Source organism: Microcebus murinus, chromosome 20 (assembly GCF_040939455.1).
Source record: "Microcebus murinus isolate Inina chromosome 20, M.murinus_Inina_mat1.0, whole genome shotgun sequence".
In the NCBI taxonomy this organism is placed as follows: Eukaryota; Metazoa; Chordata; class Mammalia; order Primates; family Cheirogaleidae; genus Microcebus; species Microcebus murinus.
The window spans coordinates 36,246,878-36,371,877 of record NC_134123.1 but is presented as its reverse complement, the minus strand read 5'-3'; the positions used below and the strand labels follow the sequence as shown (position 1 = coordinate 36,371,877).

General features: G+C 63.2%; 5 protein-coding genes across 5 annotated transcripts in view; 2 read left to right on the top strand and 3 right to left on the bottom strand.

The window, feature by feature from the left end:
* SLC6A6 (solute carrier family 6 member 6) overlaps nt 1–19,584 on the bottom strand; it is a 61,549-nt gene extending 41,965 nt beyond the window's left edge. Inside the window, exons 1-3 of the mRNA XM_075995915.1 lie at nt 19,446–19,584; nt 4,451–4,690; nt 3,304–3,438 (exon numbers count right to left, since the gene is read on the bottom strand). Of these exons, the coding sequence (XP_075852030.1) occupies nt 3,304–3,438; nt 4,451–4,679 (364 nt within the window). The 5' untranslated portion in view covers nt 4,680–4,690; nt 19,446–19,584. The remainder of the gene's footprint in view (nt 1–3,303; nt 3,439–4,450; nt 4,691–19,445) is intronic.
* A 29,746-nt stretch (nt 19,585–49,330) lies between these two features.
* Nucleotides 49,331–54,997, bottom strand: LSM3 (LSM3 homolog, U6 small nuclear RNA and mRNA degradation associated). Its single transcript, XM_012746731.3, has 4 exons — nt 54,907–54,997; nt 52,706–52,816; nt 51,071–51,166; nt 49,331–49,730 (listed from the first exon to the last, which is right to left on the bottom strand). Exons 1-4 carry the CDS (start codon nt 54,925–54,927, stop codon nt 49,650–49,652), a joined length of 309 nt encoding a protein of 102 aa, XP_012602185.1. The 5' UTR covers nt 54,928–54,997; the 3' UTR covers nt 49,331–49,649.
* Nucleotides 54,998–55,154: 157 nt separating this feature from the next.
* Nucleotides 55,155–84,906, top strand: XPC (XPC complex subunit, DNA damage recognition and repair factor). The gene is made up of 16 exons (XM_075995914.1): nt 55,155–55,343; nt 57,830–58,046; nt 59,113–59,240; nt 61,337–61,442; nt 72,373–72,457; nt 72,712–72,869; nt 73,982–74,102; nt 75,968–76,054; nt 76,913–77,512; nt 80,243–80,403; nt 81,285–81,366; nt 82,686–82,820; nt 82,925–83,094; nt 83,343–83,436; nt 84,127–84,216; nt 84,553–84,906. Exons 1-16 carry the CDS (start codon nt 55,223–55,225, stop codon nt 84,757–84,759), a joined length of 2,562 nt encoding a protein of 853 aa, XP_075852029.1. The 5' UTR covers nt 55,155–55,222; the 3' UTR covers nt 84,760–84,906.
* A 4,312-nt stretch (nt 84,907–89,218) lies between these two features.
* Nucleotides 89,219–107,616, bottom strand: TMEM43 (transmembrane protein 43). The gene is made up of 12 exons (XM_075995913.1): nt 107,473–107,616; nt 101,638–101,784; nt 99,344–99,478; nt 96,553–96,647; nt 95,156–95,205; nt 94,489–94,558; nt 93,309–93,379; nt 92,594–92,715; nt 92,311–92,385; nt 91,741–91,842; nt 90,942–91,059; nt 89,219–89,463 (listed from the first exon to the last, which is right to left on the bottom strand). The coding sequence occupies exons 1-12, from the start codon at nt 107,482–107,484 to the stop codon at nt 89,261–89,263; spliced, it is 1,200 nt and encodes a 399-aa protein (XP_075852028.1). The 5' UTR covers nt 107,485–107,616; the 3' UTR covers nt 89,219–89,260.
* Nucleotides 107,617–108,482: 866 nt separating this feature from the next.
* Nucleotides 108,483–115,764, top strand: CHCHD4 (coiled-coil-helix-coiled-coil-helix domain containing 4). The gene is made up of 3 exons (XM_075995912.1): nt 108,483–108,678; nt 114,577–114,675; nt 115,061–115,764. The coding sequence occupies exons 1-3, from the start codon at nt 108,657–108,659 to the stop codon at nt 115,375–115,377; spliced, it is 438 nt and encodes a 145-aa protein (XP_075852027.1). The 5' UTR covers nt 108,483–108,656; the 3' UTR covers nt 115,378–115,764.
* Nucleotides 115,765–125,000: the final 9,236 nt, after the last annotated feature.

Genomic DNA, 125,000 nt, shown 5'->3' with positions numbered 1-125,000 from the left:
GGTTAGAAGGTTGGGTAGAAGGATGGATGGATGGGTGGGTGGGTGGCTAGATGGATAGATGGATGAGTGGATGGGTGGACGGATGGACAGATGGGTGGATGGATGGGTAGATGGATGGTTAGAAGGTTGGGTAGATGGATGGACAGATGGATGGATGAGTGGATGGGTAGGTGGATGGATGGATGGATGGTTGGTTAGAAGGTTGGGTAGATGGATGAATGGATAGATGAATGAGTGGATGGGTAGGTGGATGGATGGATGGATGGATGGATGGATGGGTGGTTAGAAGGTTGGGTAGATGGATGGATGGATAGATGAATGAGTGAATGGGTAGGTGGATGGATGGATGGATGGATGGATGAGTGGATGGGTAGGTGGATGGATGGATGGAAGGTTGGGTAGATGGATGGATGGATGGGTGGATGGATGGGTGGATGGATGGGTGGGTGGGTGGATGGATGGATGGATGGATGGATGGGTGGATGGGTGGGTGGATGGGTGGATGGATGGGTGGACGGGCAGATGGACGGACAGTCTAATTACTGAGTCGTTTGAGGGGAGGCAGGTGCAATGGACGGGCAGCTGCACAGGGACGACTGGACGACCAGCCCTGCGCGTTCCCGTCACCGCCGGTCAGGCCTGACACCGACTGTTCCGCCCACTGAGTCCCAAGCAGACGGCCGAGGAAGCCACCACGGATTTGGAGCTCGCTCTGTGCACGTAGCGCGTTCACACCCCTGCTCTGCTTTGTCTCCATAGCAACGCGCCTGTGTTACCTTGTCTCCATAGCAACCTGCCTGTGATGCTTTGTCTCCGTAGCAACGCGCCTGTGTTGCTCTGTCTCCACAGCAACGCGCCTGTGTTACTTTGTCTCCATAGCAACCTGCCTGCGCTACTGTCTCCACAGCAACGCGCCTGTGTTACCTTGTCTCCACAGCCACACGCCTGTGATGCTTTGTCTCCATAGCAACAAAGTAACCTGTCTTACTTTGTCTCCATGGCAACACGCCTGCATTACTTTGTTTCCATAGCAACACGCCTGCGTTGCTCTGTCTCCATAGCAATGCGCCTGGGTTACTCTGTCTCCAATAGCAACAAAGTATCCTGCAGTTACTTTGTTTCCATGGCAACGCGCCTGAGTTACTTTGTCTCCATAGGAATGTGCCTGGGTTACTTTGTCTCCATGGCAACACGCCTGCGTTACTTTGTTTCCATGGCAACGCGCCTGCGTTACTTTGTCTCCGTTAGCAACAAAGTAGCCTGCAGTTACTTTGTTTCCATGGCAACGCGTCTGGGTTACTTTGTCTTCGTTAGCAACAAAGTAGCCTGCAGTTACTTTGTTTCCATGGCAACACGCCTGCGTTACTTTGTCTCCACAGCAACAAAGCAACCTGCCATACTTTGTCTCCATGGCAACACGTCTGCGTTACTTTGTTTCCACGGCAACGCGCCTGGGCTACTTTGTCTCCGTTAGCAACAAAGTAGCCTGCAGCTACTTTGTTTCCATGGCAACACGCCTGCGTTACTTTGTCTCCACAGCAACAATGTAACCTGCCTCACTTTGTCTCCATGGCAACACGCCTGCATTACATTGTTTCCATAGCAACGCGCCTGTGTTACCCTGTCTCCGTTAGCAACAAAGTAACCTGCGTTACTTTGTTTCCATGACAACGCGCCTGTGTTACTCTGTCTCCGATAGCAACAAAGTAACCTGTGTTACTTTGTTTCCACAGCAACGCGCCTGCGTTAGCCTGTCTCCGTCGGCAACAAAGCGACCTGCGGTACTCTGTCTCCATGGCAACGTGCCTGCGGTACTCTGTTTCCATGGCAACCTACCAAGCTTTATTTCCAGCTGATGGGATGGCGCCATCGAGGCACAGAACGAAGACGTTTTTTTGTTCAGAGTCGCAGAAACCGGTCAAGACCAGAACCAGCGGCCTCGAGCCCAGACTGGCGGCCTCCCGCCCCGGCCTCCCTCCCGGGTAGAGGCTGGGACTCCAGGCATGCGCCTCCACGCCCGGCTCGATTTTTCTGTATATATTTTTACTTCCCCAATTAATTTCTTTCTATTTTTAGTAGAGACCGGGTCTCGCTCTGGCTCAGTCCGGCCTCCAACTCCCGACCTCCAGCGATCCTCCTGCCTCGGCCTCCCTCCCGAGTAGCTGGGACTACAGTTTTTTCTCTCTATATATATCAGTTGTCCAGCTCATTTCTTTCTATATTTATAGTAGAGACGGGGTCTCGCTCTTGCTCAGAGGCCGGCCTCCAACTCCCGACCTCCAGCGATCCTCCCTCCTCGGCCTCCCAGAGCGCCGGGACGACAGGCGTGGGCCTGCTGCCTTGCACGAGCCACGCGGTGTGTTGCCGTGTGCAACACACAACCCGAAAACAGGACGGGGGAAGCGTCTCCTGCTCATTTCTCCCCAGGAAAGACACCCCAGGGCCTCATTTTTCAGGGGACCCTGTCATTTATTTTATTTTTTTTTTTACTAAATAAAAAAATATTGCTATTTAATCATATTAAAACATATTTTAAGATATTATTATTTAATTAATATCATTAAAAAAATAAAAATTTTTTATTTTTCTATTTTGAGCACGGCACCACGGACCCCAACATAAACGAGGCCCGGCCTCCTCCTCCTGCAACCTCCTCCTCCTCCTCGCTCTCCGGAACCCCAGCGTCTCCTGACTCTGTTTCCCCTTCTAGAACCCACCTCTCCCTTCCCATCACCACCACCACCACCACCCAGGCCGGTCTGTCCCGGTCCCCCCCGGCAACCACTCCACTCCACTCCCCCCCTGCCAACCGGCCCGCCGTCGTCATGGAGACGCCCCCCCCATCCCCGCGCGTCACCACGGCAACCGTTGCTAAGGGCCCGGTCTCCCTGGCCGGGCTCTGACGGGCTGAGATAATGCTCTCTCGGAGACGTCCCCGCAAAAAAAAAAAAAAAAAAAAAAAAAAAATGGGCCATTTTGGGGGGTGGGTGGGGACTCTTAATTTTTCGGGGGGACACGGGGACCCCCTACGCCCTGCCCGCGAAGCTTGAGTTTTTTTTGGGGGGCTCCCGGCCGACAACGAGTCACATATGTATATATATATATACATATATACACACACAGAGCCACCCGGTGCTGTGTGACCCCAGGCAGGTGGACCGACCTCTCTGGGCCTCTGCTAAAAAAATTTTAAAAAAAATTAAAAAAAAAATAATAATCTCGCGCAGGGGGGTGATGGACGGACGGACGGACAGGTGGGTGGACAGGTGACCTCCCCCCCCTCCCCCACGGCCTGGAACTCACCGGAAAACAAGGGGCAGATCTTCTCCCAGCAGGTGATGCCCCCTTCCGAGGTGTACTGGCCGATGACGATCTCCAGGAAGAAGACGGGCAGGCCACTCCCGAAGAGGAAGATGAAGTACGGGATGAGGAAGGCCCCTGCCAGGGGTGCAGAGAAAGGTGGAAGTGGGGGGGTAAACCGAGGCACGGGAATTCCTACCCGGAACCCACCCACGGTTTGGGTTTAAACCCGGGGTCGTCCCCTTCCCGGAAACCCCCCTGGGGTCGGTCGGGACTCCGGGAGACTGACTTGGGGTCTAGGGGGGATGGGCTGTGTTCGGGGAACCTTCTAGAACGTTCGTCAGGGACCCCCCAAAACTCCCCCCCCCCCGGGAAAAGGGGCCTGGGAGAGGTTGAGAGATGAGGCTCGGGCCTGCCATGCCAGGTCTCCGGGAGGAGGCCGGGGAGGGAGGATCGCTATGGAGGCCGGGAGTTGGAGGCCGGCCCGGGCAAGAGCGAGACCCCGTCTCTACTATAAATAGGAAGAAGTTAATTGGCCAAGTAATATATATAGAGAAAGTCCCAGCTACTTGGGAGGGAGGCCGGGGAGGGAGGATCGCTATGGAGGCCGGGAGGTGGAGGCCGGCCCGAGCAAGAGCGAGACCCCGTCTCTACTAAAAAAAAAAAAAAAATAGAAAGAAATTAGCTAAAGAACTAAAAATATAAATATAGAAAAAAACGAGCCGGGCGTGGTGGCGCGTGCCTGTCGTCCCAGCTACTCGGGAGGGAGGCCGAGGCGGGAGGCTCACTCTCGAGGCCAGGAGTTCGAAACCAGCCCGAGCAAGAGCGAGACCCCGTCTCTACCAAAAAAAAAAAAAACAAAAACCAGACACACGAGGGAAGACGAAGGCCACAGCCTCCGTTGCCGAGAAACCGCTTGACCCCGCTACGTGACTATCTAGACATCCGAAGGAGGGGAGGCCGGGAGGGGAGGCCGGCCTCTTCTTCTTCCTCCGCGTCCCAGCGGAGGATGAGACAGAGAGAGAGAGAGAGGGAGGGAGGGAGGGAGGCCACAACAACGTCGTCCCCCCCCAAGATTCCCGGGCCTCGGCGAGGCCGGGGACGGAGAAGGAAAGCAGGGGAGAGTAGAGGCCGGGCCTCCCGGACCGACCTCCGCCGTTCTTGTAGCAGAGGTAGGGGAAGCGCCAGACGTTGCCCAAACCCACGAAGCCGCCGGCCACGGACAGCAGGAAGTCGATCTTGCTGGACCACTTCTCCCGCTGCGGGGGCTTGCCCTCGGCCTCGTCCTCCGGCCTCGTCCCCGGGCTCTTCCCCGGCGAGGGCTTCAGGATGTCCTTGTGGAAGTCCTTGAGGCACTGCAGCTTCTCCTTGGTCGCCATGGCCCCGCTCTCTGCGGGGGGGAAAAACAAACAAAAAAATAAAATAAAAAAAAAAAACGAGGTGAGCCGGAGGCAGGGAGGCCCAACGTGGAGGCTCCTCCCCGGAAAAGAAGCCGGCGGGGAGTCGCGGGTGGCCTCTCGGTTTTTGTTCTTGTTTTTTTTTTTTTTTTTTTTTGAGATGGGGGTCGCCGGAGGGGCGTCAGCCTCGCTCACGGCGGCCTCCGAGGGCCTGGGCTTCGGCGAGCCTCCGGACTAGGCCTCCCTAGAGGCTGGGAGGACAGGCATGAGCCACCGCGCCCGGCTACATTTTTTAATATATTTTTAGTTGTGTAATTAATTTCTTTCTATTTTTTTTAGTAGAGACGGGGTCTCGCTCTTGCTCAGGCTGGCCTCCAACTCCTGGCCTCCACAGCGATCCTCCTGCCTCGGCCTCCCAGAGTGCTGGGATGACAGGCGTGAGCCTCCACGCCTGGCTCATTTTTTCTATATATTTTTGGTTGACCAATTAATTTCTTTCTGTTTTTAGTAAAGACGGGGTCTCGCTCTTGCTCAGGCCGGCCTCGACCTCCTGACCTCCAGCGATCCTCCCTCCCCGGCCTCCCTCCCGAGTAGCTGGGACAACAGGCGTGCGCCACCACTCCCGGCTCGTTTTTTCTATATATATTTAGTTGTGTAATTAATTTCTTTCTATTTTTTTTTTTTATAGAGACGGGGGTCTCGCTCTTGCTCAGGCCGGCCTCCAACTCCTGACCTCGAGCGATCCTCCCGCCTCGGCCTCCCAGAGTGCCGGGATGACAGGCGTGAGCCTCCGTGTTTTCCATATATATTTTTACTTTATCCAGCTCATTTCTTCCTAATTTTTTTTTTAGTAGAGACGGGGTCTCGCTCTCGCCCAGCCCCGGCCACTTCCCACCTGGGCCTCAACCGCTCGGTCTCGGGGCCTCGCCAGTGGAGGCCACCGCTTGGGGGCCTCCTGGCCGTGGACGGGGACGTGCCGGCCGCCCGCCCAGCCCTTCCTCCCGGCCTCCTTCCTCCTCCTCCTCCCAAGGGGACCCCGATTGTTTCTGTCTCTGGTGGGCCCGACTTCCTGGAGCCTCCACTGGGAGCCTCCGCCGGGCCGGGCAGCTCACAAAGCCCTTTTCCTGCCGGCCGCCCAGACGGGCGGCTGCAAAAATAGCGGCCGATTGTCACCGGCGGCCGGAAAAGTCTCAGGATGTGGCCGGCGGCCGACAGAGAGTGACCTCGGGGCTGGCAGTCGGCCTCCAATCGAAAAGAGGAGGAGGCCGGCGTCTGCTCACGCCGTCGGTCTCCTCCCGTGACCCGACCCGATCCGATCCGGGGTCCGGCGACCTCCTGGGACACCCTGGCATCCCCCAGGGCCGCCGGTAAGAGGCCCGGCACTCGGGGAGGCCGGGGCGGGAGGCTAGGCTCGCTAGAGGCCGGGAGGCGGAGGCCGGACTGATGAGCAAGAGGGAGACCCCGTCCGGCCTCTACTGAAAAAATGGAAAGAAACGAGCCGGGCGTGGAGGCGCATGCCTGTGGTCCCAGCTACTCGGGGAGGGAGGCCGAGGCAGGAGGATCGCTCGAGGTTGGGAGGTCGAGGCCGGACTGAGCAAGAGCGAGACCCCGTCTCTACTAAAAATAGAAAGAAATTAATTGGCCAACTAATAGAGAAAAAAAATGAGCCGGGCGTGGAGGCGCACGCCTGTTGTCCCAGCTACTCGGGGAGGGAGGCCGAGGCTGGAGGATCGCTTGAGGCCGGGAGGTCGAGGCCAGCCTGATACGCAAGAGCCAGACCCTGTCTCTACTATAAATAGAAATTAATTGGACAACTAAAAATATTTAGAAAAATATAGAGAAAAAAATTAGCCGGGCATGGAGGCGCACGCCTGTAGTCCCAGCTACTCGGGAGGGAGGCCAAGGCGGGAGGATCGCTCGAGGCCGGGAGTCGGAGGCCGGCCTGATGAGCAAGAGCGAGACCCCGTCTCTACTACAAAAAAATAAAAAAAAGAATAGAAATAAATTAGGCGGACGACTCAAAATATATATACGGAGAATATTAGCCGGGCGCGGTGGGATTGAGGGAGAGGGAGGCCGGGGCGGGAGGCTCATCGCTGGAGGCCAGGAGTCGGAGGCTGCTGTGAGCGAGGCCGAGGCCACGGCGCTCACTCCAGCCCGGGACTCCTTCTCCAAAATGGACGGGGCGGGGGTGGGGGTGGGGGTTGGGGGGTCCCCACATCTTCAAAGCCTTCAAAGAGGGGGCGCCGTTGCCGTGGCAACCTCCAGGCCTGTCCCCCACCCCGCCCCCACCCCTCCAGGGCTGGGGGGGAGGGAGGAGAGGGGAGTGGGGAGGCCTCAAAAGCTGACCCTTGACCTCGGCTCCCCTCCCCCACCCCCCTTTTGCAGGAAGTGGGGGAGGGGCGGGGCGGGGTCACCCCAAATTCCCAGATGCCCCCTCCCCCACTCCCAGAGCAGCTTCAGGAGAAAAGAGAGAAACGTCCGGTTGCAATTTCCCCCAAACTTCCCCTTTTTCTTCCAAGACACAAATTGTTAAAAAAAAAGGAAAAAAAAAAATGAAAGAAAAAAAAAAAGTAAATGAAGAAAAAAAAAAATAAGCATTAAAAAAAAAAACCCAAAAAACTAAAAGAGCTGCAAACCTTGCAAGACACAAATTGCAAAAAAAAGAAAAGCTGAAACGAAAAAAAAAAAGAGAGAAAGAAAATAAAAGAAATAGAAAAAGAAAAAAATAATAAGCATTAAAAAAAAAAACTAAAAGAGCTGCAAACCTTCCAAGACAAAAGAGTAAAAAAAAAAAAAAAAAAAAAAAACTAAAAAATGAAAGGGGGAAAAAGAAAAGAAAGAAATAGAAAAAAAAAAATTAAAAAAAAAAAACTAAAAGAGCTGCAAACTTCCAAGACTCAAACGGTAATAAAAAAAAAAGGGGGAAAGGGGGAAAAAACAAAAGAAAGAAATAGAAAAAGAAACAAAAAATAAGAATTAAAAAAAAAACAACTAAAAGAGCTGCAACCTTGCAAGACACAGAATTAAAAAAAAAAAGGAAAGGAAAAAAACACAGAAAAAAGAAAATAAAACAAAGAAAGAAATACAGAAAGAAAGAATTTTATTTTATTTTATTTACTTTTTTTGAGGCAGAGTCTGGCTCTGCCGCCCGGGCTGGAGTGAGCGCCGTGGTGTCAGCCTCGCTCACGGCGGCCTCCGACTCCTGGCCTCCAGCGAGCCTCCTGCCTCGGCCTCCCTCCCGAGTAGCTGGGACTACAGGCATGCGCCACCACGCCCGGCTCGTTTTTTTTTCTATATATTTTTAGTTGCCTAATTAATTTCTTTCTATTTATAGTAGAGTCGGGGTCTCGCTCTTGCTCAGGCTGGCCTCCAACTCCTGACCTCGAGCGATCCTCCCTCCTCGGCCTCCCAGAGTGCCGGGCCGACGGGCCTGAGCCTCCGCGCCCAGCCGGGCTCGGGACTTAACCAGCTCACTCGCTCCGTCCCTCGGGCACGAAATTACCTGAGATTCAGGCCGCGGCTATAAATAGCCAAGAAATCGTCCTTTTTTTTTTTTTTTCTTATTTTATTTTTTTTAATTGACCCATCTATTTCCTCGGTTTCCCCAGGGGGGCCCCGCGAGTTCTCTCTCCGCCTCCGAACACCCCAAAAATCCCTCCGGCGGTCCTAAGGGGCCGGGCAAGCAGAGGCCCTGGGAGGGAGGCCGAGGAGGGAGGATCGCTCGAGGTCAGGAGGTCGAGGCCAGCCTGAGCAAGAGCGAGACCCCGTTTCTACTAAAAAAAAAAATAGAAATTAATCGGACGACTAAAAATATATAGAAAAAAACGAGCCGGGCGTGGAGGCGCACGCCTGTAGTCTCAGCCTCTACTCGGGAGGGAGGCCGAGGCGGGAGGCTCGCTCAATCCCAGGAGGCGGAGGCCGCCGTGAGCGAGGCCGACGCCCCGGCGCTCACTCCGGCCCGAGCGAGCAGAGCGTGCCTCGGTCTCCAAAAAAAACACCACAGGAACAAGGAACTGAACCCAAAGTCACCTCCCCGCCCCCCGCCCGGGAGGGGAGGCCGGGCCTCCGTTCCGTCATCGGTGACACGGGCCTTGCGTGACATCGCGTGTGAAGGAATGGGGAAGTGGCCCTGCTTTTTCTGCCCTGCGCCTCTGCTTGGGGAACCCTCGAGATCGACCTCCGGTTCCGGCCTCCTCTGGGCCTCAGAAAAAAGGGAGGCTGGCTGGGGGGGGGGGCGGGAACAGGAGGTGGAGGCCGGCCGGGGAGGTTCTTCCCGTGTCAGACCCGGCAGCTTCCCCCCACCCCGGCCCCCGGAAAAAAAAAGGCCGGGCGTGAGTCAGCAAACTCTATTAGTTAGAGGCCAGCCTTCCTCTTGGGCCTCCCAGACTCTCTTCCTCCTGCCAGAGCTGTTGGAGGCCGAGAGTGACGAGGCCGGTCCCAGACTTCTTCCTCCCCGGCCTCAGGACGAAGGAACTAGGGGGGGGGGACCCCGCCGGGCGCGGAGGCTCACGCCCGTCGCCCCGGCACTCGGGGAGGGAGGCCGAGGCTGGAGGCTCGCTCGAGGTCAGGAGTTGGAGGCCAGCCTGACAGCAATTAAAAATAGAAAGGAAACAGCAACGACGACAAGAAAAAAACAAAAATAAGAAAGAAAAATGGCAGCCACCCCAGGCTCCCATCGCTGGCGGGCTCAGATGGGGAAACCGAGGCACGCCACGATTAGGGTCTCTTTTTTTTTTTTTTTTTGAGGCCGAGTCTCGCTCTGTCGCCCGGGCTGTAGCGAGCTCCGTGGCGGCGTCAGCCTCGCTCACAGCAGCCTCCGACTCCTGGCCTCCAGCGATGAGCCTCCCGCCTCGGCCTCCTCCCCCGAGTAGAGGCTGGGACTCCAGGCGTGCGCCTCCACGCCCGGCTCGTTTTTTTTTCTATATATTTTTAGTCGTCCGGCTCATTTCTTTCTATTTATAGTAGAGACGGGGTCTCGCTCTTGCCCATCAGCCCGGCCTCGACCTCCCAACCTCCAGCGATCCTCCCTCCCCGGCCTCCCTCCCGAGTAGCTGGGACTAACAGGCATGCGCCTCCACGCCCGGCTAGCTTTTTTCTATATATTTTTACTTTTCCACTAATTTCTTTCTATTTTTATTTTTTTAGTAGAGACGAGGGTCTCGCTCTTGCTCCTCAGTCCGGCCTCGACCTCCCGACCTCCAGCGATCCTCCCTCCCCGGCCTCCCTCCCGAGTAGCTGGGACTAACAGGCATGCGCCTCCACGCCCGGCTCGTTTTTTTCTATATATTTTTACTTTTCCACTAATTTCTTTCTTATTTTTTTTTTAGTAGAGACGAGGGTCTCGCTCTTGCTCACCAGCCCGGCCTCGACCTCCCGACCTCCAGCGATCCTCCCTCCCCGGCCTCCCTCCCAGACTGCCGGCAAGACAGGCCTGAGCCTTCTGCGCCCCGGCCCTATATCTTATTATTTTTTTTTCATACTTATTATTTTTTTTTCCCTATTATGATGACGATTAATCCCCCACCTTGGAAGCCCCGGAGCTTTTGGGCGCGAACGGGATTCTGATCCTGTTTTGCTCCTTTTTTTTTTGTTTTTTTTTTTGTTTTTTTTTTTTTTTTCCTTCCCTCTTTCAATAAAAGCTCCTCTTGTTCTTTGAAAACTTGGCCCGAGAAACCGGCGCCCGCGGGCAGATCTCACCTCTGCCCCGAGAACGGCTGCCAGCCTCTAAAAACCACCATGCCCCGAGGCCGCAAGGTTCGGCTCGGCTTCCCAGAATAGGCAAAAAAAAAACAAAAAAAGAAAAAGAAAAAAAAAAAAAACAGGAAACGGTTTCTCTTCTTCTCCGATTTCAACGGGTTCGGCTACCCGGGATTAGCAGAGAAGGGCTGGGCTGGCCTGGGGAGGCTCTGGGAGGCCGAGGAGGGAGGATTGATCGGCTCGAGGCCGGGAGGTGGAGGCCGGTTTTGAGCAAGAGCGAGACCCCCGTCTCTACTAAAAATAGAAAGAAATTAATTGGACAACTAAAAATATATAGAAAAAAATGAGCCGGGCGTGGAGGCGCACGCCTGTCGTCCCAGCTACTCGGGGAGGGAGGCCGAGGAGGGAGGATCGCTCGAGGCCGGGAGTTGGAGGCCGGTTTTGAGCAAGAGCGAGACCCCGTCTCTACTAAAAATAGAAAGAAATTAATTGGGCAATTAATAATATAGAGAAAAAAACGAGCCGGGCGTGGAGGCTCACGCCTGGAGTCCCAGCTACTCGGGGGAGGGAGGCCAAGGAGGGAGGATCGCTCGAGGCCGGGAGTTGGAGGCCAGCCTGAGCAAGAGCGAGACCCCGTCTCTACTAAAAAAAAAAATAGAAATTAATTGGACAACTAAAAATATATAGAAAAAAACGAGCCGGGCGTGGAGGCCCGTGCCTGTGGTCCCAGCTACTCGGGAGGGAGGCCGAGGCGGGAGGCTCATGGCTGGAGGCCGGGAGTCGGAGGCCGCCGTGAGCGAGGCTGACGCCACGGCGCTCGCTCCGGCCCGGGCGACAGAGCCGGACTCTCGTCTCAAAAAAATATATAAAAAGTAAAAAATAAACATAAGAAGTCCACGCGGGGCTAAGCCAACGGGCGGCACCCATGACCCTTCTTGGGGACACCCCAATTTTTTTTTTAGTGGGGGGACCCCCACGCTGGGGACCCGATAGGGACACCCCCGGGGGAGACCGCAACAGACACGGAAAGACCCCGGAGCCCAGAGATGCGAGGAAACCGAGTCCTGACAACATGTCTCTGCGCCTAGATCCAGCCACGCCTGAAGCCCACGCCCCTGGGCTTGGCAACGAAATCAGTTCTTTTATCTTTTTCTTTTCTTTTTTGTTTTTGGTTTTTTTTTCCTCCCTGACTCAGAGTCTCGCTCTGTCGCCCGGGCGGGCGTCAGCCTCCTCCGACTCTAGGCCTCAAGCGAGCCTCCCTCCCCGGCCTCCCTCTTGAGTAGCTGGGACGACACGCCCGGCCCTTTATTTTTTATTTTTTTCTTATCTGTTTTTAGTTGTCCCATTAATTTCTTTCTATTTATAGCAGAGACGGGGGTCTCGCTCTTGCTCAGTGGCCGGCCTCCGCCTCCCGACCTCGGCCGGCCGCCGATCCTCCCGCCTCGGCCTCCTCCCAAGAGAGCCGGGATGACAGGCGTGAGCCTCCGCGCCCGGCCTCTTAAAAAAAAAAACACAAATGACAAGCCCTGCAGCCTCCCCCGCCGGCGGCCCGGGTGGGAACCCCGATTTCTGGAGGAGCCGGGGCCTCGGCCTCCCCCTCCCGGCCCGCACGGGCAGCCCGCCAGCCTCCGCGATCCCGGCCTCGCCTGTCCGGACGGACGCTGGGCCTCCGGCCACCTGGCTGTGCAGCTTGGGCTCCGTCCAGGTGACTTGGCCGCTTCGAAATGAGCCTCCCGGGGTTTCTGGAGCGAGGACGGATCTCCGGCTCCTCGGAGTGAGAGGCTTCCCCGGCCGCCCGCAGCCTCCCCAAGGCCGCCGGCCCCAGCCTCCAGCCCCTGCCTCCGCCAGCTCCCAGCCGCGAAATCCCAGGCAGAGTCCCCCGTCCCTGGTAGGAGTCTTAGGCTTTGCATGCTTGCAAAAAACCGGGCAGTGGTGGGTTTGCACGCTTGCAAAAAAAACAGGGAGTGATGGGTTTGCACGCTTGCAAAAAAACCAGGGAGTGATGGGTTTTGCACGTTTGCAAAAAAACCGGGGAGTGGTGGGTTTGCACGCTTGCAAAAAAAACAGGGAGTGATGGGTTTGCACGCTTGCAAAAAAACCGGGGAGTGGTGGGTTTTGCACGCTTGCAAAAAAACCGGGGAGTGGTGGGTTTGCACGCTTGCAAAAAACCGGGGAGTGGTGGGTTTGCACGCTTGCAACAAAACGGGGAGTGGTGGGTTTGCACGCTTGCAAAAAACCGGGGAGTGGTGGGTTTGCACGCTTGCAAAAAACCGGGGCGTGATGGGTTTGCACGCTTGCAAAAAACCGGGGAGTGATGGGTTTGCACGCTTGCAAAAAAAATGGGGAGTGGTGGGTTTGCACGCTTGCAAAAAACCGGGCAGTGGTGGGTTTGCACGCTTGCAAAAAACCAGGGAGTGGTGGGTTTGCACGCTTGCAAAAAACCGGGGAGTGGTGGGTTTGCGCGCTTGCAAAAAAACCGGGGAGTGATGGGTTTTGCACGCTTGCAGAAAACCGGGGAGTGATGGGTTTGCACGCTTGCAAAAAACCGGGGAGTGATGGGTTTGCACGCTTGCAAAAACACCGGGGAATGGTGGGTTTGCACGCTTGCAAAAAAACCGGGGAGTGATGGGTTTGCACGCTTGCAAAAAACCGGGGAGTGGTGGGTTTGCACGCTTGCAAAAAAAAATGGGGAGTGATGGGTTTGCACGCTTGCAAAAAAACCGGGGAGTGGTGGGTTTGCACGCTTGCAACAAAACGGGGAGTGGTGGGTTTGCACGCTTGCAAAAAACCGGGGAGTGATGGGTTTGCACGCTTGCAAAAAAACAGGGAGTGATGGGTTTGCACGCTTGCAAAAAATGGGGAGTGATGGGTTTTGCACGCTTGCAAAAAACCAGAGAGTGGTGGGTTTGCACGCTTGCAAAAAACCGGGGAGTGGTGGGTTTGCACGCTTGCAAAAAACCGGGGAGCGGTGGGTTTGCACGCTTCCAAAAAAACGGGGAGTGATGGGTTTGCACGCTTGCAAAAAAACCGGGGAGTAATGGGTTTGCACGCTTGCAAAAAACCGGGGAGTGGTGGGTTTGCACGCTTGCAAAAAACCGGGGAGTGGTGGGTTTGCACGCTTGCAAAAAACCGGGGAGTGGTGGGTTTGCACGCTTGCAAAAAACCGGGGAGTGGTGGGTTTGCACGCTTGCAAAAAAACGGGGAGTGGTGGGTTTGCACGCTTGCAAAAAAGTGGGGAGTGGTGGGTTTGCACGCTTGCAAAAAACCGGGGAGTGATGGGTTTGCACGCTTGCAAAAAAACCGGGGAGTGATGGGTTTGCACGCTTGCAAAAAAACCGGGGAGTGGTGGGTTTGCACGCTTGCAAAAAACCGGGGAGTGGTGGGTTTGCACGCTTGCAAAAAACCGGGGAGTGGTGGGTTTGCACGCTTGCAAAAAAACGGGGAGTGGTGGGTTTGCACGCTTGCAAAAAAGTGGGGAGTGGTGGGTTTGCACGCTTGCAAAAAAAACAGGGAGTGATGGGTTTGCACGCTTGCAAAAAACCGGGGAGTGGTGGGTTTGCATGCTTGCAAAAAACACGGGGAGTGATGGGTTTGCACGCTTGCAAAAAAACCGGGGAGTGGTGGGTTTGCACGCTTGCAAAAAAACCGGGAAGTGGTGGGTTTGCACGCTTGCAAAAAAACCGGGGAGTGATGGGTTTGCACGCTTGCAAAAAAACCGGGGAGTGGTGGGTTTTGCACGCTTGCAAAAAACCGGGCAGTGGTGGGTTTGCACGCTTGCAAAAAAATGGGGAGTGATGGGTTTTGCACGCTTGCAAAAAACCGGGGAGTGATGGGTTTGCACGCTTGCAAAAAAATGGGGAGTGGTGGGTTTTGCACGCTTGCAAAAAACTGGGGAGTGATGGGTTTGCACGCTTGCAAAAAAACCGGGGAGTGGTGGGTTTGCACGCTTGCAAAAAAATCGGGGAGTGATGGGTTTGCACGCTTGCAAAAAAAACGGGGAGTGGTGGGTTTGCACGCTTGCAAAAAAATCGGGGAGTGATGGGTTTGCACGCTTGCAAAAAACCGGGGAGTGGTGGGTTTGCACGCTTGCAAAAAACCGGGGAGTGGTGGGTTTGCACGCTTGCAAAAAACCGGGGAGTGGTGGGTTTGCACGCTTGCAAAAAACCGGGGAGTGGTGGGTTTTGCACGCTTGCAAAATTGCAACGACTGCATCTTCCCTGGGGATCACGGACAAGGTGCCCGCAAATCCCAGGGCCTGGGCCAGAGTCTCACGCCTGTCGCCGCCCCGGCCACTCGGGAGGCCGAGGAGGGAGGATCGCCGCTCGAGGCCGGGAGTTCGAGACCAGCCTGAGCAAGAGCGAGACCCCGTCTCTACCAAAAATAGAAAGAAATTAATCGTCCAACTAAAAAAATATAGAGAAAAAAACGAGCCGGGCGTGGAGGCGCATGCCTGGAGTCCCAGCTACTACTCGGGAGAGGGAGGCCGAGACGGGAGGCCCGCTGGAGGCCGGGAGTCGGAGGCCGCTGTGAGCGAGGCTGACGCCACGGCGCTCCGGCAATGACCACGACGTGGCCGCTTTGTCTTCCCTCTTCGACCGTACCTGCCCCCCTCAGCCCTCAGTTTCCCCACCCGGATAAAGCCGGGCGGGCGGAAAAGGGGACCCCACATTCCCCCCCGACACCCCGCTCCTCCTCCTCCTCCTCCTCGGAGCCTCGGCGGCGGCGGCCTCCACCGGCCTCCAATGTGTCCATTAACCTCCTCCCTCCTCGAGCTCGAGGGCCTCTTTTCCCGGCCTCCTGCCCGGCGCTCGATTTTTTGCGTTGCCGAATTTGTCGGCCTCTACGGAGGGTAGAGGCCCTGGGTCCTCCAAAAAAAAAAAAAAAAAATACAAAAGAGAGAGAGAGAAGAGGCCGGGTGGAGGCCGGGATTCGGAGGAAGCAGGATGGAGAGAAAGCACCGTGCACAGCCGGGACCGGAAACCGGTGACCTCGCCCTCCAGCGATCCTCCTGCCTCGGCCTCCCTCCCGGGTAGCTGGGACTCCAGGCACGTGCCTCCACGCCCGGCTCGTTTTTTTGGGTTTTTTTTATATATATTTTTAGTTGTCCAGCTCATTTCTTTCTATTTTTTTAGTAGAGACGGGGTCTCGCTCTTGGGCTCAGGCTGGTTTTGAGCTCCTGGCCTCGAGAGCGAGCCTCCCGCCTCGGCCTCCACACCCGGCTCGTTTTTTTCCATATATTTTTACTTGGCCGATTAATTTCTTTCTATTTTATTTTATTTATTTTTTTTTTTTGTAGTAGAGACGGGGTCTCGCTCTTGCTCAGGCTGGTTTTGAGCTCCTGGCCTCGAGAGCGATCCTCCCGCCTCGGCCTCCACACCCGGCTGATTTTTTCCATATATTTTTACTTGGCCGATTAATTTCTTTCTATTGCTTAATAGAAAGCTTAATTAATTTCTTTCTATTTCTAATTTTTTTTAGTAGACACGGGGGTCTCGCTCTTGGGCTCAGGCTGTTTTTGAGCTCCCGGCCTCAAGAGCGAGCCTCCCACCTCGGCCTCCCTCTCCCGAGTAGCTGGGACTCCAGGCGTGCGCCTCCACGCCCGGCTCGTTTTTTTTTTTTTTCTCTATATATTTTTACTTGGCCGATTAATTTCTTTCTAATTTTTTTTCAGTAGAGACGGGGCCTCGCTCTTGCTCAGGCCGGCCTCCGACTCCCGGCCTCCAGCGAGCCTCCCGCCTGGGCTAGAAAAAAAGAGAAATACAGCCCCCCCGAGCTCAGACTGCCTCCCGGCAGATGGGATGCGGGGAGGGGACGAGATTTTGGGGCAGGAAAGAGGTCACAGGACTCCCCGCTCACGCCTGTCACCCCTGCACTCTGGGAGGAGGCCGAGGCGGGAGGCTCGCTCGAGGCCGGGAGTTCGAAACCAGCCTGGGCAAGAGCGAGACCCCGTCTCTACTAAAAAAATAGAAAGAAATTAATTGGTCAACTAAAAATATAGAGAATAAACGAGCCGGGCGTGGAGGCTCACGCCTGTAGCCCCAGCTACTCGGGGAGGGGAGGCCGAGGCGGGAGGATCGCTGGAGGCCAGCCTCAAGGCACCAATGGGTTTCGTGCCTCACCCTTTCCCCCACAAAGGATCTTGTGCCCCGTTAGGTCTCCCCAGGGCCTTGCACAATCCCGGGGAGTGACCGGCCGGCCTCCGATCAAGGCAAAGTTCAGGCCGGGGCGGGGCGGCTCTCGCCTGTGCCCTGGTCCCCAGCGCTCCGGGAGGCCCAGGCGGGAGGATCGCTCGAGGCCGGGAGGTCGAGGCCGGCCTGAGAAGCAAGAGCGAGACCCCGTCTCTGCTATAAAAATAGAAATAAATTAATTGGCCAACTAAAAAAATATATATATATATAAAAAAAAATGAGCCGGGCGTGGAGGCTCATGCCTGGAGTCCCAGCTACTCAGGAGAGGGAGGCCGAGGAGGGAGGCTCGCTCGAGGCCAGGAGTTCGAGACCAGCCTGAGCAAGAGCGAGCCCCCGTCTCTGCTATAAATAGAAATAAATTAATTGGCCAACTAATATATATAGAGAAAAAATGAGCCGGGCGTGGAGGCGCACGCCTGTCGTCCCAGCTCCTAGGGAGAGGGAGGCCGAGGCAGGAGGCTCGCCTGCCGTGAGCGAGGCCGCCGCCCCCGGGGGTCTACGCAGATCAAAAACCAAAAAAACCCACAAAACGAAACGACACACAACCAGCCCCGGTTCTCCGGGTTCTCTGAGCGGTCTTCTCGGCCTCCCCCCCTCCGCACACCGGGCCTCCCTTCTCAGCCTCCAGTCGGCCTCCTCCTCCGAGGAGCCGGGGGAAAAGACGAGAAGGGACGGATGTTTGGAGGCCGGGGCCGTTGTTGTTGTTCCCAGAAGCACGAGGGCGGCCCGGCCCGGCGGCCTCTGGCTGGACCTTCACCCCGGCCGGCCGGCCGTCCTCCGCGCCTGCCCCGGCCTCTCCCCTCCTCGTGACAGGGCTGGGCGGCCCCGCCCGGCCCCGCGGCTTAGGCCGGCTTATTTGCTCAGCCTCATCCTTTGCCAATCCCCTTCTGAAGGACACGGCCCCGGGCGGGGCGGCCGGGGCAAGGAGGTTGGAGGTCGAGGCCTGAGAAAGGAGGCCAGCCCGGCCTCCACTGCCCACTGGGACTCCCCTTCAAGGTGACCTCCCAGAGAGGGCACCCCGACTCCTCCTCGGCTCCTCGGGGCGTCCGACGAGCCCCTACGCCCCCCCTCCGTCTCCCTGCGAGACCCCCTCCCACCCATTTCCCAGGGAGGCCCAGTAGAGGCCGGGCAGGGAGGCCGGCAGCAGCAAGACTGAGGCCCTGCGCCCCTCAAACTTCCTTCTGCCCATCCCCCGTGTCCCCGAAACACACACACACACACCCCGTTTCTTTTTCTCTCCTGCCCGACACCCCTTGTTTTCCACCCCGGCCTCCCCAACCCCAACCCCGGAGACTGGAGGCCGGGTAGCGAGGCCGGCCGTTGCTAAGCGGCCCCCTTGCTTTTTTCTCTCTCTCTCTCTCTCCGGCTCGTAAAAATAAACTCCTTCCTGGCTTCCCCTCGCCTTTTGGCGGCCAGGAGACAATTAGAGAGAGAGAGAAAATAAAATAAAAATTTTTTTTTTTTTTTGGTCTCACATGACACCCCGGTGACATCGATCCGGGGAGGAGGAGGAGGCGGGGAGGCCCGGGGGCGGCCTCCGAACCTCGACCCCTCCAGACACAGAGACAGACACCCCGTCCTGTGACCCACTCACCCGCCTGTCACTCACTCACGTTGCCCGGGCGACCTCAGACAGGACAGCAAGGGGACAACAACAGGGTGGGGACGCAGGAAATTTGGGGGACGTCCCCGTGGTCCCCCCAAAAGGCCTTTTTTTAAAAAAAATACCAGAGGCCAGACCCGGAGGCAGAGAGGCCCGGGGCTTTCTGTTCTCGGGGAGCAAAGTGGAGGCCGGGGTCTGGCAGGCAGGGACACGACAGGGACAGACACACGCACGGGGCCGGCCGCGACCAAAATAGCCCGGGTTGGTGGCCCCGGTGGCCGGTTTTTTCTCTAAAAAAAAAAAAAACCACCCCGGCTCAGAACCGGCCGGGGTGACCCCGAAATATGTCCCCGGCCAGCCTGGGCCTCCAGTGGAGGCTAGATCTCTCTGTCTCAATCTTGGGGACGAGGCTTCCCCCTCCCCTAAAAAAAAAAAAAAAAAATATATATATATATATAGGAGGCCGTCAGGTCCCCCGGCTGTCTCTGGGTGTCCCCAAGTCCTAGGGGGGTGCCGGGCGGCCGGGGGGGGGTCGGTCGGTGGCTTGTCACCTCTCTGCCTTCCGAAAGCGGAACCAACCCCAACCCCCACACACACGAGACACAGTCTTTTTGGGGAAAGAAAAAAAAGAAAAAAAAAAAAAAAAAGAGAAACCGGGGTGTCACCCTCTCGTGCGGCCACCAGCCCAGGTAGGGCCCACCGAGAGCCTTGTCCCTTTTTTTTTTTTATTTATTTTTTTTGGGGGGGTGGGGAAGGTGACCCCACCAGGCCTGGGGGTGTCCCCGGGCCGGTTGCTGGGGTTGCACACCGCTCCAAGCCCAGCGCGTGCATGCAATGCATGCAATTTTGGGTTTTTTTTTTTTTTTTTTTTGCAGCTTTTTGCACCACCTGCCCGCACACCTGTCCCCAAGCCGGGCCCCCAGCCTCCAGGTGTGGGTCAGGCAGCAGCAGGAGGAGGAGGAGGAGGAGGAGGAGGAAGGGGGCACCCCCATCTCCTTCCTGGACCCAGATGAGGGTGCCCCCCCCAACCCCATCCTCCTCCAACCCCCGCGTTTTTGCAATATGACCCCCCAGTGCTAAGCCAGGGCGCACGCGCGCGCGCGCGCGCGGGTAAACTGAGGCACGCGCCCCAGCCGGGGCGCGCGCGCGCGGAGACAATGCCAGACCCCCCCGTCTCTTCGTTGTCGCGGCCTGGAGTGGAAACAGACAAAGGGGGACCCCCCAGCACCCCCAAAGCCCGCCCCGGGGGGGGGGTACCTGGTGCGTTGGAGGCCGCGTGCGTGCGCGCCTGCGCGTGGTGGTCCCCGCCGCTGCTGCCGCCCGGCCCGGCCCGGCCCGTTGTCTGCGCCGCCGCCGCCGCGGGCCCCGCGTCCCCATCCCGCGGGGTGGAAAAGTACCGGGGGCGGGGCGCGGGCGGGGCGCGGGCGGGGCCTCGCGGGGGCGGGGCGGGCGCGGGGCCACGCCCCCCTCGGGCTCCCCGCCTTCCCCCGCCCTTCCCCCCTGCGCAAGGCGCTCCCCTCCCCGGCCGCCCCGCCCGCGCGCGCGCGCGCACTCGGACTCGCATGCGTGCGTGCAACTGCAGGCGCGGCGTGCTTGGGCGCGCGCACTCGGTCACTCGTGCAATTGCTGGCACGCGCGCACTCAGACACTCATGCGTGCAACTGCAGGCGCGGCGTGCTTGGGCGCACTCGGTCACTCATGCAATTGCTGGCACGCGCGCACTCGGACTCACATGCGTGCAACTGCAGGCGCGGCGTGCTTGGGCGCACTCAGTCACTCGTGCAATTGCTGGCACGCGCGCACTCGGACTCACATGCGTGCAACTGCAGGCGCGGCGTGCTTGGGCGCACTCAGTCACTCATGCAATTGCTGGCACGCACGCACTCGGACACTCATGCAATTGCTGGCACGCGCGCACTCGGACACTCATGCAATTGCTGGCACGCACGCACTCGGACTCACATGCGTGCAACTGCAGGCACGGCGTGGCACGCACGCACTCAGAGACACATGCGTGCAATTGCAGGCAACTCAGACACGTGCAATTGCAGGCACGGCGTGGCACGCGCTCAGTCACTCATGCAATTGCAGGCACGCGCGCACTCGGACTCACATGCAACTGCATGCAATTGCAGGCACGGCGTGGCACGCACGCACTCAGTCACTCATGCGTGCAATTGCAGGCACGGCGTGGCACGCACGCACTCAGACACTCATGCGTGCAATTGCAGGCGCGGCGTGCTTGGGCGCGCGCACTCAGACATTCATGCGTGCAATTGCAGGCACGGCGCGCACGCACTCGGACACTCATGCGTGCAATTGCAGGCACGGCGTGGCACGCACGCACTCAGAGACACATGCGTGCAATTGCAGGCAACTCAGACACGTGCAATTGCAGGCACGGCGTGGCACGCACTCAGTCACTCATGCAATTGCAAGCGCGGCGCGCGCGCACTCAGACTCACATGCAATTGCAGGCACGGCGCGCGCACGCACTCAGTCACTCATGCAATTGCAGGCACGCCATGGCACGCACGCACTCAGTCACTCATGCGTGCAATTGCAGGCACGGCGCGCATGCACGCACTCAGAGACACATGCATGCAATTGCAGGCACGGCGTGCGCGCGCACGCACTCAGACTCACATGCAATTGCAGGCGCGGCGTGCGCACGCACTCGGACACTCATGCAATTGCAGGCACGGTGTGGCACGCGCGCACTCAGACTCACATGCAACTGCAGGCACGGCGTGCTTGGGCGCGCGCACTCAGACACTCATGCAATTGCAGGCACGGCTTGTGCGCACACTCGGACTCACATGCATGCGTGCAATTGCAGGCACGGCGTGGCACGCGCGCACTCGGACTCACATGCAATTGCAGGCATGACGTGGCACGCGCGCACTCAGACTCACATGCAATTGCAGGCGCGGCGTGGCACGCACTCACTCAGACTCACATGCGTGCAATTGCAGGCACGGCGCGCGCGCACTCAGACACTCATGCAATTGCAGGCACGGCGCACGCGCGCACTCAGACTCACATGCAATTGCAGGCACGGCGCGCGCGCGCACTCGGACTCACATGCAACTGCAGGCACGGCGTGCTTGGGCGCGCGCACTCAGACACTCATGCAATTGCAGGCGCGGCGTGGCACGCGCGCACTCAGTCACTCATGCGTGCAATTGCAGGCACGGCGTGGCACGCACGCACTCAGACACTCATGCAATTGCAGGCGCGGCGTGGCACGCGCGCACTCGGACTCACATGCGTGCAATTGCAGGCACGGCGTGGCACGCGCGCACTCGGTCACTCATGCGTGCAATTGCAGGCGCGGCGTGCTTGGGCGCGCGCACTCGGTCACTCGTGCAATTGCAGGCACGGCGTGGCACGCACTCGGACTCACATGCAATTGCAGGCACGGCGTGCTTGGGCGCGCGCACTCAGACATTCATGCGTGCAATTGCAGGCACGGCGCGCGCGCACTCAGACTCACATGCGTGCAATTGCAGGCACGGCGTGGCACGCGCGCACTCAGACTCACATGCGTGCAATTGCAGGCCTGGCGCGGGCGCGCACTCGGACACGTGCAATTGAACGCACGCATGCGCGCGCACCCCCAAGGCTCCCGGTTCTGCTGCAAACCATCCTCGCGCCCGGGCCTCAGTCGCGCCAGGGGTCCCCCCTTCCCCCGGGACTCGCAGTGCCCGTCTGCGAAATGGGCACACAGTCACCAGGCAGCAAACCCCCACCCATGCACGCATGCGCGCGCACCCCCAAGGCTCCCGGTTCAGCTGCAGACCAGCCTCGCGCCCGGGCCTCAGTGGCGCCCGGGTCTCCGCTCTGGGACTCGCCGTGCCCGTCTGCGAAATGGGCACAGCAGACAGCAAGCCACCAATGCGCGCATGCGCGCGCCCCCAAGGCTCCCGGCTCTCGTGCCAGGCTCTGTCTTTCTTTCTGGGGACCCCCCCCCCCGGCGACGCCCCACACGCCCCTCCTCCTTGGAAATGCAAAAAAAGAGGCCGCAGGATTCGTTTTTATTTGTTTATTTGCCTTTTTTATTTTTATTATTTTTTTTAATTTATGTTTTTCAGGATCTACAAGATTTTTTTTCCTGGCTATTTGCCTCTGTTTTTATTTTTGGGGACAAGAGTCTCGCTCTGCAGCCCCGGGGCTGGAGTGAGTGCCGTGGCGTCAGCCTCGCTCACAGCAGCCTCCAACTCCTGGCCTCCAGCGAGCCTCCTGCCTCGGCCTCCCTGCCGGGTAGCTGGGACCACAGGCGTGCGCCACCACGCCCGGCTCGTTTTTTCTATATATATATTACTTGGCCAATTAATTTCTTTCTATTTTTTTAGTAGAGACGGGGTCTCGCTCTTGCTCAGGCTGGCCTCCAACTCCTGACCTCCATCGAGCGATCCTCCCGCCTCGGCCTCCCAGAGCGCTGGGGTGACAGGTGGGAGCCTCCCCGGCCACCCCCGTCCCCCTGGGGGGCAATGACACCCCGGGGCTATTTCCGGAGCCCCAGGGGGGACACTGGGGAGGAGGGAGAGAGGAGGGAGGGGGAGGGGAGGGGAGGAAGGAGAGAGAAGGGGGAGGGGAGGAGGGAGAGAGGAGGGGGAGGGGAGGAAGGAGAGAGGAGGGGGAGGGGAGGAAGGAGAGAGGAGGGAGGGGGAGGGGAGGGGGAGGGGAGGGGGAGGGGAGGAGGGAGAGAGGGAGGGGGAGGGGAAGAGGGAGAGAGGAGGGGGAGGGGAGGAGGGAGAGAGGAGGGGGGAGGGGAGGAAGGAGGGAGGGGGAGGGGAGGGGGAGGGGAGGGAGGGAGGGGGAGGAGGGAGAGGAGGAGGAGGGGAGGAAGGAGAGAGAAGGGGGGGAGGGAGGAGGGAGAGAGGAGGGGGGAGTGGAGAGGGAGAGGGAGGGGGAGGGGAGGAGGGAGAGGAGGGGGAGGGGAGGAGGGAGAGGAGGGGGGAGGGGAGGAGGGAGAGGAGGGGGAGGGAGAGGGAGAGGAGGGGGGAGGGGAGGAGGGAGAGGAGGGGGGGAGGAGGGAGAGAGGAGGGGGAGGGAGGAGGGAGAGAGGAGGGGGGAGGGGAGGAGGGAGAGAGGAGGGGGAGGGGAGGAGGGAGAGAGGAGGGGGAGGGGAGGGAGGGAGAGAGGAGGGGGGAGGGGAGGAGGGAGAGGAGGGGAGGGGAGGAGGGAGAGAGGAGGGGGGAGGGGAGGAGGGAGAGAGGAGGGGGAGGGGAGGAGGGGAGGGAGGGGGAGGGGGAGGAGGGAGAGAGGGAGGGGAGGGGAGGAGGGAGAGAGGAGGGGGGAGGGGAGGAGGGAGAGAGGAGGGGAGGGGAGGGAGGAGGGAGAGAGGAGGGGGAGGGGAGGAGGGAGAGGAGGGGAGGGGGAGGAGGGAGAGGAGGGGGAGGGGAGGGGGAGAGGAGGGGAGGGGAGGAGGGGGAGGGGCTCCCATGGCTGCGGAGGCCAGGGCCAGGGGAGGCCGGGTGGAGGCTGTCCGGCAGGAGGCCGGGCCGGGCCTGTCCTCACCCCGGGGAGGGGCAGCGCCGGCCGGGCCGAGCTGTGGACCTTGGCCTCCGCGGAGGCCGCCTCTGCTTTCCCGCCTGGGCAGCTCCGGGCGGCCAGAGGGGCAAAGGGCGACGGGTCCCGGACTTCGGCCTCAGCCTCCACCCGTCCTCCAGGCTGCGGCCCAGAGAGCCGGGCCCGTCGTCCCAGCACCCTGGGAGGAGGCCGAGGCGGGAGGCCCGCTCGAGGCCGGGAGTTAGAGGCCGGCCCGAGCAAGAGCGAGACCCCGTCTCTACTAAAAACAGAAAGAAATGAGCTGGGACAACTAAAAATACATAGGGAAAAAAAAAACGAGCCGGGCGTGGAGGCGCACGCCTGGAGTCCCAGCCTCTACTCCGGAGGGAGGCCGAGGCTGGAGGCTGGCCTGCTGGAGGCCAGGAGTCGGAGGCTGCTGTGAGCGAGGCCGACGCCACGGCGCTCACTCCGGCCCAGGCGACGGAGCGAGCCTCAAAAAAAAAAAAAAAAAATCCTTCAAAATCCAGCCTCTCTTCCTTGCCTCCAAATCCCAGCCTCCTCCGTCCACCCCCGGCGGGCGCTGTGTGACCCTCAGGGGCTGCACCGGCCTCTCTGGGCCTCGCCCCTCCCCACGCTTGGAGTCCCTGGCCTCCCTCCCCGGGCAGAGGCTGGGCCTCCCCGGCAGCCCCCGAGATGCGGATGTGGTTCGTGGGGGTTGAGGCTCACTTCCTCCTCCTCCTCTCTCTGTCTCTGCCAAGCGGCCGGGAACGGAGTCTGTGTAGAGGCCGGACTCCCCGAGGCCGGGGAAGACTCCAAAAAAAAAACCGACCAGGCCCCCCGCGGGTAAGACAAGCCACATTGCAGGCGCGGAGGCCCACGACTGTCCGGGAGGCCGAGGAGGGAGGATCGCTCGAGGTCGGGAGTCGGAGGCCAGCCTGAGCAAGAGCGAGACCCCGTCTCTACTAAAAAATAGAAATTAATTGGAGAACTAAAAAATATATATAGAAAAAAAAAAAAAAAACTGAGCCGGGCGTGGTGGCGCACGCCTGTCGTCCCAGCCTCTACTCGGGAGGGAGGCCCAGGCGGGAGGATCAGGGTCGGAGGCTGCGGGAGCGAGGCCGACGCCGATCTGAGACAAAGTTACTCAATTTGAGAGGACTCTGTTGCCGTTTTGTTTTCTTTCTTTGTTTTCTGGGCCAGAGCCTCAAAAGCGAGCGCCGCCGTGGCCTCAGCCTCGCTCACAGCGGCCTCCGACTCCCGGCCTCCAGCGAGCCTCCCGCCTCGGCCTCCCTCCCGAGTAGAGGCTGGGACTCCACGCCTGGCTCGTTTTTTTTTCCTATATATTTTTAGTCGGCCAGTTAATTTCTTTCTATTTTTAGTAGAGACGGGGTCTCGCTCTTGCTCAGGCTGGCCTCCGACTCCTGGCCTCCAGCGATCCTCCTGCCTCGGCCTCCCTCCCGGCTCGTTTTTTTTCCCCTCTCTCTCTACATTTTCACTAGTCCGGCTCATTTTCTTTCTATTTATAGCAGACACGGGGGTCTCGCTCCTCCTGCCCAGCCTCCGGCCGTCCGGCCTCCCTCCTCGGCCTCCCCGTTTCTACGAACCCTGGACCTCGCCCTCAGAAATGCCCATTTCGAGTGAGTAAGAAGCTTTTTTATTTTTTTTTTTCTATTACATTATTTTTTTTATTTTTTTTCTGTCTCCCAGGAGCCCAGGAGACAGAGGGGGGGAGGCCCACATTCTTGGCCGGCCTCCAGCCCGGCCTCCGCCTCCCGATATTTGGTTGTTCTTCCCTTCCGCCCCCCCGGCACAGCAATCCCAACTATGCCCCGCGCCCAGACAATAAACAAAGCCCGGAGACGCGGCCGCCGCCGCCCCGGCTTTTGTTCCCCGCTCCTGGCCCGAGGAGGCCGGCCTCCTTGGCCTCGCTCCCCGGGAGGCCCGGGCCCTGGGTGGACGGACGGAGGGGACAGAGGGTCGCGACCCCGGGTGACCCCCACCCCCGAAGAAACTCCCCGCCCTTCCCGGCCCTGCCCTTCGACCCCCAGAGACGCAGGTTCGACTCCGGCCTCCCCCGGTCACCGGGAGGCTCTGGCCTTCAGCGGGAGCCTCCGTTTCCCCATCTGCGAAACCGGGCTGGGGGGTCATTTCGGCCTCTGTTATTTATTTATTTTTTTTGGAGGCCGAGTCTCGCTCTGTCGCACCGGGCCGGAGTGAGCGCCGTGGCCTCGGCCTCGCTCACAGCAGCCTCCGCGACTCCTGGCCTCCAGCGATGAGCCTCCCGCCTCGGCCTCCCTCCCGAGTAGAGGCTGGGACTCCAGGCCTGCGCCTCCACGCCTGGCTCGTTTTTTTCTATTTTTCTTAGCAGAGACGGGGGTCTCGCTCTTGCTCGGGCCGGCCTCCGACTCCCGGCCTCGCTCACCATCTTCCCTCCTGGGCCTCCTCCCAGAGTGCTGGGATGACAGCCGTGAGCCTCCGCGCCGGACGCCGGGATTTTTCCTTGATTTCCTTATTGTCTCGATGACCAGGGGGAAAAGAAATGGGGAGAGGCCGGGCTGGGGAGGAGGGAGGCAGGGAGGCAGGGAGGAGGCCGGCCGGCCTATACCCTCCAGCTTGCTTGCTTTCTGCTTCACGACAACCCGGGGGGGGGGGCGACTAAATTCAACGGTCCGCCCCCAATTCCCCTCCGACCCCCCAGGGGGGGTCAGAATCGGAAAATTCCACCCCCCCAGCCCCCTGCGAGGCCCTGACCTCCAACCTCGACCCCCCGCCGGCCTCCTCCTCACCCCTTCCCTCCCGGTTTCCACGGGAACCTCCCCGGGGGGGAAAAAGCCAGGGCGCCAGTGCTGCTCTCCCCATAGAACCCTCCGTGGCTCCCCATTGCCCGTCACCCGGTCTTCCCGCCCGGCCTCCGAAAGGGCTCAGGGGGCCCCGTGACCCCAGGCCGGATTCCCGGGGGGGGGGGCGGGTCACGACCCCGCGCGATGGACGGCAATAGGGAGCCACGGAGGACGCTATTGGGAGAGAGAGAGAGAGAGGACAGGGCGACTTGGCTTATTCCTCGGAGGTTTCCGTGGAGGCCGGGAAGGGAGAGGGGAGAGGCCGGGGTTAAGGCTAGGGGGACTCCCTGCTCGGATCGGTGGCGGGGGTCGGACAGGCCGGCCTGGGGGGACCCCCTGTACCCGTCTGTCCGAGGGCACCTGGGAGCCCCCCGGGGACCCCAGCTCTCGCCCCAAAATGCGGGTAGAGGCCCACGCCCGTCGTCCCGGCACTCTGGGAGGAGGCCGGGGAGGGAGGACCGTTAGCGAGGTCGGGAGGCCGAGGCCGGCCTGAGCCCAAGAGCGAGACCCCGTCTCTACTAGAAAAAAAAAAATAGAAATTAGCCCAAAACACAACGAAAAATAGAAAAAAAACGAGCCGGGCGTGGAGGCGCGTGCCTGGAGTCCCAGCACTCGGGAGGGAGGCCGAGGCGGGAGGCTCGCTGGAGGCCGGGAGTCGGAGGCCGCTGTGAGCGAGGCTGAGGCCCCGGCGTTCACTCCAGCGAGACTCGGCCTCCAAAAAAAAAAAAAAAAACGAAAACTCTGGGACCCCCCCCCCCCCCCCGCCCGGGTCACAGGGACGATGACCCCGCGGGCCTCAGTGGACCGCAGCCTCCCGTTGACCCCGGCCTCGACCTCGGCCGCCCTTTGCCCTGGAGCGGCCGGGCGCGGAGTCCAGGGTGTGGCCGGGAGAGGCGGGGAGGCCGGAGGTGGCAACGGGGCGGGGAGGCAGGTGGGCGAGGCTCCCGGCCTCCGCCCGGACTTGCCTCTGCCCGCCCGCCTGAGCGCAGAGCCCGGCCTCCGCCCTGGGGCCCGGCCTTGGCAGGCGAGGCCGAGCGGGGGGCGTGACCGGCCCCGGGTCGCCCCAGACGTGACTCAGTCTCCCTGTCTGTCCTCTCACTGACTCGGCCTCCCTGAGGCCGGCCTCCCCCTCTGCTGCCGGGAGCCCTGCAAACGAGAGAAAAAATACCTTTTTTCTTGGAGGCCGAGTCTCGCTGGAGTGAGCGCCGTGGCGTCAGCCTCGCCCACGGCGGCCTCCGACTCCCGGCCTCCACCGAGCCTCCCTCCTCGGCCTCCCTCCCGAGTAGCTGGGACTCCAGGCGTGCGCCTCCACGCCCGGCTCGTTTTTTTCTATAATTTTTACTCGTCCAGCCCGTTTCTTTCTATATTTTTTAGTAGAGACGGGGTCTCGCTCTTGCTCAGCCTGGCCTCGACCTCCCGACCTCCAGCGAGCCTCCCTCCCCGGCCTCCCAGAGTGCCGGCCGCATTTCGGGCGTGAATGAGCCTCCCCTCCCGCCCGGCCTCGACCCCAGGGCGGGCGGGGATCGTTATGTAAGTTCCGGAAACATTTTTTTGTTTTTTGTTTTTTTTTCTCCCCCCTGTAATCGAGACCGGCCGGCCTCCTCCCTCCCGGCCAGATTTAATCTAATTACCGTCTCTCCGGCCTCAGCCCGGCGGCCTCACCCTGTCTCTCTGGATTTCATTAAGTCTCTTGTCAACAGCGGGCACCGCGGCCCGGGCGGAGGCCGGCGCCAGCCTCGACCCCAAGGGACGGAGTCTGTTTACCCTCCTCTGCCCACAGATTCCTCCCTTTTCCTTTTATTTTTTTTTCTTTATTTTTACTTTTTTGCCATCGATTCTCCCTGGGAAGATTCCTCCTTTCATATCCCCAGAGCCTGGAGGCTCCCGGGCGGGTGGGAGGCCGGGCAGGGAGGCCGGGCAGGGTGGAGGCCGGGCAGGGTGGAGGCCGGCCGGCCCGGATTGGTCCCAGAGTCCAGAATGACGGAGGGGGAGCTCCCCGTTTCCGGAAGCTTCCACCCCCGTTTGCTTCTGCGTTTTTTTAGGGAGCGGCAGGCCTCTCACGATCCCCCTGCTACTCCGGGAGGCCGAGGCCGGAGGATCGCTCGATCGAGGTCGGGAGTCGGAGGCCGGCCTGAGCTCAAGAGCGAGACCCCGTCTCTACTGAAAAAAAATAGAAACTAATTGGACAACTAAAAACATATAGAAAAAAACGAGCCGGGCGTGGAGGCTCATGCCTGTAGTCCCAGCCTCTAGTCGGGAGAGGGAGGCCGAGGCGGGAGGCTCGGTGGAGGCCGGGAGTCGGAGGCCGCCGTGAGCGAGGCTGACGCCCCGGCGCTCACTCCGGCCCGGGCGGCAGAGCGAGGCTCGGCCTCCGAAAAGACAAATAAACGCGCCAAGGCGGTTCTGGCATCGAGGTCCCTCCGCCCCGGGCAAGAGTTGAGGCTCCAAAGAAGGAGGCCGGGCCGGCCCGGGCGTGTCTCTGCCCGGGCGTTTCTAGGCCCGTCCGCGAAGACGCGGCCGCCGCCCGGCTCTCCGGGAGGCCCGAGCCTGCGCCTCGGTTTTACTTTATTTTATTTATTTTTATTTTACTTTTTATTTACTTTTATTTTATTTTATTTTTTATTTTTTTATTTACTTTTTATTTTTATTTTTTTTCCAGGCAGAGTCTGGCTCTGCCGTCCCCGGGGCCGGAGTGAGCGCCGCGGCGTCAGCCTCGCTCACGGCGGCCTCCAACTCCTGGGCTAGAATGAGCCTCCCTCCTCGGCCTCCCTCCCGAGTAGAGGCTGGGACAACAGGCGTGCGCCTCCACGCCCGGCTCGTTTTTTTTTTTTTCTATATATTTTTAGTTGGACAACTCATTTCTTTCTATTTTTTATTTTTTTTTGGTAGAGACGGGCCTCACTCTTGCTCAGGCTGGTTTGAATTCCTGGCCTCGACTGAGCGAGCCTCCTGCCTCGGCCTCCCTCCCGAGTAGCTGGGACTACAGGCACGCGCCTCCACGCCCGGCTCGTTTTTTTTCTATATATTTTTAGTTGTCCAGCTCATTTCTTTCTGTTTTTTAAAATAGAGACAGGATCCTGATCCTGCTCTTGCTAAGGCCGGCCTCGAACTCTTGACCTCGAGCGATCCTCCCTCCTCAGCCTCCCTCCCGAGTAGCTGGGACTACAGGTGTGCGCCACCACGCCCGGCTCGTTTTTTTCTTCTCTATATTTTTAGTTGTCCAATTAATTTCTTTCTATCTTTAGTAGAGACGGGGTCTCGCTCTTGCTCAGGCTGGCCTCCAACTCCCGACCTCCAGCGATCCTCCCTCCTCGGCCTCCCTCCCGAGTAGCTGGGACGACAGGCGTGAGCCTCCCACGCCCGGCCCCAAAGGATCATTTTCAAATGGTTCAAGTCAAGATCACCGTGAGATCGTTTTATTTTTTTTTCCCCTAAAATTACGGGGGAGCAAAATGTCACGCAGAAGAGAAACAAAGGACATGAGGCCGCACAAAAATCCATTCTTTACCCTCATTATTATTTATATGTCAGTCACATGATATATTTATATTTTTATGTTTGTTTTTTTTTTAATTTTTTGTCGTTTAAAAGATTGATTTAAAAACTTTTTTATGGCCGGGCACAGAGGCTCACGCCTGTAGTCCCAGCTACTCGGGAGGGAGGCCGAGGCAGGAGGCTCGCTGGAGGCCGGGAGGTCGAGGCCAGCTTGAGCAAGAGCGAGACCCCGTCTCTAGTAAAAAAATAGGAAAGAAATGAGCTGGACGACTAAAAATATATAGAAAAAAAACGAGCCGGGCGTGGTGGCGCATGCCTGTAGTCCCAGCTAATCGGGAGGGAGGCCGAGGCGGGAGGCTCGCTCGAGGCCAGGAGTTCAAAACCAGGCAGAGTAAGAGCGAGACCCCGTCTCTACTATAAATGGGAAAGAAATTAATTGGCCAACTAAAAATATATAGAATAAAGAAAAAACGAGCCGGGCGTGGAGGCGCATGCCTGTCGTCCCAGCTAATCGGGAGGGAGGCCGAGGCGGGAGGCTCGCTGGAGGCCAGGAGTTCGAAACCAGCCTGAGCAAGAGCGAGACCCCGTCTCTACTATTAAAAAAATAGGAAGAAATTAATTGGCCAAGTAAAAATATATAGAAAAAAAACAAAAACGAGCAGCGAGCGGCCGGGGCCGAGGCCGGCTGTGGCTGGCAGGAAGCTTCCGGGGGAGGCCGGCCTCGGGGACAGGACGCGGAGGCCGGGCCGGGGCGCGGGGCGGGAGGACGGTTTTCTCTGGGCGATGACGACGTCCCCAAATGAGTCATCGGTCACGGCGGCGCGGCTCTCATGACCAGGCAAAAAAAAAACAAAAAAAAAAAACGAAAAAAAAAACCACACAAAAAACCCTAAATTGCACATTTTAAACGGGCGGGTTTCATGACGTGTGAGTGGCTATTTTTCTCAGGACCCATTTCCTTTTTTTTTTTTTAATTTTTTTTAGAGACAGAGTCTCGCTGTGTCAGAGCCCGAGCCTCGCTCACGGCAGCCTCCGACTCCTGGCCTCCAGCGATGAGCCTCCCGCCTCGGCCTCCCTCCCGAGTAGAGGCTGGGACGACAGGCGTGCACCTCCACGCCCGGCTCGTTTTTTCTATATTTTTTTAGTTGTCCTATTAGTTTGTATTTTTTTTTTTTTTTTTTTAGTAGAGACGGGGTCTCACTCTTGCTCAGGCTGGCCTCCAACTCCCGGCCTCCAGCGATCCTCCCGCCTCGGCCTCCCAGAGCGCCGGGACGACGGGCCTGGGCCTCCGCGTGTGCATGTTGCCATGTAGCATGTATGCATGTTGCCATGTAGCATGTATGCATGTTGCCGTGTAGCATTTATGCATGTTGCCGTGTAGCATTTATGCATGTTGCCATGTAGCATTTATGCATGTTGCCGTGTAGCATTTATGCATGTTGCCATGTAGCATTTATGCATGTTCCCGTGTAGCATTTATGCATGTTGCCATGTAGCATTTATGCATGTTGCCGTGTAGCATTTATGCATGTTGCCATGTAGCATTTATGCATGTTGCCATGTAGCATTTATGCATGTTGCCATGTAGCATTTATGCATGTTGCCATGTAGCATGTATGCATGTTGCCGTGTAGCATTTATGCATGTTGCCATGTAGCATTTATGCATGTTGCCGTGTAGCATTTATGCATGTTGCCATGTAGCATTTATGCATGTTGCCGTGTAGCATTTATGCATGTTGCCATGTAGCATTTATGCATGTTGCCGTGTAGCATTTATGCGTGTTGCCGTGTGGCATTTATGCGTGTCGCCGTGTGGCATTTATGCCTGTTGCCGTGTGGCATTTATGCGTGTTGCCGTGTGGCATTTATGCGTGTCGCCGTGTGGCATTTATGCGTGTTGCCGTGTGGCATTTATGCGTGTTGCCGTGTGGCATTTATGCGTGTCGCCGTGTGGCATTTATGCCTGTTGCCGTGTAGCATTTATGCGTGTTACCGTGTGGCATTTATGCGTGTTGCCGTGTGGCATTTATGCGTGTTGCCGTGTGGCATTTATGCGTGTTGCCGTGTGGCATTTATGCGTGTCGCCGTGTGGCATTTATGCGTGTTGCCGTGTAGCATTTATGCGTGTTACCGTGTAGCATTTAAAAAAAAGAGCAACTGAGGCCGAGCGTTAGCCCGGCTGCCTGATCCCGGCCGGTCCGTTTTGCTCTCTGATTTCCTGGGTTGAGGCTGGGAGGGGAGGCCAGCCGGGGAGGCTGCTGCAGACTGGGCTCAGACAGTCGAGGCTCCAAGCCCAGGGGCGCCCAGCACGCGCCTCGGTTTCCAGGAGGAGCCTCAGAGAGCTGCAAAGAAACAGCCCACCCCAGCCTCACACACACACACGCGCGCGCACGAACACATGGGGAAACTGAGGCCCACGAAGACCCGTGCCTTCGCTGGCCTCTCTGCCCGGACCCCGATGAGACCTTCTTTCAGAAAATCAATCCAGATGCAACAAGATGCCGGTAGAGGCCGGGCGCGGAGGCCCACGCCTGTCGTCCCGGCACTCCGGGAGGCCGAGGAGGGAGGCTCGCTCGAGGCCGGGAGGTGGAGGCCAGCCTGAGCAAGAGCGAAATAGAAATTAATTGGCCAAGTAAAAAAATATATAGAAAAAAACGAGCCGGGCGTGGAGGCGCACGCCTGTCGTCCCAGCTACTCGGGAGGGAGGCCGAGGCGGGAGGCTCATCGCTGGAGGCCAGGAGTCGGAGGCCGCTGTGAGCGAGGCCGAGGCCACGGCGCTCACTCCGGCCCGGGCTCTCACAGAGCGAGACTCGGCCTCAAAAAAAAACCCCAAAACTGCCTTAAGGCCTGGCCCGTGACTCGGTGGAACCCGAGCCCGTGGGAGCGGCCGGGCAGCTCCGGGCTGTTTGTCTGGCCGGGCGAGGCCGGGGCGGGGCGAGGCCGCGGAGGCTGCCAACAAAGGCGCCCGGCGGGCCCGAACAATGGCCTCCCCGCCTCCCTTTGTGAGGCCGCATTCCTGCCCGGGCCGCCCCGCCCCGCCCGGAGACAAGCTCGCGTGTTGTTTTTAATTTTCCAGACAGAGTCTCGCTCCGCCGCCCGGGCCGTGGAGTCAGCCTCGCTCACAGCGGCCTCCGACTCCCGGCCTCCAGCAATGAGCCTCCCGCCTCGGCCTCCCTCCCGAGTAGAGGCTGGGACCACAGGCGTGAGCCTCCACGCCCGGCTCGTTTTTTTTTCTATATATTTTTAGTTGCCCAATTAATTTCTATTTTTAGTAGAGACGGGGCCTCGCTCTGGCTCAGGCCGGTTTCGAAGTCCTGGCCTCTATAGCGACCCTCCCTCCTGGGCCTCCTCCCAGAGTGCTGGGAAGACAGGCGTGAGCCTCCGCGCCCGGGCCTGGGAGGTGACTTTGAAACCCCCTCGGAGGCCGGGCGTGGAGGATCACGCCTGTCTTCCCAGCACTCTGGGAGGAGGCCCAGGAGGGAGGGTCGCTATAGAGGCCAGGACCTCGAAACCGGCCTGAGCCAGAGCGAGACCCCGTGTCTACTAAAAATAGAAAGAAATCGGGCAACTAAAAATATATAGAAAAAAAAACGAGCCGGGCGTGGAGGCTCACGCCTGTGGTCCCAGCCTCTACTCGGGAGAGGGAGGCCGAGGCGGGAGGCTCGCTGCTCCAGGCCAGGAGTTCGAGACCGGCCTGAGCAAGAGCGAGACGCCCCTGTCTCTACTAAAAAATTGGCCTCCGGCGATCCTCCCTCCTCGGCCTCCCTCCCGAGTAGAGGCTGGGACCACAGGCCTGAGCCTCCACACCCGGCTCATTATTTATTTTTTTTTCTAAATATATTTTTTAGTCGTCCGGGTCGTCTCTATTTATTTTTTTAGTAGAGACAAAAGGGGGGGGTCTCGCTCTCCCCCAGGCCGGCCTCGCACTCCTGACCTCCATCAAAGAGCGATCCTCCCTCCTCGGCCTCCCTCCCGGAGCGCCCGGCCTGCTGATTTATTTTGGGGTAATAAATGGGAACTTCCTCTTTTTTTTTTTTTCTTTTGTTTTGTTTTTTTTTTCTTTTGTTGTTGTTTGCTTTTTTGTCTCTTGAGCCGGAACCGCAGGGGCCTCTGAATCCCTTCAGCCTCTAAATTTAGCGGCCTCGGATTAAACCCGGATAAAGGGGCCTTGGGTAACTGGCCCGGCCCGCGATAATCGGCTTTAATCGGCCCGAGCCCCGGGAGGCCGCAGGTTACGCAAGGAGTGACATTGGCCCCGCGAGTCGCCGGCCTCCAAACACGTCCCCTCCCCCCTCCTCCTCCTGCCTTTCCTCAGTTTCCCTCCTCGCCCCGGCACTCCTCCTGTTTTCTTTTGAGTCAGAGTCCCGCTCTGCCGCCCGGGCCGGAGCGAGCGCCGTGGTGGCCTCAGCCTCGCTCAAGGCGGCCTCCGACTCCCGGCCTCCAGCAATGAGCCTCCCGCCTCGGCCTCCCTCCCGAGTAGCTGGGACCACAGGCGTGAGCCTCCGCGCCCGGCTCCTTTCTTCTGTGTATTTTTAGTTGTCCGATTTCTTTTTATTTTTAGTAGAGACGGGGTCTCGTAATTGGCCGACTAATACATATGGAAAAACGAGCCGGGCGTGGAGGCGCAGGCCTGGAGTCCCAGCTACTCAGGAGGGAGGCTGAGGCAGGAGGCTCGCTCAATCCCAGGAGTTTGAGGTTGCCGTGAGCGAGGCTGACGCCACGGCGCTCACTCTAGCCCGGGCGACAGAGCGAGACTCTGTCTCCAAAAGAAAAAAAAACACACGGCCGTCTTGCTGGGCCGGGTCTGTGACTCCTCTCCCTCCCTCCCTCCCAAAGAACACGCTAAGTCACGCGTGTGCATGAGCCTCCCTTTTGCACAGTGGGGGGTTGTCTCTCTCCCTCTCTGTCTCTCTCTGTGTGTCTCTCTGTGTCTCTGTCTCTCTCTGTGTCTCTGCCTCTGTCTCTCTCTCTCTCTGTCTCTCTGCCTCTCTCTCTGTGTCTCTGTCTCTCTCTGTGTCTCTGTCTCTCTCTCTGTATCTCTGCCTCTGTCTCTCTGTCTCTCTCTCTGTGTCTCTGTCTCTCTCTGTGTCTCTCTGTGTCTCTGTCTCTCTCTGTGTCTCTGTCTCTCTCTGTGTCTCTGTCTCTCTCTGTGTCTCTGTCTCTCTGTGTCTCTGTCTCTCTGCCTCTGTGTCTCTGTCTCTCTCTCTGTGTCTCTGTCTCTCTGCCTCTCTCTCTCTGTGTCTCTGTCTCTCTCTGTGTCTCTGTCTCTCTGCCTCTGTCTGTCTCTCTCTGTGTCTCTGTCTCTCTCTGTGTCTCTGCCTCTGTCTGTCTCTGTCTCTCTCTCTGTCTGTCTCTGTCTCTCTGTGTCTCTGTCTCTCTCTCTCTGTCTCTCTGTCTGTCTCTGTCTCTCTGTGTCTCTGTCTCTCTGCCTGTCTGTCTCTCTCTCTGTGTCTCTCTCTCTGCCTCTCTGTCTCTGTCTCTCTCTCTGCCTCTCTGTCTCTCTGCCTCTGCCTCTGTGTCTCTGTCTCTCTCTGTGTCTCTCTCTGTCTGTCTCTGTCTCTCTGTCTCTCTCTGTGTCTGTCTCTCTCTGTGTCTCTGCCTGTCTGTCTCTGTCTCTCTGTGTCTGTCTCTCTCTGTGTCTCTGCCTGTCTGTCTCTGTCTCTCTGTGTCTGTCTCTCTCTGTGTCTCTGCCTGTCTGTCTCTGTGTCTCTGTCCTCCGGGCTCTGCTGCTCTGCGCGGCCGGCAGCCTGCGTGGGGGGGGCAGCGGGTCGTGTCACCGTCACGTCTATTTCTGTCCCCGCGGCGCTGACATGACATGACTGGCGCTCGCCGAGGGCGGCAGGTGCCACCCGTTGCCACGGCGCCCGCGGGGGGAGGGGGACCCTGGAGGAGGGGCAAGGGGAGGGGACGGGGAGAATGGGAGGGGAGGGAGGACAGGGGGAGGGGGAGGGAAGGGGGACCTGGGGGGAGGGGGACCGGGGGGGAGGGGAGGGAAGGGTGACCCAGGGGGAGGGAAGGGGGACGGGGGAGGGGGAAGGAAGGGGGGCGGGGGAGGGGTGACCGGGGGGAGGGGGACGGGGGGAGGGGAGGGTGACCCAGGGGGAGGGGTGACCCGGGGGAGGGGGACGGGGGAGGGGAGGGAAGGGTGACTCAGGGGGAGGGGAGGGGGGACAGGGACGGGGGGAGGGGAGGGTGACCCGGGGGAGGGGGATGGGGTGAGGGGGGGGTGACCCAGGGGGAGGGGTGACCCGGGGGAGGGGGACGGGGGGAGGGGAGGGTGACCCGGGGAGGGGGAGTGGAGGGGAGGGGACCCCAGGTCCCATCGGCCCGCAGGGTCGCGGGGAGCCGGGGAAACCGCGCTCCGTCTCGGTCACGGGGATGATTGTTCTGTTGTTTTGGGTGTCGCCCGGCCGGAGAGCCGTGGGGTCGGCCTCGCCCCTGGCAGCCTCCGCCTCCTGCCTCGGCCTCCTCCTCCTCCTCGCTCCCTCTGTTTCTTTCCTTCCTTTCTATTTTTCTTTCTTTCCTTCTTGTTCCTTTCTTACTTTTCTTTTTTTTTTTTTGAGGCCGAGTCTGGCTCTGTCGCCCGGGCTGGGGTGAGTGCCGTGGCGTCAGCCTCGCTCACGGCAGCCTCCGACTCCCGGCCTCGAGCGATCCTCCTGCTTCGGCCTCCCTCCCGAGGAGCTGGGACTACAGGCCTGCGCCCCCACGCCCGGCTTGTTTTTTCTATGTATTTTTAGTTGTCCAATTAATTTCTATTTTTTTTTTCAGTAGAGACGGGGTCTCGCTCTTGCTCAGGCTGGCCTCGAACTCCCGACCTCGAGCGATCCTCCCGCCTCGGCCTCCCAGAGTGCTGGGATGACGGGCGTGAGCCTCCTCCGCGCCCGGCCCGGGGTCTAAGCTTTAAAATTGAGTCCCTCTGAGATTTCGTGAGGCCGCCGAGCCTCCTCTCATTTCTAGACTCAACTGGAGGCCGGCAGCTCCGAGGCCGCCCCCGCCCGCCCGGCCCGCCGGGTCTCTTTCCATTAACGTCTACACGTAACGCCTCTCGGCCGGGTGGGGGCCCACGCCTGTCGCCCCGCACTCTGGGAGGCCGAGGAGGGAGGATGGCTCGAGATCAGCATGGAGGTCCAGGTGGAGGTCAGGGTGGAGGCCTGGGTGGAGGTCTGGGTGGAGGTCAGGGTGGAGGCCTGGGTGGAGGTCAGGGTAGAGGTCTGGGTGGAGGTCAGGTTGTAGGCCAGGGTGGAGGTTTGGGTGGAGGTCAGTGTGGAGGTCAGGGTTGCCTGGGTGAAGGTCAGGGTAGAGGTTTGGATGGAGGCCAGGGTGGAAGTTTGGATGGAGGCCAGGGTGGAGGTTTGGGTGGAGGTCAGGGTGGCCTGGGTGAAGGTCAGGGTAGAGGTTTGGGTGGAGGCCTGGGTGGAGGTCAGGGTGGAGGTCAGGGTGGAGGTCAGGGTGGAGGCCTGGGTGGAGGTCAGGGTAGAGGTCTGGGTGGAGGTTTGGGTGGAGGTCAGGGTGGAGGTTTGGGTGGAGGTCTGGGTTGCCTGGGTGAAGGTCAGGGTAGAGGTCTGGGTGGAGGTCAGGGTGGAGGTCTGGGTGGAGGTCAGGGTGGAGGTTTGGGTGGAGGCCAGGGTGGAGGTCAGGGTGGAAGTTTGGGTGCAGGTCAGGGTGGAGGCCTGGGTGGAGGTCAGGGTGGCCTGGGTGAAGGTCAAGGTAGAGGTTTGGGTGGAGGCCTGGGTGAAGGCCAGGGTGGAGGTTTGGGTGGAGGCCAGGGTGGAGGCCTGGGTGCAGATCAGGGTGGAGGCCTGGGTGGAGGTCAGGGTGGAGGCCTGGGTGAAGGTCTGGGTGGAGGTTTGGGTGGAGGTCTGGGTGGAGGTCAGGGTAGAGGTTTGGGTGGAGGTCAGGGTGGAGGTTTGGGTGAAGGTCAGGGTGGAGGCCTGGGTGGAGGTCAGTGTGGAGGTCTGGGTGGAGGTCAGTGTGGAGGTCAGGGTGGAAGCCTGGGTGGAGGTCAGGGTGGAGGTCTGGGTGGAGGCCTGAGTGGAGGTCAGGGTGGAGGTTTGGGTGGAGGCCTGGGTGGAGGTTAGGGTGGAGGTCAGTGTGGAGGTCTGGGTGGAGGCCTGGGTGGAGGTCAGGGTGGAGGTCTGGGTGGAGGTCAGGGTGGAGGTCTGGGTGGAGGTCTGGGTGGAGGTCTGGGTGGAGGCCTGGGTGAAGGTCAGGGTGGAGGTCTGGGTGAAGGTCAGGGTGGAGGTCTGGGTGGAGGCCTGGGTGAAGGTCTGGGTGGAGGCCAGGGTGGAGGTTTGGATGGAGGTCAGGGTGGAGGCCAGCATGGAGGCCAGCGTGGACACTCAGGTGGAGGCCAGCATGCAGGTCTGAGTGGAGGTTCAGGTGCAGGTCCGCGTGGAGGTCAGGGTGGATGCTTGGGTGGAGGCCTGGATGAAGGTCAACGTGGAGGTCAGGGTGGAGGTTAGTGTGGAGGTCTGGGTGGAGGCCTGGCTGGAGGTCAGGGTGGAGGCCAGTGTGGAGGCCAGTGTGGACACTCAGGTGGAGGCCAGCGTGGAGGTCAGCATGGAGGCTAGCGTGGACACTCAGGTGGAGGCCAGCGTGCAGGTCCGAGTGGAGGTTCAGGTGGAGGCCAAGTGGAGGCCAGCGTGCAGGTCCGCGGCGGGGCCGGCAGGGCGTCCCAACGGCGCCATCTAGCGGCCCGGCGCACCTGCAGGCCCGGCCGGAAAAGCGGGAGCTGAGAGGAGGGACAGACCGCTGGGGGAAACCGAGTCCCCGGCGGCTCAGGCAGCCCGAACTCCGTCCACACAGAGGCCGGAGTCTCCGCCCAAGGGCCTCCCCCCTGCACTCCGCGGCCGGCTGCAGATCGGCTGTGGCGGCTGCCGGAGAGGCTGGCCTCCCCTCCCGGCCTCCGCGTGGCAGGAAAAAGCCGTCCGCCCTCCTCGAGAGCCGGAAACCCGGAATCCGGCCCTCACACCGGCCTCGCTGAGCCCTCGGCTCTGCCCCCAACGCCTCCCGGCCTCTACCCCTCTCCCCGGCCACCACCCTTGGCCAAGCCGGCCTCATCTCTGGCCTGGGTGACCTCGGCCCTCTCCCTGCCTCCCCACGGAGCAGCCCAGACAGCCAGACCCCACGCGGAGGCCCACGCCAGTCGTCCCAGCACTCTGGGAGGCCGAGGAGGGAGGATCGCTCGAGGTCAGGAGGTCGAGGCCAGCCTGGGCAAGAGCGAGACCCCGTCTCTACTAAAAAAAAAAAATTAAATTAAATTTAAAAAAAATTGAAAGAAATGAGCTGGACAACTAAAAATATAGAGAGAAAAGGAGCCGGGCGTGGAGGCGCACGCCTGTAGTCCCAGCTACTCGGGAGGGAGGCCGAGGCGGGAGGATCGCCCTAAGGCCAGGAGTTGGAGGCTGCTGTGAGCGAGGCTGACGCCACGGCACTCCCTACAGCCCGGGCGACAGAGCAAGACTCTGTCTCAAAAATAAGTAAATAAAGTTAATGAGGCCGGGCGCGGAGGCTCACGCCTGTCATCCCAGCACTCTGGGGAGGCCGAGGCTGGAGGATCAATCGCTCGAGGCCAGGAGTTCGAGACCAGCCTGAGCAAGAGCGAGATCCCGCCTGTACTCAAAATAGAAAATTAATTGGCCAACCAAAAATATATAGGAAAAAATAGTCCCAGCTACTCGGGAGGGAGACTGAGGCAGGAGGATCGCTCGAGCCCAGGAGTTGGAGGCTGAGGCAGGAGGATCGCTCGAGCCCAGGAGTTAGTTGGAGGCTGAGGCAGGAGGCTCGCTCAATCCCAGGAGTCGGAGGCCGCTGTGAGCGAGGCCGACGCCTCGGCGCTCGCTCCGGCCCGGGCGACAGACCGAGACTCTTGTCTCAAAATAAAGAGAAAGAACAAAAAAACAGAAAACAGAAACAGGCACGGGCCGGCCGGGGAGCAGAGGCAGCGCGGGGCGGAGGCTGGCGTGGAGGCCGCCCGTCCTGCCTCCCTGCCGCCCTCGCCCCGGCCCCGGCTTCCTCCCTCGAGGCGGCCCGCGCTATTTTCGTCCTGGCAGCCGCGTGACCTTTCTTCTAGGAAAGGGGAGAGGGGAGAAAAAAACAAAAACAAGAATTCCCGGCCGGCCGGCGGTGCCACCCTGCTGTCCCCGGCCGGCTGGCGGGGACGCCGGGCCGGCGGCCCGGGCCAAGCGGCCAGATGGCCGGGCAGCTGCGGCCCCGGGCCGGTGGCCAGTGGCCGGGACGTCGCCGCCCCGCCCGGCCGGCCCTGACACCCGAGCCCCGTCCCTCCCCCGCCCGGGGCTGGCGACAGCCTTGTCACCCTCCGGGGACGTCGCCCGTGACCTTGCTCCCCGCCCCGTGCCGCCCGCTGCTCCCCCACTCGCCCCTGGTCGGCGGGAGCCGCGAAATCCGGAACGGGGAGGCTGTCCCACACCCGCGGCCCTTCCCACGCCCGCCCGCTTCGGCCGAACCATTTCTTTTTTATTCCTTTATTTATTTGTTCATTGAGTCTCGCTCTGTCGCCCGGGCTGGAGTGGGGTGGCGTCGGCCTCCAGCGATCCTCCTGCCTCGGCCTCCCTCCTGAGTAGCTGGGGCAACAGGCACGCGCCTCCAGGCCCGGCTCATTTTTTTTTTCTATGTTTTATTAATCGTCCAGCTCATTTCTTTCTGTATTTTTAGTAGAGACGGGGTCTCGCTCTTGCCCAGGCTGGCCTCCAACTCCTGACCTCCTGCAATCCTCCGGCCTCAGCCTCCCTCCTGAGTAGCTGGGACGACAGGCATGCGCCACCACGCCTGGCTCATTTTTTTTCCTCTATATTTTCACTTGTCCGGCTGATTTCTTGCTATTTATAGCAGAGACTGGGTCTCGCTTTTGCTCAGGCTGGCCTCCAACTCCTGGCCTAGATCGGTCCTCACGCCTCGGCCTTCCAGAGTGCCGGGATGACAGGCCTGAGCCACCGCGCCCAGCTCATTTTTTCTATATGTTCTTAGTTGTCCAGCTAATTTCTATTTTTTTTTAGTAGAGACGGGGGTCTCTGTTCCCCAGGCTGCAGTACCGTGGCGTCAGCCTCGCTCACAGCAGCCTCCGACTCCTGGCCTCCAGCGAGCCTCCTGCCTCAGCCTCCTCCCGAGTAGCTGGGACTACAGGCGTGCGCCACCACGCCCGGCTCATTTTTTTCTATATATTCTTAGTTGTCCAGCTCATTTCTTTCTATTTTTTTAGTAGAGAGGGGGTCTCGCTCTCGCTTATGCTGGTTTCAAACTCCTGACCTCGAGCGATCCTCCCTCCTCGGCCTCCCAGAATGCCGGGATGACAGGCGTGGGCCTCCACTATTGGTTAAAAGAGCCCCTCCCTGCAGTTCTTGAAAAGCTCGGTTAAGGCGTGGGAAAGCCAGCACTCGGGGTCGCTGGGGAAAGGACGCAGATTTGGAGCCAAGAAACCTTTCGTGCGAGGCCCAGCGCCGCCCCTGCCTCACCCACCCGCGGAACGGCAGACGCGGCCTCCCCCACCCTCATCTTCCTCTCTCAGAAATTAGGGTGCTTCGGGGACCTCCCCGTCCCCAGGAGGGGCTGAGGACCAATGATGTCTCTCCAAGGCCGGGCGCGGGGGCCCACGCCCGTCATCCCAGCGCTCTGGGAGGCCGAGAAGGGAGGATCGCTGGAGCTCAGGAGTGTTCGAGGCCGGCCTGAGCCAGAGCGAGGCCCCGTCTCTACTAAAAAAAAAAAAAAAAAAAATAGAAAGAAATGAGCTGGACAAATAAAAATATAGAAAAAACGAGCCGGGCGTGGATGCGCATGCCTGTAGTCCCAGCTACTCTGGAGGGAGGCCGAGGCGGGAGGCTCGCTAGAGGCCAGGAGTCGGAGGCTGCTGTGAGCGAGGCTGACGCCACGGCGCTCCAGCCTGGGCGACAGGGCGAGACTTGGTCTCAAAATAAAATAAAATAAATAAAACAAAACAAAAAATAAAATAAATAAAATAAAACAAAACAAAATAATAAAAACAAAACAAAAAACACCAAAATAAAATAATAAAACACAACAAAATAAATAAAAATAAAATAAAACAAAAAATAAAATAAAAAATAAATAAAATAAAACAAAACAAGAAAAACAAAACGAAAAATACCAAAATAAAATAATAAAACAAAACAAAATAAAATAAAAAATAAAATAAATAAAACCAAAATAAAAAATAAAATAAAACAAAACAATAAAAACAAAACAAAAAAACCAAAATAAAATAAAACAAAATAAAATAAAAAATAAAAATAAAACCAAAATAAATAAAATAAGACAAAACAATAAAAACAAAACAAAAAAAAACAAAATAAAATAAAACAAAATAAATAAGAAATAAAATAAAAGTGAAACAAAACAAAATAAAATAAAAACAAAACAAAATAATGAAAAAAAAAACAAAATAAATCAAATAAGACAAAATAAAATAAAAATATATAATAAAATAAAATAAAAAAAATAAAATAATAAAATAAGGCTGGCGGCTCGGGCTGTCTGCAAAGCGGGACCCGAGGCTGGGGACTGGGGTCGCGGCGCCACCTGGCGGCCACGGCCGGACGCGCGGCCCCGGGCTCCCTGGTGAGGCCCAGGCAGGCGGGAGGCTGCGGCCCAAACTCCCGGGACTTTCCTGGGGAGAAGGGAGCCCGGCCTCGAGCCCCGGCCTCCCTCCTCGGCCTCCCAGAGTGCCGGGGCCACAGGCCGGCTCTTTTTTCTCTATATATTTTTACTTGTCCTGCTAATTTCTTTCTAATTTTTTTTTTTTTTTTAGTAGACACGGGGGGTCTCGCTCTTGCTCAGGCCGGCCTCCACCTCCTGACCTCCAGCCGATCCTCCCGCCTCGGCCTCCCTCCCGGGTAGCTGGGACCATACAGGCATGCGCCACCACGCCCGGCTCGTTTTTTTCTACATGTTTTTAGTCGTCCTGCTCATTTCTGTTTTTAGCAGAGACAGGGCCTCGCTCTTGCTCAGGCTGGCCTCCACCTCGTGACCTCCAGCGCGATCCTCCCGCCTCGGCCTCCCTCCCGAGTAGCTGGGACTACAGGCATGCGCCACCACGCCCGGCTCATTTTTTTCTACATATTTTTAGTCGTCCTGCTCATTTCTGTTTTTAGCAGAGACGGGGCCTCGCTCTTGCTCAGGCTGGCCTCCACCTCCTGCGCAATCCTCCCGCCTTGGCCTCCCAGGGTGCTGGGATGACAGGCGTGGGCCTCCGCACTCAGCCCCCTGGCCTGTTTGGTTTGCAACTGGGTGCTCCAGCCAAGTGGCCTCCACCGTCCCGGCCTCTCCCTCCCCAGCCTTAAAATGCAGGAGCCGGGGGACACCGTGACCTCCCCCAGCTCCGCTGCTAGGCCTCCTTTTTTTTGCTCATTCATTCATTCATTTAGTTAGACAGAGTCTCGCTCTGTTGCCCGGGCTGGAGTGGGGTGGCGTCAGCCTCGCTCACGGCAGCCTCTGACGCCTGGCCTCCAGCGAGCCTCCTGCCTCAGCCTCCCTCCCGAGTAGCTGGGACGACAGGCATGCGCCACCACGCCCGGCTCGTTTTTTTTCCTCTATATTTTCACTTGTCCGGCTGATTTCTTGCTATTTATAGCAGAGACGGGGTCTCGCTCTTGCTCAGGCTGGCCTCCGACTCCTGGCCTAGATCGATCCTCCCGCCTCGGCCTCCCAGAGTGCCGGGATGACAGGCCTGAGCCACCTTGCCCAGCTCATTTTTTCTATATATTCTTAGTTGTCCAGCTCATTTCTATTTTTTTTTTAGTAGAGACGGGGGTCTCTGTTCCCCAGGCTGCAGTGCCGTGGCGTCAGCCTCGCTCACAGCAGCCTCCGACTCCTGGCCTCCAGCGAGCCTCCTGCCTCGGCCTCCCTCCCGAGTAGCTGGGACGACAGGCATGTGCCACCAAGCCCGGCTCATTTTTTCTATATATTCTTAGTTGTCCAGCTCATTTCTTTCTATTTTTTTTAGTAGAGACAGGGTCTCGCTCTCGCTTATGCTGGTTTCAAACTCCTGACCTCGAGCGATCCTCCCTCCTCGGCCTCCCAGAGTGCCGGGACGACAGGCGTGGGCCTCCACGCCCGGCCTCCACTATTGGTTAAAAGAGCCCCTCCCTGCAGTTCTTGAAAAGCTCGGTTAAGGCGTGGGAAAGCCAGCACTCGGGGTCGCTGGGGAAAGGACGCAGATTTGGAGCCAAGAAACCTTTCGTGCGAGGCCCAGCGCCGCCCCTGCCTCACCCACCCGCGGAACGGCAGACGCGGCCTCCCCCACCCTCATCTTCCTCTCCCAGAAACTGGGGTGCTGGGGGGACCTCCCCGTCCCCAGGAGGGGCTGAGGACCAATGATGTCTCTCCAAGGCCGGGCGCGGGGGCCCACGCCCGTCATCCCAGCGCTCTGGGAGGCCGAGAAGGGAGGATCGCTTGAGCTCAGGAGTGTTGAGGCCAGCCTGAGCCAGAGCGAGGCCCCGTCTCTACTAAAAAAAAAAAAAAAAAAATAGAAAGAAATGAGCTGGACAAATAAAAATATAGAAAAAACGAGCCGGGCGTGGATGCGCATGCCTGTAGTCCCAGCTACTCTGGAGGGAGGCCGAGGCGGGAGGCTCGCTGGAGGCCAGGAGTCGGAGGCTGCTGTGAGCGAGGCTGACGCCACGGCGCTCCAGCCTGGGCGACAGGGCGAGACTTGGTCTCAAAATAAAATAAAATAAATAAAACAAAATAAAAAATAAAATAAATAAAATAAAACAAAACAAAAACCACCAAAATAAAATAATAAAACAAAATAGATAAAAATAAAATAAATAAAACAAAAATAAAATAAAATAAAAAATACATAAAATAAAACAAAACAAAATAATAAAAACAAAACAAAAAACACCAAAATAAAATAATGAAACAGAACAAAATAAATAAAAATAAAATAAATAAAACAAAAATAAAATACAATAAAAAATAAAACAAAACAAGAAAAACAAAACGAAAAATACCAAAATAAAATAAAACAAAATAAAATAAAAAATAAAAATAAAACCAAAATAAAAAATAAAATAAAACAAAACAAAAAAACCAAAATAAAATAAAACAAAACAAAATAAATAAGAAATAAAAGTGAAACAAAACAAAATAAAAACAAAACAATCCAACAGCATTAGAACAGGAAAAAAAAAAAAAACAAAACAAAACAATGAAAAAAAAACAAAATAAATCAAATAAGACAAAATAAAATAAAAATATATAATAAAATAAAATAAATAAAATAAAATAATAAAATAAGGCCGGCGGCTCGGGCTGTCTGCAAAGCGGGACCCGAGGCTGGGGACTGGGGTCGCGGCGCCACCTGGTGGCCGTGTCCGGACGCGCGGCCCTGGCTCCCTGGTGAGGCCCAGGCAGGCGGGAGGCTGCGGCCCAAACTCCAGGGACTTTCCTGGGGAGAAGGGAGCCCGGCCTCGAGCCCCGGCCTCCCTCCTCGGCCTCCCAGAGTGCCGGGGCCACAGGCCGGCTCTTTTTTCTCTATATATTTTTACTTGTCCGGCTAATTTCTTTCTAATTTTTTTTTTTTTTTAGTAGACACGGGGGGTCTCGCTCTTGCTCAGGCCGGCCTCCACCTCCTGACCTCCAGCCGATCCTCCCGCCTCGGCCTCCCTCCCGGGTAGCTGGGACTATACAGGCACGCGCCACCACGCCCGGCTCGTTTTTTTCTACATGTTTTTAGTCGTCCTGCTCATTTCTGTTTTTAGCAGAGACGGGGCCTCGCTCTTGCTCAGGCTGGCCTCCACCTCCTGACCTCCAGCGCGATCCTCCCGCCTCGGCCTCCCAGGGTGCTGGGATGACAGGCGTGGGCCTCTGCACTCAGCCCCCGGCCTGTTTGGTTTGCAACTGGGTGCTCCAGCCAAGTGGCCTCCACCGTCCCGGCCTCTTCCTCCCCAGCCTTAAAATGCAGGAGCCGGGGGACACCCAGACCTCCCCCAGCTCCGCTGATCGGCCTCCTTTTTTTTGCTCATTCATTCATTCATTTAGTTAGACAGAGTCCCGCTCTGTCGCCCGGGCTGGAGTGAGCGCCGTGGCGTCAGCCTCGCTCACAGCAGCCTCCGACTCCTGGCCTCCACCGATCCTCCCGCCTCGGCCTCCCTCCCGAGTAGCTGGGACGACAGGCATGCGCCTCCACGCCCGGCTCGTCTTTTCTATATATTTTTATTTGTCCAGCTCATTTCTTTCTATTTTTTTAGTAGAGACGGGGTCTCGCTCTTGCTCAGGCTGGCCTCCACCTCCTGGCCTCGAGCGATCCTCCCGCCTCAGCCTCCCTCCTGAGTATTTTTTTTAGTAGAGACGGGGCCTCGCTCTTGCTCGTGTGTGTGGTCGTCGTTGCGGGCGGGACAGACGACGAGCCGCCCCTTCCCGTCCGCCCGGTCCTGAGACCTCTGGGGCTCTGCGGGAGAGGTCCGTTCTAGAAGGTTCTAAAGGGTAAACAGAGTCAGGAGACGCCCGGGGCGGGGTCCGGAGAGCGAGGAGGAGCCGGCCTCGCTCTCTGTTGGAATCCACGCGGACGGCTGCGCCACGCTTAAAAAAAAACAACAGCAGCCGGGCGCGGAGGCTCACGCCTGTCGTCCCAGCACTCTGGGAGGCCAAGGCGGGAGGCTCGCTCGAGGTCAGGAGTTTGAGGCCAGCCTGAGCAAGAGCGAGACCCCGTCTCTGCTAAAAATAGAAAGAAATTAATTGGCCAACTAAAAATATATAGAAAAAATCATCCGGTCATGGTGGCTCACGCCTGTCGTCCCAGCTACTCGGGAGGCCGAGGCGGGAGGCTCACTCGAGGCCGGGAGGTGGAGGCCAGGCTGAGCAAGAGCGAGACCCCGTCTCTGCTAAAAATAGAAATTAATTGGGCAACTAAAAATATATATAGAAAAAAACGAGCCGGGCGTGGAGGCGCGTGCCTGTCGTCCCAGCTACTCGGGAGGGAGGCCGAGGCAGGAGGATCGCTCGAGGCCAGGAGTTGGAGGCTGCTGTGAGCGAGGCTGACGCCACGGCGCTCACTCCGGCCTGGGCGACAGAGCGAGACTCTGTCTCAAAAAAAAAAATAAAATAACAACGCCGGGCGCCCTGAACGCCAGCCCTGGGGCGTCCTTGTGGGGGGACGAATTGAGGCCCTGTCTGGTTTTCGGGGAGACGAAGGCCAGCCTCCCGGCCCCGGGGCTCCCGCCAACGCCCCGGAGAACACATTCCTCGGGGGGTGTGACCTTGCCCCGCGCCGGGCCGGGCACCGGGCACGCCGCTCCCACGCCCGGGGAACCTTCCGGAAGCCGCCCGGGAAACAAGAGCCGACACGCTCTGGCCGAGCCCCACGCGGCCAGGAAACTGAGGGGCCGCTCATCAGGTCTGGCCTCGGCCCGGCGCTCTGGGAGGAGGCCCAGGCGGGAGGCTCGCTCGAGGTCGGGAGGTCGAGGCCGGCCCGAGCAAGAGCGAGACCCCGACTCTACTATAAATAGAAAGAAATTAATTGGGCAACTAGAAATATATAGAAAAAAACGAGCCGGGCGTGGAGGCGCATGACTGTCGTCCCAGCTACTCGGGAGGGAGGCCGAGGCGGGAGGCTCGCTCCAGATCGGGAGTTCGAGGCCGGCCTGAGCAAGAGCGAGACCCCGTCCCTACTATAAAAACAGAAAGAAATTAATTGGCCAACTAAAAATATATAGAAAAAACGAGCCGGGCGTGGAGGCGCACGCCTGTAGTCCCAGCCTCTACTCGGGAGGGAGGCCGAGGCGGGAGGCTCGCTAGAGGCCAGGAGTCGGAGGCTGCTGGGAGCGAGGCTGACGCCACGGCGCTCTAGCCTGGGCCAAAAAACAAAATTTCCTGAGGACGGAGGCAGGTTCGGGTCTGGGGACTCGCGGGCAGAGAAGGCTGGGCCTTTCCTACGGGGCTGCCGGGGCCCTCACGGGTCCGCACACGCGCGCACACGCACACGCACGCGCACGCCCGGCCAGCTGACACGCCAGCCACCCCACGCCGGAGTCTCTACATTTCTTTCTTTCTTGTATTTTTTTTTTTGAGGCCGAGTCTCGCTCGGCCGCCCGGGCCGGAGTGAGTGCCGTGGCCTCAGCCTCGCTCACGGCGGCCTCCGGCTCCTGGCCTCCAGCGACGAGCCTCCCGCCTCGGCCTCCCAGAGTAGCTAGTTCTATAGGCATCTGGCTAATTTTTCCTATATATTTTTAGTCGTCTGGCTCGTTTCTATTTTTTTTTTTTTAATTACTATTATTTTTATTTTTGGCACACACTGGGTCTCGCTCTTGCTCAGGCCGGCCTCCAACTCCTGACCTCGAGCCGATCCTCCCGCCTCGGCCTCCCTCTCCCGAGTAGAGGCTGGGACTCCAGGCCTGCGCCTCCACGCCCGGCTCGTTTTTTTTTTTTTTATTTTTTCTATATATATATTATTAGTCGTCCAGCTCATTGTTTTTTTTTTGAGGCCGAGTCTCGCTCTGCCGCCCGGGCCGGAGTGAGCGCCGTGGCCTCAGCCTCGCTCACGGCGGCCTCCGGCTCCTGGCCTCCAGCGATGAGCCTCCCGCCTCAGCCTCCCTCTCCCGAGTAGAGGCTGGGACTCCAGGCCTGCGCCTCCACGCCTGGCTCGTTTTTTTGTTTTTTTCCTATATATTTTTAGTCGTCCGGCTCGTTTCTTTCTATTTGGTTTTTTTTAAAATTATTATTATTTTTGGTACACACCGGGTCTCGCTCTTGCTCAGGCCGGCCTCCAACTCCTGACCTCGAGCCGATCCTCCCGCCTCGGCCTCCCTCTCCCGAGTAGAGGCTGGGACTCCAGGCCTGCGCCTCCACGCCCGGCTCATTTTCCTACATATATCATCACTCGTCCAATCAATTTCTTTCTATTTCTAGTAGAAACGGGGGCCTCACCCTTGCTCAGGCCGGCCTCCAACACTCCTGGCCTCCAGCGATGAGCCTCCCGCCTCGGCCTCCCTCCCCCGAGTAGAGGCTGGGACTCCAGGCCTGCGCCTCCACGCCCGGCTAACATTTTCCTATATATATATATATCATCACTCGTCCAATCAATTTCTATTTCTAGTAGAGACGGGGGGGGGGGTGGCCTCGCCCTTGCTCAGGCCGGCCTCCAACACTCCTGGCCTCCAGCGACCGGGCGATCCTCCGCTCCCGGCCTCCCCTTCACCCCGTCCGGGCCGGCTCCGCTTTTCTGAGCCGCCTTCTCGCCCCTGCGGCTCCTCGCCCTCCGCCGCCCGACCTCGGGAACGACGGCCCGGCCCTGACACGAGCACACAACTCACGACACTGCCCGGAAAGCCTCCAGTTTAAAGGTCACAAAAAAAACACAAAAAACCAAAAAACCCACAAAACCCCAAACCAGGTCGTGTTCACAGCAAGCACCGGCTCCTCGACTGAAACAAAAAACAAAAAAACGTCGGCCCCCCAACCTCGGGGGGAGAAACAAGGACAAAGCACAGAACCGAGACGCAGCGCCGGGCCACCCGCAGCCCCGGGCGCCGGGGAGGCGCGAGGACCGGGGGGTTCGATCCCCGGCCCCGCCGGGGGGCTCTCTCTGGCTCCCGACGGCCCGGACTCTTCCGGAAGGCGGCGGCGACGACGGGGCGTCAGCCCACCCGCAGCGGCGGGGCCACCAGCACCACCCCGTCGCCCCGCACGAACAGCATCGGGATGTTCCTCTTCGTGGACTGGAAAGGAGGGAAAAAAAAAACACAAAGAACAACAGAGAAACCGGTAAGAGACAAAAATATAAACAAAAAAAAAAACAAAACACAAAAAAACAACAGAGAAACCGGTAAGAGCTAAAAAAATACAAACGAAAAAAACAAACAAAAAAAACCCAGAGAAACCGGTAAGAGATGAAACAAATAAATAAAATAAAAACGAAGAAGAAGAAGAAAAAAAAAAAACGGGACGCGTTGACGCGAAGACACCCGCATCGTCGTTTTCTTTTTTTTTTGAGGCCGAGTCTGGCTCTGTCGCCCGGGCCGGAGCGAGCGACGTGGCGTCGGCCTCGCTCACGGCAGCCTCCGACTCCTGGGCTCGAGCGAGCCTCCCGCCTCGGCCTCCCTCCCGGGTAGCTGGGATGACAGGCATGCGCCTCCACGCCCGGCTCGTTTTTTTCTGTATATTTTTAGTTGTCCAGCTCATTTCTTTCTAATTTTTTTTTTTTTTAAGTAGACACAGGGGTCTCGCTCTTGCTCAGGCTGGCCTCCAACTCCTGACCTCCAGCGAGCCTCCCGCCTCGGCCTCCCTCCCGAGTAGCTGGGACGACAGGCGTGCGCCACCACGCCCGGCTCGTTTTTTTTCTATATATTTTTAGTTGTCCAGCTCATTTCTTTGTATTAACAGTAGAGACGGGGTCTTGCTCTTGCTCAGGCCGGCCTTGACCTCCTGACCTCGAGCGATCCTCCCGCCTCGGCCTCCCTCCCGAGTAGAGGCTGGGACTACAGGCATGTGCCTCCACGCCCGGCTAACATTTTTCTACATATATTTAACTGTCTAACTAATTCATTTCTATCTCTTCAGTAGAGACAGGGGGGGTCTCGCTCTTGCTCTTTCTGGCCTCCGACTCCTGACCTCGAGTGATCCTCCGTCCTCGGCCTCCTCCCAGAGTGCCGGGATGACAGGCTTGAGCCTCCGCGCCCGGACTAGTGTTTTTTCCTATATATTTTTACTAGTCCAGGAATTTCTTTCCATTTTCAGTAGAGACGGGGTCTCACTCTTGCTCAGGCCGGCCTCCGACTCCTGACCTCGAGCGATCCTCCCTCCTTGGCCTCCCAGAGTGCCGGGACGACAGGCGTGAGCCTCCGCGCCCGGCTCATTTTTTGTATATGTATATATTTTTACACGACCGATTAATTTCTTCCTATTTATGGCAGAGACGGGGGGGTGGGGGGGTCTTGCTCTTGCTCGGGCCGGCCTCGACCTCCCGACCTCGAGCGATCCTCCCGCCTCGGCCTCCCTCCCGAGTAGAGGCCGGGCCGACAGGCACGCGCCTCCACAGCGCCCGGCCTCGGCGGCTCACCTTGTAGATCTCCTCGTAGGTCTCCTCGTCGATCTCTATGGTCGTCACGGTCTCCTCCACGTCCCCCAGGATCATGTTCAGGTGCTGGTCGTAGGCCTGCGGGGAAGCGAGACACCCGGGGGTCGGCTTCGGCGGGAAACGGGCCGGCGGCAAAGGGGCGCGGACGGCTCGGCGACAGGCCACACGCCCCGTCGTCCCGGCACTGTGGGAGGGAGGCCGGGGCGGGAGGATCGCTCGAGGTCGGGAGTCGGAGGCCGGCCTGAGCAAGAGCGAGACCCCGTCTCTACTAAAAAAAAAAAAAATAAAATGAAATTAATTGGCCAACTAAAAAAATACATATAGAAAAAATGAGCCGGGTGTGGTGGCGCACGCCTGTAGTCCCAGCTACCTGGGAGGGAGGCCGGGGCGGGAGGCTCGCTGGAGGTCAGGAGTTCAAAACCAGCCTGAGCAAGAGCGAGACCCCGTCTCTACTAAAAACAGAAGGAAATTAGCTGGCCAACTAAAAAAATATATGTATATAAAAAATGAGCCGGGCGTGGTGGCGCACGCCTGTAGTCCCAGCTACTCGGGAGGGAGGCCGAGGCAGGAGGCTCGCTGGAGGTCAGGAGTTCGAGGCCAGCCTGAGCAACAGCAAGACCCCGTGTCTACTAAAAAAAAAAAAAAAATAGAAAGAAATTAGCCAGACAACTAAAAATAGATAGAAAAAAAAAAATTAGCTGGATGTGGTGGCGCACGCCTGGAGTCCCAGCTACTCGGGAGGAGGCTGAGGCAGGAGGATCACTTGAGACCAGGAGTTTGAGGCCAGTCTGAGCAAGAGCGAGACCCCCGTCTCTACTAAAAAAAAAAGAAAAAAAAAAAAGAAAGAAATTAATTGGCCAACTAAAAAAATATATAGAAAAATGAGCCGGGCGCGGAGCCTCACGCCTGTCGTCACAGCACTCTGGGAGGAGGCCGAGGCGGGAGGATCGCTGGAGGCCAGGAGTTCGAGGCCAGCCTGAGCAAGAGCAAGACCCTGTGTCTACTAAAAAATAGAAAGAAATTAGCCAGACAACTAAAAATAGATAGAAAAAAAAAAATTAGCTGGATGTGCTGGCGCATGCCTGGAGTCCCAGCTACTGAGGCGGAGGCCGAGGAGGGAGGATCGCTCGAGGCCACGAGTCCGAGGCCAGCCTGAGCAAGAGTGAGACCCCGTCTCTACTCAAAAAAAAAATAAAGAAATGAGGCGCGGAGGCTCACCCCTGCCGTCCCAGCACTCTGGGAGGAGGCCCAGGTGGGAGGATCGCTCGAGGCCACGAGTCCGAGGCCAGCCTTATGAGCAAGAGCGAGACCCCGTCTCTACTGGAAAAATAAATATATACATAAAGAAATTAATCGGCCAACTAAAAAAAAAAATACATAGAAAAAACGAGCCGGGCGCGGTGGCTCACGCCTGTCGTCCCAGCTCCTCCCCAGGGAGGCCGGGGCGGGAGGCCCGCTGGAGGCCGGGCGTCGGAGGCTGCCGTGCGCTCACTGCAGCCCGGGCGACGTGGCGAGACCCCGCGCCACTGAGGGGCGCGAGGGAGGGATTCCCGGGAGCGCCGGCCCATGGCGTCGCCCCGGTGCAGGCGGAAGCAGGGGCTCGGGGCGCCCGCTCACGTGCAGCCGGCCGCGGAGCTCCCTGTCGTTGCGCATCTTCACGTAGATCCGCTCGTCCAGGCTGAGCCGGATGAGGTCCAGGGGCTCCTCCACCGTGTTGGTGGTTTGTTGCTGCGGAGGGAGAGAGAGAGAGAGAGGACCGGCCTCGAGGTCAGGAGTTCGAAACCAGCCCACGTGGCGGCCGGCGAGGCCCTCGGCCTCTCCGTGCCTCCCGGGCACCCCCGGGATCGCCGCTGTGCTGCTTTTTCTCTTTTGTTTTTGCTTCCATCCTAATGTCCAAACTGCCTCTGACTCCATTTCGGGACACGGGGGAGGCCGCCTCGGGGGACCTCGGCCTCATCTCAAATCTGTCATCTCGGAAGCACCCGCCGGACGAGCAGAGCGTGAGGGTTTTGGGGGCGGTCGGGGGACTCGGCCCGCCGGGCTGCCCCCAACCGGCCTGACTGAGGACGAGCCCGTTCAGGCCGGGCGCGGGCCTGTCGTCCCGGCACTCTGGGAGGAGGGCAAGGCGGGAGGATTGCTGAGGTCAGGAGGTCGAGGCCAGCCTGAGCAAGAGCGAGACCCTGTCTCTACTATAAAATAGAAATAAATTAATTGAGAAACTAAAAATATATGGAAAAAAAAAAAAAAAACTGAGCCGGGCGTGGTGGTGCGTGCCTGTCGTCCCAGCTACCCGGGAGGGAGGCTGAGGAGGGAGGATCGCTCGAGGTCAGGAGTTCGAAAGCAGCCTGAGAAAGAGCGAGACCCCATCTCTACTAAAAATAGAAATAAATTAATTGGCCAACTAAAAATATACAGGAAAAAAAATAAAAAAACTGAGCCGGGCGTGGTGGCGCACGCCTGTCGTCCCAGCTACTCGGGAGGGAGGCCGAGGAGGGAGGATCGCTCGAGGTCAGGAGTTCAAAACCAGCCTGAGCAAGAGCGAGACCCCGTCTCTCCTATAAATAGAAAGAAATTAATTGAGAAACTAAAAATATATAGAAAAACTGAGCCGGGCGTGGTGGCGCGTGCCTGTCGTCCCAGCTACTCGGGAGGGAGGCCGAGGAGGGAGGATCGCTCGAGGTCGGGAGTCGGAGGCCAGCCTGAGCAAGAGCGAGACCCCGTCTCTACTATAAAATAGAAATAAATTAATTGAGAAACTAAAAATATATGGAAAAAAAAAAAAAAACTGAGCCGGGCGTGGTGGTGCATGCCTGTCGTCCCAGCTACTCCGGAGGGAGGCCGAGGCGGGAGGCTCGGTGGAGGCCGGGAGTTCCAAACCAGCCTGAGCAAGAGCGAGACCCCGTCTCTACTATAAAATAGAAAGAAATTAATTGAGAAACTAAAAATATATAGAAAAAACGAGCCGGGCGTGGTGGCGCACGCCTGTCGTCCCAGCTACTCGGGAGGGAGGCCGAGGCGGGAGGCTCGGTGGAGGCCGGGAGTCGGAGGCCGCTGTGGGCGAGGCCGACGCCCCCGCACTCACTCCAGCCCGGGCGACAGAGCGAGACTCAAAAAAAAAAATAAATAAAATAAAATAAAACAAAACCAGACAATTTTAGCAGCGACGGGATTTGAACCCGGGCGGGACGCGGGAGCATCCCCGCCGTCAAAGCCCGACCTCAACGCCGCGCCCCTAGCAACGGTCGCCATGGCTACGCAGCAGCGCGGCGTCCCCATGGCGACGCCGCGGGGCGGGGCAGATGGGGAGCCGGCCATTCCCGTCTCGCCCCAGTCTCGCGACAGCTCTGGACACGGCAGAGAGGTCCGGCTCTAAAGGGGAAACAGGAGTCAGGGGTCCGGAGGGCGTGGAATGTTCCAGAAGGTCACGCCTTTGGTTATATTGGTTTCCATGGAGACGGTCGCACCTTGCTTAAAAAAAAACAAACAAAAAAAAAAACAGCACGTCCCCTGAAAACCAAGCCCGGGGTTGGGGGTCTTCTTGGGGAGAAATAAATAAAATAACTTGTCTCATTTTGGGGGAGACACGGCGGTTGCCATGGAGACCCAGGGGGGGCGGGGAGAAAAGGTCGCCGGGGCTGGGACAAAATTTGGCGGGAACGCGGCGGGCACGGGGCGGACGGGGCCGACGAGGCCACGGGGGGAGCCGGGAAGGCGGGATAGCCCTCCGTGGGCCGGGAGGAAGCAGCCCTGCCACGCGGAGCCGGGGCCGGCCGCGGGGAGGCCGCCCCGGGCGCGTTCTTCCCCCTATGCACACTCACCGGGTCGACGTCGTCCGCCATGTTTCAAACCCTGCGCGCCCTTTCGCAGCTCTCGCGGGAACACGCACGCGACGCGGCGCTCCGGAAACGTGACGACAAAAAAACGCGCCGGAAGTAGAAATTTGCCCCCCCCCCGCCCTCTTCTTCGTCTTCGCCGTTCCCATTGGACACTGCGGGCTGGAGGCGGAGCTTCCGCCGGCGGTGGGCGGGGCGTGGCGCCAACGCACTCGCGCTAGTGGGCGGCGGCCGCGGCTCCCCGGGCATAACATCCGGCGCGTCACGAGGGGGAAGCGAGGACTTTGGCCCCGGGGCAGCCATGGCTCGGAGGCGCGGGCACAAGTCCGCGGCCCGCGGGGAGAAGCCTGCGGGGCAGAGCGAGGCCGCGCCGGGCCCGGCGGGCGGACGCCGCGGGCGGGCGGCGGCGCCCGGAAGTGGAGGTGAGGGCCGAGCGCCGGTTGCCAAGATACGGTGGGCGAGGGGAGCCGCCCGCTTGGTGCTCCGGGTGGTCCCCGCGCGGCGCCCGCGACTTTGGTTCCGCCCTGCAGCCGCACCTGCACGCAGCCTCTTGTGCATGGCCTCTCTCCGCCCGGGAGGGTCAAGCCCGGCCTCCCGGTGGAGGCTGAGGGCTGCACGGGCTGGGGACGGGGTCGCAGTGACTTTGGGGACCGGGTCGCAGTTGCCTGCAGAGCCCCAGGCTGGGACCCCCCCCCCAGGGAATCAGGGCCAGGCGTCTTGCATTTGCCTTGCACCGTGCAAAATCTTGGGGTTTCCCCCTTTAATCTGCTTTTTCTGTTTTATTTTTTGGAGGCCGAGTCTCCCTGTGTCGCCCGGGCTGGAGTGCATGCAGTGGCGTCGGCCTCGCTCACAGCGGCCTCCGACTCCTGGCCTCCACTCATCCTCCTGCCTCGGCCTCCCTCCCGGGTAGCTGGGACTGCAGGCATGCACCTCCACGCCCGGCTCATTTTTTTTCTATATATATTTTAGTTGTCCAGCTCATTTCTTTGCATTTTTTTTTAGTAGAGACGGGGTCTCGCTCTTGCTCAGGCTGGTTTCGAACTCCTGGCCTCGAGCGAGCCTCCTGCCTCGGCCTCCCTTCTGAGTAGCTGGGACAACAGGCGTGAGCCTCCATGCCCGGCTCATTTTTTCTATGTTTTTAGTCATCCAGCTCGTTTCTTTCTATTTTTCAGTAGAGACGGGGGTCTCGCTCTTGCTCAGGCTGGCCTCGAACTCCTGGCCTCGAGCGAGCCTCCTGTCTCAGCCTCCCTTCTGAGTAGCTGGGACTGCAGGCGTGCGCCACCACGCCCGGCTCGTTTTTTTTTTTTTCTATATATTTTTATTTTATTTTATTTTTTTTTTTTTTTTTATTTTTTTTTTTTTTACATAGGCAACATGAGAATATATATATTTTTAGTTGTCCAGCTCATTTCTTTGCATTTTTTTTTAGTAGAGACGGGGTCTCGCTCTTGCTCAGGCTGGCCTCGAACTCTTGACCTCCAGCAATCCTCCCGCCTCGGCCTCCCAGAGTGCTGGGACGACAGGCGTGAGCCACCGCGCCCGGCTCATTTTTTTTTTTTTTTCTGTATATTTTTAGTTGTCCAGCTCATTTCTTTCTATTTTTTTAGTAGAGACGGGGTCTCGCTCTTGCTCAGGCCGGTTTCGAACTCCTGACCTCGAGTGAGCCTCCTGCCTCGGCCTCCCTTCTGAGTAGCTGGGACTACAGGCATGCACCACCACGCCCGGCTCGTTTTTTTTCTCTATATATTTTAGTTGTCCAGCTCATTTCTTTGCATTTTTTTTTAGTAGAGACAGGGTCTCGCTCTTGCCCAGGCTGGTTTCGAACTCCTGACCTCGAGCGATCCTCCCGCCTCGGCCTCCCTTTTGAGTAGCTGGGACTACAGGCGTGAGCCACCACGCCCGGCTCGTTTTTTATATATTTTCAGTCATCCAGCTCATTTCTTTCTATTTTTCAGTAGAGACGGGGTCTCGCTCTTGCTCTTTCTGGCCTCCAACTCCTGACCTCTACCGATCCTCCCTCCTCGGCCTCCCAGAGTGCCGGGATGACAGGCGTGAGCCACCGCGCTCAGACTAATGTTTTTTCCTATATATTTTTACTTGTCCAGAAATTTCTTTCTATTTTTAGTAGAGACACGGGGTCTCGCTCTCGCTCAGGCCTGGCCTCGACCTCCTGACCTCCAGCGATCCTCCCGCCTCGGCCTCCCAGAGTGCCGGGCACATAGCAGAAGTTTTGAGCCGCAGGCTGGTCTCAAATGAGGGCCGAAATGAGGTCGTGGGCAAAACCCAGACACGTTTACGAACTGGAAACGTTTTACGTGAGAGAATTGTAGGATCTCCCCGGAACAAATCTCTAGTCTCGGCAGGGAGTAAACGCGCAGGTCGGGCCGGGCGCGGAGGCCCACGCCTGTCGTCCCGGCACTCCGGGAGGCCGAGGAGGGAGGCTCGCTCGGGGTCAGGAGGTCGAGGCCGGCCTGAGCAAGAGCGAGACCCCGTCTCTGCTAAAAAAAAAAAAAAAAAATAGAAATTAATTGGACAGCTAAAAATATACGGAAAAAACGAGCCGGGCGTGGAGGCGCGTGCCTGTCGTCCCAGCTACTCGGGAGGGAGGCCGAGGCGGGAGGCTCGCTGGAGGCCAGGAGTCCGAGGCCGCTGTGAGCGAGGCTGACGCCCCGGCACGAGACTCTTGTCTCAAAAAAAAAAAAAAAACAAAACAAAAAAAAGAGAGGCGGGTGGTTTTTCCCCGGGAACACGGACCCGGCCGCAGAGGGTCGAGGCTGGAGGCTGCCGCCCAAACTCGGGGCGCCCGGGCGGGGGTCGGGGTGCAGGCGGGGTCGGGAGGGAGGTCACGGGGCCCCACCGCGACTCCCGCCCGTCCTGCCGTCCCTCACCTGTGTCTCGGGTCCCCTAGATGCCTCCGAAGACCAGAAGCTCCTGGACAGGAGCCTCCTCCCCGGGCCTCCGCGGGGAGGCAGGAAGAGAGGCCGCGGCCTCGCGGGGGCCTCCGCGGACGGCCCCGCCAGAAAGAGAGTTGCCAGGGCGAAGGCTGAATCCAGGAGCCTCGAGGCCGACATGAAGGAGGAGGCCGAGGAGGAGGAGGAGGCCGTCGGGGATGGCGCGGAGGCCAGGTGAGGAGGCCGGGAAACCCCGCGCCCGACCCTCCTCACCGGGGGCCGGGGCCGTGTCTTCTCTTATTTGTTTTTATTTTATTCTTGGAGACGAGAGTCTGGCTCTGTCGCCCGGGCCGTGGCGTCGGCCTCGCTCACAGCGGCCTCCGACTCCTGGCCTCCAGCGAGCCTCCCGCCTCGGCCTCCCTCCCGAGTAGCTGGGACCACAGGCACGCGCCTCCACGCCCGGCTCGTTTTTTCTATATATATTTTAGTTGTCCAGCTCATTTCTTTCTAATTTTTTTAGTAGAGACGGGGTCTCGCTCTTGCTCAGGCTGGCCTCGACCTCCCGACCTCGAGCGAGCCTCCCTCCTCGGCCTCCCAGAGTGCCGGGACGACAGGCGTGAGCCTCCGCGCCCGGCCCCACGATAATCTCTAGATAACGTCGCGACAGACTCTCGGTAAAGACGAGGAGGAGCCTTTTAAAACCTGTTTAGCTCGGCCAGGCGCGGAGGCTCAGACTTGTCGTCCCGGCACTCTGGGAGGCCGAGGCGGGAGGCTCGCTCGAGGTCAGGAGTTGGAGGCCGGCCTGAGCAAGAGCGAGACCCCGTCTCTACTAAAAATAGAAATTAATCGGCCGACTAAAAATATAGAGAATAAACGAGCCGGGCGTGGAGGCACGTGCCTGTAGTCCCAGCTACTCGGGTGGAGGCTGAGGCAGGAGGATCGCTCGAGGTCAGGAGGTGGAGGCCAGCCTGAGCAAGAGCGAGACCCCGTCTCTACTAAAAAATAGAAATTAATTGGCCAACTAATATTCATAGAAAAAAAAGAGCCGGGCGTGGAGGCTCATGCCTGTCGTCCCAGCTACTCGGGAGGGAGGCTGAGGCAGGAGGCTCGCTGGAGGCCAGGAGTCGGAGGCCGCCGTGAGCGAGGCCGACGCCACGGCGCTCGCCCCGGCCCGGGCGACGGAGCCAGACTCTCGTCTCGAAAATAAAAAAAAGAACAAAGAACAGAAATCGCGTGCAGCCGGAGGCGGTGAGGCCGGGCGGCCTCAGCCTCCCTCCTCGGCCTCCGCTCTTTTACCCAGGGAGTCTCCGGGGGAGCCCGGGGGGACGCGGCCCCCAGAGCGAGGCCCCGCCGCCGCCGCGGACGACGAGGCCAGCGGCCCCGGGGAGGACGAGGAAGACAGCGAGGACGACTGGGAGGAGGTCGAAGGTGAGACGACGCCGGTTTCGGGGTCAGATGTCGCCTGCGGTGGCCCCGTCTCGCTCTGTTGGCTTTTGCGTCATTTACCCTTTTCGTTGTTGTTTTTTTTTTTAAGAGGTTACGGGTCTCTGTCGCCCCGGCTGGAGGGCGGCGGCAGGATCGAGGCTCCCAATCCTGGCCTCGAGCGAGCCTCCCTCCTCGGCCTCCCTCCCGAGGAGCTGGGACGACAGGCGTGCGCCTCCACGCCCGGCTCCTTTTTTTCTATATTTATTAGTTGGCTGATTAATTTGTTTCTATTTTTTATAGGAGAGACGGGGTCTCGCTCTTGCTCAGGCTGGCCTCCAATTCCTGACCTCCAGCTATTGAGCCTCCAGCCTCAGCCTCCCTCCCGAGGAGCTGGGACCACAGGCCTGCACCTCCACGCCCGGCTCGTTTTTTCTTTTTCTCTCTATATTTTTTTAGTCGGCCAATTAATTTCTTTCCATTTTTTATAGTAGAGACGGGGTCTCGCTCTTGCTCAGGCTGGCCTCCAATTCCTGACCTCGAGTGATCCTCCCGCCTCGGCCTCCCCAGAGTGCCGTGATGACAGGCTGGCTGATTTTTTCTATATATTTTTAGTTGTGCATCTCATTTTTTCTATTTTTTTAAGTAGAGACGGGGTCTCGCTCTTGCTCAGGCTGGCCTCCAACTCCTGACCTCCAGCGAATCCTCCCTCCTCGGCCTCCCAGAGTGCCGGGACGACACCTTTGCACCCGGCCTGGCTTTCTTTCTTGTTTTTTTTTTCTTTAAAAACTATCTGCCGAAACAAACCCGTGCAGTAATGTCGGCTCTTTGCTAGCGGCGGGTTTGCGCCGGCTTCAACCCAGTCTCCCCGTGCCTCGGTTTCCTTTTCCGACGGCGACTTCTCTGGGCCGCCGTGTGGGTTTCCTGTGCCGGAATGACCGGGAGGCACTGAGCTCGGAGGCCGGGAGGTCGCCGGGACTCGGATTGTGTGGCCTCCACGGGCTCGGGCCTCACATCCCTGCCTCCCTGCCTCCCTCCAGAGCCGGGGTCGCGTTCAGCACCGTGGCTGCCGTTATCCGAACTCCTGACGGTCAGCCGTCATCCTGGGCCAGCCTGTCGTCCCGGCACTCTGGGAGGCCGAAGCGGGAGGCTCGCTCGAGGTCGGGAGTTGGAGGCCAGCCTTATGAACAACAGCGAGACCCCGTCTCTACTTAAAAAAATAGAAAAAATGAGATGGACAACTAAAAATATATAGAAAAAGTCAGCCAGCCTGTCATCCTGGCACTCTGGGAGGCCGAGGCGGGAGGCTGGCTCGAGGTCAGGAGTTGGAGGCCGGCCTCATGAGCAAGAGCGAGACCCCGTCTCTAATAAAAACAGAAAGAAATTAATTCTGCAGCTAATATATATAGAGAAAAAATTATACGGTCATGGAGGCCCACGCCTGTCGTCCCGGCACTCTGGGAGGCCAGGGAGGGAGGATCGCTCAAGGTCGGGAGTTGGAGGCCGGCCTCATGAACAACAGCGAGACCCCGTCTCTACTTAAAAAAATGGAAAGAAATGAGCTGGACAACTAAAAACATATAGAAAAAATCAGCCAGTCTGTCATCCGGGCACTCTGGGAGGCTGAGGCGGGAGGCTCGCTCGAGGTCGGGAGTTGGAGGCCGGCCTCAGGAGCAAGAGTGAGACCCTGTCTTTACTAAAAACAGAAGGAAATTAATTGTGCAGTTAATATATATAGAGAAAAAATTACCCGGTCGCGGAGGCTCACGCCTGTTGTCCCAACACTCTGGGAGGCCGAGGCGGGAGGCTCGCTGGAGGTCAGGAGTTGGAGGCCGGCCTCATGAGCAAGAGGGAGACCCCGTCTCTACTAAAAATAGAAAGAAATTAGTTGACCAAGTAGAAATATAAAGAGAAAACGAGCCGGGCGTGGTGGCGCACGCCTGTCGTCCCGGCTGCTCGGGAGGGAGGCCGAGGCGGGAGGCCCAGGACTCGGAGGCCGCCGTGAGCGAGGCCGGGGCCCCAGCGCTCACTCCAGCCCGGGCGGCATTTGGGGCTCCGTCTCCGAAGATAAATTAACACGAGGCGGCGGCTGTCGTTGGCAGAGCTGGGGGAGCCGGCGCCGGGAGACGGGGCGCGACCCGCCAGCCCCTCGCGGGCCCTGGAGATCGAGGTCGAGACGCCCCAGCAGGCCAAGGCCCGGGAGAGGAGGTAAGTCGAGGCCCGAGGTCTGAGGTCTGGGGTCTGGGGTGTGAGGTCTGGGGTCTGGGGTCTGGGGTCTGGGGTGTGAGGTCTGGGGTCTGGGGTCTGGGGTCTGGGGTCTGAGGTCTGGGGTCTGAGGTCTGGGGTCTGGGGTCTGGGGTCTGAGGTCTGGGGTCTGAGGTCTGGGGTCTGAGGTCTGGGGTCTGGGGTCTGAGGTCTGAGGTCTGGGGTCTGGGGTCTGGGGTCTGGGGTCTGAGGTCTGGGGTCTGGGGTCTGAGGTCTGAGGTCTGGGGTCTGGGGTCTGGGGTCTGGGGTCTGGGGTCTGAGGTCTGGGGTCTGGGGTCTGAGGTCTGGGGTCTGGGGTCTGGGGTCTGAGGTCTGGGGTCTGGGGTCTGAGGTCTGGGGTCTGGGGTCTGGGGTCTGGGGTGTGAGGTCTGGGGTCTGGGGTGTGAGGTCTGGGGTCTGGGGTCTGAGGTCTGGGGTCTGGGGTCTGGGGTCTGGGGTCTGGGGTGTGAGGTCTGGGGTCTGGGGTCTGAGGTCTGGGGTCTGGGGTCTGGGGTCTGGGGTCTGAGGTCTGAGGTCTGGGGTCTGAGGTCTGGGGTCTGGGGTCTGAGGTCTGGGGTCTGAGGTCTGGGGTCTGGGGTCTGGGGTCTGGGGTCTGGGGTCTGAGGTCTGGGGTCTGGGGTCTGAGGTCTGGGGTCTGGGGTCTGGGGTCTGAGGTCTGAGGTCTGGGGTCTGGGGTCTGGGGTCTGAGGTCTGAGGTCTGGGGTCTGAGGTCTGGGGTCTGGGGTCTGGGGTCTGGGGTCTGAGGTCTGAGGTCTGGGGTCTGGGGTCTGAGGGCTGGGGTCTGGGGTCTGGGGTCTGGGGTCTGGGGTCTGAGGTCTGGGGTCTGAGGTCTGAGGTCTGGGGTCTGGGGTCTGAGGTCTGAGGTCTGAGGTCTGGGGTCTGAGGTCTGGGGTCTGGGGTCTGGGGTCTGGGGTCTGAGGTCTGGGGTCTGGGGTCTGGGGTCTGAGGTATGGGGTCTGGGGTCTGGGGTCTGGGGTCTGAGGTCTGAGGTCTGGGGTCTGGGGTGTGAGGTCTGGGGTCTGGGGTCTGAGGTCTGGGGTCTGGGGTCTGAGGTCTGGGGTCTGGGGTCTGGGGTCTGGGGTCTGGGGTGTGAGGTCTGGGGTCTGGGGTCTGGGGTCTGGGGTCTGAGGTCTGAGGTCTGGGGTCTGAGGTCTGGGGTCTGAGGTCTGGGGTCTGGGGTCTGGGGTCTGGGGTCTGAGGTCTGGGGTCTGAGGTCTGAGGTCTGGGGTCTGGGGTCTGAGGTCTGAGGTCTGAGGTCTGGGGTCTGAGGTCTGGGGTCTGGGGTCTGGGGTCTGGGGTCTGAGGTCTGGGGTCTGGGGTCTGGGGTCTGAGGTATGGGGTCTGGGGTCTGGGGTCTGGGGTCTGAGGTCTGAGGTCTGGGGTCTGGGGTCTGAGGTCTGGGGTCTGGGGTCTGGGGTCTGGGGTCTGGGGTCTGGGGTCTGAGGTCTGGGGTCTGGGGTCTGAGGTCTGGGGTCTGGGGTCTGGGGTCTGAGGTATGGGGTCTGGGGTCTGGGGTCTGGGGTCTGAGGTCTGAGGTCTGGGGTCTGGGGTCTGAGGTCGGAGGTCTGGGGTCTGGGGTCTGAGGTCTGGGGTCTGGGGTCTGAGGTCTGAGGGCTGGGGTCTGGGGTCTGGGGTCTGAGGTCTGGGGTCTGGGGTCTGGGGTGTGAGGTCTGAGGTCTGGGGTCTGAGGTCTGGGGTCTGGGGTGTGAGGTCTGGGGTCTGGGGTCTGAGGTCTGGGGTCTGGGGTGTGAGGTCTGGGGTCTGGGGTCTGAGGTCTGAGGTCTGGGGTCTGGGGTCTGGGGTCTGGGGTGTGAGGTCTGGGGTCTGAGGTCTGGGGTCTGGGGTCTGGGGTCTGGGGTCTGGGGTGTGAGGTCTGGGGTCTGAGGTCTGGGGTGTGAGGTCTGGGGTCTGGGGTCTGGGGTGTGAGGTCTGAGGTCTGGGGTCTGGGGTCTGGGGTCTGGGGTGTGAGGTCTGGGGTCTGGGGTCTGAGGTCTGGGGTCTGGGGTCTGGGGTCTGGGGTCTGAGGTCTGGGGTCTGGGGTCTGGGGTCTGAGGTCTGGGGTCTGAGGTCTGGAGTGTGAGGTCTGGGGTCTGGGGTCTGGGGTGTGAGGTCTGAGGTCTGGGGTCTGGGGTCTGGGGTGTGAGTTCTGGGGTCTGAGGTCTGGGGTCTGGGGTCTGGGGTCTGAGGTCTGAGGTCTGGGGTCTGGGGTCTGGGGTCTGGGGTCTGAGGTCTGAGGTCTGGGGTCTGGGGTCTGGGGTCTGGGGTGTGAGGTCTGGGGTCTGGGGTCTGGGGTCTGAGGTCTGAGGTCTGGGGTCTGGGGTCTGAGGTCTGAGGTCTGAGGTCTGAGGTCTGGGGTCTGGGGTCTGGGGTGTGAGGTCTGGGGTCTGGGGTCTGGGGTCTGAGGTCTGAGGTCTGGGGTCTGGGGTCTGGGGTCTGAGGTCTGAGGTCTGGGGTCTGAGGTCTGAGGTCTGGGGTCTGGGGTCTGGGGTGTGAGGTCTGGGGTCTGGGGTCTGGGGTCTGGGGTCTGAGGTCTGAGGTCTGGGGTCTGGGGTCTGAGGTCTGAGGTCTGAGGTCTGGGGTCTGGGGTCTGAGGTCTGAGGTCTGGGGTCTGGGGTCTGGGGTCTGAGGTCTGGGGTCTGGGGTCTGAGGTCTGAGGTCTGGGGTCTGGGGTCTGGGGTGTGAAGTCTGAGGTCTGGGGTCTGAGGTCTGAGGTCTGGGGTCTGGGGTCTGGGGTCTGGGGTCTGGGGTCTGGGGTGTGAAGTCTGAGGTCTGGGGTCTGAGGTCTGAGGTCTGGGGTCTGGGGTCTGAGGTCTGGGGTCTGGGGTCTGGGGTCTGGGGTCTGAGGTCTGAGGTCTGGGGTCTGAGGTCTGAGGTCTGGGGTCTGGGGTCTGGGGTCTGGGGTCTGAGGTCTGGGGTCTGGGGTCTGGGGTCTGGGGTCTGAGGTCTGAGGTCTGGGGTCTGAGGTCTGAGGTCTGGGGTCTGGGGTCTGGGGTGTGAAGTCTGAGGTCTGGGGTCTGAGGTCTGAGGTCTGGGGTCTGGGGTCTGGGGTCTGGGGTCTGAGGTCTGAGGTCTGGGGTCTGAGGTCTGAGGTCTGGGGTCTGGGGTCTGGGGTGTGAAGTCTGAGGTCTGGGGTCTGAGGTCTGAGGTCTGGGGTCTGGGGTCTGGGGTCTGGGGTCTGAGGTCTGAGGTCTGGGGTCTGGGGTCTGGGGTCTGGGGTCTGAGGTCTGGGGTCTGGGGTGTGAGGTCTGAGGTCTGGGGTCTGAGGTCTGAGGTCTGGGGTCTGGGGTCTGGGGTCTGAGGTCTGGGGTCTGGGGTCTGGGGTCTGAGGTCTGAGGTCTGAGGTCTGGGGTCTGAGGTCTGGGGTCTGGGGTGTGAGGTCTGAGGTCTGAGGTCTGGGGTCTGGGGTCTGAGGTCTGGGGTCTGGGGTCTGAGGTCTGGGGTCTGAGGTCTGGGGTCTGGGGTCTGGGGTCTGGGGTGTGAGGTCTGAGGTCTGAGGTCTGGGGTCTGGGGTCTGGGGTCTGGGGTGTGAGGTCTGGGGTCTGGGGTCTGGGGTCTGGGGTCTGAGGTCTGGGGTCTGGGGTCTGGGGTCTGGGGTCTGAGGTCTGGGGTCTGGGGTCTGAGGTCTGGGGTCTGAGGTCTGAGGTGTGAGGTCTGGGGTCTGAGGTCTGGGGTCTGGGGTCTGAGGTCTGGGGTCTGGGGTCTGGGGTCTGAGGTCTGAGGTCTGGGGTCTGGGGTGTGAGGTCTGGGGTCTGAGGTCTGAGGTCTGAGGTCTGGGGTCTGGGGTGTGAGGTCTGGGGTCTGAGGTCTGGGGTCTGGGGTCTGAGGTCTGGGGTCTGGGGTCTGGGGTCTGAGGTCTGAGGTCTGGGGTCTGGGGTGTGAGGTCTGGGGTCTGAGGTCTGGGGTCTGGGGTCTGAGGTCTGGGGTCTGGGGTCTGGGGTCTGAGGTCTGAGGTCTGAGGTCTGGGGTCTGGGGTCTGGGGTCTGAGGTCTGGGGTCTGCGGTCTGAGGTCTGAGGTCTGGGGTCTGGGGTCTGGGGTCTGGGGTGTGAGGTCTGAGGTCTGGGGTCTGGGGTCTGGGGTCTGGGGTGTGAGGTCTGGGGTCTGGGGTCTGGGGTCTGGGGTCTGAGGTCTGGGGTCTGAGGTCTGAGGTCTGGGGTCTGGGGTCTGGGGTGTGAAGTCTGAGGTCTGGGGTCTGAGGTCTGAGGTCTGGGGTCTGGGGTCTGGGGTCTGGGGTCTGGGGTGTGAAGTCTGAGGTCTGGGGTCTGAGGTCTGAGGTCTGGGGTCTGGGGTCTGAGGTCTGGGGTCTGGGGTCTGGGGTCTGGGGTCTGAGGTCTGAGGTCTGGGGTCTGGGGTCTGAGGTCTGGGGTCTGGGGTCTGGGGTCTGGGGTCTGAGGTCTGAGGTCTGGGGTCTGAGGTCTGAGGTCTGGGGTCTGGGGTCTGGGGTCTGGGGTGTGAAGTCTGAGGTCTGGGGTCTGAGGTCTGAGGTCTGGGGTCTGGGGTCTGGGGTCTGGGGTCTGAGGTCTGAGGTCTGGGGTCTGAGGTCTGAGGTCTGGGGTCTGGGGTCTGGGGTGTGAAGTCTGAGGTCTGGGGTCTGAGGTCTGGGGTCTGGGGTCTGGGGTCTGGGGTCTGGGGTCTGAGGTCTGAGGTCTGGGGTCTGGGGTCTGGGGTCTGGGGTCTGAGGTCTGGGGTCTGGGGTGTGAGGTCTGAGGTCTGGGGTCTGAGGTCTGAGGTCTGGGGTCTGGGGTCTGGGGTCTGAGGTCTGGGGTCTGGGGTCTGGGGTCTGAGGTCTGAGGTCTGAGGTCTGGGGTCTGAGGTCTGGGGTCTGGGGTGTGAGGTCTGAGGTCTGAGGTCTGGGGTCTGGGGTCTGAGGTCTGGGGTCTGGGGTCTGAGGTCTGGGGTCTGAGGTCTGGGGTCTGGGGTCTGGGGTCTGGGGTGTGAGGTCTGAGGTCTGAGGTCTGGGGTCTGGGGTCTGGGGTCTGGGGTGTGAGGTCTGGGGTCTGGGGTCTGGGGTCTGAGGTCTGGGGTCTGGGGTCTGGGGTCTGGGGTCTGGGGTCTGAGGTCTGGGGTCTGGGGTCTGAGGTCTGGGGTCTGAGGTCTGAGGTGTGAGGTCTGGGGTCTGAGGTCTGGGGTCTGGGGTCTGAGGTCTGGGGTCTGGGGTCTGGGGTCTGAGGTCTGAGGTCTGGGGTCTGGGGTGTGAGGTCTGGGGTCTGAGGTCTGAGGTCTGAGGTCTGGGGTCTGGGGTCTGGGGTCTGGGGTCTGGGGTCTGAGGTCTGAGGTCTGAGGTCTGGGGTCTGAGGTCTGAGGTCTGGGGTCTGGGGTGTGAGGTCTGGGGTCTGAGGTCTGAGGTCTGAGGTCTGGGGTCTGGGGTGTGAGGTCTGGGGTCTGAGGTCTGGGGTCTGGGGTCTGAGGTCTGGGGTCTGGGGTCTGGGGTCTGAGGTCTGAGGTCTGGGGTCTGGGGTGTGAGGTCTGGGGTCTGAGGTCTGGGGTCTGGGGTCTGAGGTCTGGGGTCTGGGGTCTGGGGTCTGAGGTCTGAGGTCTGAGGTCTGGGGTCTGGGGTCTGGGGTCTGAGGTCTGGGGTCTGCGGTCTGAGGTCTGAGGTCTGGGGTCTGGGGTCTGGGGTCTGGGGTGTGAGGTCTGAGGTCTGAGGTCTGGGGTCTGGGGTCTGGGGTCTGGGGTGTGAGGTCTGGGGTCTGGGGTCTGGGGTCTGGGGTCTGAGGTCTGGGGTCTGGGGTCTGGGGTCTGGGGTCTGGGGTCTGACGTCTGGGGTCTGAGGTCTGAGGTGTGAGGTCTGGGGTCTGAGGTCTGGGGTCTGGGGTCTGAGGTCTGGGGTCTGGGGTCTGGGGTCTGAGGTCTGGGGTCTGGGGTCTGGGGTCTGAGGTCTGGGGTCTGGGGTCTGGGGTCTGGGGTCTGGGGTCTGGGGTCTGAGGTCTGGGGTCTGGGGTCTGGGGTCTGGGGTCTGAGGTCTGGGGTCTGGGGTCTGGGGTCTGGGGTCTGGGGTCTGGGGTCTGAGGTCTGGGGTCTGAGGTCTGGGGTCTGGGGTCTGGGGTCTGAGGTCTGGGGTCAGGGGTGTGAGGTCTGGGGTCTGGGGTCTGAGGTCTGGGGTCTGGGGTCTGAGGTCTGGGGTCTGGGGTCTGAGGTCTGGGGTCTGGGGTCTGAGGTCTGAGGTCAGGGGTGTGAGGTCTGAGGTCTGGGGTCTGAGGTCTGGGGTCTGGGGTCTGGGGTCTGAGGTCTGGGGTCTGGGGTCTGAGGTCTGGGGTCTGGGGTCTGGGGTCTGAGGTCTGGGGTCTGGGGTCTGGGGTCTGGGGTCTGAGGTCTGGGGTCTGAGGTCTGGGGTCTGGGGTCTGAGGTCTGGGGTCAGGGGTGTGAGGTCTGGGGTCTGGGGTCTGAGGTCTGGGGTCTGGGGTCTGGGGTCAGGGGTGTGAGGTCTGGGGTCTGGGGTCTGGGGTCTGAGTTCTGGGGTCTGAGGTCTGGGGTCAGGGGTGTGAGGTCTGGGGTCTGGGGTCTAGGGTCTGAGGCCTGGGGTCTGAGGTCTGGGGTCTGGGGTCTGAGGTCTGGGGTCAGGGGTGTGAGGTCTGGGGTCTGAGGTCTGGGGTCTGGGGTCTGGGGTCTGAGGTCTGGGGTCTGAGGTCTGGGGTCAGGGGTGTGAGGTCTGGGGTCTGGGGTCTGGGGTGTGAGGTCTGAGGTCTGGGGTCTGGGGTCTGGGGTGTGAGGTCTGGGGTCTGGGGTGTGAGGTCTGGGGTCTGGGGTCTGGGGTCTGAGGTCTGGGGTCTGGGGTCTGGGGTCTGAGGTCTGAGGTCTGGGGTCTGAGGTCTGGGGTCTGGGGTCTGGGGTCTGGGGTCTGAGGTCTGAGGTCTGAGGTCTGGGGTCTGGGGTCTGAGGTCTGGGGTCTGAGGTCTGGGGTCTGAGGTCTGGGGTCTGGGGTCTGGGGTCTGAGGTCTGGGGTCTGGGGTCTGAGGTCTGGGGTCTGGGGTCTGAGGTCTGGGGTGTGAGGTCTGAGGTCTGAGGTCTGGGGTCTGGGGTCTGAGGTCTGGGGTCTGGGGTCTGAGGTCTGAGGTCTGAGGTCTGGGGTCTGGGGTCTGAGGTCTGGGGTCTGAGGTCTGAGGTCTGAGGTCTGGGGTCTGAGGTCTGGGGTCTGGGGTCTGAGGTCTGGGGTCTGGGGTGTGAGGTCTGAGGTCTGGGGTCTGGGGTCTGGGGTCTGGGGTGTGAGGTCTGGGGTCTGGGGTCTGGGGTCTGGGGTCTGGGGTGTGAGGTCTGGGGTCTGGGGTCTGGGGTCTGAGGTCTGGGGTCTGGGGTCTGGGGTCTGGGGTCTGAGGTCTGGGGTCTGGGGTCTGAGGTCTGGGGTCTGAGGTCTGGGGTCTGGGGTCTGGGGTCTGGGGTGTGAGGTCTGAGGTCTGGGGTCTGGGGTCTGGGGTCTGAGGTCTGGGGTCTGGGGTCTGGGGTCTGGGGTCTGGGGTCTGGGGTCTGAGGTCTGGGGTCTGGGGTCTGGGGTCTGGGGTCTGGGGTCTGAGGTCTGGGGTCTGAGGTCTGGGGTCTGGGGTCTGGGGTCTGGGGTATGAGGTCTGGGGTCTGGGGTCTGGGGTCTGGGGTCTGGGGTCTGAGGTCTGGGGTCTGAGGTCTGGGGTCTGGGGTCTGGGGTCTGAGGTCTGGGGTCTGGGGTCTGGGGTCTGGGGTCTGGGGTGTGAGGTTTGAGGTCTGGGGTCTGGGGTCTGGGGTCTGGGGTCTGAGGTCTGGGGTCTGGGGTCTGAGGTCTGGGGTCAGGGGTGTGAGGTCTGGGGTCTGGGGTCTGAGGTCTGGGGTCTGGGGTCTGGGGTCTGAGGTCTGGGGTCTGAGGTCTGGGGTCTGGGGTCTGAGGTCTGGGGTCTGGGGTCTGAGGTCTGGGGTCTGGGGTCTGGGGTCTGAGGTCTGGGGTCTGGGGTGTGAGGTCTGAGGTCTGGGGTCTGGGGTCTGAGGTCTGAGGTCTGGGGTCTGAGGTCTGGGGTCTGGGGTGTGAGGTCTGAGGTCTGAGGTCTGGGGTCTGGGGTGTGAGGTCTGAGGTCTGGGGTCTGGGGTCTGGGGTCTGGGGTCTGAGGTCTGGGGTCTGGGGTGTGAGGTCTGAGGTCTGGGGTCTGAGGTCTGGGGTCTGAGGTCTGTGGTCTGGGGTCTGGGGTCTGGGGTCTGAGGTCTGGGGTCTGAGGTCTGGGGTCTGGGGTCTGGGGTCTGGGGTCTGGGGTATGAGGTCTGAGGTCTGGGGTCTGGGGTCTGGGGTCTGGGGTCTGGGGTCTGAGGTCTGGGGTCTGGGGTCTGGGGTCTGGGGTCTGGGGTCTGAGGTCTGGGGTCAGGGGTGTGAGGTCTGGGGTCAGGGGTGTGAGGTCTGGGGTCTGAGGTCTGGGGTCTGGGGTCTGAGGTCTGGGGTCTGGGGTCTGGGGTCTGGGGTCTGGGGTGTGAGGTCTGGGGTCTGGGGTCTGGGGTCTGGGGTCTGGGGTCTGAGGTCTGGGGTCTGGGGTCTGAGGTCTGGGGTCAGGGGTGTGAGGTCTGGGGTCTGGGGTCTGGGGTCTGGGGTCTGGGGTCTGGGGTCTGGGGTCTGAGGTCTGGGGTCTGAGGTCTGGGGTCTGGGGTCTGGGGTCTGAGGTCTGGGGTCTGGGGTCTGGGGTCTGGGGTCTGGGGTGTGAGGTCTGGGGTCTGGGGTCTGGGGTCTGGGGTCTGGGGTCTGAGGTCTGGGGTCTGGGGTCTGGGGTCTGAGGTCTGGGGTCTGAGGTCTGGGGTCTGGGGTCTGGGGTCTGGGGTCTGGGGTCTGGGGTCTGAGGTCTGGGGTCAGGGGTGTGAGGTCTGGGGTCTGGGGTCTGGGGTCTGAGGTCTGGGGTCTGGGGTCTGGGGTCTGGGGTCTGGGGTCTGGGGTCTGAGGTCTGGGGTCAGGGGTGTGAGGTCTGGGGTCAGGGGTGTGAGGTCTGGGGTCTGAGGTCTGGGGTCTGGGGTCTGAGGTCTGGGGTCTGGGGTCTGGGGTCTGGGGTGTGAGGTCTGGGGTCTGGGGTCTGGGGTCTGGGGTCTGGGGTCTGAGGTCTGGGGTCTGGGGTCTGAGGTCTGGGGTCAGGGGTGTGAGGTCTGGGGTCTGGGGTCTGGGGTCTGAGGTCTGGGGTCTGGGGTCTGAGGTCTGGGGTCTGGGGTCTGAGGTCTGGGGTCTGGGGTCTGAGGTCTGGGGTCTGGGGTCTGGGGTCTGGGGTCTGAGGTCTGGGGTCTGAGGTCTGGGGTCTGGGGTCTGAGGTCTGGGGTCTGGGGTCTGGGGTCTGAGGTCTGGGGTCTGGGGTGTGAGGTCTGAGGTCTGGGGTCTGAGGTCTGAGGTCTGGGGTGTGAGGTCTGAGGTCTGGGGTCTGAGGTCTGGGGTCTGGGGTGTGAGGTCTGGGGTCTGGGGTCTGAGGTCTGGGGTCTGAGGTCTGAGGTCTGGGGTCTGAGGTCTGAGGTCTGGGGTCTGAGGTCTGGGGTCTGAGGTCTGGGGTCTGGGGTCTGAGGTCTGGGGTCTGGGGTCTGAGGTCTGAGGTCTGGGGTCTGGGGTCTGGGGTCTGGGGTCTGAGGTCTGGGGTCTGGGGTCTGAGGTCTGGGGTGTGAGGTCTGGGGTCTGGGGTCTGGGGTCTGGGGTCTGAGGTCTGGGGTCTGGGGTCTGAGGTCTGGGGTCTGGGGTCTGGGGTCTGAGGTCTGGGGTCTGGGGTCTGGGGTCTGAGGTCTGGGGTCTGAGGTCTGGGGTCTGAGGTCTGGGGTCTGGGGTCTGGGGTCTGGGGTCTGAGGTCTGAGGTCTGGGGTCTGGGGTCTGGGGTCTGAGGTCTGGGGTCTGGGGTCTGGGGTCTGGGGTCTGGGGTCTGGGGTCTGGGGTCCGAGGTCTGGGGTCTGGGGTCTGGGGTCTGAGGTCTGAGGTCTGGGGTCTGAGGTCTGGGGTCTGGGGTCTGAGGTCTGAGGTCTGGGGTCTGGGGTCTGAGGTCTGGGGTCTGGGGTCTGGGGTGTGAGGTCTGGGGTCTGGGGTCTGAGGTCTGGGGTCTGGGGTCTGGGGTCTGAGGTCTGGGGTCTGGGGTCTGGGGTCTGGGGTCTGAGGTCTGGGGTCTGGGGTGTGAGGTCTGGGGTCTGGGGTCTGGGGTCTGGGGTCTGAGGTCTGGGGTCTGGGGTCTGAGGTCTGGGGTCTGGGGTGTGAGGTCTGGGGTCTGGGGTCTGGGGTCTGGGGTCTGAGGTCTGGGGTCTGGGGTCTGGGGTCTGGGGTGTGAGGTCTGGGGTCTGGGGTCTGGGGTCTGAGGTCTGGGGTCTGGGGTCTGGGGTCTGAGGTCTGGGGTCTGGGGTCTGAGGTCTGGGGTCTGGGGTCTGAGGTCTGGGGTCTGGGGTCTGGGGTCTGGGGTCTGAGGTCTGAGGTCTGAGGTCTGGGGTCTGAGGTCTGGGGTCTGGGGTCTGGGGTCTGGGGTCTGGGGTCTGGGGTCTGGGGTCTGGGGTCTGGGGTCTGGGGTCTGGGGTCTGAGGTCTGGGGTCTGGGGTGTGAGGTCTGGGGTCTGGGGTCCCCGGTCCCCGTACCTCCTGGGAGTTGGGGTCTGGGGTTTGGCGTCCCCGTCCCTCCCGGAGTTTAGGGTCTGGGGTCTGGGTTTTGGGGTCCCGCGTCCCTCCCTGGGGTCCGGGTTTTGGGGTCCCGGGTCCCTCCCCGGGGTCCGGGTTTTGGGGTCCCGTGTCCCTCCCCGGGGTCCGGGTTTTGGGGTCCCGGGTCCCTCCCCGGGGTCCAGGTTTTGGGGTCCCGGGTCCCTCCCCGGGGTCCGGGTTTTGGGGTCCCGGGTCCCTCCCCGGGGTCCAGGTTTTGGGGTCCCGGGTCCCTCCCTGGGGTCCGGGTTTTGGGGTCCCGGGTTCCCGCCCCCGGTCTGAGCCGGCCGCCCGCAGGGAGAAGACGCGGCGGGAGCTGGAGGGCCACCTGCGCAGGGCCGTGCAGCGGATCCAGAGGGACGTCCGCGAGGACACGCACAAGGTGGGGCCCGGCCTCGCCCTCGGCAGCCTCGAGTCCCGGCCTCCGGCGAGCCTCCCGCCTCGGCCTCCTCCCGAGGAGCCGGGACGACAGGCGTGCGCCTCCACGCCCGGCTCGTGTTTTCCGTGTATTTTTAGTCGTCCAGCTCATTTCTTTGCAATTTTTGTTTAGTAGAGACGGGGCCTCGCTCTTGCTCAGGCCGGCCTCGGACTCCTGGCCTCGAGCGAGCCTCCCTCCCCGGCCTCCCTCCCCCCCAGGTGCACCTGCTCTGCCTGCTGGCCAACGGCCTCCACCGCAGCCGGGTGTGCAGCCAGCCTCACCTGCTGGCCCTCGGCCTCTCCCTGGTGCCCGAGCGCTTCGCCTGCGTGCCGGCCGCGGACGCGGACGCCGCCTTCCTGTCCCGCCTCACCCAGTGGTACGGCCTCCCTCCCGCCGGCCTCCCGCCCGCCGGCCTCCCTCCCGCCGGCCTCCCTCCCTCCCGGCCTCCCTCCCGCCCGCCAGTCTCCCGCCCGCCCACCTGCCTCCCTCCCTCCTGCCCGGCCTCCCTCCCTCCCACCAGCCTCCCTCCCGCCTGCCCGTCCTCCCTCCCTCCCGGCCTCCCTCCCGCCCACTGGCCTCCCTCCCTCCCGGCCTCCTGCCCGCACGGCCTCCCTCTAGCCTGCCCGGCCTCCCTCCCACCCGGCCTCCTTCCCGCCCACTGGCCTCCCTCCAGCCCGGCCAACCCGCCTGGCCTCCCTCCCTCCTGGCCTCCCTCCAGCCCGGCCTCCCTCCGTCCCTCCAGCCTGGCCTCCCTCCCGCCCGGCCTCCCTCTCACCCACCGGCCTCCCTCCCGCCCAGCCTCCCTCCCGCCGTCCGGCCTCCCTCCAGCCTGGCCAACCCGCCGGCCTCCCTACCACCTGGCCTCCCTCCCTCCCGGCCTCCCTCTGGGGACGCCTCCGGAACGTTCCGGAAGACGTGGCCTCCCGGGACCACAGGGGTGCCGGGCTCAGAGGGAGGCTGTGCGGGGAGGCTCCCCCGGGGCCGGCCGGGTTAGGGTTGGGGGGGGAGGAAGGTCGTGACCCCCACCGCCCGCTGGGGCGTCTTTTTGGCCGAGAAAGAATGAAAATCGGTCCCCGTTTTGCGTTTATTTTTTTTTTTAATTTATTTCTTGAGACAAGAGTCCCGCTCTGCCGCCCGGGCCGGAGCGAGCGCCGTGGCCTCAGCCTCACTCACGGCAGCCTCCGAGTCCTGGCCTCCAGCAACGAGCCTCCCGCCTCGGCCTCTAACTCTTGGGCTCAAGCGATCCTCCCGCCTCGGCCTCCCTCCCGAGTAGCTGGGACTCCAGGCGTGCGCCTCCACGCCCGGCTCGGTTTTTTCTATATATTCTTAGTTGCTCAATTAATTTCTTTCCATTTTGAGTAGAGACGGGGGGGGGGGGTCTCGCTCCAGCTCAGGCCGGCCTCGACCTCCCGGCCTCCGTCCGATCCTCCCGCCCCGGCCTCCCCCTTTGCCCCGACCTCAGACCCAGGGCAGCCGCTGTCCCCGCAGGTTCCTGGCCGCCTTCCCGCTGAACGGCGAGCTGCCCGCCCGCCCCGGGGACGGGCTGGAGGCCACGCTGGAGGGGCGCTTCGCCGTCCGCGCAGCCCGGGACCACGAGGAGCGCGTGCACGTGAGTGGCGCCCCCGGGCCTGCGCGTTCCGTTTTTACTTATTTATGATTTTTTGACACAGCGGCCTCCGACTCCTGGCCTCCAGCCAGCCTCCCTCCTCGGCCTCCCTCCCGAGTGGAGGCTGGGACGACAGGCGTGCGCAACCACGCCCGGCTCGGTTTTATTTTTCTCTGTGTGTGTTTTTAGTTGGACAATTCATTTCTTTCTATTCTTTTTTTTAAAGTAGAGACCGGGTCTCGCTCTTGCTCAGGCTGGTTTTGAACTCCCGGCCTCCACTGAGCCAGCCTCCCGCCTCGGCCTCCCAGACTGCAAGGATGACAGTTTTTATATATATATATATTTTTTAGTTGTCCAGCTAATTTCTTTCTATTTGTTTTTTTAGTAGAGACCGGGTCTCGCTCTTGCTCAGGCTGGTTTTGAACTCCTGGCCTCCAGCGAGCCTCCCGCCTCGGCCTCCCTCCCGAGTAGCTGGGACTACAGGCATGCGCCACCACGCCCGGCTCAGTTTTTTTTTGTGTGTGTATATATATATGTATTTTTAGTTGTCCAGCTAATTTGTTTCTATTTCTTTTTAGCAGAGACCGGGTCTCGCTCTTGCCCAGGCTGGCCTCCAACTCCTGGCCTCGAGCGATCCTCCCGCCTCGGCCTCCCAGACTGCAAGGATGACAGTTTTTATATATATATATTTTTTAGTTGTCCAGCTAATTTCTTTCTATTTGTTTTTTTAGTAGAGACGGGGTCTCGCTCTTGCTCAGGCTGGTTTTGAACTCCTGGCCTCCAGCGAGCCTCCCGCCTTGGCCTCCCTCCCGAGTAGCTGGGACTACAGGCGTGCGCCTCCACGCCCGGCTCAGTTTTTTTTGTGTGTGTGTGTATATATATATATATATATTTTTAGTTGTCCAGCTAATTGTTTTCTATTTGTTTTTAGCAGAGACGGGGTCTCGCTCTTGCCCAGGCCGGCCTCCAACTCCTGGCCTCGAGCGATCCTCCCGCCTCGGCCTCCCAGACTGCAAGGATGACAGTTTTTATATATATATATTTTTTTAGTTGTCCAGCTAATTTCTTTCTATTTGTTTTTTTAGTAGAGACCGGGTCTCGCTCTCGCTCAGGCTAGTCTCGAACTCCTGACCTCCTCGAGCGAGGTCAGGAGTTGGAGGCCAGCCTGAGCGAGAGCGAGAGCCCGTCTCTACTAAAAAAAAAAGTACAAAAAAATTAATTGGACAAGTAAAAATACATACAGAGAAAAAATGAGCCGGGCGTGGTGGCGCATACCTGTCATCCCAGCACTCTGGGAGGCCGAGGCGGGAGGATCGTTCGAGGTCATGATTTCGAGGCCAGCTTGAGCAAGAGCGAGACCCCGTCTCTACTAAAAACAAAGAAATCAATTGGCCAACTAAAAAAAATATATATATAGAAAAAGACGAGCCGGGCGTGGAGGCTCACGCCTGTCGTCCCAGCTACTCGGGAGGGAGGCCGAGGCAGGAGGATCGCTCGAGGTCCGGAGGTCGAGGCCAGCTTTAGCAAGAGCGAGACCCCCCCTGTCTCTACTAAAAGCAGAAAGAAATGAGCCGGACAACTAAAAATATATAGAAAAAAACGAGCCGGGCGTGGAGGCGCACGCCTGTCGTCCCAGCCACTCGGGAGGGAGGGAGGCCGAGGCGGGAGGCTCGCTCAGTCCCAGGAGTCGGAGGCCGCCGCGGCGCTCGCTCCGGCCCGGGCCCTGACAGAGGGAGGCTCCCGTCTCAGATCAAGACTCAGAGCCCCGTCTGGCGCGGCGACACGGGCCGTCGGTGTCCGGCCTCCGCGGGCCTCTCCCGGCCTCGCCCCGGGACGGTCACCCCCCCGTCGCCCCCTTTTCCCCCCAGATGTTCCTGCTGGTCCTGCGCGCCCTGCAGCTGGCCGCCCGGCTGGTGCTGTCCCTGCAGCCCGTCCCGCTCAAGCCGCCCGCCCAGGTGAGGTTCCGGAACCTTCCGGAGAGGAACGGGGCGTTGCGGTGGGTTTGTGTTTTTTTGTTTTTGAGGCCGAGTCTCGCTCTGTCGCCCGGGCCGGAGCAAGTGCCATGGCGTCAGCCTCGCTCACGGTAGCCTCCACCTCCTGGCCTCTAGTGATCCTCCCGCCTCGGCCTCCCTCCCGAGTAGCTGGGACGACAGGTGTGCGCCTCCACGCCCGGCTCGTTTTTTTTCTACATATTTTTACTTGGCCAATTAATTTCTTTCTATTTTTAGTAGAGACGGGGTCTCGCTCTTGCTCAGGCTGGGTTCGATCTCCTGGCCTCGAGCGAGCCTCCCGCCTCGGCCTCCCAGAGTGCCGGGACGACAGGCGTGAGCCCCCGCGCCCGGCCTGGGGTGATGCTTTCACAGGACCGCAGAGGGGTGGCAGCGCCGTGGCTCCGTTAGGCCGTCTCTGTCTTATCAGCCAATAAAAAGAAAACCAGGCCGGGCGCGGAGGCTCACGCCTGTCATCCCGGCACTCTGGGAGGCCGAGGCGGGAGGCTCGCTCGAGGTCAGGAGATCGAGACCAGCCTGAGCAAGAGTGAGACCCCGTCTCTACTAAAAAATAGAAAGAAATTAATTGGGCAAGTAATACACATAGAAAAAAATGAGCCGGGCGTGGAGGCGCGTGCCTGTCGTCCCAGCTACTCGGGAGGGAGGCCGAGGCAGGAGGCTCGCTGGAGGCCAGGAGTCGGAGGCCGCCGTGAGCGAGGCTGACGCCACGGCACTCGCTCCGGCCCGGGCGACAGAGCCAGACTCTCATCTCAAAAAAATAATAAAAACAAAAATGACAAAACCCAAATCCTTCCTTTGCCTCAGGGCAAGAAAACCTCCAAGGCGAGGCCCACGCAGGAGGCCGGAGGCCCAGGAAACCGCCCCTCGGGCCCCGGAGGGAAGCGCAAGAGCAAGAGCAAGAAGACAGGCGGCCTTGAGCCTCCAGCCTCCAGCCAGGGGGTAGAGGCCGGCCGAGGAGGCCGGGGAGGCCGGAGGCTGCGGCGGGCGGCGGCCTCCACGGCCTCCTACCGGGAGCAGAGCGGCAGTGAGGACGAGGAGGACAAGGCCGGCAGCGGCTCCGACGGGGAGGCCGGGGCGGAGGCTGGGGCGGAGGCCGGGCCTCCGCGGAGGCCGGCGGGCGTGGACCAGTGGCTGGAGGTGTTCCTGGCCCGCGAGGGCGCCTGGCTGAGCGTGGACTGCGTGGGGGGCGCCGTGGGCCGGCCCGCCGCCTGCGCCCGGCTCGCCACCCGGCCCCTGCTCCGCGCCGTGGCCTTCGAGGGCGCCGGCCGGGCCCGCGACGTGTCGCCCCGCTACCGGCCCGCCGGCGCCCCCGCCGCCCGCCGCCCCGACCCCGCCTGGTGGGCCGCCGCCCTGCGCCCCCTCCGCGGCCCCGACTCCGACCGGCTGCGGCGCGAGGACCTGGAGGTGAGGCCCAGCAGCCGGCCCCGGGACGGCCGGGCATCCCCGCCGTCAAGGCCCGGCCCGGGAAAGCGGGCCCTAGCGACGGTCGCCGTGGCTACGCGGAGCAGAGTGTGCATGGCAACTGGTGTGGTTGTGTTGTCATGGGATGGGACGGACAACGGGCAGTCCCGTCCTTCCCGGGACGGCCGGGCACCCCTGCCGTCAGAGCCCTAGCAACGGTCGCCATGGTTACGCAGGGCGGAGTCTGCACGGCAACCGTGTGGTTGTGCGTGGTCGCGGGGCGGGACACACAACGGCCAGCCCTGTCCTTCCCTGGGCGCCCGGGCATCCGCGCCGTCAAAGCCCAACCGGAGAAAAGGGGCCCTAGCGACGGTCGCCATGGCTACGCAGGGCGCAGTCTGCATGGCAACCGTGTGGTTGTGCGTGGTCGCGGGGCGGGACAGACAACGGGCAGCCCCGTCCTTCCCTGGGCGCCCGGGCATCTGTGCCGTCAAGGCCCAACCGGAGAAAAGGGGCCCTAGCGACGGTCGCCATGGCTACGCAGAGTAGAGTCTGCATGGCAACCGTGTGGTTGTGCGTGGTCGTGGACGACCAAGCATCGGTGCCATCAAAGCCCGGCCAGAGAAAACGGGCCCTAGCGACGGTCGCCATGGTTACGCAGAGCAGAGTCTGCATGGCAACCGTGTGGTTGTGCGTGGTCGTGGACGACCAAGCATCGGTGCCGTCAAAGCCCGGCCAGAGAAAACGGGCCCTAGCGACGGTCGCCATGGTTACGCAGAGTAGAGTGTGCATGGCAACCGTGTGGTTGTGTTGTCGTGGGGAGGGGCAGGCGGCGGGCAGTCTCGTCCTTCCCGGACGGCCGGGCATCCGCGCCCTCAAAGCCCTAGCGACGGTCGCCATGGTTACGCAGAGTCTGCACGGCAACCGTGTGGCTGTGCGTGGTCGCGGGGCGGGGCCGACGGTGGGCAGCCCCTTCGTGTTACGGGGGGACAAGTGTTAAGGTTACTTATGTTACCCGTGTCCCCCCCGCCCCCCTTTCTTTAAATTAATTTTTTAAAATTGATTTAAAAATTAATTTTTAAATTAATTTTTTAAAATTGATTTAAAAATTAATTTTTAAATCAATTTTATTGATTAGTTAATTTATTCTATGTATATATTAGTCGGCTATATATATATGTATTAGTTGGCTAATGTCTTTCTATTTTTAGTAGAGACGGGCTCTCGCTCTTGCTCAGGCTGGCCTCCACCTCCCGACCTCGAGCGATCCTCCCGCCTCGGCCTCCCAAGTAGCTGGGACGACAGGCGTGAGCCTCCACGCACGGCTCATTTTTTCTCTATATATATCAGTTGGCCAATTAATTTCTTTCAATTTTTAGTAGAGACGGGGTCTCGCTCTTGCTCAGGCTGGCCTCAAACCCCTGACCTCGAGCGATCCTCCCGCCTCGGCCTCCCATAGCGCCGGGACGACAGGCGTGGGCCTCCGCGCAGGCCCAGCGGTGCCTCTTTCATTTCTAGCCGGCGTCGCTCTCGCCTCCTGACGGCTCCTTGTGAACGCGCTGCTTGCAGATGAAAATATGTCTAAAAAAAAAAGAAAAGAAAAAAAAAAAAAAACAAGGCCGGGCGTGGAGGCGCGTGCCTGCAGTCCCGGCTACTCGGGACGGAGGCCGAGGCGGGAGGATCGCTTGGGAGGCCGCCGTGAGCGAGGCCGACGCCACGGCGCTCACTCCAGCCCGGGCGACAGAGCCAGACTCTGTCTCAAAAAAAAAAAAAACGTAAAAAAAAGAAATGAAAAACAAAAAACAACACAAACCTGGAAGCTCACGCTCTTCTCTCCCCCGTCCGTCTGTCTGTCCGCCTGTCTGTCCGCCTGTCTGTCTGTCTGCCCATCTGTCTGCCTGTCCATCTGTCTGCTTGTCCTTCTGTCTGTCCGTTTGTCTGCCTGTCTGTCCGTCTGCTTGTCCGTCTGTCTGCCTTTCCGTCTGTCTGCCTGTCCGTCTGTCTGCCTGTCTGTCCGTCTGTCTGCCTGTCCGTCTGTCTGTCTGCCCGTCTGTCTGCCTGTCCGTGTGCCTGTCCACCTGTCTGTCCGCATGTCTGTCCGCCTGTCCCTCCGCCTGTCCCTCCGCCTGTCTGTCCACTTGTCCCTCCGCCTGTCCGTCCGCCTGTCCCTCCGCCTGTCTGTCCGTCTGTCTGTCCGCCTGTCTGTCCGCGTGTCTGTCCTGTCCGTCTGTCCATCTGTCCGCCTGTCCCTCTGCCTGTCTGTCCTTCCGCCTGTCTGTCTGTGTGTCTGTCCACCTGTCCCTCCGCCTGTCCGTCTGCCTGTCCACCCGCCTGTCTGTCCACCCGTCCACCCGCCTGTCCGTCTGCCTGTCCGCCCGCCTGTCCGTCTGCCTGTCCATCCGCCTGTCCGCCCGCCTGTCTGTCCACCTGTCCCTCCGCCTGTCCGTCTGCCTGTCCGCCCGCCTGTCTGTCCACCCGTCCACCCGCCTGTCCGTCTGCCTGTCCGCCCGCCTGTCCGCCTGCCTGTCCGCCTGCCTGTCCGCCCGCCTGTCCGCCCGCCTGTCCGCCCGCCTGTCCGCCCGCCTGTCCGCCCGCCTGTCCGTCCGCCTGTCTGTCCACCCGTCCACCCGCCTGTCCGTCTGCCTGTCCGCCCGCCTGTCCGTCCGCCTGTCCGCCCGCCTGTCCGCCCGCCTGTCCGCCCGCCTGTCCGTCTGTCCGCCCGCCCGCCCGCAGTTCCGGGAGAAGGAGCAGGCGCAGCCGCTGCCCACGGCGGTCGGGCTGTACAAGAACCACCCGCTGTTCGCGCTGAGGCGGCACCTGCGCAAGTTCGAGGCCATCTACCCCGACTCGGCCGCCGTGCTGGGCCACTGCCGCGGGGAGCCCGTCTACTCCAGGTGCCCGGGGGGGGGGGGGGGGGGGGCGTCTCGCCGTCGTCGGTGTTGTTCTGTTTGGGGGGACACAGAGTCTCGCTGTGTCGCCAACTGCTGGCCTCCAGCGAGCCTCCCGCCTCGGCCTCCCTCCCGAGCAGCTGGGACTCCAGGCATGCGCCTCCACGCCCGGCTCGTTTTTTCTATAGATTTTTAGTTTTTCAACTAATTTTCTACTTTTTTAGTAGAGACGGGGTCTCGCTCTTGCTCAGGCTGGCCTCCAACTCCTGGCCTCGAGCGAGTCTCCCGCCTCGGCCTCCCTCCTGAGTAGCTGGGACGACAGGCATGCGCCTCCACGCCCGGCTCGTTTTTTCTATATATATTTTTATTTGGCCACCTTATTTCTTTCTATTTTTAGTAGAGACGGGGTCTCGCTCTTGCTCAGGCTGGCCTCCAACTCCTGGCCTCCAGCGATCCTCCCGCCTCGGCCTCCCTCCCGAGTAGCTGGGACTACAGGCATGCGCCACCACGCCCGGCTCATTTTTTTTCCATATATTTTTAGTTGTCCAGCTCATTTCTTTTTATTTTATTTTTTTTCTTTTTAGTAGAGACGGGGTCTCGCTCTTGCTCAGGCTGGCCTCGACCTCCTGACCTCGAGCGATCCTCCCGCCTCGGCCTCCTCCCAGAGTGCTGGGATGACGGGCGTGAGCCTCCACCAGCCCTCAGCAGCCGGGGGGAGGAAACCCCGGGGAAGCCGGGGACAGGGAGGAGAGGAGGGGAGCGGGGGACGGAGGGACCCCCTGCAGTCGGGCTCCGGGCTGGGGTCCCCTCCCTGCAGCTGTGCACGTCCAAGTTCAAGTTCAAGGCCGTGGGCGGGGCCTGGGGTGACCGGCCTCTGCCGTCCGCAGGGACTGCGTGCACACGCTGCACTCCAGGGACACCTGGCTGAAGAAGGGCCGCGTCGTGCGCCTGGGGGAGGCGCCCTACAAGGTACCGGCGGGGTCACGGGGGTCGGGGGTCACGGGGGTCGGGGGTCGGGGGTCACGGGGGTCGGGGGTCACGGGGGTCAGGGGCCTCTCCCTTCTCCGCCGGGGGAGGGTCGGGAGAGCAGAGGAGCGTTTGCTTCTCTTGTTTCGGACGCAAGAGTCTGGCTCTGTCGCCCGGGCTGGAGCGAGCGCCGTGGCCTCAGCCTCGCTCACGGCAGCCTCCGACTCCTGGCCTCCAGCGAGCCTCCCGCCTCGGCCTCCCTCCCGAGAGTAGCTGGGACGACAGGCATGCGCCTCCACGCCCGGCTCGTTTTTTCTATATATATTAGTTGGCTGATTAATTTCTTTGTATTTTTAGTAGAGACGGGGTCTCGCTCTTGCTCAGGCCGGCCTCCACCTCCTGGCCTCAAGTGAGCCTCCCGCCTCGGCCTCCTTCCGAGTGGCTGGGACGACAGGCCTGCACGCCCAGCTATTTTTTTTTTTTTAAATATATATTTTTAGTTGTCTAGCTCATTTCTATTTTTTTTTAGTAGACACGGGGAGTCTCGCTCTTGCTCAGGCTGGCCTCGACCTCCTGACCTGGAGTGATCCTCCCGCCTCGGCCTCCCAGAGTGCCGGGATGCCTGGTGTGAGCCTCCGTGCCCGGCCTCCCACCGTGGTGGGGTCTTTGTGGGCTTCACCCCCGCGGGCCGCTCTACCCCCTGTCCTGTGGAGGCCGGGCAGGGCCGGGTCTGGCCTCCCGAGCCCCGAGACTTTGGGCAGATCGTGCTCCCGTCGCCCAGCCAGGCGCGGGCGATAGCGAGGCCTCCATCCTTCCCGGGCTCGCAGGTGGGCGGGTCAGGGAAGCGGGTGACAGACAGCCACGGGACGGTGGCAGCGCCAGGGAGGCGGAGGCTGCAGATGGAGGCTGAGGCCATGGGTGGGAGGCGGGGGCCCAGGTGGGAGGTGGGGCCCAGGTGGGAGGTGGGGCCCAGGTGGGAGGTGGAGGCCCAGGTGAGAGGCGGAGGCTGCAGGTGGAGGCTGAGGCCACGGGTGGGAGGCGGGGGCCCAGGTGGGAGGCGGGGGCCCAGGTGGGGGCGGGGCCCAGGTGGGAGGCGGGGCCCAGGTGGGAGGCGGAGGCCCAGGTGGGAGGCAGGGTCCAGGTGGGAGGTGGAGGCCCAGGTGGGAGGCGGAGGCCCAGGTTAGGGTTAGGGTTAGGCCGCAGGTGGGGGCGGGCCCAGGTGGGAGGTGGGGACCGCAGGTGGGGGACAGGGCCCAGGTGGGAGGCGGAGGCCCAGGTGGGAGGACGGACAGGTGCGCGGCGTGACGTGTCCCGGCCCGCAGATGGTGCGGGGCCACTCGAACCGGGCGCGCCGGGCGCGGCGGGCGCAGCCGCAGCTGCAGGACCGCGGCGACCTGGGGCTGTTCGGGCGGTGGCAGACGGAGCCCTACCAGCCGCCCGTGGCCGTGGGCGGGAAGGTGAGCCGGACGCCCGGCGGGTCGGGGTCGGGGGTCGGGGACTCGGGGGTGTCGGGGACCTCGGGGGTCGGACCCCAACCCGGGCCCGCCGCTGCCGCCCGCAGGTGCCGCGGAACGAGTTCGGGAACGTGTACCTGTTCCAGCCGGGCATGCTGCCCGTGGGCTGCGTGCACCTGCACCTGCCCGGCCTGCAGCGCGTGGCGCGCCGGCTCGGCGTGGACTGCGCCGCGGCCGTCACCGGCTTCGACTTCCACGGCGGCTACTCGCACCCCGTGTGCGTGCTGGGGAGGCCCGGGGCGGAGGCCGGGAGGGGAATCCTGGGTGGAGGCTGAGAGGGGAGGCCCGGGTGGAGGCTGGGAGGGGAGGCCCAGGGAGAGGCCGGGAGGGGAGGCCCAGGGAGAGGCCGGGAGGGGAGGCCCGGGGAGAGGTTGGGAGGGGAGGCCCGGGGCGGAGGCTGGGAGGAGAGGCCCGGGTGGAGGCCGGGGTGGCGCGGCGACACCGGGGTCCCGGCGTGTCCCGCAGCACCGACGGCCACGTGGTGTGCGAGGAGTTCCGGGACCTGCTGCTGAGCGCCTGGGAGAGCGAGCAGGCGCGCGCCGAGCAGCGCGAGCGGGAGGTGAGGCCCCGCCCACTCCCTGCGTTGCCCCGCCCACCTCCGCACGCCACCCCGCCCACAGCCCCAGTAGCCACGCCCACTCCCTTCGTTGCCCCGCCCACGGCCCGCGCAGCCACGCCCACCTCCGCACGTCGCCCCGCCCACAGCCCCAGTAGCCACGCCCACCTCAGGTCACCCGCCCACAGCCCCACACAGCCACGCCCACCGAATGTCGCCCCGCCCACAGCCCCACGCAGCCACGCCCACTGAATGTTGCCCCACCCACAGCCCCAGTAGCCATGGCCACCGAATGTCGCCTCGCCCACAGCCCCACGCAGCCACGCCCACCGACTGTTGCCCCACCCACAGCCCCAGTAGCCACGCCCACCTCAGGTCACCCGCCCACAGCCCCACGCAGCCACGCCCACTGAATGTCGCCCCACCTATAGCCACGCCCACATCAGGTCACCCCGCTCCCAGTCCCACACAGCCACGCCCACTGAATGTCATCCCGCCCACAGCCCCTACCGCCACGCCCACCTCTGCACATCGCCCCGCCCATTCCCCCCCTCACAGCCCCGTGGCCCCGCCCACGCCGGGCGCGGTCTGGGCTTGCGCAGATCCGACCTGCCCTTTGCAAGAGACCCCGTGTGCGCATGCGCGCGTGTGCCTGTGCGTGCGCGCTCACGTGTGTCCTCACCCCCCCCCCAGCGGCGGGCCCGGCGCGCGCTCGCGCACTGGAAGCTGCTGGTGCGCGGCCTGCTCATCCGCGAGCGGCTGAGGCTGCGCTACGGCCCCCAGGTCAGTCCCAGCCCCGGCGGGGAAACTGAGGCAGGGTGGGCTTCCCACAGCCCCGCCCGGGCATCGAGTCGGGGGTGGCTCCCACACCGCCGTCCTCGGGTCCCTCCGCGGCCTCCCCGCCTGGGAGGAGCGTGAGCGCCGGAGGCCGGGGAGGGAGGCCGGGGAGGGAGGCCGGGTGTCCCTCGCGTCCAGAGTCACCCGCTCAGCTCACCTGCCGCGGGCTCAGGCCAGTCACCCGTGTGCACGGGCGGGCCCCGGGGCGAGGAGGCTCCGGAAAAGAGAGGCCGGGCCTCCCGGCCTCCCCGGCCACCGACCGAGGCCCGTGTCCCCACGCAGAGCGAGGCGGCGCCGGCCGCGGGCGCCGGGCTGTCCTCCGACGAGGAGGAGGCGACCAGCTCGCAGGCCGAGGCGGCCCGCGCCCTGGCAGCCTCCTGGCCTCGCAACCGGGAGGCCGAAGAGAAGCAGGAGCGGAGGCCCGTCCGGAAGACCCGCAGGGAGACGCGGGCGGAGGCCTCGCAGCTGTTCCCCTTCGAGAAGCTGTGACCCGGCGGCGCCTGGGCGGTGTCCTCTCTGCGGGGAGACAGCGGGGGCGGGTGGAGTCTGAGGGCGGAGGCCGAGGGTGGAGGCCGAGGCGAGGGCCGGCCCCAGCCAGACTCGCCAGGGCGCGGGACTTTCACCACGCGCTGCTGCCGGAGTGCAGAAGGCTTTCCCACGCCTTTCCCACGCCTTTCCCGCGGGCTTTCCCACGGGCTTTCCCACTGTCGCCGCCAGCAGTTCCGGTGCCTTTTCAGGATTTCTCCTGCATTTAAGGATTCCTGTGCATTTAGGATTTCTGGTGCATTTTCGGGATTTCTGCTGCATTTAGGAATTCCGGTGCATTTTCAGGATTTCTGCTGCATTTAGGATTTCTCCTGCATTTAGGGATTCCTGTGCATTTAGGATTTCTGCTGCATTTTCGGGATTTCTGCTGCATTTAGGATTTCTGGTGCATTTAGGAATTCCTGTGCATTTTCAGGATTCCTGTGCATTTAGGAATTCTGGTGCATTTAGGATTTCTGCTGCATTTAGGGATTCCGGTGCATTTAGGATTTCTGATGCATTTAGGGATTCCGGTGCATTTAGAGATTCCGGTGCATTTAGGATTTCTGCTGCATTCAGGATTTCTGCTGCATTTAGGAATTCCGGTCAGGCCTCCTCCGTGGCGCGCTGTTCTCCCACCCACGCCCCCCCCCCGCAGGCCGTCACCCCTCGGCCTCGCTCGCGCCCTCCCTCCTTCCCTCGCGGGCGACAGAAATCGGGGAAGCTGGAACCGGGAGGGAGGAGGGAGGGACAGGGACGGCCACTGCAGGAGCGTTAGTGCAGGCGGAAGCGGGTCACACTGGGTCTCACTGTACCTGGAGGAGGCTGTGCGTGTCACGGGTGGTCAAGAGAAGTGACTTTTATAGCGTTTTTGGAAAAAATAAAAGCATTTATCTGAAAAGACTCGGCTCTACCTGTTCCTTCAGCTTTTTTTTTTTTTTTTTTTTTGGTGGCAGTGGGGTCTTGCTGTGTTGTCCAGGCTGGGCTCAAACTCCCGGGGTCGAGCGATTCTCCCGCCCTCGGCCTCCCGGCTACGGCCCGGCGAGCGCCGCGTTTTACGCCACCTGCGAACACCCAGGTGACGGGGGAACTTGTCCCTGTGTGAGACTCCGCACGAGGCTAGATGTCATTTTTTAATTTTTTGACACAAGAGTCTGGCTCTGTCGCCCGGGCCGGAGTGAGTGCCGTGGCGTCAGCCTCGCTCACAGCAGCCTCCGACTCCTGGCCTCCAGCGAGCCTCCCGCCTGGGCCTCCCTCCCGAGTAGCTGGGACTCCAGGCATGCGCCACCACGCCCGGCTCGTTTTTTCTATACATATTAGTTGGCCAATTAATTTCTTCCTATTTTTATTAGAGACGGGGTCTCGCTCTTGCTCATTCTGGCCTCGAACTCCAGAGCTCAAACCATCCTCCCGCCTCGGCCTCCCAGCGTGCCGGGGTGACAGGTTTCAGCTGCCACGCCCGGCCCCGAGGTGGGTTTAATGGAGGGAAACAAACACCACACTTGGGACGTGACTCAGGCCGGGAGCCTGGCTGGGACGCTGCTGAGAAACAGACGGGGTTGCCGGGAAACCACAGTGTCACCCGCTTCTGCCCTGAGCTCCGCCCTGGCAGCTCAGCCGCTGCTAGGCGGGTCCGGGAGAGACACAAGGGCGGGTCCTGGAAGGGTCGCACCTGCTGCCAACAAGCCAGCAGCCGTTGCGAACCGCCGGCCTCCAGCCCCGGCTGCAGAACGGGAGGCGACCCGCGTGTCAGGGTCCCCGGGTCCGTCCGTGCGGGCCGGGAGGGCGACCCCGGTTCACAGGCGAGACTGAATGCAGCTCGGGGATCTCCCGTTCGAATGACGCCGCCGCCAGTCGGTCTGCGTGTGGCTCCCCCAGGGCCACCCCCTCCCCCCAGGGCCACCCCCTCCCCCCAGGGCCACCCCCCACCCTCCAGAGCCACGCCCTCCCCCGAGGGCCATCCCTCCCCCCAGGGCCACCCCCCTCTCCCCAGGGCCAACCCCTCACCCAGGGCCACCCCCTCCCCGAGGGCCATCCCCCTCCCCCCAGGGCTACCACCCTCCCCCAGGGCCACCCCCTCCCCCAGGGCCACCCCCTCCCTCAGGGCCACCCCCCTCTCCCCAGGGCCACCCCCTCACCCAGGGCCACCCCCCTCCCCCCAGGGCCACCCTCCTCCCCCCAGGGCCACCCCCTCCCCCCAGGGCTCCCCCTCCCCCCAGGGCCAACCCCTCCCCCCAGGGCCACCTCCCCTCCCCCCAGGGCCACCTCCCCTCCCCCCAGGGCCACCGCCCCCTCCAGCCAGAAGCCTGAGTCACTCAGCTGTCTGACGGCGGCTCTGGCGCGTGCGGCTTCTCAGCGCCAGGGCTCCCGCGTTGCCCTTTCTAAAAACACCGAGACCCATTTTAGCCACAAAAAGCAACCTGGACCTGAGCCCTACAATTCCCTACAGGGTTTGGTTTTCGGGCTTTTCTTTTTACAACAAGAGCCTTGCTCTGTCGCCCCGGCTAGAGCGCAGTGGCATCTTCGTGGCTCGCCACCAACCTCCAACTCCTGGGCTCCAGCGATCCTCCTGCCTCGGCCTCCCTCCCGGGTAGCTGGGACTACAGGCGTGCGCCACCACGCCCGGCTCGTTTATATATATATATTTTTTGTTAGTTGTCCAGTTAATTTTCTATTTTTTTTTTAGTAGAGACGGGGTCTCGCTCTTGCCCAGGCTGGTCTTGAACTCCTGACCTCGAGCGATCCTCCCGCCTCGGCCTCCCAGAGTGCTCAGATCACAGGCCCAAGCCGCTTTGCCCGGCCTCTATAGTTCTTAGTGAACCCTGTGGCCGCATTCTTTAATAGAGAAATTTCATTAAGAATGAAACAAAAACCAAGAAAACCCAAAGTAGGATAACGTCAAGATCATAGACCAGAAGAAATTTAGAAATTTATTTCAAATTTTTATAAAAAATAAAAAGATAATACAGATCTTTCCAAAGACTTCAAATTTTACTTAACACTCTTTTGCACTTTATAAAAACACTTCTGAAGTTGGCAGCAATTTAAAATGCACGTGAGACAAAAAAACACAAACCAAATTGCAAAAACTTTGCATTTAGCCATCCTCCAGTTAGACTGTTTTCCAAAATCGTCCTTTTTTTCTTCTTTGAGACAGAGTCTCGCTCTGTCGCCCGGGCTGGAGTGAGCGCCGTGGCGTCAGCCTCGCTCACGGCAGCCTCCAACTCCTGGCCTCAAGCGATCCTCCTGCCTCGGCCTCCCGAGTAGCTGGGACTACAGGCATGCGCCACCACGCCCGGCTCATTTTTTTTCTATATATTTTTAGGTGTCCAATTAATTTTTCTATTTTTTTTTTTTTTCTAGTAGAGACGGGGTCTCGCTCTTGCTCTGGCCGGCCTCGACCTCCTCGCCCGAGTGCTGGGACACAGGCGAGGGCCGCGCGGCCGGGTCTCAGGTCTCAGACCCCGCGGGGAAGCGCACAGGAGCAGCAAGGCCCGATAGCGGGACCCGCACCCGCGTGCCCAGCTCCGGCCGGTGTCCCCGAGGTGGCAGCGGGTCCCGGCGTCTCCAGGACCGGCGGCCGCGGCGGGTCTCGGGCGCTGCGGGAGGACACGCCGGCCACCGCGGGAAGCGGACACGGCGCACCGGCCCGGCGCGGGGGACAGGGGCGGAGGGGACAGAGACCTGGGCGGAGACCCTAACCGGGGACTGGGGCTGACCAGGAGCCTGGGGCAGAGGTGATGGGACCCCGGGTGGAGGTGACGGGGACCGGGACAACTGGGGACCCGGGGGGAGGTGACAGGACCCGGGGAGAGGTGACAGGACCCGGGGGGAGGTGACAGGACCCGGGGAGAGGTGACAGGACCCGGGGTGAGGTGACAGGGACCTGGGGGGAGGTGACGGGATGGGGGAGAGGTGACAGGGACCCGGGGGGAGGTGACGGGACCCGGGTGGACGTGACGGGGACCCTAACCGGGGGCCGGGGCGGAGGTAACAGAGACCATAACTGGGACCCGAGGGGAGGTGACGGAACCCAGGGGGAGGTGACGGGACCCTAACCGGGGACCTGGGGGGGAGGTGACGGGACCCGGGGGGAGGTGACGGGACCCTAACCGGGGACCTGGGGGGGAGGTGACGGGACCCGGGGGGAGGTGACGGGACCCTAACCGGGGACCTGGGGGGGAGGTGACGGGGACTGGGATGACCGGGGACCCGTGACGGGGACTGGGATGACCGGGGACCCGTGACGGGGACTGGGATGACCGGGGACCCGTGACGGGGACTGGGATGACCGGGGACCCGGGGCGGAGGCGACGGGACCCTAACTGGTGACCCGGGGGAGAGGTGACAGGGACTGGGATGACCGGGAACCCGGGCGGAGGTGACGGGACAGGGGGGGTGGGAATGGTGAGACCCCGGGGGGGGGGGGGGGGGGAAGGTTAGGGTCCCGCGGGGGCGCGCCGCGTCACTGCAGCTTCTTGGCGGGCGCGCGCGCGCGGGCGAGGACGACGGGCACGAGCGCGAGCCCGGCCAGCAGCGCGGCCCAGGCCGGCCGGTAGAAGAGCCAGCCCGCGGCCGCCGTCAGCAGCGTCAGCGACGTCGCCGCGCAGAAGGCGAAGGCCTTGAGGCCGAGGTCCACCAGGTCGCGGAGGCCGGGGAACCAGTCCACTGCGGGGACGCGGGGACACGGCGTCAGGCCGCTGTGCGTCCCGCGGGCCCTCTCTGTGTCTGGGCGGGGACGGGCGCTGTGCATCCCGCGGGCCCCGCGCCCTCTCTGGGTGGGGACGGGCGCTGTGCATCCCGTGGGCCCCGCGCGCCCTCTCTGTGTCTGGGCGGGGACGGGCGCTGTGCATCCCGCGGGCCCCGCGCGCCCTCTCTGTGTCTGGGCGGGGACGGGCGCTGTGCATCCCGCGGGCCCCGCGCCCTCTCTGTGTCTGGGCGGGGACGGGCGCTGTGCATCCCGCGGGCCCCGCTCGCCCTCTCTGTGTCTGGGCGGGGACGGGCGCTGTGCATCCCGCGGGCCCCGCCTGTGTCTGGGCGGGGACGGGCGCTGTGCATCCCGCGGGCCCCGCGCGCCCTCTCTGTGTCTGGGCGGGGACGGGCGCTGTGCATCCCGCGGGCCCCGCTCGCCCTCTCTGTGTCTGGGCGGGGACGGGCGCTGTGCATCCCGCGGGCCCCGCTCGCCCTCTCTGTGTCTGGGCGGGGACGGGCGCTGTGCATCCCGCGGGCCCCGCGCGCCCTCTCTGTGTCTGGGCGGGGACGGGCGCTGTGCATCCCGCGGGCCCCGCGCCCTCTCTGTGTCTGGGCGGGGACGGGCGCTGTGCATCCCGCGGGCCCCGCTCGCCCTCTCTGTGTCTGGGCGGGGACGGGCGCTGTGCATCCCGCGGGCCCCGCGCGCCCTCTCTGTGTCTGGGCGGGGACGGGCGCTGTGCATCCCGCGGGCCCTGCGTGCCCTCTCTGTGTCTGGGCCGGGACGGGCGCTGTGCATCCCGCGGGCCCCGCGCGCCCTCTCTGTGTCTGGGCCGGGACGGGCGCTGTGCATCCCGCGGGCCCTGCGTGCCCTCTCTGTGTCTGGGCCGGGACGGGCGCTGTGCATCCCGCGGGCCCTGCGTGCCCTCTCTGTGTCTGGGCCGGGCCAGCACCGGCTCCGAGACGCCCGCGCCCGGGATGCGCGTTTCTTTGTTTGTGACTCAGCCTCGCTGTGCCCGGGGAGACCCTCCCCCGCGGCCTCCGAGCAGCTGGGACCTCGGCGCGGGCGCCGCACCCGCTCATCTCTCTGCGCCCACCAGAGACCGGGTCTCGCGCCGGCCACAGCGGACTTGAAACCCAGGCCTGGCGCGCTCGCCGCTCGGGAAGCAGGGAGCGAGGGGGACGCGGGGTTCGGCTCTGCCCCCCGAGCGCCCGTCCGTCCCTCGGCCGCCTTGCTCTGCCGCCCGGCCGCGGTGCGGGACGGGGCGCGGGGACGGCGGGCGGCTCCCCTCTGCCCGGAGCCCAGCGGGGGACGGGCTGGCGGGGGCGGAGGACGCGGGGTGGAAAGTGGGACGGGGGACGGAGAGCGGGGACTCAGGACGGGGGAGGTGGACTGGGGACGGGGACGGTGGACCAAGGACGGAGGGCGGAAAGACCCGCCCGCGCGCCGCGCCTACCCAGCGTGTAGAGGATCCGCGTCATGAGGTTGAGGCCCATGAACATGGCCATCCAGCCGGCCGCGCGCAGGCCCCAGGTCTTCACCGAGTTGCTCTTCAGCTCCCGGTGGAACACCTCCTGCGGGGGGCGGGGGGGGTGAGGGGCGTCAGGCTCGGGGGTCACCGCCCCCCCCACGCCGGGAGGGCAGGTGCGGGGGCCGGGCCAGCTCGGGAGACCAGAGGGAGACGGGGTCCAACCTCCCACCCGGCCCGAAGTCCCCTGCCTGCCGCGGCGGGCACAGTGGGGCAGAGCGTCTCCGTGACAGGTGTGCGCCCTGCGCCCCGCCCACCTGCACATGGCCACCTGCGCCCCACCCACCTGCACGTGGACACCCACGCCCTGCCCACCTGCACACACCACCTGTGCCTCGCCCACCTGCATAGGGCCACCTGCGCCCTGCCCACCTGCACATGGCCACCTGCGCCCCGCCCACCTGCACATGGCCACCTGCGCCCCGCCCACCTGCACATGGCCACCTGCACCCTGCCCATCTGCACACACCACCTGCGCCCCGCCCACCTGCAGCTCCGCCCACCCGCACATGGCCACCTGCGCCCCGCCCACCTGCAGCTCCGCCCACCCGCACATGGCCACCTGCGCCCCGCCCACCTGCACGTGGCCACCTGCGCCCCGCCCACCTGCGGCTCAGACGGGCCGTCCCCCCAGCCGCGTCCGTCCCGGGCGGGTCCTGGGCTCTCGCTCCGCCCGCACGACCCCGCGTCTCTCCCCGCCGCCCGGCCGAGAGGGGAGACGACTCACCTCCGCGGAGAAGTCCCCGTGGTGCAGCAGCAGCAGGCTGTCGCCGGACTTGGTGGAGTAGGGCACCAGCTGGTCACCCCGCTGCCGGGCGATCACAGTGACCTGTGGGGGGCGAGCGTCAGAGCGGGGCCGCGGCTTCCCCAGACGCCCGCCCGGCTGGAGCCCCAGGTGGGCCTCGGGTGGGGCGGGGCCTCGGGCAGGGGCGGGGCCTCAGACAGGGGCGGGGCCTCGGGTGGGGCGGGGCCTCGGGTGGGGCCTCAGACAGGGGCGGGGCCCGGGTGGGGCGGGGCCCGGGTGGGGGAGGGGCCTCAGATAGGGGCGGGGCCTCGGACAGGGGCGGGGCCTCAGGTGGGGCGGGACCGCGGGCCCAGGTGTTCTGGACCCAAACGCCAATTCGGGCCGAGTCCCCCCAGCTGCCCTCTCGGCCCGCGCGGCCCCGGGACCTCCACGACCGCCCAGAGGCGCGTCCCGCGGGCCGAGTGCGCACGCGCCCGTCCGGCTGGGGGAGGGGGAGGGCGCCCCACAGTGTGTCCTGCGCCCCGGGAGGGCAGGAGCCCCGCGGGCGGTTACCACGTGCGCCGGGCCCAGGTCGGGGTCGTCGCTGCTCAGCCCCGCGTAGGAGAAGGCGACGCGCAGGTCCCCAACCTGCGGGGGACACAAACGGGACGGTGAGGCAGCGCCCGGGGACCCCGCCAGCCTCACCCCGCCCCTGTGCCCCTCCCCCTGCGGTCCCCTCGGCCCAGCGCCGCTGCGGACCCGACAGAGGACCCCGCGGAGGGGGACGAGGCTCGCGGAGCCCAGGGTCGCCACCCGGGCCCGACCCTTGCCCGCGGGGCCCGGCCTCGCCGCCCACCTCGGGGTACTTGGGGTTCTCGCTGTGGTAGAAGAAGTCGCCCCGGCGGACGATGTCCACGTGCGGGTCCTCCAGCTTGGACAGGCTCAGCGGCCTGAAGTTGTCCACCTTCTCGATCAGGCCTGCGGGGACGGCGGTTCGAGACCCGGCGCCTCCCTGCAAATGCTGCTTGCGAATCCCCCGCCCAGCCCCGACCCCAACACCAACCCCAACCCTGCAAATGCTGCTTGCAAATCCCCCCGCCAGACCCCAACCCCAACACCAACCCCAACCCTGCAAATGCTGCTTGCAAATCCCCCCGCCCAGCCCCGACCCTGCAAATGCTGCTTGCCCATCCCCCCACCCAGCCCCAACCCCAACCCTACAAATGCTGCTTGCCAATCCCCCCGCCCAGCCCCAACCCCAACCCTGCAAAGCCAGGTCTGCGAATCCCGCCCCCCCAACCCCAACCCAGCAAAACCCAAGTCCGCAAATCCCTCCGCCTAACCCCAACCCTGCAAATCCTGTCTGCGAATCCCCCCGCCTAACACGAACCCCAACCCTGCAAACCCCAGGTCTGCGAATCCCCCCACCTAACCCTAACCCGAACACCCCCACCCCACCCCCGCCCACCCGGCTGGGCCCCTCCCGGCCAGGCGAGCACGGGCAGACAGCGGCCGTCTCGACCTCCCTCCCTGGCCTCCCTCCCGCTCGTCTCTGGAAGGGCCCGACCCACCTGCCGAGAGGAAGAACCTGCCGATCTGGACGAAGGGGGCCGTGGCAGTGAAGGACTCCACCGCCATCGCGCTGCCGGGGGACAGAGACACAGAGATGAGAGACAGAGAGAGAGATGAGAGACGGACAGAGACAGGCACACACACAGAAATGAGAGACAGAGAGACAGACAGAGATGAGAGACAGAGAGATAGACAGAGAGAGATGAGAGAGAGACAGACACACACACAGAGATGAGACAGAGAGAGATGAGACAGAGATAGACAAAGACAGAGAGATATGAGAGAGAGAGAGAGGGAGAGAGACATGAGACAGAGATAGACAAAGACAGACAGAGAGAGACAGAGAGAGGGAGAGAGAGACACACAGAGACAGAGAGAGATGAGAGACAGAGAGAGGGACAGAAACAGAGATGAGACAGAGAGATAAGAGACAGACAGAGATGAGAGACAGACAGACAGACGGGGCGGTGGGGCCGGGTGTCCCCTCCCCCATCTGATGCACCTCCCCCGGCCTCGAACCCCTGCCCCCCGCCAGCCTGGCCGCGTCACCGCGCCCCCCACCGCCGCTGAGCGGCCTCCCTCGGCTGGCCCGGCCGGATCGAAGGCCGCCGCCTCCTGGAAGCCCTCCTCGCCTGCCCGTGCCCCAAGGGCGGACTGTTGGCAGAGCGGGTCCGGCCCCGTCCCTGCCCGTCCCTTTAGGGCTGGGCCCGCCCCGACGCGGTCACCTGCTGAGGAGCTTGCCCGGCCAGGGTGACAGCTCTCGGCTCTGCTCAAAACCACGCCCGTGCTTTCTTTCCTTTTTTTTTGAGCCAGAGTCTCGCTCTTGTCTCGGGCTGAAGTGCGGTGGCGTCAGCCTCACTCACAGCAGCCTCCGACTCCTGACCTCAAGCGATCCTCCTGCCTCGGCCTCCCTCCCGAGGAGCTGGGACTACAGGCGTGCGCCACCACGCCCGGCTCATTTTTTCTATATATTTTTTAGTTGTCCAGCTCATTTCTATTTCTTTAGTACAGACAAGGTCTCGCTCTTGCTCAGGCTGGCCTCGAACTCCTGACCTGAGCGATCCTCCCTCCTCGGCCTCCCAGAGTGCTGGGACGACGGGTGAGAGCCACCGCGCCCGCCCCATCCTGTGCTCCCATCAGCCCTGGAGGCCGAGCGGCCTCCGCTCCGTCGGGCCTCACCTGGGGTTCTTGTGGCCGATCTCGCGGTCGAAGTTCCTGCTGTTGACGATGTCGGACCTCCACTCCGTGTCTGCTCGGAGGGAGGGGCGGCTCAGGGCCACGAGGCCGGGGCCAGGGACCCGGGCCCACGACCCGAACCCGGGGGCCCGCGACCCGAACCCGGGGCCGCGACCCGAACCCGGGGGCCCGCGACCAGAGCTGGGACCCGCGACCCGAACCCGGGGGCCCGCGACCCAAACCCGGGGCCCGCGACCCGAACCCGCGACCCGGCGACCCAGGGCCCGCGACCCGAACCCGGGGCCCGCGACCCGAACCCGGGGGCCCGCGACCCAAACCCGGAGCCCGCGACCCGAACCCGCGACCCGGCGACCCAGGGCCCGCGACCCGAACCCGGGGCCCGCGACCGAACCCGGGGGCCCGCGACCCGAACCCGGGGCCCGCGACCCGAACCCGGGGACCCGCGACCCGAACCCGGGGCCCGCGACCCGAACCCGGGGCCCGCGACCCGGACCCGGGGGCCCGCGACCAGAGCCGGGGCGCTGGGCCCGACGCGGGAGGGGGGGCAGCCGGGCGCAAGGCCCGGACCCGGGACCCCACGCAGCCCCTCCGTGTCCCCCCCCCCGCGGGCCGGGGCGCGGCGAGCGCACGCGCATGCGCGGGGACTCACTGTAGGAGAAGCGCGTCTCGGTCTTCACCTGCCCGTCCTCCGTGAACTGCCTGCGGGCACAGCTCGTGTCGGCCGCCCGCCCGTCCGCGCGGACAGCGCGGGTCCCGCAGCCGCTCCCCGCCCCGGCCCGGCCCGAACGCAGGCCGCCGGCTCGGGAGGCCCAGCACACCCGCCCCCGGTGGCCCGCCTGCCCGCGACCTGCCCGCGACCTGCCCGCCAGCCTGCCCGCGACCTGCCCGCCTGCCCGCGACCTGCCCGCCTGCCCGCCTGCCCGCGACCTGCCCACCTGCCCGCCCGTGACCTGCCCACCTGCCCGCCCGTGACCTGCCCGCCTGCCCACCTGCCCGCGACCTGCCCGCCACCTGCCCACCTGCCCGCCTGCCCGCGACCTGCCCGCCTGCCCGCGACCTGCCCGCCTGCCCGCGACCTGCCCACCTGCCCGCCTGCCCGTGACCTGCCCACCTGCCCGCCCGTGACCTGCCCGCCTGCCCACCTGCCCGCGACCTGCCCGCCACCTGCCCGCCTGCCCACCTGCCCGTGACCTGCCCACCTGCCCGCCCGTGACCTGCCCACCTGCCTGCGACCTGCCCGCCTGCCCGTGATCTGCCCACCTGCCCACGACCTGCCCGCGACCTGCCCGCCCGCCCGCGACCTGCCCGCCTGCCCCCGACCTGCCCGCCTGCCCACCTGCCCGCGACCTGCCCACCTGCCCGCCATCTGCCCCGACGCCGCCGGGAGGGACAGGCGGCAGCAGGGTCACCTCTGCTCCCTCCCGCGAGGGACCGGGACGACACGGGGGTGGGGTGCTGATGCGGCTCCCCTCTCGCCCGAGCTCCGCGACCCCAACTCCCGACCCCCAACTCCCGGGTGGGGGAGGGCTGCCCACCCCGCCCCGCCAGCCCCTCCCACTGTCGCCAGAGCCCCGGCGGCTCGTTTGAGGGGAGTTCCTTTCCCTTTTCTTAGTTTTACACAGTCTCGCCCTGTCGCCCGGGCCGGAGCGCCGAGGGTCAGCCTCGCTCACAGCAGCCTCCGACTCCCGGGCTCAAGCCAGCCTCCCGCCTCGGCCTCCCTCCCGAGTAGCCGGGACGACAGGTGTGCGCCACCTCGCCCGGCTCTTTTTTTTTTTTTTTCTATATATTTGTAGTTGTCCAGCTCATTTCTTTCTAATTTGTTTTAGTAGAGACGGGGTCTCGCTCTTGCTCAGGCTGGCCTCGACCTCCTGACCTCGAGCGATCCTCCCGCCTCGGCCTCCCAGAGTGCTGGTCGTGGCGTAGCCCCCGCGCTGGCATCGTTCCGCTTTCTGAGCGGGAGGCGTCACCCTCGGAACTCCAAGCCCCTGGCCCGCCCCCGGCCCGCGCCCTCTCGCCCGCCCACACCCCCGGCCCGCGCCCCCGCACCTCTGCTCCTCCGTCTCCACCCACTGGAACATCTCCACGTGCCGCCGCAGCTTCACGGCCGGCAGGTGCACGCCGTAGTTGGGGTCCGACAGGAGCTGCCGAGAGAGCCGCGCCAACCACATCAGCGAAGGCCGCGGCCCGGTCGCCGGTCGCCCGGCTCGGGAGGCCGGAGGGGACAGGAGCAGGCGGGGGGGGGGCGGGACGGCGGGTTCCGCGGGCAGACGCGGCAAAGCCGCGGTCACGGTCCCTAACACGGAACGCCCGCCGGCGGGGGCTCGCGCCTGTCGTCCGGCACTCTGGGAGGCCGAGGCGGGAGGATCGCTCGAGGCCAGGAGGTCAAGGCCAGCCTGAGCAAGAGCGAGACCCCGTCTCTACTAAAAATAGAAAGAAATTAACTGGCCAACATATATAGATAAACAACAAGCCGGGCGTGGTGGCGCATGCCTGTCGTCCCAGCTACTCGGGAGGGAGGCCGAGACAGGAGGCTCGCCTGAGCCCAGCAGTTGGAGGCTGCTGTGAGCGAGGCTGACGCCAAGGCACTCCAGCCCTGGCGACAGAGCGAGACTCGGCCTCAAAAAGAAAACGCAGCCTGCGACGGCGACCCCCGCGGGCGGGCGGGGCGCGGTGGCTCCGTGCCGAGAGCGAGCCAGCGCGGGGTCAGCAGCTCCGGCGCCCGCCACTCGTGAGTCGCGGCCGGGAGAGGCGCCGTCAGCGCCCTAATGTCGCCGGACCACAAGGCCGGCCCCGCCCCTGTCCCCGCGTAGGGTTAGAGAACCCAAGACCCAGCCTGGCCCGCCCCTGTCCCCGAGTAGGGTGAGGACCCGACACCCCGCCCCGCCCGTCCCCGCGTAGGGCGAGGACCCGACACCCCGCCCCACCCGTCCCTGTCCCCGCGTAGGGCGAGGACCCGACACCCCGCCCGTCCCTGTCCCCGCGTAGGGCGAGGACCCGACACCCCGCCCGCCCCTGTCCCCGCGTAGGGCGAGGACCCGACACCCAGCCCGCCCCGCCCGCCCCTGTCCCCGCGTAGGGCGAGGACCCGACACCCCGCCCCGCCCGCCCCTGTCCCCGCGTAGGGCGAGGACCCGACACCCCGCCCGCCCCTGTCCCCGCGTAGGGCGAGGACCCGACACCCAGCCCGCTCCTGTCCCCGCGTAGGGTGAGGACCCGACACCCAGCCCGCCCCGCCCGCCCCTGTCCCCGCGTAGGGCGAGGACCCGACACCCCGCCCGCCCCTGTCCCCGCGTAGGGCGAGGACCCGACACCCAGCCCGCCCCGCCCGCCCCTGTCCCCGAGTAGGGTGAGGACCCGACACCCAGCCCGCCCCTGTCCCCGCGTAGGGCGAGGACCCGACACCCAGCCCGCCCCTGTCCCCGCGTAGGGCGAGGACCCGACACCCAGCCCGCCCCGCCCGCCCCTGTCCCCGCGTAGGGCGAGGACCCGACACCCCGCCCCACCCGTCCCTGTCCCCGCGTAGGGCGAGGACCCGACACCCCGCCCGCCCCTGTCCCCGCGTAGGGCGAGGACCCGACACCCCGCCCCACCCGTCCCTGTCCCCGCGTAGGGCGAGGACCCGACACCCCGCCCGCCCCTGTCCCCGCGTAGGGCGAGGACCCGACACCCAGCCCGCCCCGCCCGCCCCTGTCCCCGCGTAGGGCGAGGACCCGACACCCCGCCCCGCCCGTCCCCGCGTAGGGCGAGGACCCGACACCCCGCCCCACCCGTCCCTGTCCCCGCGTAGGGCGAGGACCCGACACCCCGCCCGCCCCTGTCCCCGCGTAGGGCGAGGACCCGACACCCCGCCCCGCCCGCCCCTGTCCCCGCGTAGGGCGAGGACCCGACACCCAGCCCGCTCCTGTCCCCGCGTAGGGCGAGGACCCGACACCCAGCCCGCTCCTGTCCCCGCGTAGGGCGAGGACCCGACACCCCGCCCCGCCCGCCCCTGTCCCCGTGTAGGGCGAGGACCCGACACCCCGCCCCGCCCGCCCCTGTCCCCGCGTAGGGCGAGGACCCGACACCCCGCCCGTCCCTGTCCCCGCGTAGAGCGAGGACCCGACACCCCGCCCGTCCCTGTCCCCGCGTAGGGCGAGGACCCGACACCCCGCCCGCCCCTGTCCCCGCGTAGGGCGAGGACCCGACACCCCGCCCGTCCCTGTCCCCGCGTAGAGCGAGGACCCGACACCCCGCCCGTCCCTGTCCCCACGTAGGGCGAGGACCCGACACCCGCCCGCCCCTGTCCCCGCGTAGGGCGAGGACCCGACACCCCGCCCGTCCCTGTCCCCGCGTAGGGCGAGGACCCGACACCCCGCCCGTCCCTGTCCCCGCGTAGAGCGAGGACCCGACACCCCGCCCGTCCCTGTCCCCACGTAGGGCGAGGACCCGACACCCGCCCGCCCCTGTCCCCGAGTAGGGTGAGGACCCGACACCCAGCCCGCCCCTGTCCCCGAGTAGGGCGAGGACCCGACACCCAGCCCGCCCCTGTCCCCGCGTAGGGCGAGGACCCGACACCCAGCCCGCCCCGCCCGCCCCTGTCCCCGAGTAGGGTGAGGACCCGACACCCAGCCCGCCCCTGTCCCCGAGTAGGGTGAGGACCCGACACCCAGCCCGTCCCTGTCCCCGCGTAGGGCGAGGACCCGACACCCCGCCCCGCCCGCCCCTGTCCCCGCGTAGGGTGAGGACCCGACACCCCGCCCCGCCCGCCCCTGTCCCCGCGTAGGGCGAGGACCCGACACCCCGCCCGCCCCTGTCCCCGCGTAGGGCGAGGACCCGCCACCCCGCCCCGCCCGCCTACCTTGGAGGTGCGCAGCGCGCCGACCAGGTGCACCAGCCGGCCCTCGTTCTCGGGGGCCACGGCGTGGATGCTGTCGGGGGACACGACGAGCGACAGCCCTTCCGCCAGCGAGGTGGCCGTCTTCAGCGCGCGGCCCTGCGGGTACAGGGGGGCGGGGACCCCGCCGCTCAGGGCTGCGTGCTCGCCGCGGGGTGTCGGGCCCGACGGGCTCGGGGCCTGAGACCGTCTCCCCGTTTCACCTCGGGAAACTGAGGCCTCTCAGGGTGGGCGGGGCTGGGACCCCCGACTCCTGCCCTCCCCGTGGCTCCTCCCGCCCCCTCCAACCCTCCCTCCCGCCCCCCCCCACCTGAGCGCCCCCCCAGCTGGGAAAAAGCCCCCCCACCCCCCAGCTGGGAATAAGCCCCGCCCCCCAGCTGGGAAAAAGCCCCGCCCCCAGCTGGGAAAAAGCCCCCCACCCCAGATGGGAATAAGCCCCCCCACCCCAGCTAGGAATAAGCCCCGCCCCAGCTGGGAATAAGCCCCGCCCCCCAGCTGGGAAAAAGCCCCGCCCCCAGCTGGGAAAAAGCCCCGCCCCCAGCTGGGAAAAAGCCCCCCACCCCAGATGGGAATAAGCCCCCCCACCCCAGCTAGGAATAAGCCCCGCCCCAGCTGGGAATAAGCCCCGCCCCCCAGCTGGGAAAAAGCCCCGCCCCCCAGCTGGGAAAAAGCCCCGCCCCCAGCTGGGAAAAAGCCCCCCACCCCAGATGGGAATAAGCCCCCCCACCCCAGCTAGGAATAAGCCCCGCCCCCAGCTGGGAATAAGCCCCGCCCCAGCTGGGAAAGCCATGCCACTCTCCTGCTCTGGCCCAGCTCTGGACCGAATCCCAGACTCCGCCTCCCCTCCGCCCGCCAGGCCGACACCCCGACCCCTGCGCCCCGCCAGGCCCACACCCCGACCCCTCCGCCCGCCAGGCCCACACCCGGACACCCCGACCCCTACGCCCCGCCAGGCCCACACCCCGACACCCCGACCCCTGCGCCCGCCAGGCCCACACCCGGACACCCCGACCCCTGCGCCCCGCCAGGCCCACACCCCGACACCCCGACCCCTGCGCCCGCCAGGCCCACACCCGGACACCCCGACCCCTGCGCCCCGCCAGACCCACACCCCAACCCCTGCGCCCGCCAGGCCCACACCCCGACACCCCGACCCCTGCGCCCCGCCAGGCCCACACCCCGACCCCTGCACCCCGCTAGGCCCACACCCCGACCCCTGCGCCCCGCCAGGCCCACACCCCGACACCCCGACCCCTGCACCCCGCCAGGCCCACACCCCGACCCCCTGACCCCTGCGCCCCGCCAGACCCACACCCCGACCCCCTGACCCCTGTACCCGCCAGGCCCACACCCCGACCCCCTGACCCCTGCGCCCCGCCAGACCCACACCCCGACCCCCTGACCCCTGTGCTCGCCAGGCCCACACCCCGACCCCTGCGCCCCGCCAGACCCACACCCCGACCCCCTGACCCCTGTGCCCGCCAGGCCCACACCCCGACCCCTGCGCCCCGCCAGGCCCACACCCCGACCCCCTGACCCCTGCGCCCCGCCAGGCCCACACCCCGACCCCTGCGCCCCGCCAGGCCCACACCCCGACCCCTGCGCCCCGCCAGGCCCACACCCTGACACCCCGACCCCTGCGCCCGCCAGGCCGGTTTAGAAGGCGGCGGGCTGTGCTGTCTCCCCATCGCTAAGCGGGTCCCGCGAGCCCCCGTGGGGACCGCCCGGGAAAACACCGCAGAGAGGCCGGGGCTCACGCCTGTCGTCCCAGCTCTCTGGGAGGCCGAGGCGGGAGGATCGCTCGAGGCCAGGAGTTGGAGGCCAGCCTGAGCAAGAGCGAGACCCCGTCTCAACGAAAAATAGAAAGAAATTAGCTGGACAACTAAAAAATACACAGAAAAAACGAGCCGGGCGTGGTGGCGCGTGCCTGTAGTCCCAGCTCCTCGGGAGGCTGCGGCTGGAGGCTCGCTTGAGAGCCCAGGAGTTGGAGGCTGCTGTGAGCGAGGCCGCCACCACGGCGCTCTAGCCCAGGTGACAGAGCGAGACTCTGTCTCAAAAAAAAATAAATAAATGAAAAAGAGAAACGCCGCAGACAGAAAGCAGGCGAGAGAGGAAGAAATCGGAGATTTCCCGCGACCGGGCGTGAGCACCTGGATCGAGCCGTGCCTGACGCAGGCCGTCCCGTCCCCTAGATGTCCCGGCGGACCCTAAGAGCTCGCACCCCACGTCTCCCGTGACCGCCCCGCCGGCGGGCTCACCTCGTTGGTGAAGATGACGTAGAAGGACAGCAGGAAGGTGGCCAGCCCCACCAGCATGCCGCCCGACGTCTCGCCCAGCCGCTCCAGGAAGCCGGGCGCGGGGCTGGCCGTCACCCTCGTGTGCTCCCTGCGGGTGGTGCTGGAGTACTGCGGACAGAAAACACGACGGAAAGTCGGGGTGCGCACGGAGCACCGGGGACAAAAGGACAACGGAGGGACAGTCGGGGTGCGCACGGAGCACTGGGGACAGAACGACAACGGTGAGAAAGTCAGGGTGTGCACGGAGCACTGGGGACAAAAGGACAACGGAGGGACAGTCGGGGTGCGCACGGAGCACTGGGGACAGAACGACAACGGTGGGAAAGTCAGGGTGTGCACGGAGCACTGGGGACAAAAGGACAACGGAGGGACAGTCGGGGTGCGGATGGAGCACTGGGGACAAAAGGACAACGGAGGGACAGTCGGGGTGCGCACGGAGCACTGGGGACAAAAGGACAACGGACAGAAAGTCGGGGTGCACACGGAGCACTGGGGACAGAACGACAACGGTGGGAAAGTCAGGGTGTGCACGGAGCACTGGGGACAAAAGGACAACGGAGGGACAGTCGGGGTGCGCACGGAGCACTGGGGACAAAAGGACAAAGGAGGGACAGTCGGGGTGCGCACGGAGCACTGGGGACAAAAGGACACCGGACAGAAAGTCGGGGTGCGGACAGAGCACTGGGGACAGAACGACAACGGTGGGAAAGTCGGGGTGCGCACGGAGCACCAGGGACAAAAGGACAACGGACGGAAAGTCGGGGTGTGCACGGAGCACCGGGGACAAAAGGACAATGGACGGAAAGTCGGGGTGCGCACGGAGCACCGGGGACAAAAGGACAACGGTGGGAAAGTCGGGGTGCGGACAGAGCACTGGGGACAGAACGACAACGGTGGGAAAGTCGGGGTGCGCACGGAGCACCGGGGACAAAAGGACAACGGACGGAAAGTCGGGGTGCGGACAGAGCACCGGGGACAAAAGGACACCGGACGGAAAGTTGGGGTGCGCACGGAGCACCGGGGACAAAAGGACACCGGATGGAAAGTCGGGGTGCGCACGGAGCACTGGGGACAGAACGACACCGGACGGAAAGTCGGGTGCGGGCTCCGTTGGAGAATGCGCCGACCCCGCCGCGCATTTCCTCGCGCTGTTGTCTGTTTCTGCGTCGCGCACAGGCGAGAGGGCGCAAATTCCCAACGCGCGGCGTGCCGGGTTTCCGCGCTCGGGCAGAGCGGGACGCGGAGCACGTCTGTCACCCCAAAGTCTCCTGCCCGGCGTCCCCTCCTCCCGTCCTCCCCGCGCCGCGTCTCCCCAAAAACGGGACGGGCCCCGTTCATTTCTCCCCGAGACGACGCGCGGGGCTGGCGTTCGGGGGACGCGTCGTGTTTTTTCAAGCGCGGCGCGGCCGTCTCCATGGACGCCACCCGGGCGAGGCCGGCTCCTCCGGAACGCCCTCCCCGCCCTGCGGACCCGGACCCCGCCCCGGGCGTCCTGACTCTGTTTCCCCGGTAGAGCCTTCTAGAACCGACCTCGCCCCCTCCCATGGCGCCCGTCGCTAGGCCTGCGTAACCATGGCGCCCGTCGCTAGGCCTGCGTAACCATGGCGCCCGTCGCCAGGCCTGCGTAACCATGGCGCCCGTCGCCAGGCCTGCGTAACCATGGCGCCCGTCGCCAGGCCTGTGTAACCATGGCGCTCGTCGCTAGGGCTGCGTAACCATGGCGCCCGTCGCTAGGCCTGCGTAACCATGGCGCCCGTCGCCAGGCGCGTTCCCGGGCGGGCTCCGACGCGGACGCTGGGCGTCCCGGGCTGGTCCTGGACTCCGCCCCGTCTAGAACTGGGGAGGAACCGTCGCGGAGCGCGGACCCCTCCCCGTCTCCGTCCTGCTTTCCTTTGGGACAGTGTCTCGCCCTGTCGCCCGGGCTGGAGCGAGTGCCCTGGTCGGCCTCGCTCACGGCGGCCTCCAGCGAGCCTCCCCCCTCAGCCTCCCTCCCGAGTAGCTGGGACCACAGGCGCGCGCCACCACGCCCCGCTGACTTTTTCTGTATATATATTAGTTGGCCAATTCATTTCTTCCTCTATTTAGTCGAGGCGGGGTCTCGCTCTTGCTCCGGCTGGCCTCCAGCGATCCTCCCTCCTCAGCCTCCCTCCCGAGTAGCTGGGACGACAGGCACGCGCCTCCACGCCCGGCTCGTTTTTATATATATATATATATATATTTTACTTGTCCAGCTCATGTCTTTCTATTTTTGGTAGAGACGGGGTCTCGCTCTTGCTCAGGCTGGCCTCCAACTCCTGCGCTCGAGCGATCCTCCCGCCCCGGCCTCCAGAGCGCGGCACGGCAGGCGAGAGCCGCGGCAGAGACACGGGTGTAATCGGACGTCTGGGGACGACGCGGGACGAGGCGCGAGCGGGCGGGAGGGACGCGCACTGGGGCGGCCCCGGCGGGGTCTGGCGGGGCAGGCGCGTCCGGGGCTCCGCGGGCCGGCAGGGAGGGCGGACGCCACGGCCCGCCGGGGACCAGCTGCGCTCGGGCCTGGCCCCTGCAGGTCGCGAGTCCCCCGCGGGCAGAGTGGGACGAGAACCGGCAGGGCCGGGTGTGCCGCGGCCGCCGCCCGCGCCGTGCTGGGCGAGGATCCAGGACCCAGCGATAAGATGCCAATAAGATACCGGGACTGACGCTGGTGGGCGCCCCGCCAGGCGGGTGACAGGGGACTGGGTGCGGCCCCGCCAGGTGGGTGACAGGGGACTCCACGGCCCCGCCAGGTGGATGACAGGGGACTCCACGGCCCCGCCAGGTGGGTGACAGGGGACTCCACGGCCCCGCCAGGCGGGTGACAGGGGACTCCACGGCCCCGCCAGGTGGGTGACAGGGGACTGGGTGCGGCCCCGCCAGGTGGGTGACAGGGGACTGGGTGCGGCCCCGCCAGGTGGGTGACAGGGGACTCCACGGCCCCGCCAGGTGGGTGACAGGGGACTGGGTGCGGCCCCGCCAGGTGGGTGACAGGGGACTGGGTGCGGCCCCGCCAGGTGGGTGACAGGGGACTGGGTGCGGCCCCGCCAGGCGGGTGACAGGGGACTCCACGGCCCCGCCAGGTGGGTGACAGGGGACTGGGTGCGGCCCCGCCAGGCGGGTGACAGGGGACTGGGTGCGGCCCCGCCAGGTGGGTGACAGGGGACTCCACGGCCCCGCCAGGTGGATGACAGGGGACTCCAGGGCCCCGCCAGGTGGGTGACAGGGGACTCCACGGCCCCGCCAGGTGGGTGACAGGGGACTCCAGGGCCCCGCCAGGTGGGTGACAGGGGACTCCACGGCCCCGCCAGGTGGGTGACAGGGGACTCCACGGCCCCGCCAGGTGGGTGACAGGGGACTCCACGCCCCGCCAGGTGGGTGACAGGGGACTCCACGCCCCGCCAGGTGGGTGACAGGGGACTCCACGGCCCCGCCAGGTGGGTGACAGGGGACTCCACGCCCCGCCAGGTGGGTGACAGGGGACTCCACGCCCCGCCAGGTGGGTGACAGGGGACTGGGTGCGGCCCCACCAGGTGGGTGACAGGGGACTCCACGGCCCGCCAGGTGGGTGACAGGGGACTCCACGCCCCGCCAGGTGGGTGACAGGGGACTCCACGCCCCGCCAGGTGGGTAACAGGGGACTGGGTGCGGCCCGCCAGGTGGGTGACAGGGGACTCCACGGCCCCGCCAGGTGGGTGACAGGGGACTCCACGGCCCCGCCAGGTGGGTGACAGGGGACTGGGTGCAGCCCCGCCAGGTGGGTGACAGGGAACCCGCGCGGCCCCACAGGGCCCAGCAGGGCGTCTCTAAGCACGTGCACCCCGAAAATGCGCCCTAGCGACGGGCGCACGTCTGCACGACGACCCGTGCATGTGGTCGCGGGCGGACCGACGGCGGCCGCCCTTCCCCGCCGCCCCGGCCTGAGAGCTCTGGGGCTCACGCGAGAGGTCGGTTCTAGAAGGCTCTAAAGGGGAAACAGAGTCAGGAGACGCCCGGGGCGGGGTCGGGTCCCGAGAGCGGGGAGGACGGTCCAGCAGGAGCCGGCCTCGCTCTCTGTCGGCGTCCACGGGGACGGCTGCGCCCTGACGCCGCCGCGCAGGCCTCGAACCCGCGGCGCGTGCCAGGCGGGGACTGGCGGCTGCAGGGCGGACCCGCGCCCGAACGGGGCCCGGCAGAGCCCGCGGCGGCCGGGAGTGCGGGGCGCCGGGAGCCGCCGGGGCGAAGGGAGGCGGCCCCGTCCCGAGCGGGAGACTCGGAGGCCGGGCGGGGCCGTGCGGGCCGGGGCGGGTCGTGGGGACACGCCGGCCTCTCTCGCGGGCTCGGGGGGCAGGCCACACGCCGGGGACAGGGAGGCCGAGGAAATGGAGGCCGGGACAGGGAGTCTGGGGACAGGGAGGCACGGGACACGGAGGCCGGGGACAGGGAGGCTGGGACACGGAGGCCAGGGACAGGGAGTCCGGGGAAAAGGAGGCCGGGACAGGGAGGCCGGGGAAAGGGAGGCCGGGACAGGGAGTCCGGGGAAAAGGAGGCCGGGACAGTGAGGCCGGGGAAAGTGAGGCCGGGACAGGGAGGCCGGGGAAAGTGAGGCAGGGACAGGGAGGCCAGGGAAAGTGAGGCCGGGACAGGGAGGCCGGGAAAAGTGAGGCTGGGACAGGGAGGCTGGGGAAAGTGAGGCCGGGACACGGAGGCTGGGGACAGGGAGGCCAGGGACAGGGAGTCTGGGGAAAGTGAGGCTGGGACAGGGAGTCCGGGGACAGGGAGTCCGGGGAAAGTGAGGCTGGGACAGGGAGTCCGGGGACAGGAAGTCCGGGGAAAGTGAGGCTGGGACAGGGAGGCCGGGGAAAGGGAGGCCGGGACAGGGAGGCCAGGGACAGTGAGGCTGGGGAAAGGGAGGCCGGGACAGGGAGTCCGGGGAAAGTGAGGCCGGGACAGGGAGGCCGGGACAGGGAGGCCGGGGAAAGTGAGGCCGGGACAGGGAGGCTGGGGAAAGTGAGGCCGGGGACAGGGAGTCCGGGGACAGGGAGGCCGGGGAAAGTGAGGCCGGGACAGGGAGTCCGGGGACAGGGAGCCCGGGGACAAGGAGGCCGGGGACAGGGAGGCCGGGACAGGGAGGCCGGGGACAGGGAGGCCGGGACAGGGAGTCCGGGGAAAGTGAGGCCGGGACAGGGAGGCCGGGGACAGGGAGGCCGGGACAGGGAGGCCGGGGAAAGTGAGTCCGGGGACAGGGAGTCCGGGGAAAGTGAGGCCGGGACAGGGAGGCCGGGGAAAGTGAGGCCGGGACAGGGAGGCCGGGACAGGGAGGCCGGGACAGGGAGTCCGGGGACAGGGAGGCCGGGGAAAGTGAGGCCGGGACAGGGAGGCCGGGGACAGGGAGGCCGGGACAGGGAGTCCGGGGACAGGGAGGCCGGGGAAAGTGAGGCCGGGACAAGGAGGCCGGGGAAGTGAGGCCGGGACAGGGAGCCCGGGGACAGGGAGGCCGGGGAAAGTGAGGCCGGGACAGGGAGGCCGGGACAGGGAGGCCGGGACAGGGAGGCCGGGACTCCCGCCGAGCTGCAGCTGGGCGTGTCCGCAGGGGACGCCGAGTCACCGCCCCGCCCGCGCCCCTCGCGGGTCTCCTGGGCGACAGTTTCCCGGGAAACGGAGGTCGCGGGGGGACGAGGCCCCGCAGGAGCGGCCTCCGGTCTCGGCCTCGCCACCGACCCGAGGAGGAGGACGCGGGCGAGCGAGCGAAGGGGCGACCCCTCCCGGGCCGCGGGGACGGGGCACGGGGACGCGGACACTCACGTTCGCCGCCATGGCGGGACCGCGCGCCGCCCGCTCGGTCCTGACGCCGGAGCTCGCAGTCCCGCGGCCGCTCGCCCCGAGAGCCCCGCGAGTGCGGGCGGAGCCGGGCGGACGCGACGCTTCTCTGCGCACGCGCGCCGCGGCGCCTCCTGGGAAAGGTAGTCCGGGGTCGGGCGCTTCCGCCGCCAGGTTGCAACACCTCACCGATGCGCCTGCGCGCCGCGAGCCTTTCTGGGAAATGTCGTTTCTACCGCCAGGAGAGCGGCCGAGGGGCGCGCAGCCTGCTGGGAAATGTCAAGGCTCGGGCGCTTCCGCCGCCTGGTTTCAACACCCGCGCGCGCGGTACCTCAGTGATGCGCATGCGCGTCGCAAGCCTTACTGGGAAATGTCGTGCCTACTGCCTGGGGACAGTGGCCGGGGCGCGCGGCCTGCGGGGAAATCTAGTCCAGGGTCGGGTGCTTTCACCGCCCAGTTTCAACACTTCACTGATGCGCCTGCGCGTTGCAAGGCTTTCTGGGAAATGTCGTTTCTACCGCCTGGAAAGTGGTCGAGGGGCGCGCGGCCTGCCGGGAAATGTAGTCCAAGGTTGGGCGCTTCCGCCGCGAGGTTTCAAAACCCCCATCACCAATGCGCCTGCGCGCAGCGAGCCTTTCTGGGAAATGTCGTGTCTACTGCCTGGGGACAGTAGCCGAGGGGCGCTCGGCCTGCTGGGACATGTAGTCCAAGGTCGGGCGCTTCCGCCGCGAGGTTTCAAAACCCGCGCGCGCTCGCGGTACCTCACCGATGCGCCTGCGCGCCGCGAGCCTTTCTGGGAAATGTCGTGTCTACTGCCTGGGGAGAGTAGCCTAGGGGCGAGCGGCCTGCTGGGAAATGTAGTCCAGGGTCGGGCGCTTCCGCCACCGAGTTTCAACGCCCGCGCGCGCGCGGTACCTCGCCGATGCGCCTGCGCGCCGCGAGCCTTTCTGGGAAACGTGGTCTTTCCCGCCCGGAGAGCGGCCGGCGCGCGCGGCCTGCCGGGAAGTGTAGTTCCGGCGGCTGAGGGGCCGGGCCGGCCGCGGCGTGCAGCGCGCGGAGGCCGCAGGCGCGCGGCGGGCAGACCTGAGGAGGCGGCGCTCGCCCGGCTGAGGAGGCGGAGGTCGCGGCGAGGGGCCGCCGCCGCCGAGGGGCCGCGCGCCGGCTCCGCCATGTCGTACTGCCGGCAGGAAGGTAGGCGGCCCTGGGGCGGCGGGCGGGCGGGCCGGGGTCCCGGGCGGGCCGGGGTCGCCGCGGGCTCGAACCCGCGCGTGGGAGGCCGGGCCTGGGGCGGGCGCGGTGGCCCCGCCGCCCGTCTGCGCACGCGCGCTCGGCCCTGGGACCCGCGTGGCCCGAGTCGCCGGCGGCCCCGGGTCACGGACCGCGCGGGCTGCCGGGGTCGCGGGGGGTCGCGTGGGGGTTAGAGGTCGGGGTGGGGGTTGGGGTGGGGTTGGGTGACCCCCGACCCCGCGTGCCCGAGTCGCCGGTGTCCCGCAGGTCGTGCGCCGGGCCGTTGTGGCCGCGGGTTCCAGACCGGCCGGCCGGAGAGCGGGGCGCGGGGTCGCGGGGTCACGGGCGGGCGGGGGTCGGGGTCTGGGTCGGGTTAGGGTTAGTGTTGGGGGTTGGGTTAGGGTTGGGGTTGGGGTCAAGGTTGGGGTTAGGGGTTGGATTAAGGTTAAGGTTGGGGTTAAGGTTGGTATTGGTAGGGTTGGGGTTGTGTTAGGGTTAGGGTTAGTGTTAAGGTTGGGGTTGGAGTCGGGTTTGGGTTAGGGGTTGGATTAAAGTTAAGGTTGGGGTTAGAGTTAGGGTTGGGGTCAGGTTTGTGTTAGGGGTTGGATTAAGGTTAAGGTTGTCGTTGGGGTCGGGTTAGGGTTAGGGTTAGTGTTAAGGTTGGGGTTGGGGTTGGGGTTGGGTTTGTGTTAGGGGTTGGATTAAAGTTAAGATTACGGTTAAGGTTGGGGTTAGGGTTAGGGTTGGGGTCAGGTTTGGGTTAGGGGTTGGATTAAGGTTAAGGTTGGGGTTAGGGTTAGGGTTGGGGTCGGGTTTGGGTTAGGGGTTGGATTAAGGTTAAGGTTGGGGTTTGGGTCGGGTTTGGGTTAGGGGTTGGATTAAGGTTAAGTTTGCGGTTAATGTTGGTATTGGTAGGGTTAGGGTTGTGTTAGGGTTAGGGGTTGGGTTAAGGTTCGCACTGGGGTTTGGGTTAAAGTGGGGTCTTTGTTGGGCCAGTGTTAGGGTTGTGTTAGGGTTAGGGTTGGGGTCGGGGTTGGGTTAGGTCCGGGGTAGGGTGAGGGTTGTGTTAGGGTTAGGGGTTGTGGTCGGGGTTGGGTTAGGGGTTGGATTCAGGTTAGGGTTGGGTCCGGGTTAGGGTGAGGGTTGTGTTAGGGGACTGGCTGGGAATTGGCTTCAGGCTGGGCTGGGGTGCAGGCTAACCCCACCCGCCGTGTGTCCTGGTCCCCTGCAAGCCCTACGGCTGTAGTCTGAGCGTTCGGGCAGCAGGCCGCAGAGCCGTCCTGCCTAGTCCCAAAGCTGCGTGTGGCCGCCTCCTTCCGGTCCCTGTCCTCTGTCCCCTGCCCGGTTCTCGCACCCGCCCGGATGCCACTCTCGGGCTTCCCGTCCCCAGGTCGTGGCCCCCAACCCCTCGAGGCCTGGGTTTCCGGCTGTGCAGAATGAGACGCTGGGCGCCATTCATTCAGGGCATGCTCTGGGTGCGCCTTCTGGAATGTTCTGGAAGGGGCCGGGTGGGGGCGCCGGCGTGCAGAGGGTGGGACCTGCCCAGAGAGCGTCCTTGGTGGGACCTCCAGATCCCGCAGTGGGTTTTTGTACTTCGTTTTATTTTATTTGGCCAACTAACGTCTTTCTGTTTTTAGTAGAGACGGGGTCTCGCTCTTGCTGGGGCTGGGCTCGACCTCCCGACCTCGAGCGATCCTCCCTCCTCGGCCTCCTGAGTAGCTGGGACGACAGGCGTGGGCCTCCAGGCCCTGCTGATTTTTTCTGTGTATATTTTTACTCGTCCAATTAATTTCTTTCTATTTATAGCAGAGACGGGGTCTCGCTCTTGCTCAGGCTGGGCTCGAACTCCCGACCTCGAGCGATCCTCCCTGCTCGGCCTCCCAGAGTGCCATGATGACAGGCGTGGGCCTCCGCGCCCGGCCTAGGTCTCTTGTTTTTAATTTCCATTCTCTGAGTCTCAAATTTACTTCTTTTTGTTGTTGTTGTTGTTGTGTGTGTTTTTTTTTTTTTTTTTGAGACAGAGTCTCGCTTTGTTGCCCTGGCCTCGAACTCCTGACCTTGAGCAATCCTCCCGCCTCGGCCTCCCAGAGTGCTGGGATGACAGAAGTGAGCCGCCGCGCCCGGCCGTTGTTGTTTTAATTTTTATTTTATTTCTGTTTTTGAGACAGTCTCGCTCTGTCACCCCAGCACTCGGGTGGAGTGCCGTGGCGTCAGCCTCGCTCACAGCAGCCTCCAACTTCTGGCCCCAGACGATCCTCCCGCCTCAGCCTCCTCCCGAGTAGCTGGGACCACAGGCGTGTGCCACCACGCCCGGCTCATCTTTTTTTTCCTATATGTTTTTACTTGTCCCATTAATTTCTTTCTATCTTTAGTAGAGACGGGGTCTCGCTCCTGCTCAGGCTGGTCTTGGACTCCTGACCTCGAGCGATCCTCCCGCCTCGGCCTCCCAGATGCAATTTCCTTCTTCATTTACCAAATAACCTTTGAGCTTTCGGTGCAGCGAGGCTGAGGAGGACACGACCCACCTCTCCTGGCACGGGGCCGGGAGTCACAGGTTTCTGCCGGCCGGCCGGCCCCGCCTGTCTCCGAACGCGCAGCCCCGCCTTCCCGCTTCAAGGGTTTGGTCTTGGGGGAGGAGCGGACATCAGAGTCTCACTCGCGTTTAGGCCTGCCTTGGTTTTGTTTTTTTTTTTTTGGAGACAGAGTCTCCCTTTGTCGCCCGGGCTAGAGTGAGTGCCGTGGCGTCAGCCTAGCTCACAGCAACCTCAGACTCCTGGGCTCAAGCGATCCTTCTGCCTCAGCCTCCCGGGTAGCTGGGACTCCAGGCATGCGCCACCATGCCCGGCTGATTTTTTTTATATATATTAGTTGGCCAATTAATTTCTTTCTATTTATAGTAGAGACGGGGTCTCGCTCTTGCTCAGGCTGGTCTCGAACTCCTGACCTTGAGCGATCCGCCCACCTCAGCCTCCCAGAGCGCCGGGACGACAGGCGTGAGCCTCCGCGCCCGGCCTCCTGCCTTGGTTTTTATCTCGTCTGTGCCCTTGTCTCCCACAACGTCCCCGGCCTTTCGTGTTTCTGCTCGCCGGTCCTTCGTTTCTTCACGTGGGATTCAGAAAAACGGTCCCAGGCCCCCGACGCCTCAGGGCTCCCGTGGCCCAGCCCGAGCGCCGCCCGGCCTCTCCCGGGGAGTGCTCTGCGCCCTTGGGAACCGGGCTGGAAGGTCGCATCCTCAGAGCCTTCCCCCCCCCCACATCCTCCACGCCGCACACTGCTAGGAGGCCCACGCCTGTCGTCCTGGCACTCTGGGAGGCCGAGGCGGGAGGACCGCTTGAGGTCGGGAGTTGCAGGCCAGCCGGAGCAAGAGCGAGACCCCGTCTCTACTGAAAAAAAAAAAAAAAGAAATTAGCTGGATAACTAAGACATATATATATATATATATATATATATTAAAAAAATATTAGCTGGACGCGGAGGCTCACGCCTGTCATCCCAGCACTCTGGGAGGCCGAGGCGGGAGGACCGCTCGAGGTCAGGAGTTCGAGGCCAGCCTGAGCAAGAGCGAGACCCCGTCTCTACCACAAATAGAAAGAAATTATCTGGACAACTAAAAATATATATATTGGGAGGCCGAAGCAGGCGGATTGCTCAAGGTCAAAAGTTCAAAACCAGCAAGAGCGAGACCTCTTCTCTACTATAAAAAAAAATAGAAAGAAATTAATTGGCCAACTAATATTTACAGAAAAAATTGGCCGGGCGTGTTGGCGCACGCCTGTGGTCCCAGCTACTCGGGAGGCTGAGGCAGGAGGATCGCTGGAGCCCAGGAGTTTGAGGCTGCTGCGACCGAGGCTGACGCCACGGCACTCGCTCTAGCCTGGGCAACAAAGGGAGACTCTGTCTCAAAAAAAAAAATATGTATATATATATAAGTTAGCCGGGCGTGGAGGTGCACGCCTGTCGTCCCAGCTCCTCGGGAGGCCGAGGCAGGAGGCTCGCTTGAGAGCCCAGGAGTCGGAGGCCGCTGCGGGTGAGGCCGTGTCTCCGGAGATGAATGAAGTGCAGAGCGGACGGAAGCGGCGTCGGCCTTGCCCCTGCCCGGCGGTGGCCGCGTCTGCCGCCCGCCCTCCGTCCGCTCCTTCCCTCCGTTGTCTCAGTGTCCTTGGGCCGTGCGCTGGGGTCCCGGTCCCGGGTGGGCGTCTCCATCCGTCGTCTCGGTGTCCTTGGGCCGTGCGCTGGGGTCCCGGTCCCGGGTGACCGTCTCCATCCGTCGTCTCGGTGTCCTTGGGCCGTGCGCTGGGGTCCCGGTCCCGGGTGGGCGTCTCCATCCGTCGTCTCGGTGTCCTTGGGCCGTGCGCTGGGGTCCCGGTCCCGGGTGGGCGTCTCCATCCGTCGTCTCGGTGTCCTTGGGCCGTGCGCTGGGGTCCCGGTCCCGGGTGGGCGTCTCCATCCGTCGTCTCCGTGTCCTTGGGCTGTGCGCTGGGGTCCCGGTCCCGGGTGGGCGTCTCCATCCATCGTCTCGGTGTCCTTGGGCCGTGGGCTGGGGTCCCGGTCCCGGGTGGGCGTCTCCATCCGTCGTGTCAGTGTCCTTGGGCCGTGCGCTGGGGTCCCGGTCCCGGGTCGGCGTCTCCTTCATCGTCTCGGTGTCCTTGGGCCGTGCGCTGGGGTCCCGGTCCCGGGTGGGCGTCTCCATCCGTCGTCTCGGTGTCCTTGGGCCGTGCGCTGGGGTCCCGGTCCCGGGTGGGCGTCTCCATCCGTCGTCTCGGTGTCCTTGGGCCGTGCGCTGGGGTCCCGGTCCCGGGTGGGCGTCTCCATCCGTCGTGTCAGTGTCCTTGGGCCGTGCGCTGGGGTCCCGGTCCCGGGTCGGCGTCTCCTTCATCGTCTCGGTGTCCTTGGGCCGTGCGCTGGGGTCCCGGTCCCGGGTGGGCGTCTCCATCCGTCGTCTCGGTGTCCTTGGGCCGTGCGCTGGGGTCCCGGTCCCGGGTGGGCGTCTCCATCCGTCGTCTCGGTGTCCTTGGGCCGTGCGCTGGGGTCCCGGTCCCGGGTGGGCGTCTCCATCCCTCGTCTCGGTGTCTTGGGCCGTGCGCTGGGGTCCCGGTCCCGGGTGGGCGTCTCCATCCCTCGTCTCGGTGTCCTTGGGCCGTGCACTGGGGTCCCGGTCCCGGGTGGGCGTCTCCATCCGTCGTCTCGGTGTCCTTGGGCCGTGCCCTGGGGTCCCGGTCCCGGGTGGGCGTCTCCACCCGTCGTCTCGGTGTCCTTGGGCCGTGCGCTGGGGTCCCGGTCCCGGGTGGGCGTCTCCATCCGTCGTCTCGGTGTCCTTGGGCCGTGCGCTGGGGTCCCGGTCCCGGGTGGGCGTCTCCATCCGTCGTCTCGGTGTCCTTGGGCCGTGCCCTGGGGTCCCGGTCCCGGGTGGGCGTCTCCGCCATCGTCTCGGTGTCCTTGGGCCGTGCGCTGGGGTCCGGATCCCGGGTGGGCGTCTCCATCCCTCGTCTCGGTGTCCTTGGGCCGTGCGCTGGGGTCCCGGTCCCGGGTGGGCGTCTCCATCCGTCGTCTCGGTGTCCTTGGGCCGTGCGCTGGGGTCCCGGTCCCGGGTGGGCGTCTCCATCCGTCGTCTCGGTGTCCTTGGGCCGTGCGCTGGGGTCCGGATCCCGGGTGGGCGTCTCCATCCCTCGTCTCGGTGTCCTTGGGCCGTGCGCTGGGGTCCCGGTCCCGGGTGGGCGTCTCCATCCGTCGTCTCGGTGTCCTTGGGCCGTGCGCTGGGGTCCCGGTCCCCGTCCAGGCGAGGCGGCCCAGCCTCGTCCCCCGGCCGCTCTGGCGGGTCCGGCGCCCCCCGCCTGAGCCGCGTCTCCTCTGTCCCCACGCCAGGGAAGGACCGGATCATATTCGTGACCAAAGAGGACCACGAGACGCCCAGCAACGCCGAGCTGGTGGCCGACGACCCCAATGACCCCTACGAGGAGCACGGTGAGTGGCCTGGGCCCCGGGGCGGGGAGCGCGGAGTCCTCTCTCTTTCGAGACAGAGCCTCGCTCTGTCCCCGGGCCGGAGCCGTGGCGTCGGCCTCGCTCACAGCAGCCTCCGACTCCTGGCCTCCAGTGAGCCTCCCTCCTCGGCCTCCCTCCCGAGCAGCTGGGCCTACAGGCCTGCGCCCCCACGCCCGGCCCCTTTTTTCTGTATATTTTTAGCTGTCCAATTACCTTCTTTGCATTTCGAGTAGAGACGGGGTCTGGCTCTTGCTCAGGCCGGCCCCGACCTCCTGGCCCCGAGCGGGCCTCCCCCCTGGGCCTCCCGCTCCGCGTGTCTGTCCCCGGCGGGGCGCCCGCTCACTGCGCCCGCCGTGTCCCGCTGCAGGGCTGCTGCTGCCCAACGGCGACATCAACTGGAACTGCCCGTGCCTGGGCGGCATGGCGAGCGGGCCGTGCGGCGAGCAGTTCAAGTCGGCCTTCGCCTGCTTCCACCGCAGCGCCGAGCCCGTGAAGGGCGCCGACTGCGTGGGCCAGTTCCGCGCCATGCAGGAGTGCATGCAGCGCTTCCCCGACCTCTACCCGCCCGAGGACGACGGGGACGACGACGCCGCGGACGCGGACGGGGACGGCGGGGAGAGGCCGGCGCGGGAGGCCGCCGCCAAGGAGGAGGAGGAGGAGGAGGAGGAGGCCGCCCGCTCCTGAAGGCCCGGCCTCCGCGGGCGCCGGGACCACGGACGGGACGGGCCCTGCAAAGCGCCCGCCCTGCGCCTCCTCGGCCTTGGCCCCGGCCTGCGCAAGGTGCACGGCGCCCGCGTGCTCGGGGACACGGGCGCACGCACAGCCCGGCGGCGCGGGTCCCAGTCGCTCCCGGCCTCGCCCCGCGGGCCCCGGTCTCCGCGTGACGAGGCCTGGGCCTCCCGCCTCGGGGAGGGAGGCCGGCCTCGCGCCCTGCAGCCCGGACGGACCGCGCTGGCCGGGCCGGGGCACAGCCGACACCCGAGGCGGGTCCACTGACTCTGAGCCTGCCCTTTGTTTCCAGTCACCAGACATATTTTTATGTGAAGAGATAATAAATTATGAAAAGTTAAATCGCAGTTCTTCTCTCAAGGCGCCGGTAAGCCGGCGTGAGTCTCAAAATCCTCTACATTGAGGCCGGGCGCGGAGGCCCACGCCTGTCGTCCCGGCGCTCCCGGAGGCCGAGGAGGGAGGATCGCTGGAGGTCAGGAGTTGGAGGCCGGCCTGAGTAAGAGCGAGACCCCGTCTCTACTCAAAATATAGAAAGAAATTAATTGGCCAGCTAATATATATAGAAAAATTATGAACCGGGCGTGGAGGCGCATGCCTGAGTCCCAGCTACTCGGGAGGGAGGCTGAGGCTGGAGGATCACTTGAGGCCAGGAGTTGGAGGCTGGAGCCCCGTAGGAAAGAAACCACTGGCAAAGTTTTTAACCATCAGAGTGACATGAGATTTGACTCACTCTTTCCCCCTCCCCTCTCCTGCCCTGCCCTCCTGTCCCCTCCCCTCGCCTGCCCTCCTGTCCCCTCCCCTGCCCTGCCCTCCTGTCCCCTCCCCTGCCCTCCCCTGCCTTCCTGTCCCCTCCCCTGCCCTCCTGTCCCCTCCCCTCCCCTGCCCTCCTGTCCCCTCCCCTCCCCTGCCCTCCTGTCCCCTCCCCTCCCCTGCCCTCCTGTCCCCTCTCCTGCCCTCCTGTCCCCTCCCCTGCCCTCCCGTCCCCTCCCCTCCCCTCCCCTCCCCTCCCCTCCCGTCCCCTCCCCTCCCCTGCCCTCCTGTCCCCTCTCCTGCCCTCCTGTCCCCTCCCCTCCCCTGCCCTCCTGTCCCCTCCCCTCCCCTGCCCTCCTGTCCCCTCTCCTGCCCTCCTGTCCCCTCCCCTGCCCTCCCGTCCCCTCCCCTCCCCTCCCCTCCCCTCCCCTCCCGTCCCCTCCCCTCCCCTGCCCTCCTGTCCCCTCTCCTGCCCTCCTGTCCCCTCCCCTCCCCTGCCCTCCTGTCCCCTCCCCTCCCCTGCCCTCCTGTCCCCTCTCCTGCCCTCCTGTCCCCTCCCCTCCCCTGCCCTGCCCTCCTGTCCCCTCCCCTCGCCTGCCCTCCTGTCCCCTCCCCTGCCCTCCTGTCCCCTCCCCTGCCCTCCCCTGCCTTCCTGTCCCCTCCCCTGCCCTCCTGTCCCCTCCCCTCCCCTGCCCTCCTGTCCCCTCCCCTCCCCTGCCCTCCTGTCCCCTCCCCTCCCCTGCCCTCCTGTCCCCTCTCCTGCCCTCCTGTCCCCTCCCCTGCCCTGCCCTCCTGTCCCCTCCCCTCCCCTCCCCTCCTGTCCCCTCCCCTCCCCTGCCCTCCTGTCCCCTCCCCTGCCCTCCTGTCCCCTCCCCTCCCCTCCCCTCCTGTCCCCTCCCCTCCCCTGCCCTCCTGTCCCCTCCCCTCCCCTGCCCTCCTGTCCCCTCCCCTGCCCTGCCCTCCTGTCCCCTCCCCTGCCCTGCCCTCCTGTCCCCTCCCCTCCCCTGCCCTCCTGTCCCCTCCCCTCGCCTGCCCTCCCGTCCCCTCCCCTCCCCTGCCCTCCTGTCCCCTCCCCTGCCCTGCCCTCCTGTCCCCTCCCCTGCCCTCCCCTGCCTTCCTGTCCCCTCCCCTGCCCTCCTGTCCCCTCCCCTCCCCTGCCCTCCCGTCCCCTCCCCTCCCCTGCCCTCCTGTCCCCTCTCCTGCCCTCCTGTCCCCTCCCCTCCCCTCCTGTCCCCTCCCCTCCTGTCCCCTCCCCTGCCCTCCCGTCACCCGCCCTGCTCTCCCCTCCCCTCTCCTGCCCTGCTCTCCCCTCCTCCGCTGTCTCCCGGGCTAGAGCGCCGAGGCGTCAGCCTCACTCACAGCAGCCTCCAACACTCCTGGCCTCAAGTGATCCTCCTGCCTCAGCCTCCCTCCCGAGTAGCTGGGACGACAGGCATGTACCGCCATACTCAGGTCATTTCTTGAAATATTGTTCAAGTTGTCCAGCTCATTTCTTTCTATTTTTTTTATTAGAGACGGGGTCTCGCTCTCGCTCAGGCTGGCCTCCAACTCCTGACCTGGAGCCGATCCTCCCGCCTCGGCCTCCCAGAGTGCCGGGGTGCCAGGCGTGAGCCGGGCCTAAAACAGAATCTTAAGCTATTTGTCACCGTCCCTGGGAGCCAAACACGCTGGCGAGTAAACGCGTCGTCTGTTACCTCCGTTGCCCTAAATGTGGCCGCGAGGCCTCGTGCCTGCGCGTGTGCCTCTTGCATCACACGCAGGACTCCCGCTGCCGTGTGCGGCCCTCTGAGGCTGTAGCGGGGGGTGACGGTCGTGCGTCCTCTCAGCAGCGTGGCGATTCTCTTGTTGCCATTTTGAGACAGAGTCTCGCTCTGTTGCCTGGGCTGGAGAGCCGTGGCGTCAGCCTCGCTCACAGCAGCCTCCAACTCCTGGCCTCCAGCGATCCTCCTGCCTCAGCCTCCCTCCCGAGTAGCTGGGACTACAGGCATGCGCCACCACGCCCGGCTCGTTTTTTCTATTTTTATTTCTAGTTGGCCAACTAATTTCTTTCTGTTTGTAGTAGAGACAGGGTCTCGCTCTTGCTCAGGCTGGTCTCGAACTCCTGACCTCGAGCGATCCTCCCTCCTCGGCCTCCCAGAGTGCCGGGGTGACAGGCGTGAGCCTCCGCGCCCGGCCTTGTTTCTATTTTAAATGAAGCCCTTTAACGTTGTTCTCATGAAAGGACTTTTAATTTTTGCCAACTGGTGACCCAAAGGGAGCCTCTGTGCTGTTTTAGGGAAATACCTGGAACATTTCCATCGAAGGCGGGCCTCACCCCTGCCCCTCTCTGTTGACTGTGATAAAACGGAGTCCGGGTGACAGTTTTCAGGGAGAGGCGCGATCACTGAGCGTGTGGTGTCCAGCACAAAGCCCTGATTTTCTGGCATGCAGCTAGTCTGTCTTCCACTCTTGGAATGGAGCTACCCTCCCTCACAATTCGGAATATTAGTCCGGTAACGTAGTACTTTTCAAGTGAAAACAGGGCGCGTCCTGTGTGGTTTTCTGCTGTGTGTATTTAGGGCAGGCCCTCAAATGATGTCATTCCATCATGACATTGATGACAGAAACATTGACTCCTAGGCCGGGCGCGGAGGCTCACGCCTGTCGTCCCGGCTCTCTGGGAGGCCGAGGCAGGAGGATCGCTCGAGGTCGGGAGTTTGAGACCAGCCTGAGCAAGAGCGAGACCCCGTCTCTACTAGAAATAGAAATAAATTAATCAGTCGACTAAAAATATATAGAAAAAATGAGCCGGGTGTGGTGGCGCATGGCTGTAGTCCCAGCTACTTGGGAGGAGGCTGAGGCAGGAGGATCGCTCAAGGTCAGGAGTTTGAGGCTGCTGAGAGCGAGGCTGACGCCACGGCACTCACTCTAGCCCGGGTGACAGAGTGAGACTCTGTCTCAAAAAAAAATAAATAAGCAACGGAGAAAATTATAGAACTGCATAATTTTTACATTTGGTGTCTTGTCTTGTTATTTCTTTTCTTTTTTTTTTTTTTTTGCTCACAGCAGCCTCAGACTCCTGGGCTCAAGCGATCCTCCTGCCTCAGCCTCCCGAGTAGCTGGGACCACCGGCATGCGCCACCACGCCCGGCTCGTTTTTTCTATATATATTAGTTGGCCAATTAATTTCTTTCTATTTTCATAGTAGAGACGGGGTCTCGCTCTTGCCCAGGCCGGCCTCCAACTTCTGACCTCAAGCGATCCTTCTGCCTCGGCCTCCCAGAGTGCCGGGACGACAGGCGTGAGCCTCCGCACCTGGCCTTTGTCTTGTTATTTTTTTTTTTATTTTTTTTATTTTTATTTCGGCATATGATGGGGGTACAGATTTTAAGGTTTCAATACATGCCCATTTCTCCTCCTCCCCCTCGAGTCTGAGTCTCCAGCGTGACCCTCCCCAGACGGTGCACACGTGGCTCGCTGTGTGTGTCTGCACCCGCCCGACACCCTGTCACTGTGTCCCTGAGTGTCCCCGTGGGCGCTGTCGGTCAGCACCGGTTTGCGGGCGAGCACATGCGGCGCTGGGCTTTCCGTTCTTGGGAAATTCACTTAGCAGCGCGGGCCCAGCTCCACCCAGGGAAATACAAGACGTGCTGGGTCACCGTTGTTCCTTAGAGCTGACTAGCTCCACGGCGCACACGCCACATTTTATCAGCCCGGTCTTGGGTTGACGGGCACCGGGGCTGTCCCCACAGCCTGGCGACCATGGATCGTGCTGCCGTGAACATTCGGTGCGGGTGTCTTTTTCTTTTTTTTTTTTTTGAGACAGAGTCTCGCTTTCTTGCCCAGGCTAGAGTGAGTGCCGTGGTGTCAGCCTCGCTCACAGCAACCTCAATCTCCTGGGCTCGAGCCATCCTCCTGCCTCAGCCTCCCGAGTAGCTGGGACTACAGGCACGCGCCACCATGCCCGGATGATTTTTTGTATATATGTTAGTTGGCCGATTAATTTCTTTCTATTTCTAGTAGAGACGGGGTCTCGCTCTTGCTCAGGCTGGTCTCGAACTCCTGACCTCGGGCGATCCTCCCGCCCCGGCCTCCCAGAGAGCTGGGATGACAGGCGTGAGCCTCCGCGCCCGGCCTCGGGTGTCTTTCTCGCAGCGTGTCACTGGGCCCTTGGGCAGACGCCCAGCGGCGGGATGGCCGGCCAGACAGCAGTTCCACTCGTGCGGCCTGGAGGCGTCTCCACGTCGCTGTCCGCAGAGGCTGTGCCAGTCGCAGTCCCATGTCTCGCCATTTCCTGGCCCTCACACTCGCGAGTGAATTTCGACACGGAGTCCTACATGACTTCACGGATGAGACAACGGAGTCCTCCCGGCGTCCGCGCCTGCCCTCGGTCCCGCCGCCCTTCTCCCTCAGAACCGGAGTGTCCCCGCGGGCGATGACAGCGCAGCCCAGGATCGGGGCCTCCAGCCGCCACTGCCTGTGCGGACAGCCCCGGCCCCAGCCGCAGACCCAGCCTAAACCCCAGCCCCAGGCCCAACCCGAACCCCAACCACAACCCCAGCTCAGCCCCAACCCCAACGCCGGCCCCAACCCCAACACCAACCCGAACTCCAACCGAAGTCCCAACCCCAACCCCAAACCCAGCCCCAGCCGAAGCCCCAGCCCCAACCCCAGCCCCAGCCCCAACCCCAACCCCAACCCTAGCCCCAGCCCCAAACCCAGCCTCAGCCCCAGCCACAAACCCAGACCCAGCCCCAGCCCCAACCCCAGCGCCAGCCCCAATCCCAACCCCACCCCAGCCCCAACCCCAACCCCAACCCTAGCCCCAACCCCAACCCCAACCCCAACCACAACCACAACCCCAACCCCAACCCCAACCACAACCCAAACACCAGCCCCAACCCTAACCCCAACACCAACCCCAGCCCCAACCCAAGTCCCAGCCCCAGCCCCAGCCCCAACCCCAGCTCCAACCCCAACCTCAACCCCAACCCCAGCCCCAACCCCAACCCCAGCCCCAGCCCGAGCCCCAACCCCAGCCCCAGCCCCAACCCAACCCCAACCCCAACCCAAACACCAGCCCTAGCCCCAGACCCAACCCCAATACCAGCCCAGCCCGAGCCCCAACCCCAACCCCAGCCCCAACCCCAGCCCAAGCCCCAGCCCCAGCCCCAACCCAACCCCAACCCCAACCCAAACACCAGCCCAGCCCCAGCCCCAACCCCAGCCCCAGGCCCAACCCCAACCCAAGCCCCAACGCCAACCCCAGCCCCAACCCCAGCTCCAACCCCAGCCCCAACCCCAAACCCAACCCCAGGCCCAACCCCAACACCAGCCCCAACCCCAGCCCCAGCCCGAGCCCCAACCCCAGCCCCAACCCCAGCCCCAGCCCCAACCCCAACCCCAGCCCCAACCCCAGCCCCAGGCCCAACCCCAACCCCAGCCCCAACCCCAACCCAACCCCAGCCCCAACCCAACCCCAACCCCAACCCAAACACCAGCCCTAGCCCCAACCCCAACCCCAATACCAGCCCAGCCCCAGCCCCAGCCCCAACCCCAACCCCAGCCCCAACCACAACCCCAGCCCCAGCCCCAACCCCAACCACAGCCCCAGCCCCAGGCCCAACCCCAACCCAAGCCCCAACCCCAAACCCAAACTCAACCCCAACCCCAACCCCATCCCCAACCCCAACCCCAGCCCCAGCCCCAGCCCCAACAACAACCACAACCCCAGCCCCAGTCCCAACCCCAACCCCATCCCCAAACCCAGCCCCAGGCCCAACCCCAAGCCCAGGCCCTACCCAAGCCCCAACCCCAACACCAACCCCAACCACAACCCCAGCCCCAGCCCCAACCACAACCCCAACCCCAACCCCAGCCCGAGCCCCAACCCCAACCCCAGCCCGAGCCCCAGCCCCAGCCCCAACCCCAACCCCAGACCCAACCCCAACCCCAACCCCATCCCCAACCCCAACCCGATCCCAAGCCCCAACCCCAACCCAAACCCCATCCCAGCCCCAACCCGAACCCCAAACCCAACCCCAGCCCCAGCCCCAGCCCCAGTCCCAACCACAGACCCAGGCCCAACCCAAGCCCCAACCCCAACCACAACCCCCAGCCCCAGCCCCAGCCCCGGCCCGAGCCCCAACCCCAACCCCAACCTCAACCCCAGCCACAGCCCCAACCCCAGCCCAGCCCCAACTTCAACCCCAACCCCAACCCCAACCCCAGCCCAGCCCCAACTTCAACCCCAACCCCAATCCCAGCCCCAGCCCCAACCACAACACCAACCCCAGCCCCAACCCCAGCCCCAACCCCAGCCCCAGCCCGAACCCCAGCCCCAACCCCAGCCCCAGCCCCAACCCCAGCCCCAAACCCAACCCCAACCCCAAACGCAACCCCAGTCCCAGCCCGAGCTCCAACTCCAACCCAAGCCCCAAGCCCAACCCCAGCCCCAACCCCAACCCCAAACCCAACCCCAACCCCAGCCCCAACACCAAACCCAACCCCAACCCCATTCCCAACCCCAGCCCCAGCCCCAACCCCAACCCCAGCCCCAACCCCAAACCCAACCCCAACCCTAGCCCCAACCCCAGCCCCAGCCCCAACCCCAGCCCCAACCCCAACCCCAGCCCGAGCCCCAGCCCCAGCCCCAACCCCAACCCCAACCCCAACCCCATCCCCAACCCCAACCCCAACCCCATCCCCAACACCAACCCCAGCCCCAGCCCCAACCCCATCCCCAACCCAAACCCCAACCCCATCCCCAACCCAAACCCCAACCCCATCCCCAACCCCAACCCCAACCCCAACCCCAACCCCAACCCCATCCCCAACCCCAACCCCAACCCCTACCCCAACCCCAACCCCAGCCCCAACACCAAACCCAACCCCAACCCCATTCCCAACCCCAACCCCAGCCCCAGCCCCAGCCCCAGCCCCAACCACAACCACAACCACAGCCCCAGTCCCAACCCCAACCCCATCCCGAACCCCAGCCCAATCCCAACCCCAGGCCCTACCCAAGGCCCAAACCCAACCCCAACCACAACCACAACCCCAGCCCCAGCCCCACCCCAACCCCAGCCCCAACTCCAGCCCCAGGCCAACCCCAACCCAAGCCCCAAACCAAGCCCCAACCCCAACCCCAAACCCAACCCCAGCCCCAGCCCCAACCCCAACCCCAGCCCCAAACCCAGCCCCAACCCCAACCCCAACCCGAGCCCCAGCCCCAACCCCAACCCCAACCCCAACCCCAGCCCCAACCCAACCCCAGACCCAAACCCAACCCCAGCCCCAACCTCAACCCCTACACCAGTCCCAACCCCAACCCCAGCCCAAACCCCAGCCCCAACCCCAGCCCCAACCCCAACCCCAGCCCCAACCCCAACCCCAGCCCAGCCCCAGCCCCAACCGCAACCCCAACCCCAGCACCAGCCCCAACCCCAACGCCAGCCCCAGCCCCAGCCCAGCCCCAACCCCAGCCCCAACCCCAACCCCAACCTCAACCCCAACCCCAAACCCAACCGCAACCCCAGCCCCAGCCCCAACCACAACCCCAACCCCAGCCCTATCCCCAACCCCAGCCCACCCCCAGCCCCAACCCCTACACCAACCCCAACCCCAACCCCAGCCACAGCCCCAGCCCAGCCCCAACCCCAGACCCAACCCCAGCCCCAACCAAAACCCCAGCCCCAGCCCCAACCCCAACCCCAGCCCACCCCAGCCCCAGCCCCAACCACAACCCCAGCCCCAGCCCCAAACCCAACCCTAACCCCAACCCCAGCCGGAGCCATAACCCCAAACCCAGCCCCTAACCCAGCCCCAACCCCAGCACCAGCCCCAACCCCAGTTCCAGCCCCAACCCCAACCCCAACCCCAACCCCAACCCCATCCCCAGCCCCAACCCAACCCCAGCCCCAACCCAACCCCAGCCCCAACCCAACCCCAGCCCCAACCCCAGCCCCAACCCAACCCCATCCCCAACCCCAGCCCCAACCCCAACCCCAACCCTAACCCCAACCCCAACCCCAGCCCAAGCCCCATCCCCAACCCAACCCCAGCCCCAACCCAACCCCAGCCCCAACCCCAGCCCCAACCCAACCCCAGCCCCAGCCCCAGCCCCAACCCAACCCCAGCCCCAACCCAACCCCAACCCCAGCCCCAGCCCCAACCCCAACCCCAGCCCCAGCCCCAACCCGAACCCCAGCCCCATACCCAGCCCCAGCCCCAACCACAACCCCAAACAAAGCCCCAGCCCCAGCCCCAGCCCCAACACCAACCCCAACCCCAGCCCCAACTCAACCCCAACCCGAACCCCAACGCCAGCCCCAGCCCCAGCCCCAGCCCCAGCCCCAACCCCAGCCCCAACCCCAACCCCAACCCCAGTTCCAGCCCCAGCCCCAACCCCAACCCCAACCCCAGTTCCAGCCCCAACCCCAACCCCAACCCCAGCCCCAACTCAACCCCAACCCCAAACCCAACGCCAGCCCCAGCCCCAGCCCCAGCCCCAACCCCAACCCCAACCCCAACCCCAGTTCCAGCCCCAACCCCAACCCCAGCCCCAGCCCCAGCCCCAACCCCAACCCCAACCCCAACCCCAGCCCCAGCCCCAGCCCCAGCCCCAACCCCAACCCCAGCCCCAACCCCAACCCCAACCCCAACCCCAACCCCAACCCCAACCCCAACCCCACCCCAACCCCAACTCCAACCCCAACCCCAGTTCAAGCCCCAGCCCCAACCCCAACCCCAGCCCCAACTCAACCCCAACCCCAACCCGAACGCCAGCCCCAGCCCCAACCCCAACCCCAACCCCAGCCCCAACCCCAATCCCAACGCCAGCCCCAGCC

What these genes read in the sequence shown, in the direction of transcription:
- XPC (XM_075995914.1), top strand. Translation starts at nt 55,223, where the DNA reads ATGGCTCGGAGGCGCGGGCACAAGTCCGCGGCCCGCGGGGAGAAGCCT. An exon ending in CGACTGGGAGGAGGTCGAAG is followed by an intron (nt 59,241 to 61,336) that starts GTGAGACGACGC and finishes TGTCGTTGGCAG; the next exon opens with AGCTGGGGGAGCCGGCGCCG. An exon ending in GGCTGCGCTACGGCCCCCAG is followed by an intron (nt 84,217 to 84,552) that starts GTCAGTCCCAGC and finishes GTCCCCACGCAG; the next exon opens with AGCGAGGCGGCGCCGGCCGC.
- TMEM43 (XM_075995913.1), bottom strand. An exon ending in ACCTGGGCCCGGCGCACGTG is followed by an intron (nt 91,843 to 92,310) that starts GTAACCGCCCGC and finishes CGCCCCCCACAG; the next exon opens with GTCACTGTGATCGCCCGGCA. An exon ending in ACGGGGACTTCTCCGCGGAG is followed by an intron (nt 91,060 to 91,740) that starts GTGAGTCGTCTC and finishes CGCCCCCCGCAG; the next exon opens with GAGGTGTTCCACCGGGAGCT.
- CHCHD4 (XM_075995912.1), top strand. Translation starts at nt 108,657, where the DNA reads ATGTCGTACTGCCGGCAGGAAG. An exon ending in GTCGTACTGCCGGCAGGAAG is followed by an intron (nt 108,679 to 114,576) that starts GTAGGCGGCCCT and finishes TCCCCACGCCAG; the next exon opens with GGAAGGACCGGATCATATTC. An exon ending in TGACCCCTACGAGGAGCACG is followed by an intron (nt 114,676 to 115,060) that starts GTGAGTGGCCTG and finishes GTCCCGCTGCAG; the next exon opens with GGCTGCTGCTGCCCAACGGC.
- LSM3 (XM_012746731.3), bottom strand. Translation starts at nt 54,927, where the DNA reads ATGGCGGACGACGTCGACCCG. An exon ending in TGGCGGACGACGTCGACCCG is followed by an intron (nt 52,817 to 54,906) that starts GTGAGTGTGCAT and finishes CTCCCTCCGCAG; the next exon opens with CAACAAACCACCAACACGGT. An exon ending in CCTACGAGGAGATCTACAAG is followed by an intron (nt 49,731 to 51,070) that starts GTGAGCCGCCGA and finishes CCTCCTTTCCAG; the next exon opens with TCCACGAAGAGGAACATCCC.